At 52.1% G+C, this 133,532-nt stretch overlaps 8 protein-coding genes and 1 long non-coding RNA gene across 23 annotated transcripts; 6 read left to right on the plus strand and 3 right to left on the minus strand.

Annotated features, from left to right (window-relative positions):
- Positions 1–709: 709 nt before the first annotated feature.
- On the plus strand, positions 710–1,338 carry LOC100610222 (glutaredoxin-like protein C5orf63 homolog). Its single transcript, XM_054661423.1, has one exon. It carries the CDS (start codon positions 912–914, stop codon positions 1,242–1,244), a length of 333 nt encoding a protein of 110 aa, XP_054517398.1. The 5' UTR covers positions 710–911; the 3' UTR covers positions 1,245–1,338.
- An 11,668-nt stretch (positions 1,339–13,006) lies between these two features.
- On the plus strand, positions 13,007–23,913 carry PELI3 (pellino E3 ubiquitin protein ligase family member 3). 3 transcript variants are annotated; one of them, XM_016921304.3, is made up of 8 exons: positions 13,007–13,029; positions 14,720–14,872; positions 15,426–15,497; positions 17,831–17,960; positions 18,959–19,060; positions 19,831–20,025; positions 20,327–20,515; positions 22,174–23,913. In XM_016921304.3, the coding sequence occupies exons 2-8, from the start codon at positions 14,721–14,723 to the stop codon at positions 22,741–22,743; spliced, it is 1,410 nt and encodes a 469-aa protein (XP_016776793.1). In that variant the 5' UTR covers positions 13,007–13,029; position 14,720; the 3' UTR covers positions 22,744–23,913. The 3 variants fall into 3 exon arrangements, with proteins under 3 accessions (XP_016776793.1, XP_001172024.1, XP_003951985.1); XM_001172024.6 differs by lacking the exon at positions 13,007–13,029 and adding an exon at positions 13,482–13,611; XM_003951936.5 differs by lacking the exons at positions 13,007–13,029; positions 15,426–15,497 and adding an exon at positions 13,482–13,611.
- LOC107967123 (uncharacterized) lies at positions 19,548–26,756 on the minus strand. Its single transcript, XR_001707372.4, has 2 exons — positions 26,617–26,756; positions 19,548–21,689 (listed from the first exon to the last, which is right to left on the minus strand). It is a non-coding gene; the product is annotated as an uncharacterized LOC107967123 (long non-coding RNA).
- Positions 26,600–56,283, plus strand: DPP3 (dipeptidyl peptidase 3). 6 transcript variants are annotated; one of them, XM_016921303.4, is made up of 18 exons: positions 26,600–27,043; positions 28,765–29,039; positions 31,747–31,836; positions 33,111–33,248; positions 33,839–33,913; positions 34,485–34,578; positions 37,805–37,935; positions 38,046–38,176; positions 38,250–38,308; positions 39,268–39,462; positions 39,619–39,731; positions 40,093–40,185; positions 41,770–41,832; positions 41,929–42,053; positions 42,194–42,314; positions 43,851–44,030; positions 51,224–51,386; positions 55,705–56,283. In XM_016921303.4, the coding sequence occupies exons 1-18, from the start codon at positions 26,992–26,994 to the stop codon at positions 55,875–55,877; spliced, it is 2,271 nt and encodes a 756-aa protein (XP_016776792.2). In that variant the 5' UTR covers positions 26,600–26,991; the 3' UTR covers positions 55,878–56,283. The 6 variants fall into 6 exon arrangements, with proteins under 6 accessions (XP_016776792.2, XP_024203037.1, XP_063639189.1 ...); XM_024347269.3 differs by having other exon boundaries at positions 26,702–27,043; positions 51,224–51,394; XM_016921300.4 differs by having other exon boundaries at positions 26,908–27,043; positions 28,762–29,039; positions 51,224–51,394.
- A 948-nt stretch (positions 56,284–57,231) lies between these two features.
- On the plus strand, positions 57,232–80,742 carry BBS1 (Bardet-Biedl syndrome 1). Of its 4 annotated transcripts, XR_672937.4 has the most exons (18): positions 57,232–57,336; positions 57,643–57,719; positions 57,835–57,869; positions 61,570–61,842; positions 62,705–62,751; positions 62,858–62,896; positions 63,026–63,098; positions 66,771–66,902; positions 68,424–68,530; positions 70,605–70,725; positions 70,873–71,031; positions 73,276–73,345; positions 73,802–73,960; positions 76,960–77,093; positions 78,035–78,169; positions 78,797–78,883; positions 79,092–79,346; positions 79,437–80,742. XR_672937.4 is itself a non-coding variant. In XM_001171950.7 (17 exons), exons 1-17 carry the CDS (start codon positions 57,290–57,292, stop codon positions 79,176–79,178), a joined length of 1,782 nt encoding a protein of 593 aa, XP_001171950.2. In that variant the 5' UTR covers positions 57,232–57,289; the 3' UTR covers positions 79,179–80,742. The 4 variants fall into 4 exon arrangements, 2 of the variants coding, with proteins under 2 accessions (XP_001171950.2, XP_063639191.1); XM_001171950.7 differs by having other exon boundaries at positions 79,092–80,742; XR_010147263.1 differs by lacking the exon at positions 57,835–57,869 and having other exon boundaries at positions 57,261–57,336.
- Positions 67,779–93,413, minus strand: ZDHHC24 (zinc finger DHHC-type containing 24). 5 transcript variants are annotated; one of them, XR_008537850.2, is made up of 6 exons: positions 92,894–93,371; positions 90,868–91,145; positions 75,600–76,629; positions 74,089–74,159; positions 71,304–71,425; positions 67,779–68,620 (listed from the first exon to the last, which is right to left on the minus strand). XR_008537850.2 is itself a non-coding variant. In XM_016921310.4 (3 exons), exons 1-3 carry the CDS (start codon positions 93,172–93,174, stop codon positions 86,645–86,647), a joined length of 855 nt encoding a protein of 284 aa, XP_016776799.2. In that variant the 5' UTR covers positions 93,175–93,413; the 3' UTR covers positions 86,376–86,644. The 5 variants fall into 5 exon arrangements, 1 of the variants encoding a protein (XP_016776799.2); XR_008537851.2 differs by lacking the exon at positions 71,304–71,425; XR_008537848.2 differs by having other exon boundaries at positions 74,089–76,629.
- On the plus strand, positions 79,397–80,742 carry LOC129136311 (uncharacterized). The gene has a single exon (XM_054661425.1). The coding sequence runs from the start codon at positions 79,397–79,399 to the stop codon at positions 80,057–80,059; it is 663 nt and encodes a 220-aa protein (XP_054517400.1). The 3' UTR covers positions 80,060–80,742.
- A 101-nt stretch (positions 93,414–93,514) lies between the features above and the next one.
- Positions 93,515–110,488, plus strand: ACTN3 (actinin alpha 3). The gene is made up of 21 exons (XM_016921306.3): positions 93,515–94,255; positions 98,393–98,507; positions 98,682–98,801; positions 101,194–101,280; positions 101,681–101,768; positions 102,275–102,353; positions 102,431–102,512; positions 103,286–103,371; positions 104,279–104,371; positions 104,846–105,076; positions 105,174–105,321; positions 106,387–106,537; positions 107,119–107,227; positions 107,322–107,462; positions 107,724–107,906; positions 108,381–108,515; positions 108,612–108,791; positions 109,176–109,322; positions 109,411–109,476; positions 109,950–110,108; positions 110,189–110,488. The coding sequence occupies exons 1-21, from the start codon at positions 94,109–94,111 to the stop codon at positions 110,345–110,347; spliced, it is 2,706 nt and encodes a 901-aa protein (XP_016776795.1). The 5' UTR covers positions 93,515–94,108; the 3' UTR covers positions 110,348–110,488.
- A 129-nt stretch (positions 110,489–110,617) lies between these two features.
- CTSF (cathepsin F) lies at positions 110,618–115,774 on the minus strand. Its single transcript, XM_009423529.5, is given in 14 exon segments — positions 110,618–111,159; positions 111,240–111,298; positions 111,710–111,800; positions 111,894–111,958; positions 112,039–112,158; positions 112,823–112,903; positions 112,983–113,079; positions 113,174–113,319; positions 113,443–113,556; positions 114,400–114,475; positions 114,598–114,729; positions 114,731–114,835; positions 115,157–115,255; positions 115,447–115,774. Coding segments are annotated over 14 exon segments (1,473 nt in total). The 5' UTR covers positions 115,660–115,774; the 3' UTR covers positions 110,618–111,084.
- Positions 115,775–133,532: the final 17,758 nt, after the last annotated feature.

A 133,532-nucleotide genomic window follows, 5' to 3' on the forward strand; every position in this document is an offset into this window, starting at 1 on the left:
ACCACCCCCAGCTAATTTTTGTATTTTTAGTAGAGATGGGGTTTCACCATGATGGTCTTGATCTCTTGACCTTGTGATCTGCCCACCTTGGCCTCCCAAAGTGTTGGGATTACAGGCATGAGCCACCGCGCCTGGCCTATTTATTTATTTATTTATTTATTTATTTATGAAATGGAGTCTCATTCTGTCACCCAGGCTGGAGTGCAATGGTGTGATCTCAGCTCACTGCAACCTCTGCCTCCCAGGTTCAAGCAATTCTCCTGCCTCAGCCTCCTGAGTAGCTGGGATTACAGGTGCCCGCCACCACGCCCAGCTAATTTTTTGTATTTTTAGTAGAGATGGGGTTTCACCATATTGGCCAGGCTGGTCTCAAACTCCTGATCTCGTGATCCACCCGCCTCAGCCTCCCAAAGTGCTGGGATTACAGGCATGAGCCACCACTCCCGGCCTATCTTTATTTTTATTTCATAGTTGAGAAAACCAAGGCTCAGAGAGGTGAAGAGACTTGCCCAAGGTCACAGCTAGGGAGAGTTGTCTGTCTGTGTGTCAGGAGAGGCAGAACCTAGATCTCAGCCCTGCCTCTCTGGACAGTTGCAGAGGGGATCGCAAGGTTGATGGGAGCTGTGGGGACATAGTAGGCAGGACTTTGTGACAGGTTGAATGTGGGCAATGGCAGGGGTGGGGTATGAACTACTTGCAGGCAGTTCTGGGTCCCTAACTCTCCATGTCACCAATCAAAGGTCAAAGGGAGCCCAGCCTGGGTGTGGGGCAGAAGCGGAGATGTTGGCGGCGTGAAGCTCAGGAGTATACATCAGAGAAAGCCAAAAGCCAGCTGGAATAGTTCCTGAATACAGTTTTAACCTTGCTTGCAATTATTTCGAAGGGGAGAAATCATCTGGATCGGAATTAAGATGCTCTGGTTTCAAGGAAATAGCATGCAACTTGCCAGGTCCTCCCTTGGACTCTTCTTGATAAACTGCTCCGTCTCTAAGACAACTCTGCCCGTGCTGACCTTATTCACAAAGGACCCACGCCCCCTTTGTGGTGAAGCCAAGGAAGTACTCAAGCCTTATAATAACAGGTTTATTTTACAGGAAGTGAACGTCACACTTCCAGAAAACTCTGCCTGGTATGAAAGGTATAAATTTGACATTCCTGTCTTTCACTTGTGTGGCCAGTTTCTGATGATGCATCAAGAAAACACCTCAAAACTTGACAAACAGCTCCTGAAACTTGAGCAGTAAAGTACCGGAGGCTGACGAATGCCCTCATGATTTTCCACCCTCTCTTCCTATACGGCATCTTCCTAAGGAAATGACCATGGCCTGATACTCCTTTTGTCACCTATACAGAGCCCTAAGGATATTCTGAACTCAGTGGTGCCAAATAAATGTTGACATTCCTCTTTTGGTTGATGGGGGAAAAAAAAAGGGAGCCCAGACTCCTCGCTCTCATCTGCCTTCCCCCTCCTCTGTCTGCTCTTCCCTGCTCCTCCTGGGGGCTCCCCAGGTACCAAGCAAGAGGCTGACGTTGCTTGTGTATGATAGCTACAAATCTCCGGCTCGTTATCCTTACTTGCTCATTTGGTTACCGGAGGGATTATTTTAGTGAAGTCTATCTCCTCCTTCTTGCTGCCAGAGTGTGAAGCCTTAGATGTCACTCCTCAGGGGGTACAGCCTTGGGTACCCAGTCATCATGGGTTAACAAGGGTTTTGGCAGGACTCTCTTTGACTGACTCGTTCCCTGACACACCCAGCTGTTAGGCTCCAGTAATTGCCAGCTGAGTTGTCTATTACTGTATTTTCAACAAAGCTCTGGGGTATAAACTCCTCCACAAATGGATCCAATCAAACCTGGTGACGCCTTTGAAGAAACAGTCCTGGAGGTCAGTGTCTGAGATTTGTTCTGACTCTAGCAGGATTCTCCAGTTTCCCTTTCCCCAGTTTCTCTCCAGCAAACTAGCCAGCCTGCAATTTAACCTGTATCTCCAAAGTCCATCAATCTCCCCTCTATTGCTTTTCCCCATAACCTCCAGTATTTTGAGAGTGCTCTTGGGCTTGAACTTAAAACTTCTCTACAACCTGTAACAAATGTTCCTTTAGGGAAAGATCTGGAGCTCTCTCGCTTACTACCTACTTTTTTTTTTTTTTTTTTTTTCAATACTTGATCTTGCTCTGTCACCCAGGAGGCTGGAGTGCAGTGGCACAATCTTGGTAACTACAACCTCTGCTTCCTGGGTTCAAGTGATTCTCCTGCCTCAGTAGCTTGTATTACAGGCATGCACCACCATACCCTGCTAATTTTTGTACTTTTAGTAGAGATGGGGTTTCACCATGTTGGCCAGGCCAGTCTCGAACTGCTGACCTCAAGTGATCCAACCACCTCAGCCTCCCAAAGTGCTGGGATTACAGGCGTGAGCCACCATGCCCCGGCCTTACTACCCACTTCTGTTCCGAAGAGAAATCTCTGAGCCAGGGCTCTGGCGCTGGCAGGAACAATAGCGTGCCACTCTCTGAGTGACACCCCCACGTTAGGAGCTGAGTGCTTGGAGGAGGGCAAGTGCAGCAGCCCCAGGTCTCCTCAGCTCCCCTCCTCCACCCTCTGAATGGAACCCCCACTCCACAAGTGGGGTAAGAGTGAATTGTGCCCCAGTGTTCTCAGCAGTGCCATGCCCAGTGTTGGGTATCCATCTTACCAGTGGGGGCTGGGTGGAAGAAGGGCACCTCCACATCTCAGATACACTCACCCAGAACTCAGCCTCAATAACAGGTAGCTGGGGCAGGATGAAAAATGCTGATGTCCAGTCCCTCCTGAAAAGATAGCCCCCTGACCTGGAGCAGGGGAGGGAGGGAGACCTATATTTTTGGTTTTTTGTTTTTGTGAGACAGGCTCTCACTTTGTCACTCAGGCTGAAGTGGAGTGGTGCAATCATGGCTCACTGCAGCCTCAACCTCCCTGGCTCAAGTGATCCTCCTGCCTTAGCTTTCCAAGTAACTGGGACTATAGGCACGCACCACCATGCCCAACTAACTTTTTGTATTTTTTGTAGACAGAGTTTCGCCATGTTGCCCTGGCTGGAATTCTTTTCCATTCTGAGGTAGATTAGACAGGGTGGTAATAGCCTCCCTTAAAGGACAATAAAACTTACTAAATAGATGGAGAAAACAAACCACCCAACAATGCACAAACTGCATCCTGGGCTCATGGTTAGAACATCCTGCATCAATGAGGTAGAAAAGCAGAAGTGGGGCCGGGCACGGTGGCTTACGTCTGTAATCCCAGCACTTTGGGAGGCTGAGGTGGGCAGATCACGAGGTTAGGAGATCGAGACCATCCTGGCTAACACGGTGAAATCCCATCTCTACTAAAAAATCAAAAAAAAAAAAAAAATTAGCCGGGCATGGTGGCGGGCACCTGTAGTCCCAGCTGCTTGGGAGGCTGAGGCAGGAGAATGGCATGAACCCGGGAGGCGGAGCGTGCTGTGAGCCGAGATCACGCCACTGCACTCCCGCCTGGGCGACAGAGCAAGACTCGGTCTCAAAAAAAAGAAAAGCAGAAGGGGGCCAGGCATGATGTCTCACGCCTGTAATCCCAGCACTTTGGGAGGCCGAGGCAGGTGGATCACCTGAGGTCAGGAGTTCGAGACCGGCCTGACCAATATGGTGAAACCTCATCTCTACTAAAAATACAAAAATTAGCCGGGTGTGGATCCCGGGAGATAGAGGTTGCAGTGAGCCAAGATCACACCACTGCACTCCAGCCTGGGCGACAGAGTGAGACTCCGTCACAAAAAAAAAAAAAAAAAAAAGTAGAAGGGAAAATCCCCAAATTCATGTAAGTGCAGAAACCCTTGTTTAGTGTCCTTGGGCTGACCTATGCTCATTATAATAGTAAAAAACACACTCCTGGGTGGAGATTTAAGATGCTAATGAGATATGCCATGTATGTACTAGCATGCACAATAATAGCACATGTGCATGCAGGGGACCACATAGAACATGAATAATCATGAATAATGATTCCCCCCTTTATGAATAATCATGTAAGACTCTCATACAGAAAGTCTCCCCAGTGTCAGTTGGTGCTGTCTCACCTTTGGGCAGCCAGTTCTGATCAGCTGTCAGAGTGTAATTTCTCTTTATTATTTATTTATTTATTTATTTATTTATTTATTTTATTTTGAGACGAAATCTCACTCTGTCACCTAGGCTGGAGTGCACTGGTGCAATCTCGGCTCACTGCAACCTCCACCTCCTGGGTTCAAGTAATTCTCCTGCCTCAGCCTCCTGAGTAGCTGGGATTACAGGTGCGCCCCACTGCGCCCAGCTAATTTTTATATTTTTAGTAGAAACGGGGTCTCGCCATGTTGGTCAGGCTGGTCTCAAACTCCTGACCTCGTGATCCACCCGCCTTGGCCTCCCAAAGTGCTGGTGTACTTTTGCTTTGCAATAAACTCTCTTGCTTACTCCTACTTTGGACTCACTCTCAAATTCTCTTGTATTGTGAAGTCAAAAACCTGAACTGGCCCACAAGCAACAATTCCTCTCATCAAGGTTGGGGTCTAAGTTCCTCCCCTTGAATCTGGTGGGCATGTTATTGTTCTGATTGATAGAATAAAGCAGAAGTGACACTGTGTGACATTGTGGCTTTTTTTTTTTTGAGACACGGTCTCACTCTTCCGTCTAGGCTGATGCGATCATAGCTCACTGTACCCTCTACCTTCCAGGTTCAAGCAATCCTCTTGCCTCAGCCTCCAGCGTAGCTGGGATTACAGGTATGTGCAACCACATCTGACTAATATTTTAATTTTTCATAGAGATAAGGCACGTTAGGCCAATCTCAGATTGCTATAAAGAAATACCTGATGGCCAGGCGTGGTGGCTCATGCCTATAATCCCAGCACTTTGGGAGGCCGAGATGGGCAGATCACATGAGGTCAGGAGTTCAAGACAAGCTTGGCCAACATGGTGAAATCCCATCTCTACTAAAAATACAAAAATTAGCCGGGCGTGGTGGTAGACATCTGTAAATCCCAGCTACTTTGGAGGCTGAGGCAGGAGAATCGCTTGAACTGGGAGGTGGAGGCTGCAGTGAGCCGAGATCACACCACTGCACTCCAGCCTGAGTGACAGAAGGAGACTCTGTCTCAAAAAAAAAAAGAAAGAAATACCTGAGACTAGGTAATTTATAAAGGAAAGAGGTTTAATTGGCTCACAGTTCTGCCAACTATACCAGAAGCATGATGCTGGTATCTGCTCAGCTTCTGGGGAGGCCTCAGGAAATTTACAATCATGGTGGAAGGTGAAGGGGGAGCAGGCATGTCACATGGCCAGCAGGAGCAAGAGAGAGTGAAGTGCCACACACTTAACCCCAGATCTCATGAGAATTCATTCACTATCACAAGCACAGCACCAAAGGGATGGTGCTAAACCATTAATGAGGAACTGCCCCACCAATCATCTCCCACCAGGCCCCATCTCCAACATTGGGGATTACATTTCAACATGAAATTTGAACAGGGACATATATCCAAACTATATCACGAGGTCTCACTATTGTTGCTCAGGCTGTTCTTAAACTCCTGGACTCAAGCAATCCTCCCACCTCGACCTCCCAAAGCTGCTGGGATTACAGGCATGAGCCACTGCTCAGCCTCACTGTGGCTTTTGTCTTAGACTCTTGGGTCACTTGTTTGGGAGAATCCAGCTGCCGTGTTGGTGTTGTAAGAACATTCAAGCTGTCCTCCAGAGAGGTCCACATGAAGAAGAACCCAGGCTTCCTGCCAACATCCAGTGCTCACTTTCCAGGCATATGAGTGAGCCTCCGGGAAGTAGATCACCCGGCCCTCAAGCTTTCTTATGACTAAAGTCCCAATTGACTTCTTAACTGCAACCCCATGAGACACTTGAGCCAGAACTCAGGTCCCAGCATAGGAAAACAGTGTATTTCATGGCAAATATGACACCATCTGGAAGTGAAACTCTTGTGGTGACTGATGTTTGACCCCCACATACCAAGGTGCTCTGCAGTAAGCTCTTTAAACAACACCTTCTAGCATAGAAAGCCCCTCACAAAGATGCTTATCTAAACCCCGCCAGTGGTCATGGATCTTGGCAAAAAGAAGTCTGAAGACATGACCAGCTGCACATGTTTTACCCTAAAAGAGAAAGGATACCTTCTGGAGTGTGGGTGCAGGGATCCATTATCTTGCAGCCGCCTAAGACATCACTTCTGTTTCTAAGTCATTAAATGTTTCTTTCTGAGAAACTGGATTTGTCAGTCTCTTTCTTCAGCCTCTCAGCTTTCTTGGACTTTGGGGGTAGGTTTGCATGGAACTGCTCATAACACTCAGCTAAACTGCTTTCAAGTTCCTGATTCCTAGAAACTGTATGAGATTAAACACTTACTCTTTTAAGCTGCTTAGATTGGGATAATTTGCTACTCAGCAATAACTAAGACAGATTTGGTGCCAGCTGGGCACAGTGGCTCACACCTGTAATCCTAGCCCTTTGGAAGGCTGAGGCAGGAGAATTACTTGAGCCCAGGAGTTCAAGACCAGCCTGAGCAACATAGTGAAACTCTGCCTCTACAAAACATAAAAATAAAAATTAGCCAGGCACAGTGGCATGCTCCTGTGGTCCCAGCTAATCAGGAGGCTGAGGTAGGATGATTGCTTGATCCCAAGAGTTTGAGGCTACAGCGAGCCATGACCATGCCACTGCACTCCAGCCTGGGCGACAGAGCGAGACCCTGGCTCAAAAAAAAAAAAAATTTTTTTTTTGAGCCAGGGTCTCGCTCTGTCGCCCAGGCTGGAGTGCAGTGGCGCTATCTCGGCTCACTGCAAGCTCCACCTCCTGGGTTCACACCATTCTCCTGCCTCAGCCTCCCGAGTAGCTGTGACTACGGGTACCCGCCACCACACCCGGCTAATTTTTTTGTATTTGTAGTAGAGACGGGGTTTCACTGTGTTTCACTTTCACTCCCAAAGTGCTGAGATTACAGGCGTCAGCCACCGTGCCCAGCCAAAAAAAAAAAAAAAAAAAAAGATTTAATGCCAGGAGTGAGGACAATAAAAAATACCTAAAAATGTGGGAGTAGTGAGCAGAGGCTAGAAAGACTTTAAGTATAGTGTTAGCAAAAGTCTGAAAGCCTTTGTATTAGTCATCCACTGCTGTATACCAATATACCACAAACACAGCAGCTTAAAACAACACACATTTATTACTTCGGTTTCTGTGGGATCAGGAGTCCAGGCATGGCTATGCAGAGTCCTCAGCATAGGGTGTCACATGACTTCAATCAAGGAGTCTGCTAGGGCTGTGGTCTCATCTGAGACTCAACTGGGGAAGAATCCTCTTTTTTTTTTTTTTTTGAGACAAAGTCTCACTCTGTTGCCCAGGCTGGAGGGCAGTGGCACGATCTCGGCTCACTGCAACCTCCACCTCCTGGGTTCAAGCAATTCGCCTGCCTCAGCCTCCCTAGTGGCTGGGATTACAGGAGTGCACCACTACACCTGTCTAATTTTTGTATTTTTAGTAGAGACGGGGTTTCACCATTTTGGCCAGGTTGGTCTTGAACTCCTGACCTCAGGTGATCCACACACCTCAGCCTCCCAAAGTGTTGGGATTACAGGTGTGAGCCACCACGCCCAGCCCAGAATCCACTTTTGTTGGCAGATTCAATTGCAGCTCCAGGACTGAGGGGTTTTTTTTGTTTTTTGTTTTTCCTTCTTCTGGCTGCTGGCTGCAAACCATTCTCAGCTCTTAGAGATCACTCTTGGTCCCTGATACATGGGCCTCCCCATATGGGAAGTGCACAAAATGGCAGCTTGCTTTTTTAAAGCCAGCAAGGAGTGAGAGAGACCCCAGCAAGACAGGTGCTACAAACTTATATAACATAATAACATCACTATGTGCATGTAATCAGGCACAACCCATCACCTTTGCCATATACTGTTGGTTAGAAGAAAGTCATAGGTCCTGCCCACCCACATTCAAGGGAAGGGGTTGACATAAAGGTGTGAATACCAGGAGTGAGGGATCATGGGACTACTTTAAGAAGACTGATGGCCTTAGAGAAGGCTGATAGTGAAAGCTGAAAGGAAAGTGGGAAAATATTATTGGATCTCAAGGGAAGGAGATCCTTGTTGTATAGTGGCAGGTAATTTAGCAACATTGTCATCCTTCATAATGTGTAGATTGGTATGGTAGCTCCTACCTGCAATCTCGACAACTCAGAAGGCTGAGGCTGGAGGATCACTAGGAGTTTCAGAACGGCCTGGGCAACATAGCTAGACTCTATCTCTAAAAAATGTTTTTAAATAGAAATAAACTAAGCTGGGCATGGTAGCATGTGCCTGTAGTCCCAGATACTGCAGAGGCTGAAGCAGGAGGATTGCTTGAGCTCAGGAGCTCAAGACTGCAAGTAATGCACCATTGCACTTCAGCCTGGGCAACAGAACAAGACTCTGACAAAAGGCAAGGAAAGAAAAGGAAGGGAGGGGAAGGGAAGGTGGGGGAAGGGGAGGTGGAGGGGAAGGGGAAGGGGGAAGGGGAGGGGAGGTGAGGGGGAGGGGGAGGGGAAGGGAGGGGGAAGGGAAGGGAAGGGGAGGGGGAGGAGAAGTGGGAGAGGAAGGGGAAGGGGGGGAGGGGGAGGAGGAGTGGGAGGGGAGGGGAAGGGGAAGAGGAAGGGAAAGGGAAAGGGGAAGGGGAAGGGGAGGGGAAGGGAAGGGAAGAAAGAAGAAAAAGGTAGAAGATGTGCCTAATGAAATATGTGATCTAGCTAAGGAGATTTCCAGGCAAAATGTTACAGGTAGTACCTTATTTCTTCTTCCTGCTTAGAGTAAAACATGAGAGGTGAGAGGCAAGTTATAAACTGACAGGAGCTCTGTTAAACCAAAAATAGTTAGAATTTGATGATTTTGAAAATTCCCAGCCTCAGCCAGGTGCAATGGCTCATGCCTGTAATCCCAGCATTTTGGGAGGCTGTGCAGGTGGATCATCTGAGGTCAGGGCTTCAAGACCAGCCTGACCAACAAGGTGAAACCCCATCTCTACTAAAAATACAAAATTAGCCAGGAGTGGTGATGCATGCCTATAATCTCAGCTACTTGGGAGGCTGAGGCAGGAGAATCACTTGAACCCAGGAGGTGGAGGTTGCAGTGAGCCGACATCACACCATTATACTCCAGCCTGGGCAACAAGAGCAAAACTTCGTCTCAAAAACAAACAAACAAACAAACAAACAAAGAAGAAGAAGAAAATTCCCAGCCTCTCCAGCCAAAAACAATGCTAAAATTAAGAAATGGCTTCTGGAAAAAGATCACATCAGAAAAACATGGTATAAAGTTGAAGCCAAGAGGCCAAGAGTATGCCTGTAAATTCCCTAAGACTTCAGGTCTAAGGCAATAGAACCATTCAAACAATAAGGGCTTCTAGAAACGTTAAAGGATTTGTCTATCAGCATGAGCCCAAGGTAGGGGGGCTTATCTCAAAGAGATTTGTGGGCATAGTCTAATGAAGTGAATAAGGTCCATAGAAATCTACAAAGTTTTTAAGAGAATTGTATTGGCAGAAACACTGACAACTTGGACTGTAAAGGACAGAGACAACAGAAATGGAAAAGAGGCATTCGAACCCTCAACTTCTATAGACAGGATGCAGGCCAAGAAAATTGCTCAGCTGCAAACACAGACTACCTTTTATGGAAAATGAAAGATGACTCAGGAAGTAGAACTAAGAGACCAAGAGCCATGGATTATTATTCTCAGGCCTTGCTTCAAGGGCTTTCCTCTAAAGCTAGAGACCGAGAACTGAAGCCCAGGTCGCCTCTGCTCTGGATCCCCAAATCCATGTGAGGGATCTGTCTTTTCCCAACCCCACCCTCCCCGTCTGGCATGGCCTCAAGGGCAGAACCTAGCATCTTAGCTCTTCCTTCTCCTCTCCAAATCTCCCAGCCCAGAAAGAATGTGCCGCTGTTGTTTTTTTCTCTTCTTCTTAATTTTTTTTAGAGACAGGATTTTACTCTGTTGCCCAGGCTGGAGTGCAGTGATGTGATCATAGCTCACTGCAGTCTCGATCTCCTGGGCTCAAATGATTCTCCTGACCCAACCTCTTGCGTAGCTGGGACTACAGGCAGGCACCACCATGCCCAGCTAATTTTTTTAATTTTGTAGAGACAGGGTCTTACTATGTTGCCCAGGCTCGTCTCAAACTCCTAGCCTCAAGCGATCCTCCTGCCTTGGCCTCCCAAAGCATTGGGGTGAGCCACTGCGCCCAGCCCTGTTTTGTTTTTTCCACATGTTTTCTCAACTAGATATACAACTACTTTTCCAAACTATTCCAAGCCTCTCCCCTTCAGGCATTAGAACCCAAGAATTAAAGAAATAAAGTTTCGGCTGGGCGTGGTGGCTCACACCTGTAATCCCAGCACTTTGGGAGGCAGAGGCGGGTGGATCACAAGGTCAGGAGATCGAGACCATCCTGGCTAACACAGTGAAACCCCGTTTCTACTAAAAATACAAAAATTAGCCGGGCGTGGTGGCGGGTGCCTGTAGTCCCAGCTACTCAGGAGGCTGAGGCAGAAGAATGGCGTGAACCTGGGAGGTGGAGCTTGCAGTGAGCCGAGATTGTGCCATTGTACTCCAGCCTAGGTGACAGAGCGAGACTCCGTCTCAAAAAAAAAAAGAAAAAAAAAGGGGGATCTAGAACTAGAAATACCATTTGGCCCAGCCATCCCTTTACTGGGTATATACCCAAAGGATTATAAATCATGCTGCTATAAAGACACAGGCACACGTATGTTTATTACGGCAATATTCACAATAGCAAAACTTGGAACCAATCCAAATGTCCAACAATGATAGACTGGGTTAAGAAAATGTGGCACATATACACCATGGAATACTATGCAGCCATAAAAAATGATGAGTTCATGTCCTTTGTAGGGACATGGATGAAGCTGGAAACCATCATTCTCAGCAAACTATCCCAAGGACAAAAAACCAAACACCACATTTTCTCACTCATAGATGGGAATTGAACAATGAGAACACATGGATACAGGAAGGGGAACATCACACACCGGGAACTGTTGTAGGGTGGGAGGAGGGGGGAGGGATAGCATTAGGAGATATACCTAATGCTAAATGACGAGTTAATGGGTGCAGCACACCAACATGGCACATGTATACATATGTAACAAACCTGCACGTTGTGCACATGTACCCTAAAACTTAAAGTATAATAATAATAAAAATTTTTTAAAAAGAAATAAAGTTTTTATTTTATTCCTTTCTTTGAACCAACAGGGACAAGATCTAGATTGAAGAGAGAAAAGGGAGGGTTGACAAAGGAATTTCAAAGCAATACTGCAAAATCCTATTCACCACAAGTAAGTATCATTATTATTCCCATTTTACACATAAGGAAACTGAAGCTTAGTGAGATTAAGAAGCTGGAGTTCTTGGAGCAGAGCGCTGGATTTAGAGCCAGAAGCCAAGGTTGGAACTTAGGCATCTGCTACTGGTGTCCTAACTCTCCCTTCCTCTCCCTTACTTGGGCAATCCTGGTGTCGGGCCCACCTCAGCCTCCCTGAGGCCTGATGGTCTGGCTGTGCCACCATGCAGCTCCAATCCCAGTACTGCCCCAGGAGAAATCCCTGCCTCCTCCTCCAGTGAGTCTTGGTGATCCCTCTCAGACCTTCCTCCATGCAGTCCAGTGTCAGGTGGAAGCACTGGGGCTCCTGTGAAGCATCAGCTCCGCATCTGCCTGGCTTGTGACCTGGGGCAAGTTTCTTCTTCTGCCTGAGCCTCAGCTTCCTGGTGTGTAAATTGGGGATTATAACAGGGATTCAGTATATATTCACTGAGGACCTGCTCTGGCAGGCAATGCATTAAAAGCTGGGGGTACACAAGGGAGTGAGGCTGTCCCAGGGTCCCCGTGCACACCCAGCACAATGGACGCCTCTGGTGGCATCAGTGAGGGCAGCTATCCTGTGTCACAGGGTTTGTGTGACCTGCAGCCAGCAGCCCAGCGGTCTGGTGGTGGCCTGCTTGGTGGAAGTCTCGCAGGGAGATTCTCTGTGACTAACGAGTGTCTTTTCCCCTAAAGGATGTGCCGTCGGCTGCTTTCTTGTTTCATCTAGCCGCTGGGCCCCAGAACAGTTGGCAAAGCAGTTGGTATCTTTGGCTATTTTTAGGTGGAGGAGTTAGCGGGGTGGATGTAGTAGGGCCCCAGGGGAGTCTGGTAGATGGGGAACTTCAGGTGCAACAAGTTTGTGGGGGTGGGAGTGGCAGCGGCTCCCTCTCAGGAATGTTTAGGCAAACTAAACATGCATCCTTCATAATGGAAGTCAAAAGCCACCTCCTCTGTGCAGTCTTCCTTGATTTTCTCATTAAACACCCCCGCCGCCCCCCACAAGACCAAAGACTTGATCTGGAACTATAATCCAGCCTTTATAGTTCCAGACCAAGAGTACTGAGCAATAGGGACCTTACCTGATGCAGACAAGGTTTCTTTTCTGCACCTCTTAGGCTCCATCCCTAGTCAGAACGACAAGGTACGAAGTTAGGAGTTGAGACTGAAGCCACTCATACAGCTGAGATTCACTCTTGGCCCGTTTCTAGCAAACTACAACAAGCAAGTCACTTTTGTAAATCTATTTCCTCATCTGTAAAATGGGCAACTATCGTGCCTGCCTCCCAGGATTAAAGTAAAGGGTTTAATTTGCTCAAAGCACAGCGCACAGCGCCTAACGTAGACTGATAGATCTCTCGCAAGCCCCAGGCCCAGAAGGGGCTGTGCTCCCCCAAAAGTCTCTTTCCTTTGCAGCACAGCGGGGGGTGTGTGCATCCTGGCGGAGGGGAGGGGACTGAGGGGAGGGGAATGGGGGGTGCCCGAGCTGGGCTGGAAGACGGGTCTGCGACTCTGGTCAACTGCAGCTGCTTTCCCCGGCCTCCACCGCTGCCGCACACCCCCTTTGCCTTTAGCATTTTCCTCCTCTCCTCTAATTGCGTGGCGTCCCCAGATGGTAGGCGGGGTGTCGGAGCTGGGGGTGGGTAGTCCCGGGCCTAAGGCTAGGGAAGGGGCCTCCAGCGCCGTGTGAGGGCCCTGACCGACGGTGGGGAGGGGCGCCCGTGTCTCTGGGAGAACCCCGGAGTCCCCGGAAATGGAGGCGGAGTTTGGGGAGTCTGAAATGGGGGAGGGGTCGTGTAGACTACGGGGGAGTCCTGAGCCGGCTAGGAGGGGCAAGGGAGTCCCTCAGACAGAGTGGAGAGCGGGGCTTCCCTGGTCAGAGGGCGGTACCAGGGGAAGGGCGTGGTCTCCTGCGAAGGGGCGGAGCTCCGCCTACGAAGGCTGAGCACCGCCGCAAGAGGCGGAGTCTGGAGCGAGGCGGGGCTCTCCTAGGGGCGGGGAAAATGGGGCGGGGCCTCCGGACAGGGGGCGGAGCGTGGCTGTTCGCGCTCATCCCCCTCCCCCGGCCCCGGGTGTCCCCGTGACGAGGCAGCGCGAAGCCGCCGCGGGCCGGGCCCATCCCGCCGCAGCGGCCCGGGGCCGAGCAGGGGCTAGGCGGGGAGGGAGCGGCGCCCAGCGGGGCCCGGAGCGTGGCCAGGTGAGGCCGCCGGGGCGGAGGGGGCGGGGGCTGCGCCGGGCGGGCCCCGGCGGGCGCGGGGGGCGTGTTTGCGTGTCTGGGGGTGGTGGAGGGAGTGGGTCCGAGGGCGGGCGCCGGTGGCTGCTGCGCCCCCGCGCGTCCCTGCGGTCGCGGGTGCGGGTGGTCTCTGCGCCGTCCGGGCCCGGGGCGTGCGGGGCCGTGCACGCGCGCGTGTTGTGCGGAGGGGCCGCCGGGTGTGGACCTGCGTAGGTGCTGGGCCGCGGTTCTCGTTCTGCCCGCCCGGGGCGCAGGGCGCGGGCCTGCCCCGGCGCGGTCCCTCTGGCGCGGGGATGTTTTCCAAACGGGCTGCCTGCGGGAGACGGCTGTGCTGCAGCCCGAGCTCGAGCGGGGAGCGCCGCCTCCGCAGGCCTCCTGAGACCCGGGCGGCTGGGGACGCAGACAGACACCTGAGGGAGGGAGGGAGGGAAGAGCGCGCACCCAGGAGGAGTCTATTGGCCTACCCGCAGGGGGAGGCCGAGATGGGGAGACTGAGGCAGATGGTGAGGCGGAGGCGGGCAGACAGGCAGAGACGGGGAATGGGGGGAGAGAGACGGCGAAAAGGACAGCGGCTGGGAGGACAGAGAGTCATTGAGAAAGCAGATGGACAGACAGAGGCCTAGACCTCAAAGGGGCAAGAAAGATTCGGATGGACAGGTGGATTCAAAGAACCTGTCAGAGAGGCTAAATCAGAGGTCCAGAGGCTAAGAGCTATAAGCAGGAACTGAGTCTGAGATGAGGGGTAACGGCCCCCAACTCATTGGGTGCCCCGCTTTGAAGCACATCCCAGACTGGGATCTTGGCCAAAAAGCAGCCTCTGGCCACCCCAAGTTGGTCCATCTCTCTGGCACCACTGAATATCCTGACTCTCTTCACTGTGCCACCCCTCCCTGGTATCCCAGCAACCTCGGGCAGTTTTGAGGAGGCAGAGGGGAAGTGGTTGCCATAGCAGTAGAGGCGGTGAAAGGTCACCCTTGCCTTAGCCTAGGCGGCCCTGCAGCAGGCTGCAGCTGTAATTGAGCCGGGCTGGGGTGGGAACCTACAAAGCTCTTTTCTCTCCCACTCTGCCCAGAATGGTGCTGGAAGGAAACCCTGAAGTGGGGTCCCCCCGAACCTCAGACCTCCAGCACCGGGGGAACAAGGGCTCTTGCATTCTCTCCTCTCCCGGTGAAGATGCGCAGCCAGGCGAGGAGCCCATCAAGTATGGTGAACTCATCGTCCTGGGGTGAGCATCCCTGGCCTAGAAGGGGTGAAGCACCAGACACCCACCCAACGCAGCCAGAACAAGGGCCCCGACCCCTCCTCCCCCCACATAGGGCCTTCTGCTGTTCGTCCCTCCTCACCTTCCTAGCTGAAAGACAAAATTGACCAAACCCACCTCAATTCATAATTATTATTTTATCTTCCCATTTTTCACAAAGTACTGTGACAACTCTAACCACCCAACTTCCTGATCAGATGAGAAAAACGTTAACACCAGCTGCCTTTCCTAAAGCACTTAGTGTGTGTGGTGTGGGGTGAAGAACTCTGGTTCTCCAGCAAAACTGCTTGGTTCAAATCCTGCCTCTGCAAGTTGCTGAACTTCCCTGTGCCTCCGTTTCCCCTGTTTTGCAAATGGGGATGATAATAATCCCTTCCTCAGAGGGTTGTCGGAAGAAATGAATGAGGTGATTTCTGTAAAGTACATAGAACAGCGCCTAGCACATATCGAGTGTTCTGGGAGGCAGGCCTGTGCCAAGCCCTTTCATGGACATTATTTCATTTCAATCTTCACAAAGATGCTGTGAGGAAGGAGGTGAGGAAACCGAGGCTCAGAGAGGGGAAGTGACTGGCCCAAGGGCACACAGCTGGTAAGTGGCAGGGCTGGGATTTGGACCCAGGTCTTTCTTACTCTAGGTCTAGTGCGCTTTCACTAAGCCACAGCTGACCCTCACACTACAGATGAGAAAGCCAAGGCCAGGAGAGAGGAAGCAACGTGATCTGGCGGCCTGGCCAACCTCATCCCTTCCTGGTCTTCGCCTGACCAGGATCCCTGCACCATCCACTCAGATCTTTCCCCAGGGACAGACCCTCTTCCTCCTCCCCCATCTAGATCTCCTTTTGGCCTCTCTTTGCCATCAGTCCTAAAGAAACTATTTGATAAGCTATATTATCATTAAGATTTTTTTTTAATGGCTGTTTGTTGACACATGCTTTAAAAAAAAAAAAAGCAGTAATAGTGAACACTTATCAAGGGCTTCCTATAAATATGCCAAACTCTGTGCCAAGCGCTTTTAAATGCTTTGTCTCATTTAGTTCTCAAAATGAACCTGCGAGGTAGGTCCTAAAAAATTAGCTCCATTTTACAGAGGTCATGTGATAAGTGGAAGAGCCAGATTTAAGCCAGGCCCATCTGTGTCCCAAGCCTGTGTCCTGAACTGTCCCACCTCAAGACCTGCCCCCCATGTGTGAGAAGAGCTCACAAGGGCAAAAGTGATGTCTCCCTTGGGAGAAGCTGCCTTGGAAAAGCAGCTGCTTCATATCCCAAAGGCAGGACTGGCTTTCCAGCCCAAGGCAAGGCCACTAATGTGGGAGGCTGCAGACCCATGGGTATGGACCCTCCTGTCAGCCCCCTTGCGGAGCAGAGTCCACACTGGCTGCATATCAGAGCTGGCTGGAGGGCACTGAAAATACACATTGACAGGCCCTCTCCAAGCCTACAGAATCACAGTCGCAGTGGGTGGGACCAGGGAATCTGTTTTTTTTTTTTTTTTTTTTTTGAGACAGAGTCTTGCTCTGTCACCCAGGCTGGAGTACAGTGGCACGATATCAGTTCACTGCAACCTCCACCTCCTGGGTTCAAGTGATTTTCCTGCCTCAGCCTCCTGAGTAGCTGGGATTACAGGCACCCACCAGCATGCCTGGCTAGTTTTTGTATTTTCAGTAGAGACGGGGTTTTATTATGTTGGCCAGGCTGGTCTTGAACTCCTGACCTCAAGTGATCTGCCTGCCTCGGTCTCCCAAAGTGCTGGGATTACAGGTGTGAGCCACTGCGCCCGGCCTCATCTGGATTTTAACAAACTCACTACAAGATTCTGATTCAAGTGGCCTTGTCTGTATTTGGCAGCTCTTTGTCCTGTCACTTCCTGTTCCCAGACCTTCCTGGCACCCCACTGGTTATTGAATAATGTCCTCAGCCTGGAGTTCAGAGCCCTCCCACCAGTGTCATCTCCCCCACATACTTCACCACCAAAGCCACCATTCCCTGATCTCATCAGACCCTGCCAGCCTTGGGCCCTTTGCTTAGGGTGAGCCTCCATCTAGAGGGGCTTCTGGAGTCAGAGAGACTGGGCTCAAATCTGGACATTTTCACCTACTAGCCAGAGGCAAGTCACATTACCTCCCTGAGCCTTGATTTCTCTCATTTGTAAGATGGGCAGAAAGCCACTTGCCTGGCAGGCCACTGCACAGATTCCATTAGGTGATTGATAACATGAAGGCCGGGAACACAGAGGCAGCAGCCCATGGCAGCGATGAGAGCTATGCCTCACCCCCTCTGTGCCTCTCACAGCCATCCCCTCCAGACAAGAGCTGGAAAGGCAGGTGGAAATTTGACATGTATGGACATATGGAGGTACTGGCATTGTGTGTCATTTTTTCCTTCCATTTTGGTTTTGAGTAGTGGTGTGATAAGTGACAGCTTACTACAGGTGAACCCTTTCTAGTTCTTCAAAACCCAGTAGAGGTGTTCCCTCTCCCAGAAACCTGATCCTAGGGCGAGAATTCCCTTTTCTTCCTCTAGGCTTATGGCATCCTTGGCTTGTGCCTGGGTGTGGCAGGTGGCACCTAGGTTCCTGGAGAAGCTGAGGAACCCCTCCACTGAGGGCCCACAACTGACCCGTGGTGCATCACCTCTACCGCCCCAGTGCACAGCACCCATCCAGGCATGGCTCAAGTGTCCAGGAAATACTTGGTTAACTGAATGAAAGTGCTTTTGAAACTGCTCTGACACCCCCCTCCCACTCCCCAAGGTACCAATTTGTTATTGTAGGGTCTTCTAGTTTCAGGTGCTTGTAGAGCTTGTTTATTAAGGTAGGATCTGCCTAGAAGTTGGCAGTTTCCTCCAAGTCTCATCAGGGGTTCACTTTCTCTCTTTCTCTCTCTCCTCTTGCAACCCCTTCTTCTTAACCCCCGACATCTACAGCTACAATGGGTGTCTGGCAAGTGGGGACAAGGGCCGCCGGCGAAGCCGCCTGGCACTGAGCCGCCGGCCGCACGCCAACGGGGTGAAGCCAGACGTCATGCACCACATCTCCACGCCGCTCGTCTCCAAGGCAAGCAACTGACCCATAGACCTGAGGTCCTGCCCTTCCTGCCCAAGGCCCAGGTCTTCGGCCTTCCAGGTCCTACCTGCCCACAGCCCCCACACCTTAACAGGGGAGCCCACTTTGTGTCATCACTCACTGCTTATTGGGCCATCCGAGAATGGTGATGAAAAATCCTTTGCAGTGTGCGCAGTTCTTTACAGTTTGCAAAATGTTGCCTTAACCACTGGACCTCTCTGAACCTTGGCTGCCTCTAAGATGGTGCTGCTTATTTCCATCCAATGGAAATGGAAATGGGTGGAAATGAGCTGCACCATTTTAGAGGCAGCCAAGGTTCAGAGAGTGGGAGGTGACAGTCATACTGCAATGGTAAAGGAAAAACCTTTGACTTTAGAGGATTTGGGTTAGAATTCAGCCTCTGATATTTCCAGCTGTGTGCCTTTAGGCCAGTTTCTCTCTGACCTGCAGTTTCTTCAACTCTAAAATGGAACAATAACCCCATTCTTTTTATTTTTGAAACGGAATCTCGTTCTGTCACCCAGGCTGGAGTACAGTGGTGCAATCTCAGCTCACTGCAAGCTCTGCCTCCCGGGTTCAAGCCATTCTCCTGCCTCAGCCTCCCGAGTAGCTGGGACTACAGGCGTGCACCACCACACCCAGCTAATTTTTTTTTTTTTTTTTTTTGTATTTTTAGTAGAGACGGGATTTCACTATGTTGGCCAGGCCAGTCTTGAACTCCTGACCTCAAGTGATCCGCCCACCTCAGCCTCCCAAAATGCTGGGATTACAGGCGTGAGCCACCGCGCCCAGCCTGATAACCCCATCCTTAGGGTGACTGTAGGGCTTAAATCATGTGAAACATCTGCTGCACTGTCCACCCTCTGAGAAGGATGGAGCTGCCCCCTTCCCAGGGAGTGGCTGCTGGGCCTTGAGCTCCAGGTGCTTGCTCAAGGCATACACTTATCATGGCTGCACACCCTGGCAAGTGACTTTTTTCTCCCCACCAGGCACTGAGTAACCGTGGTCAGCACAGCATCTCGTATACACTGTCTCGGAGCCACTCGGTCATAGTGGAGTATACACATGATAGCGACACAGACATGTTCCAGGTATGCTCAGGCCTCTCCACACACCTCCTGGCCACCAGGCCTCTAGGCTCTGCAAGCATTTCAGGTGAGGCTACAGGCTGGGAGGCCATGGGAAAGCTGCTTCTCTCCAGACGAGGAAGCAGGATGTCCCAGTGTGGGCTGTTGACTGCAGAGTCACACAGCAAGTCAGTGGCTATATCAAGGATCAAACTCAAGACTCCTAGACTGTGGGAGGTCACACAGCTCAGGAGTTCAGGTGTGAGAGGCCTAATGCCTGGGTTCAGATTTTGGCTCCATCACTTACCACTGGGTGACTTTGGGGAAGCATCACTTAAGTTCTCTGGGCCTTGGTTTACTCATCTGTAAAATGAGGCCCATAATAGTACCCACCCCATGGGAAGATTAACTTAGGCATTGCATATAAAATGTTTAGCATGGTGGCTGGCATATAGCAAATAGTTACTTAGAAGTCACTATCTACTGCTAACATTTGAGCACCCTCTTATAATTATATCAGCAAATCAACTTGTATTTATTGAATGGGGCGATCCCTAGTGCTGTGGGGGCAACAGAGAAGGAGAAGCTGCTCCAGGCCATGGCTTCTTGGACTTGGAGACCCCACCTGGGAGCCTAGAGGGCCTATGGAGTTGGTGCTGCCCCTTCTCCAGGGCCTGGCAGCCTCCTTTTTTGGTGACCTTGCATACAGAGCAGCTGCTGGTACTCTGGGAGGGAAGGCCCATGAGAGTCCCCTATGTACATACAGTCCCTGCTTGCTCTCCCTGTCCTCACAGATCGGCCGCTCCACAGAGAACATGATTGACTTCGTGGTAACAGACACGTCCCCTGGAGGAGGGGCTGCCGAGGGCCCTTCTGCCCAGAGCACCATCTCTCGCTATGCCTGCCGCATCCTCTGTGACCGCCGGCCACCCTATACTGCCCGCATCTATGCCGCTGGCTTCGATGCCTCTAGCAACATCTTCCTTGGAGTGAGTGAGCCCTAGGAAGGGACCAACTCTTCATCTGTGAAGCAAGGGGTAGGCTTGGGAGGTGCAGCATCTTGAGGTGATGAACCAGCCCACAGTAATCCAAATGGTGGTCCTGGCAGTTAGCAACCCCACCTAACTGATGAGCAAAGTGAGGCCCAGAGAGACGCTCAAGTCATGCAGCTTCAATGCCAGTCCTCTCTGGGCCGCCTCTGAACTTGAGGGTAGGGGGGGCAGTGCCTCTGGCACATGGCCTGCTGGGGGGCCCCTGGGGGATGTGATCTGATTCCTCATGTGGTCCCAGGAGCGAGCGGCCAAATGGCGGACCCCAGATGGCCTGATGGATGGACTGACCACTAATGGAGTCCTGGTGATGCACCCGGCAGGCGGCTTCTCCGAGGACTCAGCCCCGGGTGTCTGGCGGGAGATCTCGGTCTGTGGGAATGTGTACACATTGCGGGACAGCCGCTCAGCCCAGCAGCGGGGCAAGCTGGTAGGTGGCCTGCTCCATTCCCCACCCCTATCCTTGCCAGGCCCTCACAAGCTGCCCATCCCCCTGCCCAAGCCAGGAGATGATCTCCAGTCCTTCTGCCCCAGGGAGCCCCAACAGGCTCCATATCAGGGAATCCCAGGCCCAGGGAGTTCTTAGCATGAGCCACTTGTCCCACAGACAGGCAGACAGACCAGGGTCCCCAAGCATAGCATGCATACCACTGGAGGTCCAGGGGGTGATGCGATCAAGGCACACACAAACATACTGTGCAGTCCCAGGTGGCTTCAAGGCTGCTGGCAGCTTAAAAAAAATCACACCTTCTTATGAGAGTGACACTTGGCCCATGTGTGAGCAGTTTATAGCCTAAAGGGTTGGCAGTTTGTAGCATGTCTATCACGTTCAGACAGGTTTAGCACTGTTCTCCTCTCCCAGGAGGAAAGGGTCCTTACAGTAGTTCTGACACAGGTGTTAGTGGCAGCTCCTTGTGGTACAGATCAGAGAGCTGAGGTTAGCAGCCGGGAGTGAGTCCTAGAGAGAGGCAGGGGCTGTCCAAGGTCACATGGCCGTGCTCCTCAAACTGGCCATGCACTGCTCTTCTCTGGCATGAGCACATTGGCCAAGGAGATGCAAAACCTCAGAGAAAAGCCTGGCTTTTCTTTCCAGAGCATCAACTCTGTGGGGAGGTCTGGGGAAGCATTGTTCGTTAAAACGATGCATGTGAATGTTTCACAAGCCTACTCTTCTTGAGCACTATTTGCCACGCACTGTTCTAAGTTTTTAAACTGATTGATCCATTTTTTTTTTTTTTATTTATTTTTTTGAGATGGAGTCTCACTCTATCCCCCAGGCTGGAGTGCAATGGCACAATCTTGGCTCACTGCAACCTCCGCCTCCTGGGTTCAAGTGATTCGCCTGCCTCAGCCTCCCACGTAGCTGGGACTACAAGCATGAGCCACCACACCTGGCTAACTTTTTGTATTTTTAGTAGAGATGGGGTTTCACCATGTTGGCCAGGCTGGTCTGGAACTCCTGACCTCAGGTGATGTGCTCGTCTCGGCCTCCCAAAGTGCTGGGATTACAGGTGTGAGCCACCGCGCCCGGCCTGATGGATTCATTTAATCTTCACAAGAACCACTTGAGATGCCAGAAGGTGCAGTCCATCTTGATGAGGAAACTGAGATGGAGAGAGGTTAAGTTACTCGACAAGGGACACAGTTAGTCAACGGTGAGGCCAGAATTCAGCCTGGGCAGCCTAGCTCCTGAGTTTTTGCTTTTAACTGTAACTACTGGGACAGCTGCTTTGGGCTAAGTACCCAGCATTCCCCATTAGCTTTGAGCTAAGTACCCAGCATTCCTCATTAGAGGCCTTTCCTGCCTCTGTCAGGAGGAGGGCACTTCAGAAAACATCTTATTTTAGAAAAACCCTGTCTGGGTCAGACTTCCTGATTAGACAGATGGGGAAACCAAGGCCCATGCCCCGCTGGGAGGGGGGATCAGCATGTGCCTGGGATGCACCTGCCTGCCCACTTGGCCTCCTAGCCTGCCTTGCTCCTCTGCCCTGCCCCCCAGGGTGTCCTCTCCAGGGAGGCTCCGTGGGATGGACCCGTGGCTCAGCAGGGGCCTCTTGGGCAGTAAGGCCCTTCTACTGCCTCTGGCAGGTGGAAAACGAGTCCAACGTGCTGCAGGACGGCTCTCTCATCGACCTGTGTGGGGCCACACTGCTGTGGCGCACACCGGCGGGGCTGCTGCGGGCTCCCACACTGAAGCAACTGGAGGCCCAGCGGCAGGAGGCAAATGCAGCGCGGCCCCAGTGCCCCGTGGGCCTCAGCACTCTGGCCTTCCCCAGCCCAGCCCGTGGCCGCACAGCGCCCGACAAACAGCAGCCCTGGGTCTACGTCCGCTGCGGGCACGTCCACGGCTACCACGGCTGGGGCTGCCGGCGGGAGCGGGGCCCCCAGGAGCGCGAATGTCCTCTCTGCCGCCTTGTGGGGCCTTATGTGCCTCTATGGCTTGGCCAGGAGGCCGGCCTCTGCCTGGACCCTGGGCCGCCTAGCCATGCCTTTGCACCTTGCGGCCACGTCTGCTCTGAGAAGACTGCCCGCTACTGGGCCCAGACACCACTGCCCCACGGCACCCATGCTTTCCATGCCGCCTGCCCCTTTTGCGGGGCCTGGCTTACTGGCGAGCATGGCTGCGTCCGCCTCATTTTCCAGGGCCCGCTGGATTAGGCTCCCTGGGGCCCCCTGCTGCTGTGCCCACCTGCCCACCCAGGTCCCCACCTCCTGCAGCCCAGAGGGAGCTCTGCATGTGGGACACTCCCTGCTGGCACAGCCACACCAGATGGACATGTTGGATGGGCTGTGCCCTTCCCCCCAACTGTGGCCCCCCAAGGAGGTCCCCAAGATCTCCACCCCAGTCATGCTGATGGGGCCTTCAGCACCAGCTCTGTCCTGGGTCGATGGAGGAAAGCCCAGCCCCATGGCCTTGCCCTTCCTGGGGCATCCCACATCGTGCCGCCGACACTGTGTGCCCCTGGGGGAGTGAAGGGGCCAGGGGCCTTTGACCCCCAGCTTAGGCTGGCTATGCCCTGAGCCTGCCAACCCAGTTTCAGACACTCATCCTTCATCCTTCCTGCTGCCGCCCTGGGTTCCTCTATAAACCTCGCTGCTCAGCTGCCCCCACAAGTCCCACATGCCCCGCATGCGTGCAATGCCTCCAGCCCCCAAGTGAGTGGTGGGTGGGTGGCAGGCTGGGCCTAGCACTTGCTGATAGCCACTATGGGCTCGACTCTGTGCTAAGTGGTATCTGGGGACACAGAGGCAATCAGACCTGGTTCCCCGCCTGGTGGAGTTCACAGTCTAGTGGAGGACAGACTGTTAACAAATGGCAACACGGCTTCATGCGTGCCAGGATCAGAGTACAAATCGGGCTGTGGCAGGCCTCACTGGTAATGGAAAAGTGAGGGAGGCTTCACGGAGGAGGTGTCATAGGAGCTCAGCCTCGACGGCTGCTCGGAACCCTCCGAGTCCACAAGATGGGAAGCGAGTCCACAAGATGGGAAGCGTGATCTATACAGAAGGGAGGGCCTGTGCACAGGCTCAGGTGTCAGTAAGCCAGAAATCCAGGGACAGAGTCAGGATGGCTGGAGCATGGACTGCGGGGGGAACAGAGAAGGGGGTGGAGCAAAAGGTTGGGACCATGTGACCAGGGAAGATGCTGGATGGAGGATTCTGAACCTCATTTGTGGACGGTCAGGAGTCAACAAAGGGAGGAGAGAGGACTCACTGGTCAAGAGTGTCGGCTGTGACACAAGGGCCATCATCCCTGAATGCCCACCATGTGCCCCGCACTGTGCTGATGATGATAATAATAACTACATCCATTGAGCACTCTCCAGACACCGGGCTCTGCTTCTTGGAGGTTTTGTTATTTAATCCTCATAGTAACCCAAGAAGGGAGGTGTTGCCATTTTTGTCTCTGAGGAGTTGAGGGCAGATGCACCAAGTCACACAACTAGAAAGTGGCCAAGCCAGGATTTGAATCCACAGCTGCTCCTCTCCATCACAGTGTTGCTTTCCTTCAACAGAGGTGGGGGTGAACCAAGCAGGGTTTTGGATACTAGATTGGTGGACACCCACCTGCTTCGTGCCCAGCCCTGCGCAGGGCCCCTGCAGTGGGCAAGGCCGGGCCTCTCGCAGCCCATGGTCTGCAGAGGGACCTACCCGTGCTTGTGTTGGAAGCTGGCCCCCACACCTGTGCTGGCCACCTGTACCCCAGGCCAGGATGCAGTGGGCTATTAGCCAGGCTGGAAGTGTTCAGAGGAGTGAGAACCAGGGGCTCTAGAAGGCCCAGGGAGGACCTGGAGCCTGAGCCAAGTCTTGAATGGCAGAGCATCTCCAGAGGCAGAGAGGAGTTGGGAGGGCAGCCCAGGTGAGGGGAACAGCATGGTGTGGCAGGGAACATGCCTGGTGTGGAGGGGGGCAGCAAAAAGGAATGGGGGGTAGGGAAGGTTGCTGGGGCCTGGTGGGCCTTGATTGCCATGGAAGCCAAGCCTGAACTGGATTCCTATTCATCCTGGCCACAGGTGGGCGTGTTGCTGGGGTTGCCCCAGACCATTCCTGCAGGGAGTGAGCCAGGAAGACAGGTAGACGGCTGTTCTGGAGATGAAGAGAAGAAGGCTCTGAGTATAGGCCTGACCTGGGCATCGTCCCCAATAGATGACAGAGCCTAGGGAAGTACAGATTCCAAGGGGAGGGATGGACCTGACCAAGGCCACACAGCTGGTTGCGGCCAGGGAGATCAGACCTGGGCTATTGAGAAGACAGAGGGCACCCAAATGTGATGAGAGAAGGAGGAGGGTGTGATCAGATTCTTGCTTCCAGAGCATGGCACTGCTGCAGTGGGGGTGAAGGGGAGGGTGGGGATGCTGCAGGAGGTGTGGGAGCATTCCAACTTCTCTCCCCTCAACATACACACAACACACAAAGCACTCAAAATCCAACTCTTCCAAGTTCTCTCTTCTGACCCTGTTGGGAACCAGGCAGGGGAACATTCTGATCCCATTTCCAGTGGGGAACCTCAGACCCTAGGAGGAAAGACCAGCAAAGGGCACCACAGTAGATGATAGGGAGGATTCAGAGGTATTGGTGGAGGGGGTCAGACAGCCCTGGTCTTGTCCCAGCTCTGCCTTTGCCAGCTGTTAGAGCCTCAGTTTCCTCAGTGCTAAAGGGGATAACAGTCACTACCTCGCCAGGTGGTTGTGAATATACGGAGAGCACCTGTAACACAGTTGATTCGTAACTGTTGCTCCTCACCGACCCCTTTTGCATTCCCATGGGGAAGAGCCAAGGCTGGGGAGTTATGACTCCAGTGATAGACTGCTCCATGTGAGTGACTGTGTGTGTGTATCTCTATGTTGGGGCCAGGGACACCTGAACTGTGTGGTGTTATAGGAGTCGGCGAACCTCTTAGCCTCAGTTTCCCTATCTGTACAATGGGTAAAGTGATGATACCTCAGGATTTTTGCAAGAATTAAATGAGGTCCTCCATGCCAAACTGCTAGCAAGGGACCTCAGTACATGCTCATTTTATCTGTGATCATAAAAATGTGATCACGTAGCTGGTTGGGGGGTCCTGAGAGCACTGGGATCTTTTCCTTGCCTGAGCTGCCCCCTGCTGGGAGTGGGCAGCACTACCTCCCTTACCTGTGCACATTTCAACTTCACCTGTCAGCCAACTTTATACCCATTTTAAAGACAATGAAAACGGAGGCACAGGAAAGAAGAGGGGTGACTTTCCTAAGGACACCGACCAACTTGTTGAACTCCCCCATATAACAAGTAATCATCAAAGCTAACAGCTTGTAACACTGTTGTGTCAAGCAGGGCCTTGGGCACCTTTGTGGATGAGAAACTGATGTCTATGGTAAGCAGAGGCTGTCTGGCCTAGACACGGGCGTAGCAAGGAGACCGTGCGGGATTTCAGTACCCAAACGCCCCTCACCCTGCGCAACTGTAGGGAGCGGCACTGCAGTCAACACATCACAACTTACAATATCCCTTGGATTGGATTCAATTATTAGCCTGGTTTTCCGGTTCATAAAGCCAAGACTCCCAGACAGCCTCACTCCACCCCCTAGTCTGACCCTGGGCCCTCACCACTACTCCCCATTTGGCCTAGGCCCTTCCGCATGCCCCACCCAGACCGTGGTCCCGTGAGTCCGTCCAGACCTGTAAAAGTGGACCGCGGGCCCGCCTCTGCTCTGGACTCCCTTTCGGGGCCGCAGGAGGCTTTCTCATCCATCAGGCATCTGGCAAGCACCAGGAAACTGCCAGCCTGTTTGTGCTAAGGAAACTGAGGCTCGGGAATGTTTAGCGGCTCCTTCCAGGCCCGTGGCGGGTGGGTGGTGGTACAGTGAAGCAGTCGAGGCGTTTCTCCGCGCCCCTACACGGGTGGGACCACCTCAGCCCTGGCCCGATCCCACTCAACCGTAGCCCCGATTCCCGGCACCGAGAGCTTTGCAACTTCCAAGTCTCCACCCCCAGGTCCCGAGTCCCGAGAGGAAGGTGGAGCCACATTACTCCTATTGTGTAGGTTCCCACCTGCAAGAGTGATGTCGGGTCCTCTGAGGTGAAACCCCAAAGGAAAGCGGGATCGGGACTGGGGGAGGGGGATTCCCAAGTCCCTGACACCCGCGCCGTCTCGGCCTGGGCTTGGTGACCTCGTCAGTCCCGTCTGCCGGGACTAGGCCGCGGCCAGGCCGGGCACAGCGGTACCCGGTCCGGCGCGTGTGCGGCCTGCTGACAAAAGGCCGAGCCCGCAGGGCCAATCCGCGCGCCACCCCGTAGCGCCTGGGGGCGGGAGCGGGCGAGCCGAGAAGCTCGTCTTGGCGCGTCTATTGGCTGGTACTGACGCCCATCCGGACCCCGAGGCCAGGCAGTTGGCCAAGGGGGGCGGGGTTCGCAGAGCCCCAATGAATGGGGGAGCCGGAAGCAGGAAGTGAGTTTGCGAACGGAGAAGCTGCTGCAGGTGAGGCGCGGCGCCTGGGCTTTTGGGGTCAAAGCGTGTCATCCCGGGGGACCAAGGCGAATCCGTACTGAGCGCAAAATCGTTCCCTTTCTGCCCACTCTCCAGTACCCCCTCCAAATTCACCCCGCCCTCGAGGCCAAGGAGTGCTCCGGGGAGCAAAGAGTTAACAGCCCTTTCCGAACCTCGAGGCTGTGCTATTGGGGCGGGGCTTCTGGAGGCCGGGGCAGGGCGAGGAGGCTGGAAACTGTCCCAGCCGGGACGGGGCGTGGCGGGGAGAATGCCCCGGGTTGGGGAATCCCCGGGTTCCAACGGGGCTGTCAGACCTTCAGTAAATTGTTGGCTTTTCCAAGCCTCAGTTTCCCTATCTGTAAAATGGGTTTTCTTCTGGTTGTGAACTTCTGTGGTGGAGCACAGGGAGCGAGCAGGAGAATGGAGGACCAAGGAAAAGGCATTTAGAGGGATGAGAATGGGACAGTTTCAAGCAAAATCATTTATTGCTGTGGATACTTTCCGTCCAGGGCGACTTCATCTGATTAGCGCACCCACCTGGTAATATTGGGGTTATTCTCTCTTTTATAGAGGAGGAAACGGAGGCACAGAAAAGTGAAGCAATGGACTTGACTTTTAGGAGTCTGGGGCCGAGTCCTGGCTAAAGGCTGAGCCTTCCAGCTGGCGGCCTGGCACTTTATCCTTGTGAGCACAGTGGAAAGTGTAAAGAATTCTGAACAAAGGCCAGGCGCGGTGGCTCACGCCTGTAATCCCAGCACTTTGGGAGGCCAAGGCAAGCAGAGCGCTTGAGGCCAGGAGTTCGAGACCAGCCTGGACAAAATAGCGAGACCCCGTTTCTATCAAAAATACAAAAAATTAGCTGGGCATGGTGATGCACGCCTGTAGTCCCAACTACTTTGGAGGCTGAGGCAGGAGAATCGCTTGAACCCGGGAGGCGGAGGTTGCAGTGAGTCAAGATCATGCCACTGCACTCCAGCCTGGGCAACTAAGTGAGACTCCGTCTTAAAAAAAGAATACTGAACAAGGAAGCAGGGAGGGGCCTGGGCTGGGAGCCTAGAGATGAGGATCTCTGCTGCTGATGTCTCCATTGTGGGATTAGGCAAGGCTCTTAGCCTCTCTGAACCTCAGTTTCCCCATCTGTAATACTAGGTAGTTAGAGTCAATCAATTTTTTTTTTTTTTTGAGGTGGAGTCTCACTCTGTTGCCCAGGCTGGAGTGCAATGGTGTGGTCTCAGCTCACTGCAGCCTCCACCTCCTGGGTTCAAGTGATTCTCCTGCCTCAGCCTTCCCAGTAGCTGAGATTACAGGTGCCTGGCACCAAGCCTGGCTAATTTTTGTATTTTTAGTAGAAAGGAGGTTTCACCATGTTGGTCAGGCTGGTCTTGAACTCTTGACCTCAGGCGATCCACACACCTCGGCCTCCCAAAGTGCTGGGATTACAGGTGTGAGCCACCATGCCTGACCTTAGAGTCAATCTTTAAGGTTTAGGGACTACAGACCAAATATGGTCCACCAGTGTATTTTGTGACCCCTTGGGTGAGTCATCTCACCTTCTCTAAGCCTCAGTTAGCATATCTGGTGAATGGGTACAATAGTATTCCCTTCCACATGGGCTTTTGGGAGGATTAAATGCGATCATAAGAGTTCAGAGCCAGGTATGCAATTGGTATGGGGTAAACAACAGCTGTGATGACAGTGATGGTTCTCAGCAGGGCCCATGGCGGACACCCAGTACATCCTGCCCAATGACATCGGCGTGTCTAGCCTGGACTGCCGTGAGGCCTTCCGCCTGCTGTCACCCACAGAGCGCCTCTATGCCCACCACCTGTCCCGTGCCGCCTGGTACGGAGGCCTGGCTGTGCTGCTTCAGACCTCCCCTGAGGCCCCCTACATCTATGCTCTGCTCAGCCGCCTCTTCCGCGCCCAGGACCCCGACCAGCTGCGCCAACATGCCCTGGCTGAGGGCCTTACCGAGGAGGAGTATCAGGTCAGTTCTCTTGGGCCAACCCACATTACCTGAGTGGCTTCTGGGTGTGAAAGACCAGGATGCAAATGTCTGTCTCTTTCAAGGGGTAGGTGGAGGATTAGACCAAAGGTTACAAATTCAGGCACTTCCCCTCTCTGGAGCCTCAGTCTTCTCACCCGTAAAATATGCATGTGGGATGTCTGTACCTCTTAGTGTTGTGATGACCCACTTAGAACAGTGCCTGACTTCAAGATAAATGATGGCTGCTGTGATTATAACAAAAGAAACTGTGGTGGAGATTCAGGGAAGGCAGAAGAAGGAGTCCAGAGTAGGTATCAGGAGGTCTGAGTTCAGGACCAGTTCTTTTCTACCACGCTGTGTGGCCCTGGGCAGAATGTTCTGCCTGTCCCTCGGTTTTTGTTTTTGGATGTATTGGCCAAGTAATACACAAATTCTTAGTGCATTGCAGCAATGCAGAAAGACACAAAAGAAAACACAAAGATCACTCATTCTCAGTGCCCTCCTCAGAGGTAACCCACTGAGGCTGATACAGCCTTTTCTTTCTCTCTCTCTCTCTTTTTTTTTTTTTTTTTTTTTTGTGACAGAGTCTCATTCTGTCACCCAGGCTGGAGTGCAGTGGCGTAATGGTGGCCCACTGCAAACCTCCACCTCCCAGGTTCAAGCACTTCTCATGCCTCAGCCTCCCAAGTAGCTGGAACTACAGGTATGTGCCACCACGCTGGGCTAATTTTTGTATTTTTAGTACAGGTGGGTTTTCACCATGTTGCCCAGTCTGGTCTTGAACTCCTGGCCTCAAGTGATCCACTTGCCTTAGCCTCCCAAAGTGCTGGGATTACAGGCGTGAACCATCGTGCCCAGCCTTGGTTACAGCCTTTTCAATCCCATCTGTGTATTACATACCTTTATGTGTATATGCATGGTGAATCAGTTCCTTATTTTCTTTTTTATAGAAATGAGATAATGTTCTTTTCCTGCTTTGTGTCCTGCTTTTTCCATTGAATGCCATGTCTTGAAGAACTTGGAGAATGGGGTACATTTAAATGTACCTCATTCTTTTTTATTGACTGTAAAGCATTCCACAGCAGTGTACACTATAATCAATTTAATCTTCATTACTGGACATTTAGCTTGTCCCGTTTTTCTTACAAACAGTGCCATGGTGAGCATACTTGTGCACACATGTGAGGAGGATCTATTTCTAGAAGAACTGCTGGGTCAAAGGCTCTGTACATTTACAATTGACTGATTCTGTTAAATCGTCTTCTAAAAAAGCTTCACTGCATTATATTCCCACCAAGAATGTACAAGAATATGGCCTGTTTTTCTATATGTGAAATAAAGGGATTGGATTGTTTCTCTCTGAGCTGATGTACTGTTTATTCTACCTCTTTTGAACTTTGGGCATTCACTTCCCATCTTGAGGCCTTGGCTTACTCATTAAAAGAGCTAATATCCGTGGAAATGTTTATAAACAGAAAGGTGCAACCCAAGCGTTATTATTTTCAGGGAAATTCTTTTTTTGGGGGGGGGGGGGACGGAGTCTTGCTCTGTCACCAGGCCGGAGTGCAGTGGCACAATCTCAGCTCACTGCAACCTCCAACTCCCTGGTTCAAGCGATTCTCCTGCCTCAGCCTCCTGAGTAGCTGGTATTACAGGCATGCACCACCACGCCCAGCTAATTTCTGTATTTTTAGTAGAGATGGGGTTTCACCATGTTGGCCAGGATGGTCTCAATCTCCTGACCTCGTGATCTGCCTGCCTCGGCCTCCCAGAGTGCTTGGGATTACAGGCGTGAGCCACCACGCCTGGCCATTTAGGGGAATTCGTATGTTTGCAAGTGGCAGAAACCCAGCTCAAATTGGCTTACATGAAAAGGAGAATTGTTGGGTCACATGCTTGAAAAGTCCAGGTCTAGAGGAAGTTTCAGGCATGGCTGGACTCGGACTCAGTGCTACCACTGGGATGCAGTCTTCGTCTCTCAGCTTGCTTGCTTTTCTTACTCCTGGAGGGGAGCTCCAGGAGTTCCAGGCCTGATGATCCCTGGTGTACAGAGGCTCTTTGCCAATGGGAAATGTCCTGGGTAGCTCTCTTATGCCAGCTTAAGCCTTGTGTCCATCCTGTAGCCAAGGATGGTGGTTTCTCAGACTGACTGAGCCAGGTTACATGCCCACCCCTGGAGCTGGGGGAAGGGAGATCCCCCACCCCACCCTCCCACCCACAAAAGGAGGATTGAGGTCTTGTTACCAGAGGAAGATCTGGGGCCAGCAGAAGCCATAGAATAGACAGATGATTAAGGCCTCTCCGGCTCTAACATGTGATGCCTCCAAGGCCAGCTGCCTGACAGGTCAGAGGCTGAGGACAGGCTCTGGAGAAAGAGGGAGGTGCTGCTGGAACTGGGCCTTAAAGGACATAGTAGCTTCAGGTGGCTGAGAGGGTGCTGGGGTGGGGAGGGAAAAGGCAGACGAATGCTTGGGTGTGTTTGGGAACTGCCCAGAAGATCAGTTAGGCCAGACAACGAGGGTGTGAAAATGGGTCTGTGGAAGTGAGTGTGGGCCAGATTGGGGCTTCCCAGGACCTAGGTCCTGCCCACACATTTCCCAGCCTCACCCACACTGGCTCTGCTGGGGCATTCGCATCTCAGGAGGAGGTGTCGCTGGGGTCAGGGAGGCTGTGCTTCCTGGGTCTCTGATGCCTGCCTCCCCCTCAGGCGTTCCTGGTCTATGCCGCGGGTGTTTACTCCAACATGGGCAACTACAAGTCCTTTGGTGACACCAAGTTTGTTCCCAACTTGCCCAAGGTGAGCCAAGGGAGGGTTGGGGAAGGTGGGGATGGGGGCCTGGTGGGGTAGGGATGGAAAATGCAGTAGAAGGAGCCCCAACTGGAGTGTCAGAAGCCCTGAGCAGAGCATGGACCCTGTCGCTTCCACCCTGCATGACTGTGGGTGTCACCAGCCTCACTGGGTGCTGCGGCCTCTTCGTGTATAAAGGAAAAGCACCACTCGCCCTGACTGCTGATCTGCAGGCTGAACAAGGGCGAGATGTGGAAGTGTTCTGTGAACTTTTAGGTGCTCTCAAAAATGGAGCTTGTTGGTCATCACCAGGAACAGCGGGAAGTGCTGGGCCGGGGGCATCCCTCCCAGGGTTATGAGACTTGAGCCTATCTCGGGCAGAGGTGGTTCTTACAGCAGGTATAAGAGCCGGGACTTCAATATGCACACAAGTCACCTGGCAGTCATGCTGACATGCAGCATCTGATTCAGCAGGTCTGTGGTGGACCCAAGATTTGACATTTTTTCTTTGAGACAGGGTCTTGCTTTGTCACCCAGGTGACACTTGGCTCCAGAGAGAAGTGTAGTGGTGTGATCATGACTCACTTCAGCATCAACCTCCTGGACTCAAGTGATCCTCCTGGCTTAGCCTCCCAAGTAGTTGGGAATATGGGTATGCAGCACCACACCAGCTAAATTTTCTTTTCTTTTCTTTTCTTTTTTTGAGATAGGGTCTCACTCTGTCACTCAGGCTGGAGGGTAGTGGCACGGACACAGCTCACTGCAACCTCAACTTCCTAGGCTCAGGTGATCCTCCTCAGCTTCCAGAGTAGCTGGTACCACAGATGCCTGCCACCATGACACCTGGCTAATTTTTAAAAATTTTTTGTTGAGACAGAATCCCACTGTGTTACCCAAGCTGGTCTTGAACTCCTGGGCTCAAGCAATCCTCATGCTTTGGCCTCCCCAAATGCTAGGATTACAGGCATGAGCCACTGCGTCTGGCCTAATTTTTTTTATTCTTTGTAGAGATGGGGTCTCTCTATGTTGCCCAGGCTTGTCTTGAACTCCTGGCCTCAAGCATCTCTCCCTCCTCTGCCTCCCAAAGTGCTGGGATTATAGGCGTGAGCCACCACACATGGACGCTTGACATTTCTCAGGACCTACCAGTGCTGCTGGTCCATGGACCACACAATGAGCCAGAGCTCTTAGATCATAGGAGAAGAGCTTGGGAGTGGGTAGGGAGGCTCTGGAAGGCAGGTTTGGGTGGTGTGACTGGGCCATTGGCCTCCCTTTCCTTGCAGGAAAAGCTGGAACGGGTGATCCTAGGGAGTGAGGCTGCTCAGCAGCACCCAGAAGAAGTCAGGGGCCTCTGGCAGACCTGCGGGGAGCTTATGTTCTCTCTGGAGCCAAGGCTTCGACACCTCGGACTGGGGAAGGAGGTGAGGCCCCTGACTCCCCCGAGGGGACAGGGAGTGGAGGGAATCCTTCAAGGCCACCTGGTAAGGAGGGAAGGACACAGGATGGGGAGGCAGTGGGCTCTGCCTCACACTCCTGAGGCAATGCTGCTCCCCACTGCAGGCCTCAGTTTTGTCATCTGTAGAATGGTAAGCATGTTGGGTCGAATGCTTTCTGAATGCCCTCCCAGATCTGACATTCTGTACACAGGATGCCATGTGCTGATGGAGGGAAGGAGAGGAAGGCTGGAGGTGGAGGGAGCTGAGGAGGGGATGGCAGGGAAGGAGGGGGGTCCCAGGTTTCCCACCTCTGGAGGCCACATCCGTTGCATGGGATGAGGACCTTGGCAAGCCTTAGGGGTGGGCCAGCCAGAGAGAGGCCTGGGCAGAGCTGCAGCAACGCTGGAGATGAGCATGTTTGTTTGTTTTATAACTTTTTCCCCTGGAGGTAGATGGAGGGGTAAGGGGTAGAGGCTGCTGAAAGGAGGGAGGGGCGGGAAGCCTGGGAATATGACGTCCCTGCAGCCCTGACCTTGGCAACTCCTCTTTCTCATGTCCCCTGTCTTCCCCAACAGGGAATCACCACCTATTTCTCTGGGAATTGTACCATGGAAGATGCCAAATTGGCCCAGGACTTTCTGGACTCACAGGTTTGGGGTTAGGGGAGCTCAAGGTAGCAGAGGTTTGGTGGGGTTCCTAGTCCCAGCCCCCTCACAACTGGTGACCACTCCTGGGTCTCTGCTTGACTACTCCCTGTGTACTAGGGAAGGCGCGACCCCTGCCCACCCCAGGCTATAGAGCCTAATGACAGCCTCAGGGCAGGGTGAGGAACCAGGACCTCAGGCCACAGGGGTGTGAGGCTCTGGGGTCCATGTGTCAGTGGTGCTCCCAGCTCAGCCACTCACCAGCCATGTGATCAGTTTCCATGTCTGTGAAGTGGTACCCACCTCCAGTAGCCCTGGGTTCGCAGAGGCCGTGCAGTGCCTGGCATAGTGGTTGCAGTCAGTGCTTAGTAGAAGTGCACAGTGTCCTGAGCAGAGCAGGAGAGTCGGCCCTGGGCTGCCCACTCCCACTCTCTCCCACTCCTGCTCCCAGCCAACCCAGAAGGCCCAGCCTGCTTTGCCTCCATGCCTTCTCCCCTAGGGTTGACCCATTTTCCTTCCTCCCACCCCACTGCCCTCTCCAGACTTCACTCTTAACCCCTGTCCTGGTCTCTTCTAGAACCTCAGTGCCTACAACACCCGGCTCTTCAAAGAGGTCGATGGAGAAGGGAAGCCCCACTACGAGGTGCGGCTGGCTTCAGTGCTTGGCTCAGGTGAGCTTAGCCCCAGGCTTCCCTTCTGCTCCCTCCCGGGCATTTCCGGACCTGGGTGGCTCAGGTCCTGCCAACTCTGCCACTCCTGCAGAAAGAGCATCCTTCTCTCCCAGGAGTTTCTACATAAGTCCTGGGAATGGCTCTAGTTTCTCTAAATCAGTCCCCTATTTGTCTGTGAACCAATCCCTGAGGGCTGGCAAGGGACAGGTCTCTGATTGGCTCAACCTGGTCTCAAGCCTACCCTGGAGTCAGGCGATGAGGTTGACCCTTCAGGCCGGGCATGGCGGCTCACACCTGTAATCCCAGCACTTTGGGAGGCAAAGGTGGGCGAATCACCTAAGGTCAGGAGTTCGAGACCAGCCTGGCCAACATGGTGAAACCCCATCTCTACTAAAAATACAGAAATTAGCCGGGCGTGGTGGCGTGTGCCTGTAATTCCAGCTACTTGGGAGACTGAGGCAGGAGAATCGCTTAAACCTGGGAGGGAGAGGTTGCAGTGAGCCGAGATCTTACCACTGCACTCCAACCTGGGTGACAGAGCGAAGCTCCAGATCAAGGAAAAAAAAAAAAAAAAAAAAAAAGAGGCTGGCCCTTCCCAAACCACCTGCACTTGGGGTAGTAGTAGTGGGGCCTGGGGCGGTATTCTCAAGGGGAAATTGGGGTCCATTCCCAGGAGAGAGGAAATAGTGTGGACAGAAGTGTCCAGGCCTTTATGAAGACCTTTGCCACCTGGCTCTTTGTTCCCCACTCGCACCCCACCCCTGCTTCATCTCCACATCCTCCCACTCAGACTCTGTGCTCTGGCCATGCTCGACAGCATCCAGTTCTGATGGACCCTCTCTAGGTCTTTTTGTTTTTGTTTTTTGAGACAGAGTCTTGCTGTATCGCCCAGGCTGGAGCGCCCAGGCTAGAGTGCAGTGGTGCGACCTTGGTTCACCGCAACCTCTGCCTCCCGGGTTCAAGCAATTCTCCTGCCTCAGCCTCCCCAGTAGCTGGGATTGCAGGTGCCCATCACCATACCTGGCTAATTTATGTATTTTTAGTAGAGATGAGATTTCGCCATTTGGCCAGGCTGGTCCTGAACTCCTGACCTCAGGTGATCCGCCTGCCTCTCGGCCTCCCAGTGTGCTGGATTATAGGCGTGAGCCACTGCGCCTGGCCCCTGTCCAGGTCTTTGCACAATCCATTCCCTGCTTCTCATGCGGAACCCCCTCCAGCCTCTCCTTGTCCCCTGGCCACCTCCTCCCCATCCTCTAGGCCATGCATGGACTTGCCTTCCCCAGGACCTTTCCCTATCTTCCCATAACTGAGTCTGTGCCCTTCTTTCTTCCCATCGGCACATTCAGTAGCTTCCCTGACTACAAGCTCCCCAAGAGGAGGGCCTGTGTGTTTCATCCACTGTTGTCTCCCTGGTGCCTAGCGCTTGGTGGATCCGAGCATCCACTGGGGAGATGATGGCAGATGTGGGTTCAGAGGAACAGGAGTGGATCTCACTGGAACATAAGCTGGGCCTATACTTAGAGTACAAGATGCAGTTTCGGGCAGTGGTTGAATGTGGCCCTGGAGCCGGACTGCCTGAGTGGGTCATAATCTATTGCTGTGGAACAAATGCTCCCCAACTTTAGTGATACAAAACCGCCTTTTCATGCTCATGGACTCTGGGTCAGGAATGCAGGTGGAGCACAGTAGGAACAGCTGGTCGCTGGGTGACCATGTCTGGGGCCTCAGCTGGGAAGACAACAGCTTGGGGCCGCAAGCATCCCCAGGCTTGTTGGCTCACACGCAGGTGCTGGCTGCCAGCTGGAACCCAGCTGGGCTGTTGACTAAAATACCTCATGTGGCACCCTCCTATTGTTCGTGGTAGCTGGGCTCCAAGAGTGAGCATCCCAGGAGAGCCAGGCGGAAGCTGGTCACACCTTGTGTGACCTGGCCTAAGCACATGGTGTCCCTGCTGCTGAAGTCACAGCCTTCCTGGCTTCAGGAGGAGGGAACACAGATCCCACATCTCCATGGGCAAAGTCACAGTTGAGCTGGATATGATGGCTCACACCTGTAATCCCAGCTACTCAGGAGGCTGAGCCAGGAGGATCGCTTGAGCCCAGGAGTCTGAGATCAACTGGGCAACCTTACGAGATCCTATCTAAAATTAAAAAAAAAAAAAAAAAAAAAGCAGTAAGACAGGAAATACTGTGGCTATTTTTGCTTGTTTGTTTGTTTTTACATAGCCTTGAAGTATATTTTATTGATCAGAGACAAGGAAAATACAGTAGTGTGTAAGCATCCCATTGCTTCTGTAACAAATTACCACAAATTTACTGGCACAAAACAACACAAACTTATTCTATTACACTTGTGGAGGTCCAGAGTCTAAAAGCAAGGCTGGGCCGCATTCCTTCTGGAGTCTCAGGAATAACCTGCTTCCTTGCCTTTTCCAGCTTCTGGAAGGCTGTCCAGCCCCCCAACTTCACTCCAGCTCCCCTCTGCTATCGTCACAGCTCCTCCTTCCAGTCACCCTCTTGTCTCCCCGTGGGACTGTCGATTACATTTGGGATGTGGCTGTCTTTTTAAATCCAATCTGCCACTTGCTATCCACTTAAGCTCTCGGTGCCTTAGTTTCCCATCGGTGAAATGGAAATGATAATGTCCGCCTCCTCCCAGAGTTGGAGTCAGGCTTAAAGGAGTTAACACACGGAAAGCACATGTTATGTGATACATATATTTTTGTTTTTTAGTTTTTGGGTTTTTTTTTTTTTTTTTTTTGAGGTGGAGTCTCTTCTCTGTTGCCCAGGCTGGAGTGCAGCAGCACGATCTCAGCTCACTGCATCCACTGTCTCCCGGGTTCAAGCGATTCTCTTGCCTCAGCCTCCCGAGTAGCTGGCATGACAGGCACCTACCACCATGCCCAGCTAATTTTGTATTTTGAGTAGAGACAGGGTTTCACCATGTTGGCCAGACTGGTCACGAACTTCAGACCTCAGGCGATCTGCCCGTCTCAGCCTCCCAAAGTGCTGGGATTACAGGCGTAAGCCACCATGCCCGGCTGATATATATTTTTTTGAAGTTGAGAGTTTATGCTCATGTCTGTTGGCTACAGGGAGCCATTGAAAATCTTAGAGTGAAAGAGTGCTATGGGGAAAAGCCGGCTGAGGTGTCTTACTCAGGCCTTTTCTCTGAGTGAGGCCTCTTACTCCAGCCTTTTCTCTTGAGTGACACCTTCTTTCCCCAGAGCCTTCCCTGGACTCTGAGGTGACTTCCAAGCTGAAGAGCTACGAATTCCGGGGAAGCCCTTTCCAGGTGACCCGGGGGGACTACGCGCCCATCCTCCAGAAGGTGGTGGAGCAGCTGGAGAAAGCCAAGGTTGGACTGGCTGGGGGCTGAGGGGTGCGGGCTGAGGACCCCTCTGGGCAGCAGAGCGGGTGTGGAGGTGGGTGGGTGGCCCGAGGCTGACCGACCCCCGCTCACCTCAGGCCTATGCAGCCAACAGCCACCAGGGGCAGATGCTGGCCCAGTATATAGAGAGCTTCACCCAGGGCTCCATCGAGGCCCACAAGAGGGGCTCCCGCTTCTGGATCCAGGACAAAGGCCCCATCGTGGAGAGGTGAGGCGCCAGCTCCACCCCACCTGCCCCCTCCTGCCTGCCCCTCCTCCACCTCTGCCCTTCTCTCCCCCAGTTACATCGGGTTCATCGAGAGCTACCGCGACCCCTTTGGTTCCCGAGGAGAATTTGAAGGTAACTTCCTCAGGGAGGAGGTCAGTCACAGTCCCTTCCCCCACATCCAAGTCCACGTTTCCAGTGTCCCCTGATGGTTCTCCCCACCCCCGCTCAGCCATAACCATAACAGTAAGAACAGCCATGGTAAATAAACACCGTTTACAATGTATTGGGCACTGTTGTAAGAAGCTTAGCTATATTAACTAATTTAGAGTCCATCATCCCATGAGGATGTTTATCTTCACTTAGCAGATGTGAGCACTGGGGCACAGTTGGGGGGTGGCCCAGGAACCCTGGCTCTGAGCTATTTTGCTGTGCTGCCTCTGGTGTCTGGTCAGGGCACAGGCTCCAGGTAGCCATGTGCCTCCCAAGCCCAGCTTTACCACTCCTAGGCTGTGTGACCTTGGGCCAAATAGCCAGACCTCTGAGCACCAATGTGATTAGGATGCAGACTGCTGCACTCAGTGGCTGGAAGCAGGATGGACATTGTGACTGTGGACCTGACCCGGGGCTGTCATCCCAGGCTGGTGGCAGGCTGCCGCGGCCCCCATCCCCTTCCCCAGGGGACCCACCTGTGCAAGGCAGGGCATCCAGCCTGAGGATTCAGCCACTTCTCTGACTGCCCTAATCCTCCCCAGCCCCTGGATTTAGAAGAGTCTGAGCATCTGCCTGCTAAAGCTGGAGAGATTAGCCTGGGAGGAGAGCACACACCTGCTGGGGCTCAGGGATGACCCAGGCCCAGGGAGAAGGGGCAGGCGGCCCAGGGGCCTGAGGGAGAGACGGGTTTGTGCAGCTGCATCTTTCCTGTCCAGGTCGTGACCCAGTAGGGCCCAGGCCTGGGTCACTGCTATCCCCATCTTCCAGCCCAGGGTGACTGTATACAGTAGGCATTCAGTACATGCGTGATGGCTGGAGTAGGGTGAAGTGGGAGCCCTACTGGAACCCTGCCAAGCCACAACCCCCTCCCTCCTCTGCAGGTTTCGTAGCTGTGGTGAACAAGGCCATGAGTGCCAAGTTTGAGCGGCTGGTGGCGAGCGCAGAGCAGCTGCTGAAGGAGCTGCCCTGGCCCCCAACCTTTGAGAAGGACAAGTTCCTCACCCCTGACTTCACCTCCCTGGATGTTCTCACCTTCGCTGGCTCCGGCATCCCTGCCGGCATCAACATCCCCAACTGTGAGTGTCTCAGGCCCAGCCCCCGAGCCCCAGAAACCTTCTTTTAGAGTCGCCCCTCCCTGTCCACACACACACCCTCCACAAACTGCCCTGTGCCTCTTGTCTGTTACCTTTGACCCTCACCTCTTCTTTCTGGTCCTTCTCCACCTTCTCCAGACGATGATCTGAGGCAGACGGAAGGCTTTAAGAACGTGTCGCTGGGGAATGTGCTGGCTGTGGCCTACGCCACGCAGCGGGAGAAGCTCACCTTTCTGGAGGAGGATGACAAGGTGGGCGCCAGCAGTCGGAGGGTCGGGGCTGGGCCTCACCTTCCTCAGCAGACTCAGGAAGAGAGACAGCCCAGAGCAGTAGAGAGGAAAGCACATAGCTTCAGTCCTGGCTCTGCCACTTCCCAACCATGTGACCGTGTGGACTTTGGAGCCTCAGTTTCCTCTTGGGTCACACTAGGGAGGCACCCCTCCCTTCCTCCTGGGTTGTTGCAAGGATGAAATGGGCTGTGGGGTGGAGCACAGTTGGCCTTTACCAAGCACATGCACTGAGATGGGTCCATGGCCCAGGGGAGGGGAGGCCGACAGGCTGTATAGCCAGGGCCGGCCAGTGGACAGCGCGGGTCTCTGCTTGTCTTGGCAGGACCTGTACATCCTCTGGAAGGGGCCCTCCTTCGATGTGCAGGTGGGCCTGCACGAGCTGCTGGGCCATGGCAGTGGCAAGCTCTTCGTACAGGTGAGAAGGCAGCGGCCAGCCCTGGCACCCCAGCCTACAGCTCCACTCCCCACAACCTGCCCTACCCAGCGGTGAAGCTGCTCCAGCCTCTGCCCTCAGGAGCTATGGGTTGAGTGGGGAAAATGGCCCCTTAGGCAGAGAAGACCCTGTCTTGCCCTCCCTCAAGATGTCCCAGGAGCTCAGATGCCTGGATGTAGAGCCTGGGTGTACATCTGGGGCTCAGGGATGAGCCTGGTGTAGAGCCTGGATGTAGAGCCTGGATGTAGAGGGCCCTTCGGGACAGTTCAGCTGCTGTTCCCCGCACCAGGAGGAATTGTTTGGCTCAGGCTAAGGAAGCACACCCTAAGGGCCTGCTTAGGGCGTGGCTCCAGCAGCCCCAGGACAGACACTTGGGGCAGGGGGCATCTCTGGGTGCTCCCATCTGAGGCAGCAGTGCTGTCTTTGTTTGCGCTGCTGTTCCGTGGAGCCTGGGCTTTTCCGGGTATCGTAGGGAGCCACTTCTCCCCAGAGCAGACCCTTCTTGCCAGCCGGCCAGAGTGGCTGGAGCCCCCTCCATACCTACCCAGGGAATATGGAAACACAGACAATCATTTATGGGGGGCTGAAAAGCTGATGTGGACCCCCAGCATGAAGATGACCAGAAATGGGGTGAGGTGTGGCCCCTCCCCTCCGAGGGCGGGGTTCTGGGTGGGTCCTGCTTCTCGGGGTGTGGGGCTGCTTCCCTGGATCAGGAAGGGCTGGAACTGGGCCCTGGGGTCAGGAGGATGCGCAGAACAGCTGCTGGGTCAGCAGTCTGGCGAAACGCCTTGTCCAGACTTTATCCAGGCTGTGTGTGGCCTTGGATAATTCAGCACCTTCACCGAGCCTCAGTTGGCCCATCTGTAAAATGAGATTCCTGACCCCTGCTGTGTGGGCTGTTGTGAGGAGTAAAGGTGAAGACAGTAAGCCCTGACACACAGTAAGCCCTGACAGCAAACAGGTGTTAGTGTTGAGAGACAGTGTTCACGGAGGTTGTGTGCTCTGACTCCAGTGTGGGGCTCTTAGGCTCTGAGCCTCAGTTTCCTCATCTGTGAAGTGGAGTGATAGTAGCACTGTCCTCGGAAGATGGTTGTGAGGATTCAAAGGATGCTGCATGAAAGACGCATGGCATGCAGTGGGAGGGTGAGAACGACGCCGTGGCCTCCTCTGGCAGTGCCAGGAGCCGGGCCAGAAGCCCGTGGTGGGCACAGCTGGGCTGTCTGGCCTACCCATTGGGGCATCTCCCACTGGGGTCTGGAGACACCAGATCTGGGTCCTCACAGGACTTGGGGCAAGTCCCTCGGCTGTCTGGTCCTCAGTTTTCCTCTCTGTGTGGTGGGGTAGGCAGCTCAGGTTCTCAGGCTCCCAATGGCTCTGAGGAGGCAGCCAGCGTCACAGGGCTCAGGGCTGTGCAGGCGTCAGTGTGTGGACAGACCTGCCGCTCCCACCGCCCGCTCCTGCGCTCCCGCTTGCCTTCCTGAGCCACTTTCCGGCCCGTGGATTCTGGGGCTGGAGGCCTGGATCCAGTTGGGGGCGCCTTTCCCTCACCCACCCTGTGTTCTGCAGGACGAAAAAGGAGCATTCAACTTTGACCAGGAAACAGTGATCAACCCAGAGACGGGCGAGCAGGTGAGGGAGGCCTCAGCAGAGCCCCAGGGTACTGGGAGGGTGGGTACAGGTGGGGCAGTGGCCACCCTAAGCCCGACAGTGGAGCTCCTTTTCCAGATTCAGAGCTGGTATCGGAGCGGGGAGACCTGGGATAGCAAGTTCAGCACCATCGCCTCCAGCTACGAAGAGTGCCGGGCTGAGAGCGTGGGTCTCTACCTCTGTCTCCACCCGCAAGTGCTGGAGTAAGAGCAGCAGGGCTGAGGGGCGGGCTGTCCCGCTGCAGTGGCCAGCCCTGGGGGCGTGGAGGGTGGGTGGTAGTGGCCAGTGGGATGGGGACAGGGCAGCCTCTGACCATCCTGCCACCTGCCTGCCCCTCTCACAGGATCTTTGGCTTTGAGGGGGCTGATGCGGAGGACGTGATCTACGTGAACTGGCTCAACATGGTTCGGGCCGGGCTGCTCGCTCTGGAGTTCTACACACCTGAGGCCTTCAACTGGCGACAGGTAGGGCCTAGGTGGAGCCCCCTGGAGGCGGAAGGGAGCCTGCAGTGGGTGCCAAGATCAGGGTGCAAGGATGGGACCACTGTACCTTTAAGGCAGATGAACTGGGTTTAATGCTAGACTCCACTGTTTGGGGGGCAAGTCACATCACTCTTGTGAGCCCCAGAGTTCCTCTCTGTGAAATGGGAGTAGGACTCTCCCCAGCCACCATTTCACGGTGAATCAGATGAGGTGACTTTATTAGGACTCCTCACAGTTGACGCACTCTCTGCCACACACAATTCTAAGCGCCCTCCATGAATTAACTACCCCAGGAGGTAGGTGCTATTGTTACCCTCATTTTAGAGATGAGGAAGTCGAGGCACAAGGAGATGAAGCAACTTGCCACTAAGTGGCAGAGCCAGGATTCGCATCCATACAGTGCCTCCAGGGCCATTCGGTGCCACGGCTCAGTTATGTGTCCTTTGGATATGGGGTAAGCAATAGAAACTTTTTCGTTTGTTCGTTTTTGTTTTTTTGAGACAAAGTCTCGCTCTGTCACCAGGCTGGAGTGCAGTGGCCGGATCTCGGCTCACTGCAACCTCCGCCTCCCGGGTTCAAGCAATTCTGCCTCAGCCTCCCGAGTAGCTGGGACTATAGGCGCACCACCACACCCGGCTAATTTTTTGTATTTTTTTTTTTTTTTTGAGACGGAGTCTCACTCTGTCACCCAGGCTGGAGTGCAGTGGCACCATCTCGGCTCACTGCAAACTCCATCTCCCGGGTTCACGCCATTCTCTCGCCTCAGCCTCCCGAGTAGCTAGGATTACGGGCATGCGCCACCACGCCCAGCTAATTTTTTGTATTTTTAGTAGAGATGGGGTTTCACCGTGTTAGCCAGGATGGTCTCGATCTCCTGACCTCGTGATCCGCCCGCCTCGGCCTCCCAAAGTGCTGGGATTACAGGTGTGAGCCACCGCATCCCACCAGCAATAGAAACTTTTTGACAAAATCAAATAGGTGTGGTTTGAGGAGGCGATGTGACGTCATTCAGGGTCCAGAAATGTGGGTCTGAGTCCTGGCTCTTCCGTTATTAGCTGTGTGCCCCTAAGGAAGTCCCTTTACCTCTCTGGGCCTCTGTTTTATCATCTGTAAACTGGGGATAATGATGCCTACTTGGTTCCCCTTTTGAGCACAAACAAGGTTGTGGAGGAGAAAGTGTTTGGGGACCCTGGAGGGGGTAGCTGCTGTCCTCAGCAGGGGATCTGGAGCAGCAGGGATCACAGTGGGTGACATGGGGAGCATGGGCACCAGGTCCCGCCTGGAAATGGCCTCCCTGTCTCCTAGGGCAGCCTGCCCTCTCTGTGAGAAGAGGAAGGAGGAAGCATTTGAGGGGAGGAGAATAAGCAGAAAAGGACCCGCAGGGTTGGGGAGAATGACAATAACAGTTGCCAGTTAATGGGCAACTGGGACCAAGGACCAAGCCTGGGACCAAGGACCAAGCCTAGGACCAAGCACTTGATACAGGCTACAAATGCTGTCTTTCCCCTGCTCCGGCAGGCCCATATGCAGGCCCGGTTTGTGATCCTGAGAGTCTTGCTGGAGGCTGGCGAGGGACTCATTACCATCACTCCCACCACAGGCTCCGATGGGCGCCCAGATGCCCGGGTCCGCCTCGACCGCAGCAAGATCCGGTCTGTGGGCAAGCCTGCTCTAGAGCGCTTCCTGCGGAGACTTCAGGTAAGCAAAGGCCTCTCGTCTGGATGGGCCCCCACCAACCTCTCCAGGGGCACTGAGTGTTACCAGGCACGGAGAATAAGCTGTGAGCAGTTTCTTACGCTGCAGTGAGGAAAGGTAGCCAGTAAACATGTAAGCGCACCGGGTGCCTCACGCCTGTGATCCCAGCACTGTGGGAGGCCAAGGAGGGCAGATCACTTGAGCTCAGGAGTTCGAGACTAGCCTGGGCAACATGGCAAAACCTCGTCTCTACAAAAAATACAAAAATTAGCCAGGTATGGTAGTGCGCACCTGTAGTTCCAGCTACTCTGGAGGCGGAAGTGGGAGGATCACTTGAGCCTGAGGGGTCAAGGCTGTAGTAAGCCATGATTGCACCACTACACTCCAGCCTGGGTGACAGAGTGAGACCCTATCTCTAAAAAAAAAAAAAAAAGAATAAGGACATCTTTTATTTATTTATTTGTTTGTTTATTTATTTATTAGACAGAGTTTTGCTCTTGTTGCCCAGGCTGGAGTGCAATGGTGTGATCTCGGCTCACTGTAGCCTCCTTCTCCTGGGTTCAAGCAATTCTCCTGCCTCAACCTCCCGAGTAGCTGGGATTACAGGCTTCTGCCACCACGCCCGGCTAATTTTTTTTTTTTTTTTTTTTTTTTTTGAGACAGGGTCTTGCTCTGTCGCCCAGGCTGGAGTGCAGTGGCGTGATCTGTGCTCACTGCAAGCTCCGCCTCCTGGGTTCACACCATTCTCCTGCCTCTGCCTCCCGAGTAGCAGGGACTACAGGTGCCCGCCACCATGCCCGGCTAATTTTTTGTATTTTTAGTGGAGACAGGGTTTCACCGTGTTAGCCAGGATGGTCTCGATCTCCTGACCTCGTGATCTGCCTGCCTCGGCCTCCCAAAGTGCTGGGATTACAGGCGTGAGCCACCGGGCCTGGCCTAATTTTTGTATTTTTAGTAGAGACAGGGTTTCACCATGTTGGCCAGGCTTGTCTCGAACTCCTGACCTCAGGTGATCCACCCGCCTTGACCTCCCAAAGTGCTGGGATTACAGGTGTGAGGCACCGTGCCCAGCCAGGACATCTTTTAAGAATGAAGGACATTTTTGGACAAACAAAAACAGTTTACCATTAATAAACCCTCAGTAACAACACTTCTACAGGATATAATTTAGGAAAAAGAAACAGCCCCAGAGAGAAGGTTTGATAAGCCATAAGATATATGGCTGAGTGATGCTGAGAGTAAATATACAATATGAACTTTGTACACCAATAAAACTGCTCAGTTTGCCTGGCGTGATGGCTCATGCCTGTAATCCCAGAACTTTGGGAGGCTAGATTCCTTGAGTCTAGGAGTTCAAGACCAGCCTGGGCAACATAGTGAGACCTCATCTCTACAAAAAATTTTAAAAATAGCCAAGTGTGGTGATGCACGCCTGTGGTTGCAGCCACACAGGAGGCTGAGATGGGAGGATCACTTGAGCATGGGAGGTAGAGGCTGCAGTGAGCCCTGATCACCACTGCACTCTAGCCTGGGTGACAGAGCTAGATTCTGTCTCTAAAAGAAAAAGAAAAGATAACATATTAATCAAAAGTTACCATAAAGAAGGTGTCAAGTCTTACACTAGGTGCCGGGCGCGGTGGCTCACGCCTGTAATCCCGGCACTCTGGGAGGCCGAGGCGGGTGGATCACGAGGTCAGCAGTTTGAGACCAGCCTGACCAACATGGTGAAACCCTGTCTCTACTAAAAATACAAAAAAATTAGCTGGGCGTGGTGGCTGGCGCCTGTAATCCCAGCTACTTGGGAGGCTGAAGCAGGAGAATCTCTTTAAACCTGAAGGCGGAGGTTGCAGTGAGCCGAGATTGCGCCACTGCACTCTACCCTCTGCAATGAGAGCAAAACTCCGCCTCAAAAAAAAAAGGTCTTACACTAGGATAGGATATTTATAACACATATGGTTAGGCCCCGCTTATCCACAGTTTTGCTTTATGAGGCTGCAGTTAGCCACAGTAAAATACAACAAGATATTTTTAGGTTGGGTGTGGAGGTTCACGCCTGTAATCCCAGCACTTTGGGAGGCCCAGACGGGCTGATCACCTGAGGTCAGGAGTTCAAGACCAGCCTGGCCAACATGGTGAAGCCCTATCTCTACTAAAAATACAAAAATTAGCTGGGCATGGTGGCAGGTGCCTGTAATCCCAGCCACTCAGGAGGCTGAGGCATGAGAATCGCTTGAATCTGGGAGTTGGAGGTTGCAGTGAGCCAAGATTGTGCCACTGCCCTCCTGCTTGGGTGACACAGCGAAACGCTGCCTCAAAAAGAAAAAAAAAACATATTTTGAGAGAGAGGCTATATTCACCTTTTATCGCGTTATTTTGTTACAGGTGTTCTATTTTATTAGTAGTTATTGTTAATCTCTTCCTGTGCCTAATTTATAAATTAAACTTTCTCATAGGTGTGTATGTATGGTGAAAAAAAACAATGTATATATAGGGCCCTGTACTGTCCATGGCTTCAGGCATCCACTACATGGTCTTGGAACATATATGCCATGGATATATGGGGACTACTGTACTGACAAAGGGTTCATATTTAAAATAAATAAAGAACTTTTCAGCCGAGCACAGTCGCTCACACCTGTAATCCCAGCACTTTGGGAGGCCAAGGCAGACAGATCACTTGAGGTAAGGAGTTCGAGACCAGCCTGGCCAACATGGTGAAACCTGTCTCTACCAAAAACATAAAAAATTAGCCGGGCGTATTGGCAGGTTCCTGTAATCCCAGCTACTCAGGAGGCTAAGGCAGGAGAATTGCTCAAACCTGGAAGGTGGAGGTTGCAGTGAGCCAAGATCATGCCACTGCACTCCATTGCAGGCAATACAGCAAGACTCCATTTCAAAAAATAAAGAAAGAAGAAACTTTTTTTAAAAAACTGAAGGAGAAAAGATAACCCAACATAAAATAAGCAAAAATGAACAGAAGAGGAAAATGAATAGCCCTTGATCAACTAAGGGAAGATGCTCAACCTTGTTAGTAATTAGGCAACCTCAACCTAAGCTGCATAAGTTACAATTGATACCCACCAGCATGGCAGGAATTAACAACTGCCAGCATCCACTTAGTAGACTGAGCAATGAGGACTGCCATCCACTGCTTTTGGAAGGCTGAATTACATACGAATTTTAAGAAACAGCAGCGTCATCTCTTAAAGTTGAGCACTCCTGTCACCGACACAGAATCAGTTCTGGAAAAACTTGCATCTGTTCATCAGGAGACATACAGGGATGTTCACAGCAGCATTATTAGCAAAAAGCACTGGCCGGGCGCACTGGCTCACGCCTGTAATCCCAGCACTATGGGAGGCCATGGCGGGCAGGTCACCTGAGGTCAGGAGTTTCAGACCAGCCTGGTTAACATGGTGAAACCCCATCTCTACTAAAAGTACAAAAAGGCTGGGCATGGTGGCTCACACCTGTAATCCCAGCACTTTGGGAGGCCGAGGCAGGCAGATCACCTGAGGTTAGGAGTTCAAGACCAGCCTGGCCAACATGGTGAAACCCCTTTTCTACTAAAAATAAAAAATTAGCCGGGTATGGTGGCATTTGCCTGTAGTCCCAGCTACTCGGGAGGCTGAGGCAGGAGAATCGCTTGAACCAGGAGGTGGAGGTTGCAGTGAGCCAAGATCGTGCCACTGAACTCCGGCCCAAGTGACAGAGTGAGACTCTGTCTCAAAAAAAAAAAAAGTGCAAAAAAGTTAGCCAGGCATAGTGGCGCATCCTGTACTCCAAGCTACTCGGGAAGCTGAGACAAGAGAATCACTTGAACCCGGGAGGTGGGGATTGCAGTGAGCCATGATCGTGCTGCTGCACTCCAGCCTGGGCAACAAGAGTGAAAATTACGTCTCAAAAAAAAAAAAAGCACCAAATTACACATGAACAGTAGAGGAGATGAAGTTGTGTGTTTATAAGTAAAAGACTACATACACAGCAGTGAGAAGGGGAACTATAGCTGAATGTTTTGGCACAAATGAATCTCAAACATAATCCAAGCAGAAAAAGAAAATCACAATATATACAGTTCAAAAACCGGCCGGGCACAGTGGCTCACCACTGTAATCCCAGCACTTTGGGAGGCTGAGGCAGGAGGATCACCTGAGGTCAGGAGTTTGAGACCAGCCTGTCCAACATGGTGAAACCCCACATCTACTAAAAATACAAAAATTAGGTGGGCATGGTGGCAGGTGCCTGTAGTCCCAGCTACAGAGGAGGCTGAGGCAGGAGGATCACTTGAACCTGGGAGGTGGAGGTTTCAGTGAGCTGATAATCTGCCACTGCACACCAGCCTGGGTAATAGACCGAGACTTTGTCTCCAAAAAAAAAAAAAAAAAAAAAAGGCAGGCAAGAACTTAATATATGATTGAGAGTAAAACTCAGGGAAAGCAAGAGAGTTTTTTAAAAACTACAATATCGGCTGGGCACAGTGGCTCACGCCTGTAATCCCAGCACTTTGGGAGGCCAAGATGGGCAGATCATGAGGTCAAACGATCAAGACCATCCTGGCCAACATGGCGGCCCGTCTCTACTAAAAATACAAAAATTAGCTGGGTGTGGTGGTGCACACCTATAGTCCCAGCTACTCAGGAGGCTGAGGCAGAAGAATTGCTTGAACCTGGGAGGTGGAGGTTGCAGTGAGCCGAGATCAAGCCACTGCGCTCCAGCCTGGCAACAGCGAGACTCCATCTCAAAAAAAAGAAAGTACAATATCAAGGATAGTGGTTTCCTTAGATGGGGACAGCCACAGAGTGCAGTCAAGCAGAAGCAGCTGAACTAACTCTGAGGTGAGGTGGGGGTTGTATGAGTGTCTGTCTTTTTTTTTTTTTTTTTTTTGATGGGAGTCTCGCTCTGTCCCCCAGGCTGGAATGCAGTGGCAAGTTCTTGGCTTATTGCAGCCTCTGCCTCCCGAGTTCAAGAGATTCTCCTGCCTCAGCCTCCCGAGTAGCTGGGATTATAGGCGTGTGCCACCATGCCCAGCTAATTTTTTTGTTTTTTTTTTTGAAACCGAGTCTCACTCTGTCGCCCAGGCTGGAGTGCAGTGGTGTGATCTCAGCTCACTGCAGGCTCCGCCTCCCAGGTTCATGCCATTCTCGTGCCTCAGCCTCCCGAGTAGCTGGGACTACAGGCACCCGCCCGGCTAATTTTTTGTATTTTTTAGTAGAGATGGGGTTTCATCCCGTGTTAGCCAGGATGGTCTCGATCTCTTGACCTTGTGATCCACCCGCCTCGGCCTCCCAAAGTGCTGGGATTACAGGCGTGAGACACCACGCCCAACCAAATTTTTTGTATTTTTAGTAGAAACGGGGTTTCACAGTGTTAGCCAGGATGGTCTTGATCTACTGACCTCATGATCCGCCCACCTCGTCCTCCCAAAGTGCTGGGATTACAGGCATGAGCCACCACGCCCGGCCCGAGTGTTTGTTTTAATATTCTTTACGGTATACATACTGTATCTTGTATGTGTAAGAAATGTTTTATTTTATTTTTATTTTATTTATTTATTATTTTTTTGAGATGGAGTCTCACTTTGTCACCCACGCTGGAGTGCAATGGTGCAATCTTGGCTCACTGCATCCATCACCTCCTGGGTTCAAGCGATTCTCCCACCTCAGCTTCCTGAATAGCTGGGACTACAGGCACCACCATCAAACCTGGCTAGTTTTTATATTTTTGTAGAGACAGGGTTTCACCATGTTGGCCAAGCTGGTCTTGAACTCCTGACCTCAGGTGATCCGCCTGCCTCGGCCTCCCAAAGTGTTGGGATTACAGGTATGAGCCACCGTGCCCAGCCAGAAATGTTTTATTTTATAAAGGGTAATGGTCATACCTGCCTTGTCTACATGTCAAATGAGATAATCAAACGAGAAACATTAGCTTTAATTTTGTGGGCATTTACTCTATGCTAATCACTGATCTGTGTTTCTCACTCATTCAGCACAGTAACACTATGAGAGAGCAGAACTATTCTTGTTTAGAGATAACAGGTCAGAGTGGTTTAGTAACTTGTCCAAGGTTACACTGCCTGTAAGTGACAGGGCCCAGCATTTTGCAGAGTGTCTTAGTCTGTCTTGTGCTGTTGTAACACACCAAAAATACCAGAGGCTGGGTGATTTATAAAGAACAGAAATTGGCCAGGCATGGTGGCTCACGCCTGTAATCCCAGCACTTTGGGAGGCCGGGGCGGGGCAGATCTCGAGGTCAGGAGATGGAGACCATCCTGGCTAACATGGTGAAATCCCATCTCTACTAAAAATACAAAAATTTAGCCGGGCGTGGTGGCACGCACCTGTAGTCCCAGCTACTCGGGAGGCTGAGGTAGGAGAATCGCTTGAACCCGGGAGGCAGAGGTTGCAGTGAGCCAAGATTGCGCCATTGCACTCCAGGCTGGGTGACAGCAAGACTCTGTCTCAAAAAAAAAAAAGATCACAAATTTATTTCTGGCAGTTCTGGAGGTGGGGGAGTCCAAGATCAAGGTACCAGCTGGTTCATTTTCTGTTGAAGGCTGCTCTCCTCTTCCATTCAAGATGATACCTTGTTGAAGATACCTTATTTGTAGGAGAGGAATGGGAGGAATGCTGTGGCCTCACATGGTGGAAAGCAAAATGGCAACAGGGCCAAGCAGGCATGAAGCCTGTTTTCCTTTTTCTTTCTTTCTTTTCCTTTTTTTTAGAGACGAGACGGGGTCTCACTATGTTAACCAGGCTGGTCTCAAACTCCTGAGCTCAAGCAATCCTCTCACCTCGGCCTCCCCAAGTGCCCAGGATTGCACGCATGAGCCACCATGGCTGGCCTTTTTTTTTTCCATAGAGATATGGTCTTGCCATATTGTCCAGGCTGGTCTCAAACTCCTGGGCTCAAGTGATCCCCTGCCTCCTCCTCCCAAGGTACTAAGATTACAGGTGTGAGCCACCACACCCAGCCTGAAGCCTCTTTTATAAGGGCCTTAATCCCATTCACGAGGAAGGAGCCTTAATGGTTAAGTTGAAACTTAACCATAAGTTTCAACACCAGAATTTTGGAGGGGACACATTCAAACCATAGCACAGACTGTCCAGGGCTGACCACAATCAGCTGTGGCCTGTGGCAGAGCCCTGTGGACACCGGGTAACTGCCCATCCTAGACATTTACTCCATCCTTCTCACAGGTGCTGAAGTCCACAGGGGATGTGGCCGGAGGGCGGGCCCTGTACGAGGGGTATGCGGCGGTCACTGATGCGCCCCCCGAGTGCTTCCTCACCCTCAGGGACACAGTGCTGCTGCGTAAGGAATCTCGGAAGCTCATTGTTCAGCCCAACACTCGCCTTGAAGGTAATGAGGTAATGAGGGAGCTCTTGAGCTCCCTTGATGAGCACCACACAGGGCCCTCTGGGAAGCAGTAAGAACCCATCCCAGGGCTCAATAAGAACCTAACCTAGCCTGGGATGGCCCTTCCCTTTCTGCCAAGGTCCTTCCCATGCCAAACCTCAGGCCCTTATCTTGGTATCTGTCACCACCCACCACCCCCCCGACACACACACAGTCATGCAAGTTGTAAGACAGTGACGGAAGATTTGAAGAAGACCACCAGAGCAGGGGATAGCAGAACATGCAGACTTAGGGGGAAGCCAGGCGTTCATACCAAAGAGTTAGACCTGTTGGGTACCCAGGCTGGGGGTCAGGTGAGGAGGGAGCTGGGATCCAGCAAGCCTAGTGAAACCCAGGGGACAGTGGACTTGGTCACATCCAGGATGGTGATCAACAGCTGCATCATCCCGCTTCCTTCTCAAGCGACAATTCCAGAGCCTTGGCCACACGGTGCTTGTATCTTTCGTATTCAGACCCCCTGGGGTTCCAGCCCCTTACTGCCTTCACTTTCCTCTCACCCCTTGACTCATCTTTCCTGCTACTTGTCACTTGAGATATCTAAGATGATGTGTGTTATGGAGAGGTTAGAGCACCAGCTTCAGAACCACCCTGTGACTTTGGCCTAGTCACCTGACATTTCTAGACTTTGGTGTCTTCATTCATAAAGGCAGTGTGGACTGCTTGCTGATGTTATAGTGAACCTGAATTCCTTCTTAGAGTTTCTAAGTGCTTTCTGGGGATTAACCTTTTAAATCCTTGCAGTAGCCCAATAAGGTAGGTATTGTTGTTATCCCCATTTTACAGGTAAGGAAACTGAGGCACAGAGAGTAATTTGCACAAGGCTTATGGCTTTTTAGTGGAGGAGCCAAGAGTCAAATTAAGAGTGGTTGAGTCAGGCATGGTGGCCCCTGCCTATAGTCCCAGCTACTTGAAAGAGTGAGGTAGGAGGATCGCTTGAGCCCAGGAGTTCAAGGCTACAGAGCAAGACCTCAACTCTTTAAAAAAAAAAAAAAAAAGCATTGTCCTGGGCAGTTGTGAGGGTTACATAGAATAATATTTGCAAAAAGTCACTACCTATTATTGGTGAGGAAAAAGCATTTATTTATTTGGTTTTTGGGTTGGTTTTTTTTTTGTTTTTGTTTTTTTGAGACAGAGTCTCACTCTGTCGCCCAGGCTGGAGTGTAGTGACACAATCTCGGCTCATTGCAACCTCCGCCTCTGGGTTCAAGCGATTCTCCTGCCCCAGTCTCCCGAGTAGCTGGTATAACAGGCGCCCGCCACCACACCCAGCTAATTTTTGTATCTTTTTTAGTAGAGACGGGGTTTTACTATGTTGGCTAGGCTGGTCTCGAACTCCTGACCTCAAGTGATCCACCCACCTCAGCCTCCCAAAGTGCTGGGATTACAGGCGTGAGCCACCATACCCGGCTATTTTATTTTATTTTATTTTATTTATTTCTGAGACGGAGTTTCCCTCTTGTTGCCCAGGCTGGAGTGCAATGGCGCGATCTTGGCCCACTGCAATCTCTGCCTCCCGGGTTCAAGCGATTCTCCTGCCTCAGCTTCCTGAGTAGCTGGGATTACAGGCACGTGCCGCCATGCCCGGCTAATTTTTGTATTTTTAGTAGAGACAGGGTTTTGCCATGTTGGCCAGGCTGGTCTCGAACTCCTGACCTCGTGATCCGCCCATCTCGGCTTCCCAAAGTGCTGGGATTACAGGCGTGAGCCACCGTGCCCAGCCGGAAAAAGCATTTATTAAGACGCTCATTCTAGATGCTTTTCCATGCCCTCCAGAGGCTTCCTGGGATTTGGCCCCAACCCTTGCCAGCCTCACCACCCCTTCTCTGGCTCACTGTACTCCAGGCTCCCGACCTTTCTGTTTCTTCTACCCACTGAGCTGGGTCCACTCCTACAGCCTTTGAATAAGCTGTTCTTGCTGCTTGGCATGATCTTCCTCCAGATCTTTGCCTGTCTGGTTCTTTTTGTCCTTCCGCTCCTTGTAAAACGGCACCCTGTGAGAGAGGTTGTCTCTGACCCCTCCACCTAAAGTAACTGCTTCGGTCCCTCTCTGTTCTGCTACCCAGTTTCATTTTCTTCTAGCGCCCATCACGCTTGCCCATTTTCTTGGTGGTCACTTCTCATGATGGGAGGAGCAGCATACCCCAGTGCCTCATGCACAGCCTGGCACACTGGAGTTGCTCAGTGACTGTCAAATGAGTGCATTAATAAATCATGCCAGCCACATGGACAGTACTATCAATTGCTTTGATATGTCCAGCCCTGTGCGAGCCATGGGGGAGCCACTAGGGATCCGGAGGTGATCACAGCTCACTGGGGATGATAAGATATGGAGATAAATAATCATACAAGGGGGCCGGGCGCGGTGGCTCACACCTGTAATCCCAGCACTTTGGGAGGCCGAGGCAGGTGGATCACAAGGTCAGGAGATCGAGACCATCCTGGCTAACACGGTGAAACCCCGTCTCTACTAAAAATACAAAAAATTAGCCAGGCATGGTTGCAGGCGCCTGTAGTCCCAGCTACTCAGGAGACTGAGGCAGGAGAATGGCCTGAACCCGGGAGGCGGAGCTTGCAGTGAGCCAAGATTGCGTCACTGCACTCCAGCCTGGGTGACAGAGCGAGACTCCATCTAAAAAAATAATAATAATAAAATAATAATAATCATCATCATCATCATCATACAAGGGAAGTGTTAATGAGTGGCCAAAACATATAAACAGAACTCTGAACACTTAGAGGAGGGAAGATCGCATCCATCTTCAAGAGTATCCGGGAACGTTCTGGGGAGGAAGGGGTGGTTCCCACTAGATCTGAAGAACAGGTTGGATTTTCAAAGGCTGTGATGGTGGTGCACTGTAAAAAGTTTTTTTTTTTTTTTTGAGGTGGAGTCTCACTCTGTCCTGCAGGCAGTGGTGAGATCTCGGCTCACTGCAACCTCCACCTCCCGAGTCAAATGATTCTCCGGCCTCAGCCTCCCAAAAAGCTGGGATTAGAGGCACCCACCACCATGCCCAGCTAATTTTGTATTTTTAGTAGAGATGGGGTTTCACCATGTTGGCCAGGCTAATCTCGAACTCCTGACCTCAAGTGATCCACCCGCCTCAGCCTCCCAAAGTGCTGGCATTACAGGTGTGAGCCACCACACCCAGCCAGGTCACTGTAAAAGCTTTCTATGGCTTAACTCCTAACAACCCAGAGAGAAATGGTTATTATCCTCATTTTTCATCTGGAAAATGAGGCACAGAGGGGCTGTGTATTTGCCTGCGGTCACACAGCTGTTGGGTGGCAGAGCCAGAACTTGAACTCCAGAGCTTGTGCTCTTTGCTGCTGTACAGCTTGTGATGTCATGGAACACGACAAGGTGCAGAGAGAGGGTAGAGCAGTTGAAGTGTGTTTGAGGGCAGTGCTTCCTGGGAGTATTCAGGGGACCCTCAGAACAGCCCATTTAATAAATCAGTAAACAGGTTCGGAGATAATGATGCCATGGTGGCTAGCATTTGTTGAGCACCCCCTCGATGTGTGACTATGTCATCACTGCAGCTCCTTTACAGATGAGGAGACTGAAGCTTGGGAGGTTGCAACACTTGCCCCAGGTCCCACAGTAGACAGATGAAGTCGTTGCTGAACTGTGAGCTTCAGGACACCAAGGACTGTATCTGTTTCACCTAGTGTGGCACCTGGTGTCTTTTATTATTTATTTATTTATTTATTTATTTATTTATTTTGAGGTGGAATCTCACTGTCACCCAGGCTGGAGTGCAGTGGCACGATCTCTGCTCACCGCAACCTCTGCCACCCGGGTTCAAGCAATTCTCCAGCCTCAGCCTCCCGAGTAGCTGGGACTACAGGCTCATGCCACCACGCCCAGCTAATTTTTTTGTATGTTTAGTATAGACAGTGTTTCATCATGTTGGCCAAGCTGGTCTCAAACTCCTGACCTCAGGTGATCCTCCCACCTCAGCCTACCAAGGTGCTAGGATTACAGGCATGAGCCACCATGCCCAGCCTAAATCTTTATTTGATTGACTGAATGAACGAAAGCAGCAATGCATTTAATACTCCCCCTGTAGTATTTCCTTCCTCACAGGGTTACTGTAAAGAGTAAATTAAGTAATTAACCTAAAACGTAGAGCACAGGTTTTTTTGGCAGAGCTCAGTAAGAAACAGCTGCTGCTGTAATTGTGATTATTAAGATTTTTATGATGATTCAGTTTCCCTATTCAGACCTTTCCCTGCTGTTTTCTCTCCATCTCCTCCCCAGGCTCAGACGTGCAGCTTCTGGAATACGAGGCCTCAGCTGCTGGCCTCATCCGATCCTTCTCTGAGCGTTTCCCAGAGGATGGACCCGAGTTGGAGGAGATCCTCACACAGCTGGCCACAGCCGATGCCCGATTCTGGAAGGGCCCCAGTGAGGCCCCATCTGGCCAAGCTTGAGGAAGATGTGTGGCCTTGCCCCCAATTCCATCAAACCAAGGCTGCAAGTGGCCCTCCATTCGTGTGTGTATTTAGGGGCTGGGGAGGGGGAGGGGCAGGAGCTTGGACCTTGGTACTACCTCAGCTGAGGGTGGTGACACAACCCCTTCCATTTGTCAGCACTTTCCAGCCTGCCAATTGCTTCCCCTCTGTGATCTCATTTCATCTGCACTGCCATACATGGAGTGAGCAAGACAGGGCTTACCATCCTGTCTATCAGATGAGGAAATGGCAGTTCTGAGAAGTCACTGGTCTAGATCCCGCAGGTGGCACGTGACAGCTAGGGTTCAAAACGTTCTCACCAAATCCAATGCTCCTCACATATTAATTTTATAACCAGACAAATAAATATTAGAGACAACCACCATCTTTGCGGCGTGTGTGGCTCCTCCTTGCCTTTGCCTGTCTTCTCATTTACTCCCAGCAGAGTGATGGGCTCAAGGCCTGGGGAGGGGGCAAGGAGGGCCATTTTTAGCCTCCCTTCCACAACAGGATGTTGACATTATCTCTAGATGAGGATACGCAGTCACAGAGCTGAACATAGCACAATTTTTGCAGCTCTCCTTTGTGGCATTCCTTGCATTTTTAAATGTTCTGGGGCCGGGCGCGGTGGCTCATGCCTGTAATCCCAGCACTTTGGGAGGCCGAGGCGAGGGGATGACGAGGTCAGGAGTTCGAGACCGGCTTGGCCAATATGGTGAAACCTCGTCTCTACTAAAAAATAAAAAAATTAGCTGGGCATGGTGGCATGCGCCTGTAATCCCAGCTACTTGGGAGGCTAAGGCAGGAGAATCCCTGGAACCCGGGAGGCGGAGGTTGCGGTGAGCCGAAATCGCGCTACTGCACTCCAGCCCAGGCGACAGAGCGAGACTACGTCTCAAAAAAAAAAAAAAAAAAAAAAAGTTCTGGGAACCTACAAACTCAACCTCAGTCAGAATCCTCTGCATTTGTCCCATAACCCTCGTGTTTTGTTTCTCTGGGCCTGGACCTCTACAGTAACGCAGCAAGGCAGGACATGGTCCTTTTCAACCGGGTAACCATGAAGATGGAGACAGGAGGAGTTCTTTTTGCTGCTCATAAATGCTAGAAGGGGCTTCTTTCCAACCCTGGAAGCCAGAGGGCTCTGTGGCTGACCCAGAGATTGTAGGACCCAGACGCCTGGAAAGGTGGCTCTGACTGGGAAGGAGCAAAGATAAATATCTTTGAGGAATCTGAGACAGATTCCTCAACCCAGGAAGGTGGCCAGCCCGTCCTCCTGAGCCTGGGTGGGAAAGCTTGGCGCCCGGAACCTTTGTACTCGCGCTTCCCTGTGCTCGGGCACTATTGGGCGTTACGCGGGGGCGGGGCCGGTTGCCAGGACGACGCCTGCGAAGATGGCCGCTGCGTCCTCATCGGATTCCGACGCCTGCGGAGCTGAGAGGTGAAGGCAGGGCTCCTCAAGGCCTCTTTTCCCACCCGTGTAAAGAGGGTCCCTTGGTCCCCGGGCTCTGGGCTCCTGCTGTTCTCGGACAGTCTGGAAGGACTCTTAAGAGGTCAGATAGGGAAACCGAGGCCTAAGATGTGCATATGTGTGTCTGGAGGTCGCTCGGTGAGCCAGTGGCGGAGCCTGGACTTGTACCCAGACGTTCTGTACCTTATGTTCAGAGTGACCTGTACCAGCTTCCTCAAAGTTTTTTTTTCCCCTCCCATGGGACTCACTCCCCAACTGTCTTTCCCCCACTTCCAGCAATGAGGCCAATTCGAAGTGGTTGGATGCGCACTACGACCCAATGGCCAATATCCACACCTTTTCTGCCTGCCTAGGTGAGTCTCTGGAACCAGGAACCCTGGGTTCTAGTGGGATGGGGAGTCAGACAATGGTCCTGTAGTGAAGCCTCTGGGATTCTGAGACTCTGGTTTTGGCCCTTTTGTTTTCCAGCGCTGGCAGATTTACATGGGGATGGGGAATACAAGGTAAGCATATCACCCTAGCCAGGAGAGTTGAGGGTAGGGGGGTGTACCCAGAAATGAGATTTCCTGACGGCTGAAAATAGGCCCAGCATACTCTGGAATTCACATATACTGTGAAAAAGCACATTTAGCGTTAAATTTTGTTTTTATATGGAAAGTGAAGAGAACTTATTGATTTCATAATACAGACTGCAGAAAGTAAAGCAGATCAAATATTTCTGGGGATTCTACTAAGACAAAGCCTCTTAGTTAACCTGATTTCTTTGTTGGAAGGGCAAATCCCTTGGTTGGGGGTGGGCACTAGAATCTGGAGGGAAAGTAAAAAGGAGGGAAGTGAACGTTTGATGTTTATCAAAAGATTTTAAGATTGGCCATGAGCTGTCAATTTTTGAAGCTGGATAATGGGATATATGGGGACTCATTATATGAGTCTCTCTACTTTTGTATGTGAATGAAAATTTTCCATAGTAAAAATGTTACATTTTAAATTTAATTTTAAGGCCAGCAATCCCAGCACTTTGGGAGGCTGAGGTGGGTGGATCACTTGAGCTTAGGCATTCGAGACCAGCCTGTCCAACATGGTGAAACACCATCTCTACTAAAAATACAAAAATTAGCCGGGCATGGTGATGGGCACCTGTAATCCCAGCTACTTGGGAGGCTGAGGCAGGAGAATTGGTCAAACCCAGGAGGTGGAGGTTGAGTGAGCTGAGACCATGCCACTACACTCCAGCCTCGATGACAGAGTAAGACCGTTTCAAAAATATATATGTGTGTACATACACACATATGTGTGTATGTGTGTATGTGTACGTATGTGTGCATATGTGTGTATGTGTACGTATGTGTGCATATGTGTGTATGTGTACGTATGTGTACATATGTGTGTATGTGTACGTATGTGTGCATGTGTGTATGTGTACGTATGTGTGCATGTGTGTACATGTGTACATATGTGTGCATGTGTGTACATGTGTGCATGTGTACATGTGTGTACATGTGTGTACGTGTGTATATATACGCACATGTATATATGCGTATATATACGCACATGTATATATGCGTATATATACGCACATGTATATATGCGTATATATACGCACATGTATATATGCGTATATATACGCACATGTATATATGCGTATATATACGCACATGTATATATGCGTATATATACGCACATGTATATATGCGTATATATACGCACATGTGTATATGTGTATATATACGCATATGTATATATGCGTATATATGTGTATATATGTGTATATATACACATATATATGTATATATGTGTATATATATGTGTATATATGTATATATGTGTATATATACGCTTATATATGTGTATATATGTGTATATATGTATATACATATATTTAATTTTAAATAAAAATGTAAATTTAAAAAGATACAAATTTTTTAAAGGTAGAGAAATATATTGAGATAAAAGAAAGGAAGTTAGCATGGATTCAGTATCCATTTCTGGACTAGACCTTCCATGGAGGCACATAAACATGGATTTTATTTATTCCCATTTTGTGAATGGGAAAATAGTTTCAAAGAGGTGAAGTTTACTGAATTTGTAACTGGGTCTGTTTGATTCCAAGTTTTGTGCTTTTTCTACCAAAGCTCAGCCCTCACCATGGGCAACAACACCACAATGGATATATCATGTGGGTGGCTAGAAGATAGTCCTGGAATCCCACCCCACACAGAGAGTGCAATAGGACTCAGTGGTTTTTGCCCCCAAATTCCTACCCATAATGTATTCAGTAATTCAGCAAGTGTATAGTGAGTCCCTACTGTGTGTCAGGCATCGTGGGGACGCTACACTCAGAAATGCATCAGCATGTGGTCAGGAGGAGATACACTGTCGACAATTATTCCATGATATTGATTGAATACCTAGTTTGTATTTGGCTCTGGGCTTACAATAGTGAGGGAAGAGAAACCACAGACACAGTAGCTAATAAGAAATGTTAGCCAGGCACAGTGGCTCATGCCTGTAATCCCAGCACTTTAGGAGGAGGCCAAGGCGGGTGGATCACAAGGTCAGGAGTTTGAGACCAGCCTGGACAACATGGTGAAACCCTGTCTGTACTAAAAATACAAAAATCAGCCGGGCGTGGTGGCAGGCGCCTGTAATCCCAGCTACTTGGGAGGCTGAGGCAGGAGAATGGCTTGAAACCGGAAGGCGGAGGTTGCAGTGAGCCGAAATCACGCCATTGCACTTCAGCCTGGGTGACAGAGCGAGACTCCATCTCAAAAAAAAAAAGAAATGTTGAATATCTTCACATAATAGAATGTTTAATGGCTAGTTTATTCACCATTGAGTCCCAGCATCTAGTCCAGTACCTGACATAAAGTAGGTACTTGATAAATATTTGTGGGGAAGTGAGTAGATGCTAAAATTGAACATGTAGAAAGTATTACGGGAGCGCCAACGAGAACAATGGATTCTGTCTGGAGGCACCAGGAGGTAGTAATGTGTGAACTGGGCATTGAAGGATGAATGAAGTCTATCAAGAAGTCAAGGATGAGAGGATGGGGAAGGCATTTCAGGTAGAAGAAACAGCACAAGCAGAAGGACAGAGACTTAGAAGTTCATAGCATATTTGGAAAGAATAACTGTGAAGTTAGGAAGTTGAGACCCATATAAAATAACTACCACATAAAATAGTAGTTAAGACTATGGCTTTGGATTCAGACAGAACTAGCTCTACCACTTAATAGCTGTATGACTTTTACTTAACTTCTCTAAGACACAGCTTCCTCATTTGAGAAATGAGGCTAATAATGGTGCCTACTTCATAAGGTTGTTGAAAGCCAGGTGTAGTGGCACACACCTGTAGTCCTAGCTGCTTGGGAGGCTAAGGTGGGAAGACTGCTTAAGCCCAGGAGTTTGAGGCTGCAGCGAGCCATGATCGCACCACTGCACTCCAGCCTAGGTGACAGAGCAAGACCCAGTCGCTTAAAAATAATAAGACTGTTGAGAGGGTTAAATGAAACGATGCATGCAGTTTCTGATGTGGTCCCTGGCATATACTGCATGCTCAGTATCCAGGCGTTCTTGGGTACCCCCTTTCTGGCCGGAGCACAGCAATGGGAAGGGTGATAGGAAACAAGTTGGGAACTAGATCAGAGAGGTCTTCCAGGCCTCATTCAGGGAAATGGGCTTGTGTGGCAGCTCCAGCAGCTTGGAAGATGGATTAGAGGGTGGAAAGCTGAGAGATCAAGGAGCTTGTTTCCCCTCTGTGTGTCCACAGAGCACATCCTGCCCTGCATTTGGAAACCAGGCTTCAGCAGCCCAGATATGGGTGTCCCCGTCCCCTCCCACACTGACCTCTACCACTGTCCCAGTGTCTCTCTAGAAGTGCCTGGTGTGGAAGAAATGTTTGCTGAATGAATAATAAAAACATCAACTGCCACTTATTCCTCAGTAGCACTTACCAGGTTCTGTAACTCATTATCTCACTTGATTTTCACCACATACCGTGAAAGTATCACCATTCTGCAAGCGGGAAACCTGAGATTCAGAAAGGTTAGTCAACTTTCCCAAGGTCAGGCAGCTTGAAAGCCTGAGGGCAAAGCCTTTATTGGTGCAGGAATGAATGAATGTGCACCAGCAATAAGGCAAGAAGAGGGTCAGTGGAGAGGTCTTCAGACCCTGAGCCTAGAATGAGCCATCCTCTCCCTGCAGCTGGTGGTAGGGGACCTTGGCCCTGGTGGGCAGCAGCCCTGCCTGAAGGTGCTCAAAGGACCACTGGTGATGAACGAAAGCCCGCTACCTGCTCTGCCAGCTGCTGCTGCCACCTTCCTCATGGAGCAACATGAGCCCCGGACCCCAGCTCTGGCACTTGCTTCAGGCCCTTGTGTCTATGTGTATAAGAATCTCAGACCCTACTTCAAGTTCAGCCTGCCCCAATTGCCTCCAAATCCTCTGGAACAAGACCTTTGGAACCAGGCCAAAGAGGTAAATAAATAACATGGGAGTTGGGAACCAGAAGGCAAAGATGGCAGCCACTGGGTGAGGAGGGCTGGGCTCCTGGGAAGAAGGTGGGCTGGTGGCAGGAGGTCAGCTATAGTCCATCTCTGACAGCAGCAGTGATGGCACTTTTTTTTTTTTTTGAGACGGAGTTTCACTCTTGTTGCCCAGACTGGAGTGCAATGACGTGATCTTGGTTCACTGCAGCCTCTGGCTCCCGGGTTAAAGCAATTCTTCTGTCTCATCCTCCTGAGTAGCTGGGATTGCAGGCACCAGCAACCACGCCTGGCTAATTTTTTGTATGTGTTAGTAGAGACAAGGTTTTACTATGTTGGCCAGGCTGGTCTTGAACTCCTGGCCTCATATGATCTACCCACCTCGGCCTCCCAAAGTGTTGGGATTACAGGCATGAACCACCATGCCCAGCCTAGTGATGGCACTTCTGGACAAGGTGTTGTGCTTGGCTACTCAGCATGGCTCCCAGAGAGGCACTGAGCCAATTCTCTTGGAGAGTGGAACCCAGAAAATTTCTCTGCACTAGCCACATCCCTGCCCAAATTTGAGGAAGATGAAACCAAAGAAGGTAGGGGCCTATCAGAGAAGGAGGAGGACTGGAAACACCAAGAGAGGAGGGGAATTTGGGGAGGCATGGATTTGGGGAGGGATGATGTACATGGCCATGAGACTGGATTCAGATAAAGGGCGTGAGTTTGGTGCTCAGTGCAGAGGTAGGCTGGCAGGGAGGCAGAGACCAAGAGGTACCCCTAGAAGTGTGGAGCTGTCTGGGGGTGTAGACATTGGGTTTCCTGCCTGGCTTGAGCTCACAGGCTCTCTTCCCACATTGTCACAGGACCGAATCGACCCCTTAACCCTGAAGGAGATGCTGGAGAGCATCCGGTGAGAGGCTGCCTTCCCCTTCATACCCCCCTCACTCCTTCATCCCATCTGAGCCCCAGGGCCCCATTCTTCCACTCGGCTGCCATGCTGGCCCCTTTCCTTGCAGGGAGACGGCAGAGGAGCCTTTGTCCATCCAGTCACTCAGGTAAGGACCCTGTGGAGGGCCAGGGTTTGGGAGGCTCCAGGGAGAGGAAGCAGCCGCCAGAACGTGCCAGAATGATGGAGGAGGGCAGCGAGGCCGGGGCCTGCAGATGCCAGTTCTCTGTGTGTCTAGGTTTCTGCAGCTGGAGCTAAGTGAAATGGAGGCATTTGTAAACCAACACAAGTCCAACTCCATCAAGCGGCAGGTAATACCCCCTTCTCTTTTTATTTCCCTGTAAAAAAATTTACATTTTTTTAAAAGACCACTTAACATCAGTGGTAAATTCTATAAGCAAACCCAACCAGTATCTCTTTGCTATATCCCTTCCAGCCATGCCATGTGTGTGTAGTCATAAAGCTGCAGTGCCTTCCACATTCCAGTTAGTAGTGACAGCTTTTTTTTTTTTGAGACAGTCTTGCTCTGTCACCCAGGCTGGAGTACAGTGGCACAATCTCAGCTCACTACAACCTCTGTTTCCCGGGTTCAAGCGATTCTCATGCCTCAGCCTCCCAAGTAGCTGGGATTACAGGCATGCACCAACACGCCCAGCTAATTTTTGTATTTTTAGTAGAGACGGGGTTTCACCATGTTGTCCAGGCTGGTCTCGAACTCCTGACCTCAGGTGATCCGCCCACCTTGACCTCCCAAAGTGCTCAGATTACAGGTGTGAGCCATCGTGCCATGCCAACCACTTACATTTTTGAGTTATCATTAACATTTGGTATGGGAATAGTTACCACTAATATTTGTCCACATTTTTGTAAGCTTTCTCCTTCCATTAGGCACTGAAAATCATTCCTCTTTTTTAATCTCTTTTGGGGAAGGGTAGGGAGCTGGGTCTTCCTCCGTCACCCAGGCTGGAGTGCAGTGGTGTGATTGTGGCTCACTACAGCCTCAAACTACTGGGTTCAAGTGATCCTCCTCCTTCAACCTCCTGAGTAGTTGGGACTACAAGTGCATGCCACCATGCCCAGCTAATTTTTTTATTTTTATTTTTTGTAGAGATGGAGTCTCACTATGTTGCCCAGGCTAGTCTTGAACTCCTGAGCTCAAGCAGTCCTCCCACCTCAGCCTCCCAAAGTGGTGCTATTACAGGAATGAGCTGCTGTGCCCAGCTGTCTTTTTCAATCTTGATGATAATCACACAATGAGCACCTTTATCTAAAGAAAAACATCTTGGCCGGGCACGGTGGCTCACGCCTGTAATCCCAGCATTTTGGGAGGCTGAGACAGGCAGATCACGAGGTCAGGAGATCGAGACCATCCTGGCTAACATGGTGAAACCCTGTCTCTACTAAAAATACAAAAAATTAGCCGGGCATGGTAGCGGGCGCCTGTAGTCCCAGCTACTCAGGAGGCTGAGGCAGGAGAATGGTGTTAACCCGGGAGGCGGAGCTTGCAGTGAGCCGAGATCGCGCCACTGCACTCCAGCCTTGGCGACAGAGCAAGACTCTATCTCAAAAAAAAAAACCAAAAAACAAAAAAAAAAAAGAAAAACATTTTGCTTCTGCTAATTTCTGTAGGAGAAATTCCTTACAAGGGGATCTTTTTTGTTTTCCCTCCAATTATAATTACAAAAGAAACATGTGCCCACTGTAGAAACGATAGGCATCATGAGGAAATTAAACATCACTTGTGATATCATTGTCTAACAATAACTAGTGTTTGTTTAAGGGTTTAGCCTTCCACATGTTTTTGCATTCATGTATTTTTTATTTTGAAATTTTTGTCCTTTTTTTTTTTTTTTGGAGACAGAGTCTGGCTCTGTCGCCAGGCTGGAGTGCAGTGCTGTGATCTCAGCTCACTGCAACCTCCACCTCCTGGGTTCAAGCTATTCTCCTGCCTCAGCCTCCCAAGTAGCTGAGACTACAGGCGCACGCCACCACGCCCAGGTAATTTTTGTATTTTTAGTAGAGACGGTGTTTCACCATGCTGGCCAGGATGGTCTCGATCTCTTGACCTCGTGATCTGCCTGCCTCAGCCTCCCAAAATGCTGGGATTACAGGTGTGAGCCACCACGCCCATCTTATTTATTTATTTATTTTTTTAAGAGATGGGATCTCACCATGTTGCCCAGACTGGTCTCAAACTCCTGATCTAAAGTGATCCTCCCACCTGGGCCTCCCAAAGTGCTGGGATTACAGGCATGAGCCACTTTATTTGGCCTATATTCACATATTTTTAAAACTAGGATTATACTAACGTCACTTTTTTTTTCTTTTCTTTTTTTTTTTTTGAGATGGAGTTTTGCTCTTGTTGCCCAGGCTGGAGTGCAATGGCACAATCTCAGCTCATCGCAACCTCCGCCTCTTGGGTTCAAGCGATTCTCCTGCCGCAGCCTCCCGAGTAGATGGGATTACAGGGATGCGCCACCACGCCCGGCTAATTTTGTATTTTTAGTAGGGACAGGGTTTCTCCCTGTTGGTCAGGCTGGTCTCGAACTCCCAACCTCACGTGATCCGCCCACCTCGGCCTCCCAAAGTGCTGGGATTACAGGCATGAACCACCGCACCCGGCCTTTTCTTTTATTTATTTTTGAAACGGAGTCTCGCTCTGTCACCCAGGCTGGAGTGCAATGGCACGATCTCAGCTCACTGCAACCTCCATTTCCCAGGTCCAAGCAATTATCCTGCCTCAGCCTCACAAGTAGCTGGGATTACAGGCACCCGCCATCATGCCTGGCTAATGGTTGTATTTCTGTACAGATGAGGTTTCTTTTTTTTTTTTTTTCTTTTCTTTCTTTGAGATGGAGTCTTGCTCTGTCACCCAGGCTGGAGTGCAGTGGTGCAATCTTGGCTCACTGCAGCCTCTGCTTCCCGGGTTCCAGCGATTCTCCTGCCTCAGCCTCCTGGGTAGCTGGGATTACAGGTGCATGCCACCATGCCTGGCTAATTTTCATATTTTTTGGTAGAGACGGGGTTTCACCATTTTGGCCAGGCTGCTCTTGAACTTCTGACCACTTCAGCCTCCCAGAGTGCTGGGCTTACAGGTGTGAGCCACCACGCCCAGCCCTTTTCTTTTCTTTTCTTTTTTTTTAAGACAGGGTCTTACTCTGTCAGTCAGGCTGGAATGCAGTGGCAGGATCATAGCTCACTGGAGCATTGAACTCCTGGGATCAAGGGATCCTCCTGCCTCAGCCTCCTGAGTACCTGGGACTACAGGTGCACGCCATCGCACCTGGCTGATTTTTTATTTTTATTTTTTGTAGAGTTGGGGTCTCACTTTGCTGCCCAAGCTGGTGTTGGACTCCTGGGCTCATGCAGTCCACCTGCCTTGGTCCCCAAAAGTGCTGGGATTACAGGCATGATCTGCTGAGCCTGGCCCAAATATTCTTTTAAAATATGACTTTTAAGAAATGACTGCAGCCGGGCATGGTGGCTCATGCATGTAATCCCAGCACTTTAGGGGGCTGAGGCAGGTGGATCACAGGTCAGGAGTTCAAGACCAACCTGGGCAACATGGTGAAACTAAAAATACAAAAAGTAGCTGGGCACGGTGGCGTGCGCCTGTAATCCCAGCTAGTTGGGAGGCTGAGGCAGGAGAATTGCTTGAACCTGCGAGGCAGAGGTTGCAGTGAGCCGAGATTGTACCACTGCACTCCTGCCTGGGCGACAGAGCGAGAACCTGTCTCAAGAAAAAAAAAAGACTGCATAGTTTTTGATGATATGGATGGCTCATAATTGACTTAGACAATCCTCTTTTGTTAGAAAGTTAGATTTGTTGCAATAAACACCTTTGTACTTAAATCTTCTGTCACATCTCTGATATTTCCTCTTCATCCTCCTTTGCCCTCTTTCTTCCCTCATGTGGCATTCTGGGAGTATCTTGGGGGTGGTGTGTGGAGGTTCCCTGGGTGACCCCTGGAGTCCTTCTGTAGACAGTCATCACCACCATGACCACCTTGAAGAAGAACCTGGCTGACGAGGATGCTGTGTCTTGCCTGGTGCTGGGCACCGAGAACAAGGAGCTCCTGGTGCTTGACCCCGAGGCCTTCACCATTTTAGCCAAGGTCAGCGTCAGGTCTGGCCCTGGGCCCACTGGAGGCCCAGGCTGCATTCTCTCCCCATGCTCCACAGTTAGTTCTGGGTAATATATATGTTCCTTGTAGAAAAATTAGAAACTAGATAAGCATAAAAAAAGATATATATCCAAAAATCCTACCGCCTATGGATATATACTGTTAAAGTTGAGGCATAGGTCTCTCTAGACATTTTCATATTTAGACATAGATATATAACTTTATGTAAATATTTCTCTTTATAAAAACAGGATTAGCTGGGTGTGGTGGCCCATGCCTCTAACCCTAGTGCTTTGGGAGGCTGAGGCAGGAGGATGGCTTGAGCCCAAGAGTTTCAGGCTGCAGTGAGCTATGATTGTGGCACTGCACTCCAGCCTGGGCGACAGAGTGAGACCCTGTCTCTAAAAACAATAAGTAAATAAATAAATAAAAGCAGGAGGATCATGTAACATGTTCTTTTCATGTAGCAGTATATCATCAGTGTCTTTCTATATCTATAAAACCACATCAGCCTTTTATTTTCTTTTGTTTTGTTTTTTGTTTTTGAGGCAGAATCTTGCTGTGTCACCCAGGCTGGAGTACAGTGGCTCTATCTCAGCTCACTGCAGCTTCTACCTCCCGGGTTCAAGCAGTTCTGATGCCTCAGCCACCTGAGTAGCTGGGACTGCAGGCATGTACCACCACACCCAGCTAATTTTTGTATTTTTAGTAGAGATGGGGTATCACCCTGTTGGCCAGGCTGGTCTCAAATTCCTTACCTCAAGTGATCTCTGCATCTCAGCCTCCCAAAGTGCTGGGATTACAGGCGTGAGCCATCACACCTGACCCCACATCAGCCTTTTTAAAGACCACGCAATATCCATCATATTGAGGTACCATAATTTATTTACCCTGCCACCTATTGTACATTTAAACTGTTTTTCATTTTTTGCTATTAATACCAATGCTATAGACCTTTTTACCCAAATATCCTTGCATGCTTGTTTGTTTGTTTTTGAGACAGTCTTGCTCTCTTGCCCAGGCTGAAGTGCAGTAGTACAATCTCAGCTTACTGCAACCTATGCCACCTGGGCTCAAACAGTCCTCTCACCTCATCTTCTCATCTGTGGGACCACCACGCCCAGCTAAGTTTTGTACTTTTGGTAGAGACAAAGTTTTGCCATGTTGGACAGGCTGGTCTCGAACTCCTGAGCTCAAGCGATCCACCCGCCTCAGCCTCTCAAAGTATTGGGATTATAGGTGTGGGCCACCACACCCAGCTGCACGGTTGTTTAAGTACATCCTTAGGATGCAGTCCTAGAAGTGGCATCGTTTAGTCAAAAGGCACAGACTAAAAGGCTTTTGCTAAATGTTGCCCCAAGTTTCCCTCCTGAAAAACTGTATGAATTTAAACTGGGTGTAAGTGAGGAGATTGGGACTTTAGACCAGGCACTCACTCAGAGGAGTTACTGACAGGGCAGGGAGGGACGGGGGCTCCAGAGAAATTGGAGTGTTTGCGCTTCTTCTTTGCAGATGAGCCTTCCCAGCGTCCCCGTCTTCCTAGAGGTTTCCGGCCAGTTTGATGTTGAGTTCCGGCTTGCCGCGGCCTGCCGCAATGGAAACATCTATATTCTGAGAAGGTAGCCACATCCGTGGTCTCCGGGGCCGGGAGGAACATCTCAGAAAACTGGTGGCTTCAGAGGCTTGCAAGATGAGAGTGGGCTTTAAGGCTGGAATTTGGAAATGCAAAGAGCTGAGAACTTCATAAAGGAGGCTGAGCCCACAAACACAGAAGAGGATACCTGGAGGCTTGTGAGATGGGGCTGGCACAGTGAGAGACTAGGCTGGGTGGCTATAGTACAGGAGTGATCAGAAATGAGAGGACAGGCTGGGCGCTGTGGCTCACGCCTGTAATCCCAGCACTTTGGGAGGCCGAGGCAAGCGGATCACCTGAGGTCAGGAGTTCAAGACCAGCCTGGCCAACATGGTGAAACCCCGTCTCTACTAAAAATACAAAATTAGCTGGGCATGGTGGCGCATGCCTCTAGCCCCAGCTACTCGGGAGGCTAAGGTAGGAGAATCGCTTGAACCCAGGAGGCGGAGGTTGCAGTGAGCCAAGATCACACCACTGCACTCCAGCCTGGGTAACGGAGTGAGACTCCATCTCAAAAAAAAAAAAAAAAAAAAAAAGCAAGGGGGTGCCGGGTGCATTGCCTCACGCCTGTAATCCCAGCACTTTGGAGGCCAGCGTGGGTGGATCATGAGGTCAGGAGATCGAGACCATCCTGGCTAACACAGTGAAACCCCATCTCTACTAAAAATACAAAAAATAGCTGGGCATGGTGGCAGGCGCCTGTACTCCCAGCTACTCGGGAGGCTGAGGCAGGAGAATGGCGTGAACCTGGGAGGTGGAGCTTGCAGTGAGCCGAGATCACGCCACTGCCCTCCAGCCTGGGCACAGAGCGAGACTCTGTCTCAAAAAAAAAGAAAAGAAAACAGATGGGAAGAAATAAAAAAATAATTTCCCATATTTGTTACTTTCTAGGGTACATGACATGACACTTGTTTATGCATTAGTTTAATATTCCATATAAAATGCTTTTTTTTTTTTATTTTGTGAGACAGAGTCACAGAGTCTCACTCTGTCACCCAGGCTGGAGTGCAGTGGCACGATCTCGGCTTACTGCAACCTCTGCCTCCTGGGTTCAAGCGATTCTCCTGCCTCAGCCTCCCAAGTAGCTGGGACTACAGGTGCGTGCCACCACACCCAGCTAATTTTTGTATTTTTAGTAGAGACGGGGTTTCACCATATTGGCCAGGCTGGTCTCGAACACCTGACCTTGTGATCCACCCGCCTCGGCCTCCCAAAGTGCCGGGATTACAGTCATAAGCCACCACACCCGGCCTAACATGCATTTTTAATTCAATAAATATTTATTGAGCACCTACTATGCATTATGCAGTATGTGGTATTAGGGATATATTGATGAACAAGATAAATATGGTCCCTGTCCTTATGGCGAAGACAGATGTATTAAAGTGAAGAAACCAAGATGTTACTACAAATTGGATGAGTGCTATGGAGAAAAAATACAAGCTCAATGGGGAAAAATAACAGGTAAGGGTGATCAGGAACACCTCTCTGTGGAGATGGCTTGAAAGTTAAAAAGGAACCAGTTGGTGAGAAAGTCGGGAAGAGTGTTGTAGGCCAACTCAAAGTGGGAAAGACATTGGCGTGTGCTCCTCGAATAGAGAGGAACTAACTGTACTTTCTGGAAAGGGAAACTAAAATTGAGAGGCCAGTAAACTAAAAACTGCATTGACACAGGGCAAAGCTCTTCATCCTTTTCTCATAATAAAGTGCCTAAGTCCACTTGTCCTGGCTAGTCCAGCCAAAGGTAAACTCACTGAAAACTCTGTTAAATGCCAGATGATCATACAAGCCACCATAGTGAAGGTGGGCGGAAGACAAGACACCATAGTGAAGGTGGGAGGAAGACAAGACACCATAGTGAAGGTGGGAGGAAGACACACTTGATGTTTTCCAAGGCCACACATTTACTAAGGTGGCAGAAGTGGAAATAATCCCAGGGTCATCTGCTTTGGGGCCAGTGTTCCTCCCAGGTGAGTCCATGGGGTTTAGACAGAGGAGGGTCAGCCATAGAAGTGGAGAGGATTTCTCTGGGGCCAGACAGTGTGTTGTTTATTCCACAGAGACTCCAAGCACCCCAAGTACTGCATCGAGCTGAGCGCCCAGCCTGTGGGACTTATCCGGGTACACAAGGTCCTAGTGGTGGGCAGCACCCAAGACAGCCTGCATGGCTTCACCCACAAGGTGCAGCCCCCAGCAAGCAGCAGCCCCTCCACGCCTATGCCCCTAGCCCCCACTTGGCAAGAGAGTCCTCTGGCTTCCCCACCCCAGAAACCGTTCTTTCCACTGTAAGCCCTGAGCCCTCCACAGACACTGGCTGTTCCCTGCCAGGGGAAGAAGCTGTGGACAGTGCAGATGCCCGCAGCCATCCTGACCATGAACCTCCTGGAGCAGCATTCCCGGGGCCTGCAGGCCGTCATGGCTGGGCTGGCCAATGGAGAGGTCCGCATTTATCGTGACAAGGCCCTGCTCAACGTCATCCACACCCCGGTGAGCCCCATCTCCGGCATCTGCCACTCACTCCTCCTTGCCCTCGTCTCACCTCTGGGGCTTCTTAGCTGCCTCTTCCGACCACACATTGATGCATTTCAAAAACATTTGTTGAGGCCAGGCACAGTGGCTCATGCCTGTAATCCCAGCACTTTGGGAGGCCAAGGTGGGCAGATCACCTGAGGTAAGGAGTTCAAAACCAGCCTGGCCAACATGGCATAACCCCCTTGCTACTAAAAATACAAAAATTAGCCGGGCATGGTGGCGCGTACCTGTAATCCCAGCTACTCAGGAGGTTGAGGTAGGAGAATCGCTTGAGCCTGGGAGGCGGAGGTTGCAGTGAGTCAAGATCAAACCACGGCACTCCAGCCTGGACAACAGAGCGAGACTCCATCTTAAAAAAAAAAAAAAATGTGTTGAGCACCTCATATGTACCAGTCACCATATTGGTAGGGGTGGGGGGTAAAATGATGACTAAGTCCTTGTTTTCAGGAGGCTTACAGTCTAAGGTAACAGCCAGCCAGAGACATAGCAAATTTAAAAGCAGGGCCGACTGAAGCAGAGCAAAGTGCTAAAAAGCGCAGAGGGTGCTGAGTGACAAGGGTGGGGGGTGAGATAAATGGGGATGGACTCCATGGGACACTTCACAGAACAAGTGACAGTTCAACTGGGCCTCAGAACAGTTTGTCAGGTGGACAAATGGAGGAAGAACATTCTGCACAGAGAATAGCATGCACAAAGCCTGAGAAGTATGAAGGCTCTTGATTAAGGAATCCAGGTCATTTGATGAGTTTGGACCAGAGGTTTTCAGACTCTAAGTTATGAATCATTAAATCAGTTTAGTAGATCACAACCAGCAACATTTAAAAAAATAGAATAGTAAATTCAAAGTATGTCACAAGTGAGGGCCAGGCACATTGGCTCACACCTGTAATCCCAGCACTTTGGAAGGCTGATCACAGTTCTGGAACAGCCTGGCCAACATGGTGAAACCCCATCTCTACTAAAAATAAACAAATTAGCCGGGTATGGGCCGGGCACGGTGGCTCACGTCTGTAATCCCAGCACTTTGGGAGGCCGAGGCAGGCAGATCACAAGGTCAGGAGATGGAGACCATCCTGGCTAACACGGTGAAACCCCGTCTCTACTAAAAATACAAAAAATTAGCTGGGCATGGTGGCAGGTGCCTGTAGTCCCAGCTACTCAGGAGGCTGAGGCAGGAGAATGGCGTGAACCTGGGAGGCGGAGCTTGCAGTGAGCCAAGATCGCACCACTGCACTCCAGCCTGGGTGACAGAGCGAGACTCCATCTCAAAAAAAAAAAAAAAAGCCGGGTGTGATGGCACACCTGTAATCCCAGCTACTTGGGAGGCTGAGGCAGAAGAATCACTTGAACCTAGGAGGCAAAGGTTGCAGTGAACTGAGATCACGCCACTGCACTCCAACCTGGGCCACAGAGCAAGACTCTATCTCAAAACAAAAAAACAAAACAACAAAAATAAATAAATAATTACAAATACAAATAGAAAAATTAGCCAAGCATGGTGGTGCATGCCTATAATCGCATCTACTGGGAAGGCCGAGGCAGAATCACTTGAACCCAGGAGGCAGAGGTTGCAGTGAGCTGGAGATCACGCCACTGCACTCCAGCCTGGGCAATGAAGTGAAACTCCATCTCAAAAAAAAAGTATGTCACAAGTGAAACTGTGTATGTGCGTGTGTGCGTGTAAATTGTCCTGTGTCACAGTATAAAATTTGCAAACAACTGGCTTGGGCCATAGGTGCTTGGAGGGCCGGTGGTATGCTCGTTGAAAGAAGGGTAAAGAGGAGAGAACTGACAGAAAAGGCGGGTTGGAGTCAAATGTGGAAGGCCTTCAGTGTCCTAAGAAAGAGAACAAAAGCCATTGGAGGTTTTCTATCAGAGACCAGACATATTTGTGTTTTTGAAAGGTAGCAAAGGCAGCATTGTGAAGGACAGACTGGGGAGAAAGACCCGAAAGACGAGTCTGGGAGATCTATTAGGAGGTTGACCCCAAAAGTGAGGGCCAGTGATATTTGGTCTGGAACTGAGGTAGTGAGATTGGAGGGGAGATGAGAAATATAGGAAATATTTCAGAGGCAGCGATTCCCCAGGCCTGTCTCTATCACTTCTCACCTATTATATCTGGGGCCTCCCCTACCCATCCCCTGTCTTGCTTTCCTCTCCAAGATATTTCCCCAACTAAACTCTGACGTCTCCACATAGGATGCAGTGACCAGCCTTTGCTTTGGCCGGTACGGGCGGGAGGACAACACCCTCATCATGACCACTCGAGGTGAGTGGAGTCAGACCTGGCAAGGGCTTTGAAGTCGGGAGTGAAGGGACAGGCCTGCTTCTGGGGAAAGAGGGGGAGGTGGGAATGAAGCATGGGTGGACCTGGGTGTGGAAAGCAAGGCCTACAGAAGTGTCCTTCTGGAGCTAGGCCTCCACTGGGACAGCCCAAGGGCTGGGTCCTGGGCTGGATTCGATCTTTCTAGTTCACCCAGCATCCCCAGTGCCTGCCACGATGCCAGGAACATCACAGTACTCCACAAATAACTGCTAAGTGGATTAATGAATTAATGATGAGAGACTATTAAGATGCACTTTGTTACTTCCAGAAACAGTCTCGTCTGGAAGACGGATGTGTACAGAAGCAACTCTATAGGAGGCAGATTGTTTGGGGAAGAAAGAATGGGAATGTGGGTAGAACTGGGGAGGACAAATCCATTTCCACTGTCCACTTCCCTAGGTGGTGGCCTGATCATCAAGATCCTGAAGCGTACAGCAGTGTTTGTAGAGGGAGGAAGTGAGGTGGGTCCCCCACCAGCCCAGGCCATGAAACTCAATGTGCCCCGAAAGACCCGGCTTTACGTGGATCAGACACTGCGAGAGCGGGAGGCTGGCACCGGTGAGCCTCAGACTGGGTCCTTTCCCTTCTTCCTCCTCCATTGCTCCTACACAGCAAAGCTAGGGGAATGCTGCCCAGCCTCCCTGTGCACTGGGAGGAGATCTCGGCCAACTAGGTAGGTCACTCACCTCTGCAAATCCAGGGACAGCCTAGGAGGTACACGTTGCCTGCAAATCACTGTTCCTCAGGCTGGAAGGTGCTGTGGGTGACAGCAAGAGCCCTTAGAATTCAGGGAAGGGAGCAGTCACTTCCAAACGCAGGAATTCTCATGAGGAAAGTAGAATTTTGACTGGGCATGGTGGCTCACGCCTGTAATCCCAACACTTTGGCAGAGGTGGGAGGACAGCATGAGCCCAGGAGTTCAAGACCTACCTGGGTAACATAATGATACTTCTTTCTCAAAAAAAAAAAAAAGAGAAAGAGAAAAGTAGAATTTGACCAGTGTCATCTTGTCCAGTTTTTCCTGCCCATTTATTTGTTCATTCATTCATCGTTCGTTCATTCATTCATTCAGTACCTATGATTACACCAGGCCTTGTGCCAGGTGCCTTTAATTAGAATAGTCCCTACCTTGGGCCAGGTGCAGTGGCTCACGCCTGTAATCCCACCACTTTGGGAGGCGGAGATGGGCAGATCATGAGGTCAGGAGTTCAAGACCAGCCTGGCCAATATGGTGAAACCCTGTCTCTACTAAAAATACAAACAGCCAGGCGTGTTGGCATGCACCTGTAGTCCCAGCTACTTGGGAGGCTGAGGCAGAAGAATCGCTTAAACCCAGGAGGCGGAGGTTGCAGTGAGCCAAGATCATGCCACTGCACTCCAGCCTGGGTGACAGAGCGAGACTCCGTCTCAAAAAAAAAAAAAAAAAAAAAAAGAATAAATAATAGTCCCTACCTTAGGAACTCAGTCTACCTGGGGCCAACTTCATGATCATGTGTAGAAGGGGTTTCTGCAAAGAGCTTTTGGAGCACACAGAGGGAGTAAGGACTTCTGCCTGGGAAGCTTGGGAAAGGCTTCAGAGCGAGGTGACTTTGGGCTTCACCCTAAAAGATGATAGCCAGACCCCCAGACAGGGCAGGGCAGGGTAATATAGGCAGAGGCACAGGGTGTTGACCTGGATTCAAGAAAGCAGGCCCGGTTCGGTGGCTCATGCCTATAATCCCAGCTCTTTGGGAGGCCGAGGCAGGCAGATCACCTGAGGTCAGGAGTTCGTGACCAGCCTGGCCAACATGGTGAAACCCCCTTGCTACTAAAAATACAAAATTAGCTGGGCATGGTGTCACACGCCTGTAATCTCCTTAGGCAGGAGAATCACTTGAACCTAGGAGGCAAAGGTTGCAGTGAACCAAGATCACGCCACTGCACTCCAGCCTGGGTGACAAGAGCCAGACTCCGTCTCAAAGAAAAAGAAAATGTACAAAGTCTAATAAAGTTGTAAAACTATCTTCAAGAACAGAAAAGACCACCTTCAAGAATGCTTAAGTGGAGAGAGTTACCAAGTTGCAGGATGGGAAGACCTAATGCTGTAAAGCTTGAAGTTGCAGTTAAAATCCCAGTGGGGTTTGTTTTAAGGACCTGGCCAGTTGATTCAAAGAGTAAACCTAAGAAGATTGGGGAAAATAAGAATGAGGGGACTTACCCTATCAGGTAGCAAAATGAACTCAAGCTGTGGGAATCAGAAGCTGTGGTGTGGATGCAGAAATAGAATGGAGATCGGGGCAGGATTAGGAAGTCCAGAAACTGACCCTGAACATGTGGAAAGTCAGAGTGTGTGAAAGGTGTCATTTTGAATTGGCAGGGAAATGTGAGACTGTCCAAAAACACACAATCAGGACAACTTGCTTCTAGAAAAGAAAATTAGACCTTTTCGGCCAGGTGCGGTGGCTCACACCTGTAATCCCAGCACTTTGGGAGGCCGAGGTGGGCAGATCACCTGAGGTCAGGAGTTCGAGACCAGCCTGACCAACATGGTGAAACCCCGTCTCTACTAAATACAAAAAATTAGCCAGGCTTGGCGGCGCGTGCCTGTAATTCCAGCTACTCGGGAGGCTGAGGCAGGAGAATCGATTGAACCCGGGAGGCAGAGGTTGCAGTGAGCTGAGATCGCGCCATTGCACTCCAGCCTGGGTAACAAGAGTGAAACTCTGTCTCAAAAAAAAAAAAAAAAAAAGGAAGAAAATCAGACCTTTTCTTCATACCAGCCACAAAAATTAATTCTGGATAGATTAAAAATAAATTGTAAAAGTACTAGAGAAAAAGCACATAAAATGTGAAACTCCTGAATGGCAGAAGCCACTTCACACATAAACGGAAGAGCGAAGCCAGCCTGGGGGACCGAGGTGCCCAGTCTGGAAGAGGAGGGACAGTGGGGTGGGGGCGGGGTGGGCCCTGGAGGTGGCTTGGGGAAGAGTCATGTGATCCTGCAAACGGTGAGATGTGAGGGGTGGACCTAGGTGACTTGATGGACAGGGAGGCAGTGACGGAGGCAGGACCATGAGGCTGGTTTCCGCAGCGTTGAGCCTGAGGTGTTGATGGGACCTCCCTGTGGAGATGAGCAGGAGGCAGGCGAGGGTGTTCACTAAGCTGCTGGAGACACATGCACAATATTGAGCGTGGACACTGAGGACTCCTCTTTGTGGTGGTCAGAGCTGTGGCAGGACATGGATTGTCTGGGGGAAGAAGATGGAGGATGAGAAGAGGACCATGGACCAGACTCAGGAGAACACCAGCCTCTAGGGCCGGACAGAGAAGCCAGTGAAGGAGCTAGATAGTGCAGGCAGGGAGGTGGTAAGAGAGTGAGAAGAGGCAGGGCGAGGCCATGGCGTCGAGTTTTGCCAGAAGGCTGGGCTCTTTCCCTCCTCCCCAGCTCCTGCAGACTCCTCCCGCAGTACCCTCCTCTTGCACCCTCCCCACACCAACCTGAGCAGGAGTGCCCCGTTGCTGCCTCCTCCCTGCCACCCCCCACCTCCACCGTCAGCCTCTGGGACCCTTCTCCACAGCCATGCACCGGGCCTTCCAGACAGACCTATACCTGCTGCGCCTACGTGCTGCCCGCGCCTACCTGCAGGCCCTCGAGTCCAGCCTGAGCCCCCTGTCCGCGACAGCCCGAGAGCCACTCAAGCTGCACGCCGTGGTGAGCATCTGGGTGAGGGCAGAGTCAGGGCCAGAGGGGCAGAGGCCAGGATGCGCAGGAACCCCTCTGCCACACAGCTAAGCCCCAGAGCCAATTCCAAGCCAACTCAGCCCGTGCTCCCCATCACCTTCCCGCAGACCTGGGGACCGAGTCTCATGTCCTCCTTTGTGAGAGCAGCCCTCACCTTCCCACCCTCCTGTGCCACCTCTCCCCTCGGCTGGCCATGCCGTGGGACACTCTCCAGCTCAGATAGGCCCCCAGAATAGTCATATTAGGACATTTCTTCCCAAGAACCTGAAGGGATCCTTACAGCTATGGTACAAGGAAGAAGGCTGTCACTTTGGTAACTGTGGGCAGCCCAACGTGTTAGGACTGCTGGGTACAGGGAAGGGGCCATCCCGGCCTCACCCGTAAGCACCGAGACCAGCACAGGCAAAAGGAGGAACCCTGCAAGGCTCAGACGCAAATGAGCTTAGGGTCAGCAGGGCTCCGACCAGCCCTAAATGCGTCCCTGAGGTGTGGCATCTGACCCAACCAGGTTCTGAGTTCTCTTTTCCTAAAGAGTGGATAGATGCAGAGGAGGAAGAGGCTACAAGGCAACTCTGGGGAAGCAGGAGAAAAATGAACTGATCAAGCTACCCTAGGATGAGAGTGGGAGGTGAAACAGGCAGGGGGTGGGGGTGAGGGGCTCAGGTGAGAGTCGGGGCCTGCAGTCCCAGGCCAGCTCTGCCTCTGACTTGCTGCCTGGCCTCCCTCAGGCTCTTGCCCTCTCTGGCCTCTTCTGATCCCTCTGCCCCTTCTGGTCTTCTGTGTCTGCTGGGAGGCAGATTGATTAGGAGGAGGGGACATGAGGGCATTGGTGGAAGGCAGGCAGAGCACACTGTACTCCGTGCCCAAGGCCGCCAGGTCCTAAGGGCTTTCTCCACCCACCCTCTCCATAGGTTCAGGGCCTTGGCCCCACCTTTAAGCTCACACTTCACCTGCAGAACACCTCAACAACCCGTCCTGTCCTGGGGCTGCTGGTCTGCTTCCTGTACAACGAGGCGCTCTATTCCCTGCCCCGGCCCTTCTTCAAGGTACTGGATGCTCCTCACTTAGATATGGAGTGGGAAAGGCCAGGGCAGGGGCCTGATGAGATGCCCACAGAGCCCCGCCAGGTCAGGGTCAGAGCGTGCGGGTGGCTGCCAGGTGGCCAGCAGACCTACTCTCCCACCACAGACCAGGCCAAGGCCCCAGTAGGGGCCTCTGGAGGGAGCCCCAAGCCCTGCCTCTGCTGCTTTTCTTGCAGCCTGTGAGGGGTCTCCACGAGCCATACAGAAGGTGCTGGGAAAACTGCTAGAGCCTGAACCCCACCTACACCTCCCAGAAGGGTCTGGGGGACCCCAGAGTGTGAAGGGCCTGGTTTTCCCCCAGGGCCCAGGTCTGACCCCAAGTTGGGAGGACCAGAAACTGCAAAAGGCTGGAATATGCAATCAACAGCCCCAGACTTGGTGGGAGTCCAGAGGTCTAGGTTTCATCACTCACCATGTGGCCCTGGGCCATTCACTTCCCCACCACACCTGCATCCTCCTCCACCCAGCAGTTGTCCTGCCCACCCTGCAGGGGTGCTGAGGCTCAGTGGAGACTGCGGGCCTGAATGCACCGGAATATGCCAAACACTGGCACGAGGGCTGGTTTCCTTACTTCTTTGTCCCCAAACTTAGGTACCCTTGCTGGTGCCAGGGCTCAACTACCCCCTGGAGACCTTTGTGGAGAGTCTCAGTAACAAGGGCATCTCAGACATCATCAAGGTAGGCCCCGCACTTGTACCACGTGGAAGGTGAGCAGGACCCTGGGGAGGACAGTAAGGGTGAGTGCCAACAAAGACCTTGGGGGGCTCCTGGGTGGGGGTGGGGGTATCTGCACAGTGGAGCCCTGTGGCCTGTCATTAGGGCCAGCGCAGACCAGGCAAGGGGTCAGGGGTGTATGCCCCCTGCTGCCATGGCCACTCCTCCATAGGTGCTGGTGCTTCGAGAAGGCCAAAGTGCACCCCTGCTGAGTGCCCACGTCAACATGCCTGGGAGCGAGGGGCTGGCGGCCGCCTGAGCCCTGGGCTGCTGTGAAAGCCCCTGCGCAATCAGCCGGGGAGAACTGGGCGGGTTCAGTGGCCCCAGGCCCACTCCTCATGCAGCAGTGTGCTGGGGCGACAGCTCATCTCCCCTCTCTTAAGCACCCGCTTCCTCACCACCCCCACTGTTGGGCCTATAGTAGCAGGTTAGTGAGTACCTAGGGTGGCTCAACTCCTCCCACAGCACCAACCCAGCATGGTCCCACTGAAGTCCTACTACGCCCTCCCCTCCCCAGCCTTTTCCAGAAACCATACTGGGCTCAGATCAGAGCTCCGAAGCGGTCAAAGTGAGCTGAGCAGGACAGGCCCAGCCTTTCTCCACTGCCACGTCCCTCATGCACATCACTCATCTCCTGCTGCAGGCCAAGGCCAAAATTGGGCTAGTCCTGGCCAGGGAAATCAGAAGCTCTTCTTGGGTGAGATTGAGCCTCCTGTTGCTCCCTGGAGTTCCGGAGGCTGGGCTGCAGCCCACTCAGCTTGCGGGCAAAATACGTGCTCTCCTCTCTCCTTGTCAGCTGAGCAAACCCAGGGAATAGCCCTCCTCTCCCCAGGAAACTTCTCTGAAATCTTAGACTTAGCCAGTCTTAGGCCTACGATGCCACACAAAGGTTGTTCAGGGAGAAGGGGGTGCAGGAGGCAGAGGGTGCCCCGCAGGGAGCTGGTGGCTCCAGCCCTACTAGAGCTCCTAAAGATCACACAGCAGCTGCTCCTGACAGGGATGCTCATGCCCAGAAAGCAAGCCCAGGAGAGGAAGGCAGAGTGCGACAGAGCAGAGCCAGGGCCAGGCGCACCAGGAGAGGCGTTTCTGGGGCTCCAGGGAAGTGCCACGGGAGGCAGAAGTCCAGAACTGCCCATATAGATGCCCTTCTACGTCCTGGAGCCCAAATCAGTCATGTGGGTGGGAAGTTCCCAGGGCAGTGGCCACATCGTGAGAATTAGCAGGAAAGGCAGGGCCTTTCTCGTCATAGCTATTTCTGAGGATGAAATGGGAGACATATGCCCAGCACCTGATGTAAGTTTATATAATGTAATATTATGTACCTACCACTAAGAAATACATGAACCGTGCCATGAGGACAGTAAGTGTTCATAAAGCAACATGAAGCAAGAAACAGTGCAGGGTGCCCAGTGCACACACTAGAGAGAAATTGTGAACATTAAGGACAAGGAGAATTGGTGTCTTTCTAAAACATACTTATTTAAAAACACATACCCACTTACTAATGTGGAATTACACAGTTTGTAACAAGAAAACAGTCTCTCCCATTCTCTAGTACTGCTCCCCTACCCAGCAGTCATTTCCAGTTCATTCAGCTATTTTTAAAATGTGCTTATATGACTCTTGCTTGATATATCAATCTTAGACATTACCTGTTGACTCCCTGTTGTCATACATGAGGCTTTAGCTCTCTTTTGTCAACAACCCTCCCCCATCCCTAGTTATTAGGTTAAAAAATACTCAGATTACTATTTCTATTACTATGTGAAAGTTATTAACTGCGGAGCCAAGAGTTGGACTATAATTAAATTACCTTCCTTGTACTTTCTTTTTAATGGAGTTAATGAGTTGCCCTGAGTTTCTCATTTACTTTGTTTTCTGATGGACTGATTGCTAATTCTTCCCCCACCATCTGACAGCTCCTCTTTTTTCTAGACACTTCCCTTCATCCCCTGCTTCACTGAGGACTGTTTGTTTTCCAGGTAAATTGCCTTTGCCTTTCTCCTGGGCTAGATCCTGATTCCTGGGCCTGATGGCTTCCTATTTCTCAGTTCACCCTCATTTGGTGAAACATATCCTCAAATATCTTCTTTAAAAAGTCATGGCCAGAAGGCTGGGCACTGTGGCTCACGCCTGTAATCCCAGCACTTTGGGAGGCCGGGGCAGGCGGACCACCTGAGGTCAGGAGTTTGAGACCAGCCCGGCCAACATGGTGAAACCCTGTCTCTACTAAAAATACAAAAATTAGCCAGGCGTGGTGGCAGACACCTGTAGTTCCAGCTACTTGGGAGGCTGAGGCAGGAGAATCGCTTGAACCCGGGAGGCGGAGGTTGCAGTGAGCTGAGATTGTGCCACTGCACTCCAGCCTGGGCAAAACGAGCGAAACTGGCTGGGCGTGGTAGCTCACACGTGTAATCCCAGCACTTTGGGAGGCCGAGGCAGGCAGATCACAAGGCCAGGAGTTCGAGACCAGCCTGGCCAACATGGTGAAACCCCATCTCTACTAAAAATACAAAAACTAGCCAGGCATGGTGGCAGGCGCGTGTAATCCCAGCTACTTGGAAGGCTGAGGCAGGAGAATTGCTTGAAACAGGAAGGTGGAGGTTGTAGTGAGCCAAGATCGTGCCACTACACCACTCTAGCCTGGGCAAGAGCGAAACTCTGTCTCAAAAAAAAAAAAAAAAAAAAAAAAAAAAGCGAAACTCTGTCTCAAAAGAAAAGAAAAAAAAAAAGTCACTAGAGGCCGGGTATAGTGGTTCACACTTGTAATCCCAGCCCTTTGAGAAGCCAAGGCAGGAGGATCGCTTGAACCTATAAGCTGGAGACCAGCCTGTGCAACGTGGTGAGACCCTGTCCCTACCAAAAAAAATAAAGTCATTAGAGTTTTTAAAGATTTTTTTCATTTATTTTATTTTATTTTATTTTATTATTTGTTTTTTGAGACGGAGTCTCACTGTGTTGCCCAGGCTGGAGTGCAGTGGCGCGGTCTCAGCTCACTGCAAGCATCACCTCCCAGGTTCACACCATTCTCCTGCCTCAGCCTCCCGAGTAGCTGGGACTACAGGCGCCTGCCACCATGCCCGGCTAATTTTTCGTATTTTTAGTAGAAACGGGGTTTCACCGTGTTAGCCAGAATGGTCTCGATCTCCTCACCTCGTGATCTGCTAGAGTGTGCTGGCGTGATCTCGGCTCACTGCAACCTCTGCCTCCTGGGCTCAAGTGATTCTCCTCCATCAGACTCCCGAGTAGCTGGGATTACAGGCATGCACCACTGCACCTGGCTAATTTTTGTATTTTTAGTAGAGACAGGGTTTTACCATGTTGGCCAAGCTGGCCTTGAATTCCTGACCTCAGGTGATCCGCCTGCCTCAGCCTCCCAAAGTGCTGGGATTACAGGCATGAGCCACCACACCTGGCCTGGACACAACTTTTGTTTTTGTTTTAGTTTTTTTGAGACAGAGTCTAGCTCTTGTCACCCAGGCTGGAGTGCAGAAGCACGGTCACAGCTCACTGCAGCCTCGACCTGCTGAGCTCAAGCCATCGTCCCACCTCAGCCCACCCCCATCCCCCACACTACAGACGCACTACCACACAAGGCTTTTTTTTTTTTTTTAAGACACAGGGTCTCACTATGTTGTCCAGGCTTGTCTCAAACTCCAGGCCTCAAGTGATCCTCCTGCCTCAGCCTCCCAAAGTGTGGGATTACAGTGCCCAGCCCCCATTAATTTTGTATTTTGCAGAGACAGGGTCTCACTATGTTGCCCAGGCTCACAGTCTATTTTGATAGTGCATGTATAATAGCATACAATATCAGATACTTAAGAATTAATCCAATTTAAAAAGGCATGATCTTTATGGGAAAAGGTACACAACTTTATTGAAAACATTGAGTGCAGAAATAAACCCTGCTCATGAATGGGAAAATTCAATTTTACACAGGTGCTGATTTTATCCAGACTGATCTATAGATTCAGCTGGGTTCCATTCTACATCTCAAGGGGTTTTTGGGGGGAATTTGACAAGCTGATTCTCAAGGTTACATGGAAGAGCAAGGGCCGAGACTAGAGTTTAGGAGATGATTCCCAAAGGGCACAGGGGCAGAAAAATGACCAGTGGAACCACACAGAAAAATCAATTATGGTATTTTCAATGGATCACTAGGCAGCAGGGAAAAGGAATGCCATACAGCTACACACAATAATCCGGATACATCTCAGGAACATAATCAAGTGAAAAGGCAAACTGTAAAAGAATAAACTCGGCATGATTTCATTCATATATTTGAAAACATGCAAAGCCAACACAAACACATTAATAAAACTATAAAGCAAAGCAACGGAATGACTGAAACAGGACAGTGTCTCCCCCACCAGGGAGGGGCAACAGCAGGAACTTCGAAGGAAATGGTAACCTTCTCAAATGCAGTGGGGCTGTTGTTTCCTCTTAATTTTATAAATGTGTTCTTGTAGCTCCTCACTAATTAAAAACAACAACAACGAGTCCAGGCATGGTGGCTCACGCCTGTAATCCCAGCACTTTGGGAGGCCAAGGTGGGCAGATCACCTGAGGTCAGCAGTTCAAGACCAGCCTGACCAACATGGTGAAACCCCATCTCTACAAAAGTACAAAATTTAGCAGGGCATGATGGCGGGTGCCTGCAATCCCAGTTACTTGGGAGGCTAAGGCAGGAGAATCGCTTGAACCCAGGAAGTGAGCCAAGATCGCGCCATTGCACTCCAGCTTGGGCAACAGAGAGACTCCATCTCGAAAAATAAAACAAAACACACAAAAAAACATGAAAATAAGATATTGTGGGCTGGGCGCAGTGGCTCATACCTGTAATCCCAGCACTTTGGGAGGCCGAGGCAGGTGGATCATCTGAGGTCAGGAGTTCCAGACCAGCCTGACCTACATGGAGAAACCCTGTCTCTACTAAAAATACAAAAACAATTAGCCGGGCATGGTGGCACATGCCTGTAATCCCAGCTACCGAGAGGCTGCAGCAGGAGAATCGCTTGAACCCGGGAGGCGGAGGTTTCGGTGAACCGAGATCGCATCATTGCACTCCAGCCTGGGTAACAAGAGTGAAACTCTGTCTCAAAAAATAAAAAGAGAAAGAAAGAAAATAAGAAATTGTGGAGGGCGAGGGATGAAACAGGACAAGGTGAGTCTGCTAATGCGTCTGTGCAGCCCAAAGTGCCAGGCACACCAAGTTCCTCCTGTCATTAAAAAATAGCAACAGAGCATGCCTGTTACAAAAACAACCAGCCAAGCAGCTCAGATCTTTGTGGGCCTGGGCAGAGCCTGTCAGAGGGTGGGTTTCTCTGAAGGTTCTTGGGGGTCAAGCATGTTCTTTCATGGGAGGCCCCCCAGCAGTATCTATGGACTTTCACTTAACCCCATTTTTTGGTCTAGCCTCTCACCCACCCCTCCCCAGTACGCCTAAGACCCGAAGCTTCTCTGGTTCCATTTATCCTTCAAATAATCCTCACGTCACACCACCCCACCCAGAGGTGTAGCTGCTGGCTGCATGATGTGGGTGGGATGTGGGGGAGCAGCACCCCACTGATCCTTACATAGACTTTCCGTCGGTCCCCATTGTTGGCCGAAGCCTCACCTCACCCTCCATGGTCCTGGTGGAGTTCCTGAGCCCCTCCGGGGCTCTGGCAGGTAATTCCACTTGCCTTTTGGCCCCACCTTTTGGGAACACATAATTTCAGCTCTTAATTCTCCATCCACTTTCCATCTTTGAAAATGTCAGCCAGGCGGCCGGGCACGGTGGCTCACACCTGTAATCCCAGCACTTTGGGAGGCCAAGGTGGGCAGATCACGAGGTCAGTAGATCAAGACCATCCTGGCCGGCCAGGAGTGGTGGCTCACACCTGTAATCCCAGCACTTTGGGAGGCCGAGGCGGGTGGATCACAAGGTCAGGAGATCAAGACCATCCTGGCTAACACGGTGAAACCTCGTCTCTACTAAAAATACAAAAAATTAGCTTGGCGTGGTGGCAGGCACCTGTAGTCCCAGCTACTTGAGAGGCTGAGGCAGGAGAATGGCGTGAACCCAGAAGGCGGAGCTTGCAGTGAGCCGAGATCGTGCCACTGCACTCCAGCCTGGCAACAGAACAAGAGTCTGTCTCAAATAAAATAAAATAAAAAAATAAAAAATTGTCAGCCAGGCACGGTAGCTCACGCCTGTAATCCTAGCACTTTGGGAGACGGAGGTGGAGGCAGGTGCCAGGAATTCAAGTTCAGCCTGGCCAACATGGTGAAACCCTGTCTATACTAAAAATACAAAAAAATTAGCTGGGCATGGCCAGGCGCAGTGGCTCACACCTATAATTCCAGCACTTCGGGAGGCCAAGGTGGGCGGATCACAAGGTCACGAGTTTGAGACCTGCCTGGCCAACATGGTGAAACCCCGTCTCTACTAAAAATACAATAATTAGCCAGGCATGGTGGCGGGCACCTGTAACCCCAGCTACTCGGGAGGCTGAGGCAGGAGAATCGCTTGAACCCAGGAGGCGGAGGTTGCAGTGAGCCGAGATCACGCCATTGCACTCCTGCCTGAGCAACAAGAGCAAAACTCCGTCTCAAAAAAGAAAAAAAAAAAATCAGCCGGGCATGGTGGCGGGTGTCTGTAATCCCAGCAACTCGGGAGGCTGAATCACTTGAACCCGGGAGGTGGAGGTTACAGTGAACCGAGATCGTGCCACTGCACTCCAGCCCCGGCAACAGAGAGAAAAAAGAAAATGTGGTCAGGCTCTGTGTTCTACTGTCTTCCCTCCTGTTTTCTTTCCCTTTGTATATATTTTTGGTTTTCTTTACTATCATCTTAGAGAGATCCTAAGAGAAAACTGAGACGAACACATGTGTTTAGGCCTGCCATGTGGAAATGGCGGTCTCTATTCACTCTATTTACACAGAAACATTTAACAAGCAGCTCTTGAGGAGTCCAGAGAGGTGCAGGCCTAGCCCTGTCAGCACCACCCTCCACAGATGCCCAAACAGCCCCAGCGCATTTCTTTACCTTGATTTCTTTCCTACTCATTTCCTCCAGCTGTGCAAGGGTAAAGGCAAAAGCACAAAGACCTGGGTTGGACCCTGCCTCCATTTGCCGCACCATGATCTTACCACATGGATTCTCAGAGCGTAACTGCTGCCCCATGGACCAGGTTAGCTAAGAGAGGTTCCATGAAACTGCTGTTGCAGAAATGCTTCTAACTATAAAATGCCAAACCTGGGAAAGAATGTTTGGATTCTCATAGCCTGGATCAGTAGGACACTGCCTTGGCGTGCTGGTGCCCCACCCCCAACTCACCCAGGCCAGGGGAGGTAGAGCCCCAGCCCCTGAGACCCTCAGGCATCCTGCGGTTTCCAGGCCCTACAGAGGGTCCCAGAAACAGCCCCAGCAACAAAGTGAGGGGCCAGAAACTATGCAAAGATGGAGGGAGGCTGAGAAACAAGTCAGTGCTTTATTAACCTGGCAAAGGGGCAGCTAGGCGGCCTGAGCAGCCCCTGCCAGACCCTCCTCTGCACTCCTCTGCCTAAGTCACGGCCCAAGCCCTGGACACGTAGGAGTGTAGGCGGCAGGGGCAAGGCCAAGGAAGGGGTGGAGTTGTCCAATGCAGATGTTAAGGTCCAACCCGACTTCCTTACTGAGTCTAGGTGTGGGGGCCCCCCTCTCACCCCTTCCTCCCTGTACAGCTCTGGCTCTTCCTAGAGTCAGGAGGCTGTGTGTCCCACATCTGCTGTGGTCTGGAAGGTGATCCCATCCCCAGGCAATGGGGAGGCCAGGAAGGGCCAGAGCCAGACGAGGGCCCAGCGGGGCCCCAGGGCTGCCTGCAGGTTGTGGCAGGGACCCAGGTCATAGGAGTGCTGGCCCCGAGCCCACTCCCATGTGGTCTGGCCCCGCAGCAGCAGCATCCCATGGAAGAGCAGCCCAGCCCCGCACAGCAGCGCACCCGCCACGCACGTGTCCGTCACGAAGGCCAAGGCAAACTGTGCCAGAGACACTCTGCCTGCAATAAAAGAGCAGAGAGGGTCAGGGAGGGGCAGTGGGGTCCGGCTTTCCTGCCACCCGCTCCCCTCCACCACAAAGCAGGGCTCATTCCTCCGCTCAGCAAACCCTGTGTCGATACTCGCTGGCCAGCCCGTGCTGGGTGACAAGAACGCACTGGTAAACTGGGCAGACGCAGCCCCCTACTTGGGATACGGCTTCATTCCTGCATCACAGACTTGGTGAGCACCTCCTCAGCCCTGGAGGTGGTGCCAGGCACTAGAGGGTGTCTCTGCCCTTGGGGAGCTCACAGACATTAAAGAGGCCATTCTTGGCTGGATGCGGTGGCTCACACCTGTAATCCCAGCACTTTGGGAGGGCAAAGCAGATAGATCACCTGAGGTCAGGAATTTGAGACCAGCCTTGACAACACGGTAAAACCCCGTCTCTACTAAAAAATACAAAAATTAGCCAGACGTGGTGGCAGGCGCCTGTAATCCCGGCTACTCAGGAGGCTGGGGGGCTCAGGCAGGAGAATCGCTTTAACCTGGGAGGCAGAGGTTGCAGTGAGCTGAGATCACGCCACTGCACTCCAGCATGGGCAACAGAGCGAGACTCCCATCTCAAAAAAAAAAAAAAAAAAAAAAAGGCCGGGCACGGTGGCTCGTGCCTGTAATCCCAGTATTTTGGGAGGCCGAGGCGGGTGGATCACGAGGTCAGGAGTTCCAGACCAGCCTGACCAACATGGTGAAACTCCGTCTCTACTAAAAATACAAAAATTAACCGGGTGTGGTTGCACACACCTGTAATCCCAGCTACTCAGGAGGCTGAGGCAGGATAATCGCTTGAACCCGGGAGGTGGAGGCTGCAGTGAGCCAAGATTGCACCATTGCACTCCAGCCTGGGTGACAGAGTGAGAAAAAAAAAAAAAAAAAAAAAAAAGCCATTCTCAGTTACTTAATGTGTGCCGCCACAGAAAAGCCAGTATCCTGTGCCATCTTGGCCCACAGTCAGCAACAAGTACCTGCTGAACTAACGGACTACGAGAGGCCATGAAATGTTACGCTAAGTGAGAGAAGCCAGGCACCAAAGGTCACATGTTTATCATCCCACTTATGTGAAACATCCTGAATAGGCAAGTCCACAGAGACAGAAAGATTAGTGGTTGCCAGGGGCTAAGGGGATTAGGGAGGAACATGGAGGGACCACTAATGGGTACGGGGTTTCTTTTTAGGGTGAAAATGTTCTGGAATTAGACAGTGGTGATGGTTGCACTACATCATGAATGTACTAAAAGCCACTGAATTGTACACTTTAAAATAGTTAAAATGGGCCGGGTGTGGTGGCTCATGCCTGTAATCCCAGCACTTTAGGAGGCTGAGGCAGGTGGATCACCTGAGGTCAGGAGTTCCAGACCAGCCTGGCCAACATGGAGAAACTCCGTCTGTACTAAAAATACAAAAAAATTAGTCGGGCGTGGTGGCGCATGCCTGTAATCCCAGCTACTCGGGAGGCTGAGGCAAGAGAATCACTTGAACCTGGAAGGCGGAGGTTGCGGTGAGCCGATATCGCGCCATTGCACTCCAGCCTGGGCAACAAGAGCAAAACTCCATCTCAAAAAAAAAAATCAAAAAAAAAAAAAAAACCATTCTGTTTGAAGGTCCTGAGGCAGGCCAGAGGCACTTGTGAGACAAGCAGGTGGACAGTCTGCAGGTCTGCAAGCACAGGGAGAAGCCCAGGCTGGACAAACAGTTCTGCGAGTAGGGGGTGCAAAGCAACCCTGAGACTGTGGGCGCAGCTAGACCTGCCAAAGTGTGTAGAGTGAGGGCGGAATGGCACCTAGACAGGAGCACGGGGAAATCGGTTCTTGGGGATCAGATAAAAGATGAGAAAGGGCAACCACAAAGGAAGGTGAACGCACCAAGGTCCCAGCCATTGGTGATGCCAGGCAGAGAACGCTTCACGGGGGCTGGGGGCCAGCAGTGTCATGAGTCTAAAAGGTCTCATAAAGCAAGAAAGGGTCCTGGAGTGTGTGGAGACAGATCCCTGGGTGAGTGGTGGTGGCAGAAGCCAGGCTGGAGCAGGCAGGGAATAAGCAGCCATGAGCCTGGGCAAGTCCCTTGGGAAGCTTAGAGCAGGGCAAGCGCTGGAGGAGGATATGAGGGCAAGGGAGGGTTTGTCCAAGGTGGCAAACCAGGAGGGCAGAGGAGGCCTGGCCTGCAGGAGAGGCAGACGCCACAGCCTGAGGCCTCCAAGCAGGGAGGTAGGCACCAAATACAAGAAGCTGGGGGCAGTCAGCTGGGCTCGGGGAGTTGAGGACAGCACAATTTGGGATGTGCCAGCTGATGTCTCACTTTCTCAGTGCCGGAGCTTGGAGTGTGGGAGAGCAGGGAAGGTTTGAGCTGCTGTCGCTGGGGGTAGCAAGCTTACAAGCAAACGGGAAGGCCAGGCATAGCCGAGGGCCTGCTGAGGTCAGCAGCCATGAACATGGCATGGCATGGCATCAACCTGCCACAGACTGCCAATGCCTCTGGCTCTCAGCAGCCAGAGGCAGACACAGAGAAGCCAGGAAAGCACTGTGGAAGGAAGATGAGGGAGGAAGTTTGCGATGCTGGCAGGAGAATGGTGAGAAGGATGAGCTCTGAGCTGGACGTCGGTGGCGAAGGTGGAAAGGCACAGACGGGCGGTGAAGGCCACGAGCCTGCAGGCTCATGGAGCAGGTGCCAGGGCGTGGAGGAGTAAAAGACGGAGAGAAGAGGAGGTGGGCAGCAGAAAGAGGAAGATGGGTGGTTTGTGGGGGTGACTCATTTTTGGATTCTGACCAGGACTGGGGTGTGGACATGGGAGGAGGGAAAGGAAGGAAAAATGAAGGAGGAGGCCAAGAGCTAAGCCATCCAGGCATTGAGGGGGCTGTTCATGCAAACTTCCAGACACCCTTGATTTCCACAGGGCCCAGGGTGAAGAGAGAGTCTGTGACTGGAGCCAGAGTCTTCCGTGACTGAGGGGAGTGAGTGTTGACCACAAGGTGGTAGGGCAGTGCGGCTGGAGGGCCGGGACTCATGGAGGGAGCGATCATTGAAGAGGGCAGAGGAGGACCCATTGGGAAGCTGGTGTGGGCAGATGAAGATTCTGATAACCCCAGTGGGCCACTTCCCGAGGCCTCCCCTGGGCTGTAGGTGGGGTCCATGCACAGAGCTGGGCTTGGATAGGATGAGGAGGCACAGTGACTACCCGGAGTAGCCGGGGAGGTTCCTCAACCACAGATCAAAGTGACAGAGGGAACCATGGAAAGGTCAGGAGGAAGGAATGGGGGCGAGAAAGGCCAAAGCATTCTGGGGGTAGAGAACAAAGAGTAAAAAGGACCAGCGAGGCTTCTATCTGTAGATGGGGGAAGAGGAACATATGTGTCGTCTAGAACATGGCATCTCAGGCAGCCTGCTGATCCAAGTCTGCCCTCCCCAGCTTCCCATAACTGGGCCTTCTCCTGCCTGTCACTTTCACTGGCTCCCCACTGTCCAGTCAAATAGGAGCCATCTCCTCACACCAGTTCTCAGGACCCCACCAGCCAGGCCTCCCCTACCAATCTGGCCTTAATTCTCACAATTCCCTGCCCACTCTCCAAGCCTTTGTTCCTATTGCTTCTCTCACTTAGAAATGCTCCTAGAATGCACTTCCACATCCCGCCATGCAGAGACTCCCACGAGTCTTTCTCCTCTCTCAACAACTCCAGGAATCTCCCAATTCTCCAGCCAGAACGCTGCACTTGTCTCAACACACCAGTTTCCGTACTGCACCCCCGGGTGAATACCAAGCTGCCCTTACTGGCCATCACTGACACTGGGGCTGGGTCCCCCAGGCCAGAAAGCCCGTCTCCCACCAGAATGGGCTGTACTCCCCAGCCCAATACCAGGGCCCCTGCCTCTGTGCAGAGGCCTCCCAGGCTCCCCACCTGTGAGCAACATGAGCCAGGGAAGCAGGAGGAGGGCAGCCATGTGGAGGGGCGTGTGGGCTCGCAGCAGGGCCGACAGTGCAGGGCCCAGCAGCACAGAGACGTGGAGCAGGACGCCGGCAGCATGAAGCAGCAGGCACAGGAAGGGCCGGTAGTTGCCGAAGCCCACGCAGCGGCCCAGCAGGCGGCAGTGGTGGTCCCGACGCAGGATGCAGACGCGGCAGGCAGAGCAGTGTCCGCTGCGTGGCGGCACCTGGCTTTGGCACTGGTAGCAGTAACTGCAGGAAGGAACCACAGCGTCAGTTCCCCCAGCAGCTCAGATGCCCCATATTGTGCACAGGGCTGCCCCAGAGCCCATCCTGCGGAAGTGGCAACAGCCATTTGCCCTGGCTAAGCCTCAATTTATTTACAAGTAAATGCAGGCTAAACAAGATGTCCCAGGCCCTTCTAGTTCTAGCACTACAGGTCTCAGGTCTCTTCCAGCCCTAACATCCCCAGTCCTGAGACCTTTCTCAAGCCACTGACATCCAGCAGCAAATCTCTCCCTTCCTCCACGGTCACCCCTTTGTCCAGGTCACTAGGAACTCTCTGGATTACTGCAATAGCCTCTTGACTGGTCTCCGATTCCACCTTTGCCCCACCTCGTACGGTCTCACCCCAGCAACCAAACTGACCCTCCTCTGCTTAAAACCCTCCTGTGGTTCTCCAATTTATTTCTAGTAAAAAGCAAAGCCTTCAGTGTCCTACAACATCCTTCTATCTGTGACATCTCTTCCCCTCTCTTACTGCACTCCAGCCACACTGGCCTTCTTGCTGTTCTGGGAACATACATGCTGGGTACACAACTGCCTCAGAGCCTTTGCACCACTTGTTACCTCTGCCCGGAACACCTTTCCCTCAGATTCCCACATGGCTAACCGCCCCCACGCCCTCCAAGTTTTTTGCTCAAATGCCTCCTTCTCTATGAGGTCTACCTTGACCACACATTTATGTATATTATTTTTAAAATTAATTTTAAAAAATTTTTAGGGACAGAGTCTCGCTACATTACCCAGGCTGGAGTGTAGTGGTTGTTCACAGGTGTGATCATAGCACACTACAGCCTCAGTCTCAGCGAAAGCCTCTGCCTGGCATAAAATGTGTGTGTAGAGCCTGTACCTGGTGTAATTTTTTTTTCTAATTATAAATTGACAAATTCCAGTTGTATATACTTATGGGATACCAAGTGATGTTATGATTTATCAGTACAGCTTGGAATAAATCAAGCTAATTAGGATAGCCATTACCTCAAACACTCATATTTTTGTGATGAGAATTTACCACCTGTTTATTTATGTATTTATGTATTTATTTATTTGAGATGGAGGGAGTCTCGCTCTGTCACCCAGGCTGGAGTGCAGTGGCTCGATCTCGGCTCACTGCAACCTCCGCCTCCCAGGTTCAAACAATTCTCTTGCCTCAGCCTCCCCAGTAGCTGAGATTACAGGCACGTGCCGCCATGCCCGACTAATTTTTTTATATTTTTAGTAGAGACGGGGTTTCACCACGTTGGCTAGGCTGGTAAACTTCTGACCTTAAGTGATCCGCCGGCCTCGGCCTCCCAAAGTGCTGGGATTACAGATGTGAGCCAACGCACTCGGCCTAACCACCTATTTAATATTGAAACTTGCAACCCCTTTACCCTGCTCTACTTCTTGTTTCCAAACTACTATCACCTTCTAGCATTCTATATGATTTGCTTATTATTCCTCTAGTTTCTCATCTGCACCCCCCTCAAATCAGGAATTTGTTCTATTGTACCCTTCGTCCCTGTAACAAAACCTTGCACCTAGTAGGCGCCCAATAAGTATTTGCGAGTGAATAAATAACACTCAATTCTAGCTCTTCCATCCCAGGTTCTAAACAAATTTCTGATTCTAACAACCTGGATCCTAATGTAACCTGGTTCTAACATCTCAGGTCTTGGGGCCCCTCCCCCCTGTCCAAGGCTCCCACTTCTCCCCGCCCGATCCCGCACCCCACTCACGCCCAGCCCTGGCCCAGACCGCGGCCGGCCAGCATCACGCCACGGATGCTGGGATCTGAGCGCAGGAAGAGCCCCACGTTGCCCAGCAGGTTGAGCAGCTGGAAGGCGGCCAGCGCCAGCTGCAAGGCCCGGGCCAGGGGTCCCAGCGGCGGCGGCCCGGGACCGAGCACCAGCACGTAAGCCAGCTCCAGGCCCACGGCCGCGGCCCACAGCGCGGTGAGCACGAGAGGCAGCTGCGCGGGCGCCCCGTCCGTGCTCCCAGACGCCCAGTGCTGCCCCATGGCCTGGACACCCAGCTGTCGGAGCCGGAGGACTAGGCCGCTTCCGTATTGGGGCGGAGATAGCGGCAGACGGACGTCTGCTACGGCCAATAGAAGCTCGGAAGGGGGTGCGGCGAACGCTCCGACTCTCAGGGAACGGCCGGCCCACGCGGCGAGTTGATCTGGCCAACGGACCAGCAGTGGAGGCGCTCGGAATCCCGCGGCGCTGGAGCCCGGATGACGCCGCGGAGTGATTGACCCGCCCACCCTGGAGGCCCCTCCCATCCCGTCGGAGCCCCGCCCGCTGGCGCTGGGGCCAGGAGTGCCCGGGGGATTGAGTTGCAGCCGGGGTGGTGTCGGGGTTTCCCGGCTCAGCACATTCTCCCCTACTCCCCACAGCCGCCCCGATATTAATAGCCCTGCCGCAGCCCATCCAGCTGGCTCAGAGCCGTTCCCCATGCCCGGGTGTCTCCATCACCCCAGAAAACTTGCAAAACAGCTCGGCGCCTCTGTGTTCCTGACTGTGAAATGGGGTTAGGGCTCTGTGTCCCACCAGCGAGGTGCTGGAAGAGGCTCACGAGGAGCTCCAGAGGGCAGCCTCTAGAGCGGCCCGCGGCCACTATTATTATCGGCCTTTCTATTGTGGAGAGGAGGAAACAGACTCAGAGAGGTCCCGTGGATTTCTCAAGGTCACACAGCGCCCCAGCAGCGGAGCAGGAATGCAAACCCAGGATCTCCGCCGCGAGATCCACCCCGGCGCCCCCGAGTCCCGCAGTTCCCGGCTTCAGGACAACCCCTTGCCAGGTCCAACCCGAGCTCCTTCACCCCCATCCGGCCCCTCCCTCCTCCCCCATATTTAGTGCGAATTCGATCTGGGGCTGGGCTGGGCCCTACTTAATGGGGCCCGGGTGTCCGAGAGCGTGCCGAGCGGAGCGAAGCCAGGAGCCCGATCGAGATGATGATGGTTATGCAGCCCGAGGGTCTGGGGGCCGGGGAGGGGCGCTTCGCGGGCGGCGGCGGGGGCGGCGAGTACATGGAACAGGAGGAGGACTGGGACCGCGACCTGCTGCTGGACCCGGCCTGGGAGAAGCAGCAGCGGAAAGTGAGTGCTCGCCCATTTCCTGACAGCAAAACCGAGGCCTGAGAGGCCGGGCTGTTTGTCCTGGGCATCTCAGCAGTGCAGGGGCAGAGCTTGTCTTTAACCTAGAGTGCTAATCCCCAGCCCAGGCTCTGCCCATCAGCTGCCTGCTGTCCCCAGGGCTGGAGGAGAGGGCTGGGAGCCCTCAAGAGGGGTTTAAAATGACAAGAGAGTTTCTGGGCTCCCCACCCCCACCAGGGTTCATTCCCCTGGGCCCACTGCCCCACTTCTGCTGCTGAAAACAGGCTGGGCAAACCCCAGGAGATCCAAGTTAGGGGGTTCAGAAAGAAGAATCTTCTTCTAGTTAAATATTCCCAGACCCCACCCTGAAGGCTTGCAGTCAGGCAACTAGTGGACTTGGGAGTGTGGGGGTGGTGAGAAGGGTCCTCTCAGACCCCACCCCACCTCGTCTCCAGGGTGGGGTCCATAGTCGCTGTATCTCATTTAACAATTGAAGAAACTGAAGCCCAGAAAGAGCACAGACAGGCCCCACATCACAGACTGTCAGACATCAGGACCTCCGCAACCTGAGGATCTTTACCCTTTTCCCTACCCCCATTCTTTCCCAAGATACCCCAGGCATGGGGCCCTGAGTCTGCTGAAAAGGCCATAGGTCGGGGAGGAGGGGAGACTTGGGTCCCCTTACACTGTAACCTGACTCTCCAGCCAGATGGACACTTAGTGCTGAGGCAGCACCTCGGGGGCGCCAAAGAGGGGCACAGGGGCAGCTGCTACCCAGGCCCAGCCCGTTGGGCACTCAGGGCCCCTCCCTCCCTGAGCTATTTTCACTCCCAGACTTTCCCAAGTAGAGGGGGCAGGACACCTGGGTTCCCAAAGGGAAAATGATCCAGGCCAGAGGGAGAATACTTTGGAGAGTGGCAGGCCAGGGGTAACCAGGAGGGCACTATGAGGCCATTGGACCCTGCTCAGCGTGTGCCAACACTGTATGACTCCAGGAGAGGGCAGGGTACTGGGGTACTCAGTGGAATTTAAATGATCTGAGAGTCCCAGAATTTAGAATCAGAGTACTTCTGCTGGGTTAGATGACAGGAGATGACCCCAAGGGCCGAGAGGCTCCGCTGACTCGGCTGGGGTGCCCCGGGTGACAGGCCTCCCCTTAGGCTCCCCCTGCACCTGTCTCCAAGCACGGCTGCAGTCCCAGGTTTGGCAATTTCCCGGTGGTGTCATCCCTGTCCTTGGCTCCAGCTGCCACCTGTTCTGCAACATCTCCTATCCCTACCCCCACCCACCCGGGCCTCTCCGAGATCCAGGTCTGCGTGCCCCCCATATGACACGTGCCAGTCTGTAACTTGCCTTTGTCACCTAACAAATTATCGGGAACATCTGTTCATCCCAACTTGCAGTCACCATCTCATCATCTACTCATTCAATGGCTGCACAGCATAGAGGATCTGAAAATCAATCAGCATCCCTTGTAGTTGGACATTTGGCTCATTTCTTTCTCGTCCAGCGTTGTTTATTGCAAGGTGGTAATAAACATCCTTGTGCTCAGCTTTAGCCCTGACCCCTCCCTGTTGCTCTATGCTCCCTTTCTCCCCAGTGACTCCTCCATCCAAGGGCTTCCTTCACACAGTCTTGGAGCAGCACGCTGCCTCCTCCCACCTGATGTCTTACCATGTGCCAGTGCTGTTTCAGGTGCTGGGATTCGGCAGCAGACAAAATAAAGCCCCTGCCATGGGAGCTTACATTCCAACATTTCTGTCTCATCCATCCAATCCTGCCTTGTCCCCCACACTGACACCCTTCCTCTCTTGCCCTGATCCCAGTGACTGCGTCCTCACTTCTGCCTTCTGCCACGCCAAGCCATTCATCTCCACTCTGCAACCAGCATGGACAGTTCTGCCCACCTCCCTCCTGCCTGAGGCTTCCCTGACTCTCTGTTGCCCTCCGGATCAAATTTTAACTCCCCAGCTCAGCACCCAAGATCGCGCATGACCTGGCCCCTGCTGCCCCTCTGGCCTGCCTCTCACCACTTATACCCCAACAACCCCAGCTCCATTCCAGCAGTGCCCAGATCCTTGTAGTCTGACAAATGTAGCAAGTGTTTCTCACAGCCACCGAGCACTTGCCTGCATGGCAGCCCCTGCCTGAAATGCCCTTGCCTGCCCTTCCCTTCCTGAATAATTCCTGCCCATCACAGCTCTGATCAAATACTCGCCTTCCCCAAGAGGCCCCCACCCTGATCCGCAGCGTCCCTCCCATAAATTCCTCGGCAACCTCTTACAGCGCTTCTCAGACCAAAATGACTCTTGGATGGACTGTGAGCTCCCTTAGGGCAGGAACCACATCTCATTAAGAGTCTTGTTTGGGCTGGGAGTGGTGGCTCATGCCTGTAATCCCAGCACTTTGGGAGACGGAGGGGGGCGGATCACCTGAGGTTGTAAGTTCAAGACCAGCCTGACCAATATGGAGAAACCCCATCTCTACTAAAAATACAAAATTAGCAGGGCGTGGCGGCGCATGCCTGTAATCCCAGCTACTTGGGAGGCTGAGGCAGGAGAATCGCTTGAACCAGGGAGGCAGAGGTTACAGTGAGTAGAGATCGCACCATTGCACTCCAGTCTGGGCAACAAGCGCGAAACTCTGTCTCCAAAAAAAAAAAAGAGTCATGTTTGGCACCACCCAGACCTGCCTATCCCCCTGCCCTTTCCAAACTCAAAGCATCTTAGACTCCAGGGTTGGAGGGAACTGTGGGAAATCGAACTGCCCTATTCAGTGCTTAGGTTCCCATCAAGTTGTACTCAGTGTCTACTTACATACCTCCAGTGATGGGAAGCTCACTCCCTTTCCTTAGCAATGACAGCCCCTCAAGTATTTAACGCATCATCTTCCATGTCCAGCTCCCAGGGCATCTGGCAAGCTGGTCTGAGGAAGGAAAGGTGGCTGAGGGGAAGAATTCCAAATGGCTCCCAGGGCCACCTCCCAGGAGTATCTGCTTTGTGGTGTGGGGATGCTCTGAATCCAAGAATCCTGCCAGGCTGGAAGAAGAAAGACCTGAGCCATCATAGATTCTGATCCTTTAATTACACAAATGGGAAGACCAAGCCCCGAAGAGGGAAAGGGGCTGACCCTAGATCACAGAGCATGAGTGGCTCAGTTGGCCTTGGAGCCCACCCTGACTCTACCAAGTAGTCTATGGAAAGGCAGAATTCAGGACCTGAAGGGCGGTAGGTTGGCAGAAACTTGTGTACCAAGTGTCGTGTCACCCCTATCTCCAACAGACACACAGCCCTGTACCATCCCTCCCATCTCAGAAGGAGGCTGAGGCTGACTTTTGGGGAAGGGGTGGGCAGTCACCCCCAGAAATGAGATCAGACCAGGCATGGTGGCTCATGCCTGTAATCCCAACACTTTGGGAAGCCAAGGCAGGAGGATCACTTGAGCCCAGGAGCTTGAGACCAGTCTGGGCAACATAATAAGACCGAGGCAGGAGGATCACTTGAGCCCAGGAGCTTGAGACAAGCCTGAGCAACATAGTAAGACCGTCTCTCTCTAAAAAAACAAAATGAGATCAGGCTGGGCCCGAGTGCCAGCTGACGCTCCAACAGCCCTCAGAGTCCTTACTCATCTAGGGTCTACTTGGAGGCCAATTTACAACAACCCTAGAAGGTCAGTAGCACTGAGAAAACAGAAACACAGAGACAGTCCCTTAGGCAAAACCCTGAGGGCCAGATGTGCTTGAGTCCAGGAGTTTTCAGATTTCAGAAAGGCAGTATCACCCTGCACTGGCTCCTATGGTTCAAAATCTCAGAGGGCCCCACACTTTGAATGTGTTAACATTTTCTAAGGGCCCTCCAGTGTTTAAGACCCCCAAGGCTGGGGTGCTGGTGGCCGGGTGCCCCAAGTCTGAACTGGGACCTGCATGGGTCACAGACCCCATTTCTCCCCTCTCAGGAAAACGAAAGCTCAGAGAGGGAAAGGGACTGGCCCAGGATGCACAGCAAGTCAGTGGCTGAGCTGAGCTGAGACTTGAATCCAGAAATACAAGGCTCTGAGACCTACCCTGACTGAGGAGACAGGACTGTGCCCCACATCCCCCAGAGCCAGTCGTAGGGTTTGAGTGCTGTCCTCTGCCCCTAGACCTTCACTGCCTGGTGCAACTCACACCTGCGCAAGGCAGGCACCCAGATCGAGAACATCGAGGAAGATTTCCGCAATGGCCTCAAACTCATGCTGCTCCTGGAGGTCATTTCAGGTGAGGATGGCAAATCAGTGCACCTGGGCCCCAGGACCCAGGAACATCTGGATAGCAGGGGGAATAGGGTGGCGGAGTGTTGGACGGGATTTGGTGGGGAGGGGAGAGTTTGCGGATAATAGCTTCAGCTGCCTCTCATGACCTTTGGCCCTTGGCCTCTCCTCTTAAACCCAGGTGAGAGGCTGCCTAGGCCAGATAAAGGCAAGATGCGCTTCCACAAAATCGCCAACGTTAACAAGGCCCTGGACTTCATTGCCAGCAAGGGGGTTAAACTGGTGTCCATTGGTGCTGAAGGTGAGGAGGTGGCAGGAAGGGTCTTGGGCAGGGCACGGGGGCCTCTCTTGACATCAGCAAATCACCTCTGTGAGCCTCAGTTTCCTCATCTCAGCAATGAGAATAATCCCTGCCTCGCAAGAGAGCCTGTAAAGAGCCAGTGTACCAGCCAGGCACGGTGGCTCACGCCTGTAATCTCGGCACTTTGGGAGGCCGAGGCCGGTGGACTGCTTGAGGCTAGGAGTTTGAGACCAGCCTGGCCAACATGGCAAAACCCTATTTCTACTAAAAATACAAAAATCAGCTGGGTGTGGTGGCGCACACCTGTAATCCCAGCTACTTGGGAGGCTGAGGCACAAGAATCAAATGAACCTGGGAGGTGGAGCTTGCAGTGAGCCGAGATCACACCACTGCACTCCAGCCTGAGCAACAGAGCGAGAGACTCTGTCTGAAAGAAAAAAAAAAAAAAATGCCGGCCAGGCCTGGTGGCTCACACCTGTAATCCCAGCACTTTGGGAGGCTGAGGTGTGGGGCTCACGAGGTCAGGAGATCAAGACCATCCTGGCCAACATGGTAAAACCCTGTCTCTACTAAAAATACGCTGGGTGTGGCGGCGCGTGGCTGTAATCCCAGCTACTTAGGAGGCTAAGGCAAGAGAATCACTTGAACCCGGGAGGCCGAGGTTGCAGTGAGCTGAGATCTTGCCACTGCACTCCAGCCTGGGTGACAGAGCTAGATTCTGTCTCAAAAAAAAAGAAAGAAAAGCCAATATACCCAAAGTGCCAGCTCAGCCCCTGAACCCTAGTAAGAGTTCAGTGAAATAATTGCTAAATAACAAGCCAGGCATGGTAGCGCTGTAGTCTCAGCTACTTGGGAGACTGAGGCGGAAGGATTGTTTGAGCCCGGGAGTTGGAGATCAGCCTGGGCAACATAGCAAAACTCCATCTTGGCCAGGCACAGTGGCTCACCCCTGTATTCTCGCACTTTGGGAGGCCAAGGCAAATGGATCACCCTGAAGTCAGGAGTTTGAGACCATCCTGGCCAACATGGTGAAAGCCTGTCTGTACTGAAAACACAAAAATTTGCTGGGCATGGTGGCACACGCCTGTAATCCCAGCTACTCGTGAGGCTGAGGTAGGAGAATCCCTTGAACCTGGGAGGCGGAGGTTGCAGTGAACCAAGATTGCACCATTGCACTCCAGCCTGGGTGACAAGAGAGACACTCTCTCTCTCTCTCTCTCTCTCTCTCTCTCTCTCACACACACACACACACACACAAAGAGAAAACTCCATCTCAAAAAATTCCCAAAACCAACCAACTAAACAAAAAAATAGATGCAGGCCAGGGGTGATGGCTTATACCTGTAACCCCAGCACTTTGGGAGGCCAAGGCAAGCAGATCATGAGGTCAGGAGTTCGAGACCAGCCTGGCCAATACAGTGAAATCCATCTCCACTAAAAATACAAAAATCAGCTGAGCATGGTGGCATGCACCTGTAGTCCCAGCTACTCGGGAGGCTGAGGCAGAAGAATTGCTTGAACCAGGGAGGCAGAGGTTGCAGTGAGCTGAGATCATGCCACTGCACTCCAGCCCAGGCGACAGAGCAAGACTCTGTCACCCCCCAAAAAATAGATTCAGCTTGGTGCACTGGCTCACGACTGTAATCCCAGCACTTTGGGAGGCTGAGGTGGGCAGATCATTTGAGGTCGGGAGTTCGAGACCAGCCAGGCCAACATGGTGAAACCCCATCTCTACTAAAAATACAAAAAAAATTAGCCGGGTTTGGTGGTGCAGCCTGTAGTCCCCGCTATTAGGGAGGCTGAGGAAGGAGAATCACTTGAACCCAGGAGGCGGAGGTTGCAGTGAGCTGAGATTGCACCACTGTACTCCAGCCGGGGCAAAGAGGGAGACTCCATGGGAAAAAATTATAATAAAAAAAAAGAAAAGAAAAAGAGGCCAGACACGGTGGCTCATGCCTGTAATCCCAACACTTTGGGAGGCCGAGGCAGGCAGATCATGAGGTCAGGAGATTGAGACCATCCTGGCTGACATGGTGAAACCCCTTCTCTACTAAAAATAAAAAAAATTAGCCGGGCGTGGTGGTGGGCGCCTGTAGTCCCAGCTACTCAGGAGGCTGAGGCAGGAGAATGGTGTGAACCTGGGAGGCGGAGATTGCGCCACTGCACTCCAGCCTGGGTGACAGAGCGAGACTCCATCTCAAAAAAAAAAAAAAAGAAAAGAAAAAGAAAAAGAGATGCTTATTGAGCACCTGCTAGGTGCTCACCTACTAGGTGCCAGCCCTGAAATGGGAGACAAGGGCCAGAGGGCTGATCAGAGGGGAAGGTAAGCTGAGGCCAGATAGCACAGACCTTGAATGCCAGGCAAATCTGTCCCCTGACCCCTGCCCTGCAGAGATTGTCGACGGGAACCTGAAGATGACCCTGGGCATGATCTGGACCATCATCCTTCGCTTCGCCATCCAGGACATCTCTGTGGAAGGTGAGCAATGGGAAAGGAGGTTGGGGCCAGGTGCAGTGGCTGGGGCCTGTAATCCCCACAGTTTGGGAGGTCGAGGCGGGCAGACCACTTGAAGGATCGCCCAGGAGTTCAAGACCAGCCTGGACAACATGGTGAAACCCCATCTCTACAAAAAATACAAAAAAAAAAAAAAAAAGCTGGCCATGGTGGCATGTGCCTATAGTCCCAGATACTAGGGAGGCTGAGGTAGGAGGATGGCTTGAGCCTGGGAGGTTGAGGCTGCAGTGAGCCATGATCGTGTCACTGCACTCCAGTTGGATGACATAGCAAGACCCTGTCTCAAAAAAAAAAAAAAAAAGGAGTGTGAGAGGGCTGACCTGGACCCCTTCCCAATGAATCCTCCCACCTCCCCCCGACCCAGAAACCTCAGCCAAGGAAGGCTTGCTTCTGTGGTGCCAGAGGAAGACAGCACCGTACCGCAACGTCAACGTGCAGAACTTCCACACCAGGTCTGTCAGCTGGTTACCAAATGTGTCTGGGCCTCTGTGGGGTACTGGGCATAGAGAGGAGCCCTCCCTGGTCAGTGAAGGGCACTGAGCTGGTCTCTGTCACAAGCCACAGGGAAGGAAAGGTCACAGTTCCTGGAACAGTGTCTGAAAAGAGGGCTCAGTAACTGTTGAGTGGAATGGAATTGAATCCAGGAGGGTTCCAGTAACTCCTGGAGGAGGGAGTGTTTGAGACTTCCCTGGAAGGCCATTCCAGCCAGAGGGAAGCTGGAGGCCAAAAATATTTAGAAACTGGTCGGGCCTAAGCATGAGTGTGTGACGGAATCGTGATGAGCTAGCAGGAGATGGTCCAGATCTGGTCATGAAGGGCCTCAAACGCCAAGCTAAGGGATTTGTACTTTACTCCATTTTACAGATGAGGCTGTCCTTCTGGGGGGTGCTCCTGGGCCGAGGGGAGAACGGGGCCCCAGCTTGAACCCAGGCCTGACCCCCCTCTTCTCTCTGTCCAGCTGGAAGGATGGCCTGGCCCTCTGTGCCCTCATCCACCGACACCGCCCTGACCTCATTGACTACGCCAAACTGCGAAAGGTAGAGGCCCCCGCCACCCCAGCCCAAGGCCTCTGCCTGCAGCTGACCTTTCACCCTCCTCCCTTACACCCTTCTAGGATGACCCCATCGGAAACCTGAACACTGCCTTTGAGGTGGCAGAGAAATACCTGGACATCCCCAAGATGTTGGATGCAGAAGGTGAGAGTGAGCTAGCCCAGGGGAAGACCCCACATTCTCCACACTGGGCCTGGTACAACCTCCACACCTTTGCACGGCCGTTTCCTCCTCCTGGGATGCTCCGACCACCCCCACCCCACTCCCTGGTCACAGTCCCCCTTCTCCAGGAGTCCTCTATCTTGTCCCATGCCCCATCCCCCAAAGAGGACCAGCCTCTGCCACCTCTCCCCTGTGTAATGGCCCTACCTTCTGCCTCACATCCCAGTTACCTGGGTTACCTGGGATGTTGGTCCCCCAAGACTGGCAGCTCCCCTCACGTCCTGCCTGTGGTCCCCATGCCTAGGCAAGGCAATAGTCAACTGAAGCAGCAAACACTTTCTGAGCATCTACTATGCATGATGCCCAGGCTGTGTGGGCACTGCTGGAGAAGAACTTTTTCTTGCCCTGAGGAGCTTGTGGACTTGGGGGAAAGACACACAGACCGAGGGAGGTATAGGATAGTTCAAGGCATGAGACAGCGTGGACCAGTCCCTCACGAGGGCCACAGTGGCTGCCCACTCACACTCACCCACCCAGTCCCTCATACTTTGCTCACCCCAAGGTGGGGAGATGGGGAAGTTGCTGAGCCCTGGGGTAAGGAGAGAGGGTTTCAAGGAAGAGAAAACACTGGGCTTGGGTGGCTGGCTGCTGGTGGCCATGACTGGATGCTTCCAGCCCTCCCACCCAGAGAGAGTTCTCTGCCTGGGGAGGGACCCCTGGCTTTGGCCAGTAGACACCGTGCTGTCCTCCCCTAGACATTGTGAACACCCCAAAGCCGGACGAGAAGGCCATCATGACCTATGTGTCCTGCTTCTACCATGCCTTTGCCGGGGCTGAGCAGGTAAGGCGGCCCAACTGCTGCTGCCTGGGCTTGTGGACCCAAGGGCCCAACCTTGGCTGTAGTCCAACATTGGAGGCGCCAGACCACGGAGGTTGGAGTGCCACTGTGCCAGCTGCACACACTCAGTCTTCAGCAGGAGCAGAGGACCCTGGTTTGGAAACTCCCTCCCTACCTAAGAGCCGTGCTCCCCCCATCCCTTTCCCAATTTGCAGGGACTCCATTCTTTGTTTGTTTTTTGAGACAGAGTCTCACTCTGTCATCCAGGCTGGAGTGAAGTGGCGTGATCATGGCTCATTGCTGCCTTGACCTCAGCCTCCTGCCTCAGCCTCCCCAGTAGCTGGGACTACAGGCACGTGCTACCACACCTGACTAATTTTTGTATTTTTTGTAGAGATAGTGTTTCATCATGTTGCCCAGGCTGGTCTCGAACTCCTGGACTCAAGTAACTCACCCACCTCAGCCTCCCAAACTGTTGGGATTACAGGCATGAGCCACCACGCCCAGCTGGGGGCTCTGTTTTTGTTTGTTTGTGTTTTGTTTTGTTTTGTTTTTTGAGACGGAGTCTTGCTCTGTCGCCCAGGCTGGAGTGCAGCGGGGCGGTCTCGGCTCACTGCCAGCTCTGCCTGCCAGGCTCATGCCATTCTCCTGCCTCAGCCTCCCAGGTAGCTGAGACTACAGGCGCCCACCACCATGCCCGGCCAATTTTTTTGTATTTTTAGTAGAGACGGGGTTTCACCGTGTTAGCTACGATGGTTTCGATCTCCTGACCTCGTGATCCGCCCGCCTCGGCCTCCCAAAGTGCTGGGATTACAGGCGTGAGCCACCGCGCCCGGCGGGGCTCTGGGTTTTAAGGGCTTTACAGAAGCAGTTTGCTTTAATGCCAGCCCTCTGCCCACTCCCCCCACAGGCAGAGACAGCTGCCAACAGGATCTGCAAGGTGCTGGCAGTGAACCAGGAAAACGAGAAGCTGATGGAGGAGTATGAGAAGCTTGCCAGTGAGGTGAGGCTGGGCTCCCACCGTGCTCTCCCCACCCCAGCCCTACTGGCTCTCCCAACCCTGCTAACCCCAAGCGTGGGCCTGCAGAGCCTCCCTCTGCTCAGAGTACCCCTGGCTTCCTCCCAGCCTCCTCCTGTCCATCCCCACCCATCACCTGCCCTTCTGCCAACCCATGCTCCTGGTCAGTCATTGATTCACTCATCATTCATCCATTTACTTCTGCATCGATCCATTCACTCGTATTTAGGTAGTCACATGGCCCTCTGCTCTGTGCCAACTTATACTAGCCCCTGGACTCAGAAATCAACCATCCCACTTCTTCTCTGACTTGTGGGGACTACCCCATCCTGCTTTCGTAGTTGTCAAAGTCACCCCCACCTACACTCTGGCCACAGCCTGGGTGTGGGTGGAGAGGGGTGGGTGAGCTGGGCAAGTCAGCGCAGAGCTGTCTGCCTTGCCCCTGCCTGGCCCTGTCAGCTGCTGGAGTGGATCCGCCGCACTGTCCCATGGCTGGAGAACCGTGTGGGTGAGCCCAGCATGAGTGCCATGCAGCGCAAACTAGAGGACTTTCGGGACTACCGGCGTCTGCACAAGCCGCCCCGTGTTCAGGAAAAGTGCCAGCTGGAGATCAACTTCAACACACTGCAGACCAAGTTGCGGCTCAGCCACCGGCCTGCCTTCATGCCCTCCGAGGGCAAGCTGGTCTCGGTGAGCTCTACACACATTCCCTAGGTGACCTTGGGGTCCGTATCCCATCTGTACAATGGGCAAACCGTGATGGAGCGCACCCCTGCCTGCTCCACAGGACATCGCCAACGCCTGGCGGGGGCTGGAGCAGGTGGAAAAGGGCTATGAGGACTGGCTGCTCTCGGAGATCCGGCGCCTGCAGCGACTCCAGCACCTGGCTGAGAAGTTCCGGCAGAAGGCCTCCCTGCATGAAGCCTGGACCCGGGGTAGGTAGACCTACCTCATGGGGCTGGACTGTCTCTTGGGGTGGAGATTGGTGTGCAGGGGCAGGAGGGGAGGTTCTTGGCAAAATGCACAGGACAAGGGTAGGTGCTCTGCAGGAAAGCCAGAGACTGGATTTCTAGTCCCACCCTGACTTGCTGTGGTGCAACCTAGGCCTCTCTTTTGGCCACTGCCCCTCTGTGGGCCACAGTTTGTTTGTTTTGTTTTTTGAGACAGAGTCTTGCTCTATTGCCCAGGCTAGTACAATCTCGGCTCACTACAATCTCTGCCTCCCAGGCTCAAGCGATCCTCCTGCCTCAGCCACCCAAGTAGCTGGGACCACAGGCGTGCACCACCACGCCCAGTAACTTTTTGTACTTTTTGTAGAGATGGGTTCTCACTTTGTTGCCCAGGCTGGTCTCAAACTCCTGGACTCAAGCGATCCACCCACCTCAGCCTCCCAAAGTGCTAGGATTACAGGAATGAGCCACCGCACACCCGCCTGTTTTCTATAAACTCAGCCTTCCCCCTCACCCCCCAGCCCTGCTCTGGTCTTCTGTAGATCTGCTCTGATTAATTCAATTTAGCATTTTATTTTATATGTATCAGGTGTTCAAAGGTGAGTCCATTCCTCACCCTAACATCACTTATGTCATACTCAAAGTATACTGACGCTAAAATATTGCACGAGTCAAATATATTACTCTGGATAGAAACATCCATTCGTTGTTCTGTTGAGGATTTCTGTAGTGAACAAAGGAGGCCGAGTCAGGGGCTCATGGGGGTTACAGAATCGTTGAGAGCTATTTTAAGGTCAAATTATGCTAAAACTGTACCAAGGGCCCCCTGGACGTAGCTCGCTCAGGGGACGCTGATGTCATTTGCGGATCACGCCACGGAAGAGGACTTTCACCTACGTTATTACACCGACGCCGCAGAGCAAACCCCTAGGACGGGCTAGGCCGGTGCGATCGCCACCTTAGCAGATGAGGCTTCATGGTCACGCAGCCCGCCGCGCACCCCTGCCCCTGCCGCCACTGGGTGACCGGAGCCGGCATCTCTTTGAGCAGGAAAGGAGGAGATGCTGAGCCAGCGCGACTACGATTCGGCTTCGCTACAGGAGGTGCGGGCGTTGCTGCGGCGCCACGAGGCCTTTGAGAGCGACCTGGCGGCGCACCAGGACCGCGTGGAGCACATTGCCGCGCTGGCCCAGGAGCTCAAGTAGGCGGGGCCTCGCGGGGCCCGCCCCCAACACCCCCGGCCCCGCCCCCGGTGGCGAGCCCCACCCTGATCCCCATTGCCCTTCTCAAGACACTAGGCTCTTCCGGGTTCTGTAACCCCGCCGTGGTACCCAGGTCCCATTCGCTCCGCCCCTCCTGGAACCCCACCCCCACCTCCGGACCCCGCTCTGCTGCTCACACTCTTCCCACTGGCGCTTGACCTGTCTCACTCCGTGACCTGCCCTCTAACCTGCCGGCTCTCTTCACCCGGCTTACTGCTCCAAACCCTCCCCATCAGCCTTGGCCTGGCCACCCCCTCCCATGAACCCGCCCCTTCTTGCGCAACCCCACCCCTCCACCCAAGCACCTCCATGGACTGCAGCTAAGGACCCGCGGGCGCCCACCTGCCCAGAGGGATGCGCCGGTACCGCCCCTCTTGGAAAGCACCCAGCTTTACCCACCACCTGCCCTGGCTCCTGCACGCCTTCACCCCCATCCGGGGAGCAGGTTCCAGCCCTGGGAGTGCAGTTAGGACATCTGGGCTGGGGCTGGCCCCACACTCGCCCTACTTCTCGCTCCCAGTGAGCTGGACTACCACGAGGCGGCCTCAGTGAATAGCCGCTGCCAGGCCATCTGCGATCAGTGGGACAACCTGGGCACCCTGACCCAGAAGAGGCGGGATGCGCTAGAGGTGGGGCTGGGGGCCGGGGAACTGGGGGGTGGGTAGGTGGGTGAGGCCAGGTCTGCAGGGCAGGCTTCTGACCCACTACGCCTCCCACCTCTAGCGGATGGAGAAGCTCCTGGAGACCATTGACCAGCTGCAACTGGAGTTTGCCCGGCGGGCCGCGCCCTTCAACAACTGGCTGGATGGTGCCGTGGAGGACCTGCAGGACGTGTGGCTGGTACACTCTGTGGAGGAGACCCAGGTGGGTGCCAGGGTTGCAGGGGATGGATAGGATGACAGGAAAGCTGGCCCCAAATTCTGCCACCCACAACTTTAGGCTCCTGGGGCATAGGGATGGGAGGAAAACCCCAGTTTCCGAGTGCTGGGCTGGAAGACAGGAGGCCGGGGTTCTTGTGTCAGGACCGCCCAGGACTGGTGGGTGGCCTGGGGCACACTGCTGCCCTTTCTGTTGCCTGTGGTAAGTGGGGGACACCAGCTGACACTTCCTGCCTGTCGTCCCCAGAGTCTGCTGACAGCGCACGATCAGTTCAAGGCAACATTGCCCGAGGCTGACCGAGAGCGAGGTGCCATCATGGGCATCCAGGGTGAGATCCAGAAGATCTGCCAGACATATGGGCTGCGGCCCTGCTCCACCAATCCCTACATCACCCTCAGCCCGCAGGACATCAACACCAAGTGGGATATGGTCAGTGCCACCTGCAGCCTTCCTCCCACCCCCTCCTGCATACTGTGACCACCCTGAAATCTCGGGTGGCCCAAGATATGGAGAATAAAGTCCATCTTCAGATGTGGGGTCTGCCACAGACTCCACGTGGGATTGGATAAATCGCCTTGCCTGTCTCGGGCTCATCTGTATATGATGAGCTGTAACAGCAGCATTCTCCTGCCAGGACTGATGTGAAGTAGAATTAAGCCTTGTGTGTGGACATCTTTTATAAATCCACCCATATTAGTTATAAATGATGCCATCAGCCCCATTTTGCAGATGAGAAAACTGAAGCCCACATGGGTTAGTGACTTGCCCAGGAGCTTTCTCGTATATCCCAGACAAGTTGGCTCAAAGCAACAGGGGCTGAGGTTTGAGGAGCTGGAGCCCATCTCCCCTAAAGCCATTTCCCAGCCCCCAGAGCTGGCTCTGGCATAACTGCCCTCCTCCCAGGTCCGAAAGCTGGTGCCCAGCCGTGACCAGACACTGCAGGAGGAGCTGGCACGGCAGCAGGTAAACGAGAGGCTCCGGCGACAGTTTGCGGCCCAGGCCAATGCCATTGGACCCTGGATCCAGGCGAAGGTGGAGGTAAGGGCTGGGATAGTGGGTCCAACCTGGGGGGATGGGGCCGGGGCTGGGCCACAGGGAGTTGGGAGCCCTCATGCTGCCTGGGAACCCCTGCAGGAAGTGGGGCGGCTGGCAGCAGGGCTAGCCGGCTCTCTGGAGGAGCAGATGGCTGGGCTACGGCAGCAGGAGCAGAACATTATCAACTACAAGACTAACATTGACCGGCTAGAGGGTGACCACCAGCTGCTGCAGGAGAGCCTGGTGTTCGACAATAAGCACACTGTCTACAGCATGGAGGTGGGATCACACCCTCTCAGGAGAGAGGGGAGGCAGCACTGGCTGAGGAGGCCCAGGGAGATCACAGCTGGACAGAGCATGTGTGTCCCAGCAGAGTCCCCAGTTCAGCTTGGCCAGGTCCCTTAAGACCCAGCGATGGAAAGTGACCCTTCCAGAGTCACAAAGCCGTCCAAAACCAGGCCAAGATTGGCCATAGCTGGTTATCAAAAGACAGGAAGGACTGCTGGGGTGGGGGTGGGTTACTCAGTGGAGCCTCCAGATGGGGATGGAGGCCCAGTGAGGGGGAGGACTTGCCCAGGGTCATTCAGTGAACTGGATGTGGAGCTAGAGCCAGTGGCCAGGCACTGGCCGCCCACTGACAGTGGCCTGTCCCCTGACCGCCAGCACATCCGCGTGGGCTGGGAGCAGCTGCTCACCTCCATTGCCCGCACCATCAATGAAGTGGAGAACCAGGTACTGACCCGAGACGCCAAGGGACTGAGCCAGGAGCAGCTCAACGAGTTCCGAGCATCCTTCAACCACTTTGACAGGGTCAGCAGGGGCCTGGCCCTGTGGGGTAAGACACTTGGGGGCTGGTGGAGGCTGGAGACCAAGCCTGATAACCACTCACCCCCTACAGAAGCGGAATGGGATGATGGAGCCTGATGATTTCCGAGCTTGCCTCATCTCCATGGGCTATGACCTGGTGAGAGCTCCCCAGCTCCTTCCCAGGAGTCCCAAAGTACCCCCTCCTCTGTGCTGATCACCTACTGTGCACCTCCCATCTTCACATACACCATCCCCTGCATCTTCATTACATCCACACAGGGGCTAGCAAGGCTCAGGGAGGTAAAACTCACTTGGACCCAGTTCTGTGTGGACCCAAAGTCTGAGCTTGCAACATTTTTACCTGTAGGGAAACAGCACTACACAAACGGGTGTGGCCCTGGAAAAAAAATCAGGACCAGGGAGCAAATCTGCTTCCTGCCGTGGGTAGGATGCAGATTTCAGCCTACCATAAAGGACTTCCTACAGCCAGGGCTAAGGTCTCTGGAGGAAGGGAACACCCTTGTTACTGGGGCTCTGCTAGCTGAGGTTGGACAGTCCCCAGGAGGGGACACCGGGAGCCCTCCTGGTTTTAGTGCTCATGGGCATAGTGCCTGGCCTCTATCCCTGCAGGGGGAAGTGGAGTTTGCTCGCATCATGACCATGGTGGACCCCAACGCAGCTGGGGTGGTGACCTTCCAGGCCTTCATAGACTTCATGACCCGAGAGACAGCCGAGACTGACACGACTGAGCAAGTTGTAGCTTCCTTCAAGATCTTGGCAGGAGACAAGGTGGGTCCCAGGCGGTGGAGGGGCTGGTGGGCTAGGGCAGGGCACGGGACCTGTGGGTCCTCAACGCCTCTTCTCCCCAGAACTACATCACCCCCGAGGAGCTGCGGCGCGAGCTCCCTGCCGAGCAGGCCGAGTACTGCATCCGCCGTATGGTGCCCTACAAGGGATCTGGGGCCCCGGCTGGAGCCCTGGACTACGTGGCCTTCTCCAGTGCCCTCTATGGGGAGAGCGACCTTTGACCCCAACCACTGAGTTTCTCTATGCAAGATGGAGAGAGGGTGCACCCTGTGGCTGATCCCATCCGTCCCTCGGAGCAAGGGCCTGAGAGAAAAGCCAGCCAAGTGCTTCTGAATAAAGATCCCTCTGTGGGTCTCTCCCCATCTCCTTTTAGTTCCTGAAGCAGAAGCTGGCCCCTCAGGCTCCTGGGCAGGACCAGCTATCCCACCTTGACCCGCCAGGAGTCCCTGCCATCTCTCCTCACCCCCGGGGACTGAGCATTTATACCACACTCGGGACAAGGACACCTCTTTATTGCTGTTAGAAAAGGGTGGTTACAAGTTTCCTGGACATGGAGGGTGACACTATCCCTAAATCCAAGGGAACCAGAAAATTTATAGTATCAAACAGAGGAAAGCGGGGGCAGAACAGAGCTGGGCTTAAGATCAGAACATTTTCTTCCTGCTCATTACCCAAGCCCAGAGTTCTTGCCCCAGCTTCAACTGCCAAGATACCACCCTTCACCCCGACATCCTCCTAAGCTACCACAATTCAACAAAGGTGCAGGTGCAGAACTTCAGGGTGGGAATGGGGTGCAGGGAAGCAGGGGCTGTGCCCCAGCCCAGTGCCCTCTGCTCACCCTGAGGTACCCAGTGCCTGTCCCTCTGCCAGCTGTACCTCCCGGGGAGGGGTCTGGACACGTCAGGCTGGGGCAGCAGCCACTCTGATCAGCACCAGGTCCCGAGCTGGGGGCCCCTCCTCAGTCCACCACCGCCGAGCTGGCCATGGTGTTCACGCCACAGGCCCCGGACCCGCGATGCAAGTAGTAGTAACCCTGGGGGAGAGGGGGAGCTGGTGAGGGCACCAGGGTAGGATGGCGGCTGGAGGGCCAGGGGCCAAGCCAGCAAGACTCACCTTCTCGCCCCAATCAGTGCCCCAGCTGTTCTTGATGGCCCAAAAGGGAACGTCAGAGCCTGGGGTGCAGTGCAGAGCACAAGGATCAGGGTCCTTAATTCTCCAGGCAGATCCTTAATCACTGTGCACCCTTCAAATACTTGCACTGGGCCTACTGTGTGACAGGGACTAGGAAAAGAGCAGAAAGCGAGGGGCCCACCTACCAGCCTCAGGGAGAAGCCCTGGGGCAGGGAGGAAGCACGCACCCACCCGCCTATTGCAGGTTATTGGGCCATCAATATTTACCCTCCCACAGCTCAGCTTCCCTTCCATAGAGAGGACAGATGATGCCCACCTGGTCATGGCCCAGGCAGTGGGTAAGGACAGGGTTCCTAGGCATTCCCCCTATTTCCCCTCTAGAGGACCTGAGATGCTGTGATCCCACCCCTGCCTGTGGCCTGGCTGGATGCAGGACAGGCAGCGGAACTCACGGTTGCCGTAGCCCACAAGCAACACCGCATGGTCAATGAGCCAAGGGCTGCAGAGGGGACGGAGAGGGCGGGAGATCCCATGGCGGTAAAACTGGAGGTGGAGAAGGAGTAGGGGATCGACTCCAAGAAGAGGTCGGGGAGGTCAACAAGAGATGGGGCAGGGGCAGTGGGGCTAGGGCCTCACCTGCATGCCAAAGGCATTGATGGCCACGGAGATTGGGCCTCTCTTGGCCAGCCAGGCTGCCAGCTCTGAGATGGGAAGGGGTGGCATCAGTAGGCACCCAGGCCCCGGCCCCACCTGACCTCACCTCACCCTGCCCCTCACTCACTCTGCTCGTTCTGGCTCAGCACCACGGAGTCATTGATGTAGACCTTGGCCTTCTCTGCTGAGAAGTTGCAGGACTGCATGTGACCCTGGTAGCTGTAGTCATCCTCTGTCTCCAGCCCTCCTGGGGAACGGTGGGGGTGAGTAGAGAAGGGCAGGCTCCCATTTGCCATTCACAGCCAGAAATGGACTAAGCCCTCTACGCGAGGTTTCACATTCCTCGTCCACCCCAGGCCACAGGCCATCCCCTCTGAAGAATGTCTTCATTCTAGAAATGATACATCTGAGGCTGGGAGAGATGGGGAGGAGGGACCAGTAGCCAGCAAGAAAAGTGGCAGAGACAGAACTCAACTCCAACTTCTGACTCCTCACCAAGAGCTCATCCCAGCAGTCTTTCACCCAGGCTGGAGTACAGTGGCACAAACATGCCTCACTACAGCCTCAACCTCCTGGGCTCAAGCGATCCTCCTGCCTCAGCCTCCCAAGTAGCTGAGACTACAGATGCAAGCCACCATGCCTGGCTAATGTCTTTAATTTTTTGTAGAGATGGGGTCTTGCTATGTTGCCCAACCTGGTCCTGAACTTCTGGCCTTAAGTGATCTTCCCAAGTTGGCCTCCCAAAGTGTTGGAATTACAGGCATGAGCCACCACGCCTGGCTGGGTCAGCATTAAGACCTGGACCCAGTTCTGTGTGACTCTCATGCTCATGTCTCCCCCCCATTATGAAGTAACTTCTTGTACAGGGAGAAGTGGCTCCGGTTGCCCCTCCTGACCCCATTAATGCATACCCAAATTCTTTATGGCCGAGTAGGCATTGGAGGGCAAGCCGCCCATGCAGGCCTTGTCCATCTTGTCACAGTCCAAGAGCTCTAGGAGACAGAAGGCTGGTCCCAAGAAGCCCTCCTGAGGGGCTAGGCTGGGGACAGAGGAGTAGAGCGAGATGCTCACCCTGTTCAGAGAGGGAGAGCAGGGTCCCCTGGTTCAGAAACCACTGGCCCTCCACATTGCCTGTGACTGAGAAGGCCCAGCAGGAGCCACACATGCCCTACAAGAGATGGGTGGAGTTGGAGTCAGAGCCGGGCCCCTTCGTCAGCCCCAGTGCAGTGTCCATGTCCCACCCTCACTTCCAGGGGTCCAACCTGGTCTTTGACTTTTGTGACAGCCCCCTTACTCCTCCAGTCCCATTCAGGTGGGGCGAGGTCACCCACAGACTTGGCTTGCTTCATCTTGTTGCCAGGCTCTTTTCTCAGGAGAGGATTCAGGTAGATAGTGCGGAACTCCTCCTCTGCGGGCAAAGGTGGGCAGGGCATGGGGAGGAAGAGTGTTCTAAGCCAGACCTGACCAGAGGCCTTGCGAGCAAGGTCCTGTCTCTTCCTGGATCCATGAGGACTGTGGCCACTATCCCTACCTGTGAGATCACTGAACTTGGTGACTCCATACTGAGCTGTGCCACGGTCCAGGGCCTGGATCTTCTGTGCTCGCACCATGTTATTGACAAAGACGGACAGGCGCCACCGGGCTTCTGAGGACCAAGGAGCAGAAGAGGAGGGGTTCGACCCCAGGCAGATAAAAGGAAGGGCAATTGGGGCTAGCAGGCAGGGGTTTCCCCGGGGAGCAGGTAGGGGTGGGGGCCAGACATGCAAGTGATGGAGTGGGAGGTCTGATCAACTTTTAGGGCCAAACTGAAGTGATGACTTCCCAGATGCAAAAGCAGTAAATGGGGTCTAAAGGACACCACCCACAAGAGGTGGTGGGGAAAGGCCATGTTGTCAAGGACTCTCCAGCACAAAAAATCCAGCCTCTGCCCCATCCCACCCTGCCAGAGTGATGGAGACGCAGAGCTTCTTTTTTTTTTTTTTTTGAGACAGAGTTTTCGCTTGTCACCCATGCTGGAGTGCAGTGGCACAATCTTTGCTCACTGCAACCTCCGCCTCCCAGGTTCAAGTGATTTTCCTGCCTCAGCCTCCCGAGTAGCTGGTATACAGGTGTGCGCCACCACACCTGGCTAATTTTTGTACTTTTTTTTTAGTAGAGATGGGGTTTCACCATGTTGGCCAGGCTGGTCTTGAACTCCTGACCTCAGGTAATCTGCCCACCTCGGCCTCCCAAAGTACTGCGATTACAGAGGTGAGCCACCACGCCCGGCCAAGACCCATGGCTTCTGAGCGGGAAGATAAGGTGGGAGAAGGGGCCAGGTACTCAGGGTGGCTGCCAGGCTGGGAAGGCTTAGGGAGAGCTCAGGAATTATGGGGTCCTTGAACAGGTACACTGCCTCTTGTCTTTCTCCTCCCACACACCAAGGTGCCAAGTTGGGGGGAAAGTCCTGTTCTGATAGGAACAGGTACAGCCAAGGCTGGGTCCTCACCTTCCTTTGACTCATATGTCCGGTTATAGGTAATGACAAAGTTCTTGAAGATTGAAGCCATCTTCACAGGCAAGTCCTGGATAGGCAGACCAGTCTTTAGGCTGACCAGAGAAACCCACTCCAGAGGGAAGGGAGAAGGGTGATGAGGCAGCGGCTGGCTCCTCAAGCTGAGGGCTCCTCAAGCTGAGGGCTCCTCACCTGGGGCAGGGGATCCTCATTCAACAGGGAAATGACTGAGCTGAAAGTCTCGTTTCTGTTGTCTGGATGGTTTTGGGACAGAGAAGAAATCATGGCTGAGCCCTGAGTGAAGGCTGACTTGGGCTCCCCAGCAGCCTTGGGCTCTCCCAGCACCTGGAACCTTGGTGTCCACTGGGCCACAGTCCTTCCGCAGCAGCACGTGTCTTCCGAGCTCATCCAGGACTTGGAAGCTGCAGAGCTGGAGGGAGAGGAAGAAGCTGCTCTGGGGGCCTGGATCTGGATCTGGGGAGCAAGATCTGGCCAAGATGGAGCTGGAGGCTCCTCAGATGAGAGCCACCCCTAAGGCAATCACCCCATCACAGTGGACAGTGAGGCACGGCCTGCACCGGGGCATCCTCCCCTTCATAGCATCTTGGTTTCCAGACCTCGGGGCCTGGGAAGTGGCTCAAGGTGGGGCAGCAGCTACCTCAGATCCCTGCGTCTTGACCTGACCCGTCATCATCCAACTGCTGCTTTACTCGACCTCGGGGCGGGGAACCCCAAGAGCCTCATCACTCACCAGGGTTTTCTTGGACACGGGGAGCCGGCACACCATGGGGTCGTTGCAGGGTGGCTCCTCCAGGGTGGCCTCCAGGGAGTACAGCGACCCCTGGCCCGCCTGGAGAGAGGAGTAGGTGAGGCGGGCACGGTCGGCCCTTGACGGCGCCCAAGGCCCCGCCCGTGCGGCGCTGCCCATTCCCCATCACCAGAGATCGGTTCGTCCAGCGGGCAGGCCCCATCCCAATGTTAGGTCAAAGCTCCTATCCCTTGGACCCGGGCCTGGCGCCCCCGCCCCCGGCGCGTACTCACCCGGCGGACGCGGCCGCGCACAAGGCCCAGCACGGCCCGCGTCCCCGCAGCCCGGCCGCGGTTGAACATCTCCAGCGCGAAGCGGGAGGGCGCCAGCAGCTCCGGGGACGGCGGCCCCCAGGCCTGAAAGCTGGCGGCTCGGGGCTGGGCGGGTGCGGCCACTGCGCCCGGGAGCAGCCCCAGCAGCGACAGGAGCTGCAGCCAGGGCGCCATGGCGAGGGCGAAGCCGGCGGCCCGGACCCAACAGACGCTCCACCGACACACCGGGTACCGAGCCCGCGGCCAGCGGGGCCTGAGTCCTCCCTCCAGCGGGGCGACGGCGCGCCGACCAATGGGCGCTGGTTTGCGGCGCCTGCGCGTTCTCTTGTTTACAGGAGGCACGTGGGGTGCGCAGGGTAGGGAGAGCGGGAGGCTGCTGGCCTGAGGCTAAAGCTAGTCACTGACCTCTATCACGTGCTTCTTATATGTTAGGCATGATATGCCAGCTCCTTTTATTCGGCGTAGCAATCTCTGAAGTAGGTGCTATCCCCATCGTACAGTGGAGGAAACGAGGCTTGGAGAGATTAAATGGCGTGGCCGGGCTCTGTGACTCAACCCTGTAATCCCAGCACTTTAGGAGGCCAAAGCGGGTGGATCACCTGAGGTCAGGAGTTTGAGACCAGTCTGGCACACGTGGTGAAACCCTGTGTCTACTAAAAATACAAAAATGAGCTGGGCGTGGTGGTGGGCGCCTGTAATCCCAGCTACTTGGGAGGCTGAGCCAGGAGAATCACTTGAACCCAGGAGGCAGAGGTTGCAGTGAGCTCAGATCGTGCCATTGCACTCCAGCCTAGGCGACAAGAGCAAAACTCCGTCTCAAAAAAGAGAGAGAGAGAAATATTAAGTGGCTTGCCAAATATCTGGTAAGGAATTGAGCTGAACTTAAATCCAGGCAGTTGGCTTCTGAGCCTGGGTTTGCAGCTTGATCGCCTCTTTCAGGCCCCTCTTCTCAACAGCGAGATGGCAGGTAATTTTTTGAGTGCTGGCAGCGTCTCAGGCTGTTGTGAGGTTCAAATGCAATCATGCAAGCATTCAGTAACCACTAAGGCAGGGTGCACAGGGTTGAGACTGTCCCTTGAAGCATTCACCTGCTGTGTTCCAGGGTCTACCAAGGGAAAGCATGCACAGATGCATTACAGGCAAAGTGCCGCGTTCTTGGACCTCACAGTCTAGAGAGAAGAACGACAGATGGGCTGGGTGCAGTGGCTCACGCCTGTAATCCCAGCACTTTGGGAGGCCGAGGCGGGCAGATCACCTGAGCTCAGGAGTTCGAGACCAGTCTGGCCAACGAGGTGAAACCCCGTCACTACTAAAAATATTTTTAGGCCCGGCGCAGTGGCTCACGCCTGTAATCCCAGCACTTTGGGAGGCCAAGGTGGGCGGATCACGAGGTCAGGAGATGGAGACCATCCTGGACAACATGGTGAAACCCTGTCTCTACTAAAAATACAAAAAAATTAGCTGGGCATGGTGGCACGTGCCTGTAATCCCAGCTACTCAGGAGGCTGAGGCAGGAGAATCGCTTGAACCAGGGAGTCAGAGGTTGCAGTGAGCTGAGAGCGCACCATTGCACTCCAGCCTGGTAAGACAGTGAGACTCCATCTCAAAAAAAAAAAAAAAATTGAAACTGCCTTTGCAAAATTATGACAGTAAGAGAAATCTGACATGGCTGACTGCATCTTGCTTTCTAGCCTCACAGGCTGGCTGTCTTCACTCATTCCTGGGCATGGGCCAAGGTAACTTTTGGATAAATTTAGCTTATACTTTAAATTAGAATACACCTTCCTGAAAACTAAACCACCCTTGTAAAACTAATGAAAGGCCACCAAGTTAGGAGGATGAGAGGGGCCTGAATTCTACTAAGATGTAGGCATAGTTAAAGGATTACCAGCCATTGTTCTGGAAGTCACAAGATTTGCAACTTTGCCAATTACTCCTGTAAATAACATCACTATCATGGAATGTAAGACTGATCTTTTGAGCTATCTCTTCCAGGCTTTTGCATTTGTGACTATGGAATGGCCCCACACTGACGTGTGACTCCACCAGTCCTGTGACCCCTACCCAGAAGCAGACTTAGTGCAGGAGGGCCATTTTCCACACTACTGTGATTTCATCCCCAAGCAATCAGTAGCACCCATATCCTAGCCGCCTGCCTACCAAACTATCTTTGAAAAACCCTGACCTCCAAGCCTTCAGTGAGATTGATTAATAACCCTGTCTTCTGTGTGTCATGGCAGGTCTTGTGTCAGTTAAACTCGTTCTTTTCTGCAATGCTATGGTCTCTGAATTGATTTTGTTTGTGCAGTAGGCAGGAAGAACCCATCTGGGGATTACAAGATCATCTAGTTCAAACCAGAATTGCTACAGCAGCAGAGGTCTAGAGAGACAAAGTGACATTCCAGCTACTCAGACATTAGTGCTGGAGCCAGAGTGGAGCCATCTCAATGCTTCCAGTTGCCAGCTGAGGTCTGAGAGGAGAGGATCTGAGGGATTGCAGCAGATACTAATCTCTCCTTGATTATGCTCTTCCCTCTGTAAATTAAAAATAAAATTCTAATCCCCTCCAACCATCTGAATGGACCCTTCCTCCCAGTCAAAGACATTCCAACGTTAACCTCAACAACGATAATAGTTCAGGCCATAATGGGAAGTGGAAGTTAGGCATGTTTCATTATACTCTCCTCCCTTTGGAATTGAGGCACAACTGACCAGCATTAACATTACAACAGAGATTTTAGGCTGGGCATGGTGGCTCATGCCTATAATCCCAACACTTTGAGAGACAGAGTTGGGAAGATCACTTGAACTCAGGAGTTTGAGACCAGCCTGGGTAACATGGCAAAACCCCATCTCTACGAAAATACAAACGTTAGCCAGGCATAACGGTGTGCGCCTATAGTCTCAGCTACTTGGGAGTCTGAAGTGAGAGGATCTCTTAGTCACAGGAGGTTGAGGTTGCAGTGAACCATAATTATGCCACTGCACTACAGCGTGAGTGACAGGGCAAGACCCTGTTTCAAAAAAAAAAAAAAAGGGGCCGGACGCAGTGGCTCATGCCTGTAATCTCAACACTTTGGGAGGCCAAGGCAGGTGGATCACGAGGTCAGGAGATGGAGACCATCCTGGCTAACATGGTAAAACCCCATCTCTACTAAAAATACAAAAAATTAGCTGGGCGTGGTGGCAGGCGCCTGCAGTCCCAGCTACTCGGGAGGCTGAGGCAGGAGAATGGCGTGAACCTGGGAGGCGGAGCTTGCAATGAGCCGAGATTGCGCCACTGCACTCTAGCCTGAGCAACAGAGTGAGACTCCATCTCAAAAAAAAAAAAATTAGTGGGTCATGGTGGTACATGCCTGTAGTCCCAGCTACTCAGGAGGCTGAGGCAGGAGAATCACCTGAACCCAGGAGGCGGAGGTTACAGTGAGCCGAGATTGCGCCATTGCACTCTAACCTGGGTGACAAGAGTGAAACTCCATCTACAAAAAAAAATAAAATAAAATAAAATACAAAAATTAGCGAGGCGTGGTGGTGCGTGCCTGTAACCCCAGCTATTCAGGAGGCTGAGGCTTGAATCTGGGAGGCGGAGGTTGCAGTAAGCTGGGATCGCAGCACTGCACTCCAGCTTGGGCGACAGAGTGAGACTCTGTCTCAAAAAAAAAAGACACCATCCTGACTTTAGTATAGTATCACATGATAGATATTGATGTATTTTACCCTAAAATATACTTATTTGACATACTTTGAAATGGCCCTGCAAAGCTGTCCCTGTGGGGAAAATCTACATTCTCCAGAGTCCCTTTCCATTTCTAGGTCTTTTTCCTGATCCAGGAGAGACTTCACTAAGAATCTGGCTTTTTTTTTTTTTTTTTTTTTGAGACAGAGTCTTGCTCTGTTACCCAGGCTGGAGTGTAATTGTGCGATCTCAGCTTACTGCAACCTCCGCCTCCTGGGTTCAAGCAATTGTCCTGCCTCTGCCTCCTGAGTAGCTGGGATTACAGGCACTTGCCACCATGCCCAGCTAATTTTTTGTATTTTCAGTAAAGACAGGGTTTCACTGTGTTGGCCAGGCTGGTCTCAAACTCCTAACCCTGTGATCTGCCTACCTCAGCCTCCCAAAGTGCTGGGATTACAAGTGGGAGCCACTGTGCCCAGCCGAATCTGGCATCTTACATATGTATGTATGTATGTACGTATGTATTTATTTTTGAGACAGAGTTTCACTCTTGTTGCCCAGGCTGGAGTGCAATGGCGCCATCTCAGCTCACTGCAACCTCCGCCTCCTAGGTTCAAGCGATTCTCCTGCCTCAGTCTCCCTAGTAGCTCCTGCCTCAGCCTCCCTCGTAGCTGGGATTACAGGCATGTGCCAGCACACCCAGCTAATTTTTGTATTTTTAGTAGAGATGGAGTTTCACCATGTTGGTCAGGCTGGTTTTGAACTCCTGACCTCGGGTGATCCACCCACTTCGGCTTTCCGGCCTCCCAAAGTGCTGGAATTATAGGCATGAGCTACCATGCCTGGCCTCTGGCATCTTTTTAAATTTGATAAGGAACATTTACAATCTATTATCTCTGAAGCTTGCTACCTGTAGGCTTCATCTGCATAATAATGTTACAGTCCGCAGGGCGGGGTGGCTCATGCCTGTAATCCCAGCACTTTGGGAGGCCAAGGCGGGCAGATCACAAGGTCAGGAGATTGAGACCATTCTGGCTAACAAGGTGAAACCCCATCTCTACTAAAAATACAAAAAATTAGCTGGGCATGGTGGTGGGCACCTGAAGTCCCACCTACTCGGGAGGCTGAGGCAGGAGAATGGCGTGAACCCAGGAGGCGGAGCTTGCAGTGAGCCGAGATCGTGCCACTGCACTCCAGCCTGGGTGACAGAGCAAGACTCTGCCTCAAAAAAAAAAAAGGTCTGTGTCAGGCCTCTGAGCCCAAGCCAAGCCATCGCATCCCCTGTGACTTGCACGTATACGCCCAGATGGCCTGAAATAACTGAAAAATCACAAAAGAAGTGAATATGCCCTGCCCCGCCTTAACTGATGACATTCCACCACAAAAGAAGTGAAAATGGCCAGTCCTTGCCTTAACTGATGACATTACCTTGTGAAAGTCCTTTTCCTGGCTCATCCTGGCTCAAAAAGCTCCCCCACTGAGCATCTTGCGACCCCCACTCTGCCCGCCAGAGAACAACTCCCCTTTGACTGTAATTTTCCTTTATCTACCCAAATCCTATAAAATGGCCCCACCCTTATCTCCCTTCTCTGACTCTCTTTTCAGACTCAGCCCGCGTGCACCCAGGTGAAGTAAACAGCCGTGTTGCTCACACGAAGCCTGTTTGGTGGTCTCTTCACATGGACGCGCATGAAATTTGGTGCTGTGACTTAGATCGGGGACCTCCCTTGGGAGATCAATCCCCTGTCCTGTTCTTTGCTCCGTGAAAAAGATCCACTTATGACCTCAGGTCCTCAGACCCACCAGCCCAAAGAACATCTCACCAATTTTAAATCGGGTAAGCAGCCTCTTCTTACTCTCTTCTCCAACCTCTCTATCCCTCAACCACTTTCTCCTTTCCACTCTTCAATCTCTCCCTTCTCTTAATTTCAGTTCCTTTTATTTTCTGGTAGAGACAAAGGAGACACATTTTATCCGTGGACCCAAAACTCCGGCGCCGGTCACGGACTGGGAAGGCAGCTTTCCCTTGGTGTTTACTCATTGCAGGGATGCCTCTCTGATTATTCACCCACGTTTCAGAGGTGTCAGACCACACAGGGATGCCTGCCTTAGTCCTTCACCCTTAGCGGCAAGTCCCGCTTTTCTGGGAGAGGGGCAAGTACCCCAACCCCTTCTCTCCTTGTCTCTACCCCTTCTCTGCTTTTCTGGGGGAGAGGCAAGAACCCCTCAACCCCTTCTCCTTCACCCTTAGTGGCAAGTCCTGCTTTTCTGGGGGAAGGGCAAGTACCCCAACCTCATATCTCTGTGCCCCGATCCCTTATTTCTGCACCCCAACCTCTTATGTCTCTGCGCCCTGATCCCTTATTTCCGTGCCCCGACCTCGTATCTGCGCCCTGACCCCTTTCCTGCTTTTCTGGAGGGTAAGAACCCCCGAACCGCTTCCCTCCGTGTCTCTACTCTCCCTTTTCTTTAAACTTGCCTCCTTCACTATAGGCAAACTTCCACCCTCCATTCCTCCTTCTTCTCCCTTAGCCCGTGTTCTCAAGAACTTGAAACCTCTTCAACTCACACCTGACCTAAAACCTAAATGCCTTATTTTCTTCTGCAGTGCCGCTTGACCCCAATACAAACTCGACAGTGGTTCCAAATAGCCAGAAAACGGCACTTTCAATTTTTCCATCCTGCAAGATCTAAATAATTCTTGTCGTAAAATGGGCAAACGGTCTGAGGTGCCTGACGTCCAGGCATTCTTTTACACATCGGTCCCTCCCTAGTCTCTGTGCCCAGTGCACAGAGACTTTCCCTCCCATCTGTCCCCTCAGTCCCAACCCCAAGTGTTGCTGAGTCTTTCTAATCTTCCTTTTCTACAGACCCATCTGACCTCTTCCCTCCTCCCTGCTCCCCAGGCTGCTCCTTGCCAGGCGGAGCTAGGTCCCAATTCTTCCTCAGCCTCCACTCCTCCACCCTATAATCTTTTTATCACCTCCCCTCCTCACACCTGGTCCGGTTTACAGTTTCATTCCGTGAGTAGCCCTCCCCCACCTGCCCAGCAATTTCTTCTTAAAAAGGTGGCTGAAGCTAAAGGCATAGTCAAGGTTAATGCTCCTTTTTCTTTATCCGACCTCTCCCAAATCAGTTAGCATTTAGACTCCTTTTCATCAAATATAAAAAACCAGCCCAGTTCATGGCTCATTCAGCAGCAAGCCTGAGACGCTTTACAGCCCTAGACCCTAAAAGGTCAAAAGGCCGTCTTATTCTCAATATACATTTTATTACCCAATCTGCTCCCGACATTAAATAAAAATCCAAAAATTAAATTCTGGCCCTCAAACCCCAAAACAGGACTTAATTAACCTCGCCTTCAAGGTGTACAATAATAGGGGCAGCCAAGTAGCAACATATTTCTGAGTTGCAATTCCTTGCCTCCACTGTGAGACAAACCCCAGCCACATCTCCAGCACACAAGAACTTCCAAACGCCTAAACCGCAGTGGCCAGGCGTTCCTCCAGAACCACCTTCTCCAGGAGCTTGCTACAAGTGCCAGAAATCTAGCCACCAGGCCAAGGAATGCCTGCAGCCTGGGATTCCTCCTAAGCCGTGTCCCATCTGTGTGGGACCCCACTGGAAATCGGATTGTTCAACTCACCTGGAAGCCAGTCCCAGAGCCCCTGGAACTCTGACCCAAGGCTCTCTGACTGACTCCTTCCCAGATCTTCTCGGCTTAGCAGCTGAAGACTGACACTGCCCGATCTCCTCGGAAGCCTACAAGAGCATCACAGATGCTCTAGGTAACTCTCACAGTGGAGGGTAAATCTATCCCCTTCTTAATCAATATGGAGGCTACCCACTCCACATTACCTTCTTTTCAAAGGCCTGTTTCCCTTGCCTCCATAACTGTTGTGGGTATTGACGGCCAGGCTTCTAAACCTCTTAAAACTCCCCAACTCTGGTGCCAACTTAGACAATACTCTTTTAAGCACTCCTTTTACTTATCCCCACCTGCCCAGTTCCCTTATTAGGCCAAGACACTTTAACTAAATTATCTGCTTCCCTGACTATTCCTGGACTACAACTACATCTCATTGCCGCCCTTCCTCCCAATCCAAAGCCTGCTTTGTGTCCTCCTCTTGTATCCCCCGACCTTAACCCACAAGTGTAAGATACCTCTACTTCCTCCTTGGAGACCGATCACGCACCCGTTACCATCTCATTAAAACCGAATCACCCTTACCCCGCTCAATGCCAAGATCCCATCCCACAGCACTCTTTAAAAGGATTAAAGCCTGTTATCACTCGCCTGCTACAGCATGGCCTTTTAAAGCCTATAAACTCTCCTTACAATTCCCCCATTTTACCTGTCCTAGAACCAGCAAAAGCTCCCCTACTGAGTACCTTGTGACCCCCACTCTGCCCGCCAGAGAACAACCCCCTTTGACTGTAATTTTCCTTTATCTACCCAAATCCTATAAAACGGCCCCACCCTTATCTCCCTTCGCTGACTCTCTTTTTGGACTCAGCCCGCCTGCACCCAGGTGAAATAAACAGCCATGTTGCTCACACAAAGCCTGTTCGGTGGTCTCTTCACACGGACGCGCATGAAAATCTGCAGCAATTTTTACAAGAGAGTGGAGGGCCCAGCAAGCTCAGTCGGTAGAGCATGAGACGCTTACATGGGAGTAAAGTTTAATTTATTTTGTTTTTCTTTCTCTCTCTTTTTTTTTTCTTTTGAGAGGGAGTCTCGCTAATTTACACCATTCTCCTGCCTCAGCCTCCTGAGTAGGTGGGACTACAGGCGCCCACCACAACACCCAGCTAATTTTTTGTATTTTTTTAGTAGAAACAGGGTTTCACCGTGTTAGCCAAGATGGTCTTGATCTCCTGACCTCGTGATCCGCCCGTCTCGGCCTCCCAAACTGCTGCAAACTGCTGGGATTACAGGAGTGAGCCACCACACTGGGCCTTCTTCTTTTTTTTTTTTTTTTTAAAGACAGGCTCTTGCCAAACACGGTGGCTCATGCCTATAATCCCAGCACTTTGGGAGGCCAAGGCAGGTGGATCACCTGAGGTCAGGAGTTCGAGACCAGCCTGGCCAACATGGCAAACCCTACGTCTACTAAAAATACAAAAATTAGCCAGGGGTGGTGGCATGCACCTCTAACCCCAGCTACTCAGAAGGCTGAGGCAGGAGAATCACTTCAACCCAAGAGGCAGAGGTTGCAGTGAGCTGAGATTGCACCACTGCACTCCAGCCTGGGAGACAGAGCAAGACTTTGTCTCAAAAAAAAAAAGTTGCCAGGTGTGGTGGTGGGTGCCTCTAATCCCAGCTACTTGAGAGGCTGAGGCAGGAGGATTGCTTGAGCCCACAAGTCCAACCTAGGCAACACAGAGAAACCTGCATCTCTCTTAAATAAAAAATTTTAAAAGAGGGTAAAATCATAGCCTTTGGAGTCAGACTGACCAACCTGGGTTCTAATTCTGGTTCTGCCTCTTCGAATTGACTATGTGACCATGAGCAAGTTACTTTGTTTTTGGAGCCTATTTGTACATACAGAAAGAGCACCTGGCCTGATTAGGCTCTTCTGATCTTTAGTAGACATGAGCCAGGCATGCTGGACACCCTGCAGTGTTTGGGACAGTCCTGCAAAACAGATCATTGTTCCATGTCCTGCACAACTTTCTAATGTCCTATAAGTTATTTACATGAGTGGAAAACCTGCTTATAGTTATGAGCTGAAAACCCTCTGTTAGTTATGTAAACACATTATATTATATACACAGTTTTAGTATATACTGAATTTTCCAGGAATGTAGCTAAATGTAAATCAAAAGAATTTTCCTTACATGAGTTCAGATCTTTACAAGGAGTCATTCACCATTCACAAGATCATGTCTCTGAAGTTAACATGCCTGTATCAGTCTGTATTTAAGAGTGGTCCCAAGCCAGGCTCACACCTGTAATCACAGCTGCTTGGGAGGCCAAAGAGGGAGGATCACTTGAGGCCAGGAGTTCAAGACCAGCCTGGGAAACATAATGAGATTTCATCTGAAAAAAGAAAAGAAAGAAAGAAGGAATGAAGGAAGGAAGGAAGAGAAAACAAAAAAGAGAACAGTCCCACTTCACAATGACCATTTCAGATGTCTTCTAGTGTGATCCTGACCAAGGCTGTGCATATGGAAATGTAGATTTCTTTCTTTCTTTTTTTCTTGAGATGGAGTCTTGTTCTGTCACCCAGGCTGGAGTGGAATGGCGCGATCTCTGCTTGCTGCAACCTCCACCTCCCAGGTTCAAGTGATTCTCCTGCCTCAGATTCCCTAGTAGCTGGGATTACAGGTACGCAGCATCACCACACATGGCTAATTTTTGTATTTTTAGTAGAGACGGTGTTTCACCATATTGGCCAGGCTGGTCTGGAACTCTCCACCTCAAGTGATCCACCTGCCTCAACTTCCCAAAATGCTGGGATTACAGGCGTGTGCCACTGAGGCCGGCCAATATTTCACTATTATATTATTATTGTTATTATTTATTATTATTATTTTAGTAGAGATGGAGTTTTGCCATGTTGCCGAGGCAGGTTTCCAACTCCTGGGCTCAAGTGATCCGCTGCCTCGGCCTCCCAAAGTGCTGGGATTACAGGCGTGCGCCACCGCGCCCGGCCTACGTCTTTCTTTTGAGGCCACCCCTTCTTCCCACCGCTAAGCGTTCCAGAATCCACAGTGATTTATTCGTCCGAAAGAGCAGGGGAGTGAGGGAGGACTGGATTCTGAGGGTGCTGGCGGAGCAACTGGAGTCGGGGGTCCACGGCGGTCGTGACTATCGACACACGGTGGCGCTGTTGAGGCTCGGTCCTGCGCATTCCCGAGGGTCAGGAGCCCTGGAAGAAGTTGCAGGCTTCTCACCTCCCACGCAGCCACTGCACTCCGAAGCGCAACCACTGAGTCAGGGAGGCAGGGCCAGAGAGGAGTTTGGCATCACCGGATAAAAATCAGCCGTAATTTACATCCCCTACGTGTGGCTAAAAGTTAAAATGGACAGATCTGGGCCCTGCGCTTCACACCACCTACATAGCATCAACGCCTGGATGTCAAACTTAGCCAGAGCTGCGTATTGTTTTCATCCTCACCCGTCCTCAGGAATCTCCCATCCCAGCATATGGCATCACTATTCCCCCAGCTCTTCAGTCCAGAGAATTGGAAATGTCATTGATTCTTCCTTTGCCTTCATGCCGCACGTCTAGCCCATCTCCAAGTGCCCTGGAGTCCAGCCCTCCCCCCAATATCTCTCCAATCTGTCCACTTCTCCCCATTCCCGCAGCCGCCGCTCATGACCAAGCCCTCACCATTGCTTGCCTGACCGAATCCACTCCTGCCTCCAACAAGCTCCTCTGCAGGCCACAGCTGGAGGGACCTCCTTAAACATAAACCGGCCGGGCACGGTGGCTCACGCCTGTAATCCCAGCGCTTTGGGAGGTCAAGGCAGGTGGATCGCCTGAGGTCAGCAGTTCAAGACCAGCCTGGCCAACATGGTGAAACCCTATCCCTACTAAAAATACAAAAATTAGCTGGGCATGATGGCGTACACCTGTAATCCCAGCTACTGGGGAGGCTGAGGCAGGAGAATTGCTTAAACCCAGGAAGCAGAGGTTGCAGTGAGGGGAGATCCTGACACTGCACTCCAGCCTGCACAAGAGAGCAAAACTCTGCCTCAAAAACAACGATTGCCAGGCACGGTGGCTCACTCCTGAAATCCCAGCACTTTGGGAGGCCGAGGTGGGCGGATCACGAGGTCAGGTGTTTGAGACCAGCCTGGACAACATAGTGAAACCCCGTCTCTACTAAAAATACAAAAAATTAGCTGGGCATGGTGGAGGGCGCCTGTAATCTCGGCTACTTGGGAGGCTGAGGCAGGAGAATCGCTTGAAGCTGGGAGGCAGAGGTTGCAGAGAGCCGAAATCGTGCCACTGCACTCCAGCCTGGGCGACAGAGCGAGACTCCATCTCAAAAAAAAAAAAAATTACAATATCACATTACTTAAGATGGGGTATAGGTGAACTTGATCAAGTATGATAAGGTTGGGGCTCCCAAGAGGGACTAAGGTCAACAAGGGTGAAAAAATGGCACGGCTTGGCCCTTAGTTGGTTTGCCCTAATATTTGTAGAATGAATGAATGGATGGGGATGGATGGGCATATGAATGGATAGAATGGATAGATGGATAGAAGGATAGACATTCCAGGCCCCAGGCTGGAGTGCAGTGGCGCAATCTCGGCTCACTGCAACCTCTGCCTCCCAGGTTCAAGCGATTCTCCTGCCTCAGCCTCCCAAGTAGCTGGGACTACAGGCACCCACCACCACGCATGGCTAATTTTTTGTATTTTTAGTAGAGATGGGGTTTCACTGTGTTAGCCAGGATGGTCTCGATCTTCTGACCTGGTGATCCGCCCACCTTGGCCTCCCAGAGTGCTGGGATTACAGCTGTGAGCCACCACGCCCGACCATGGGCCTCATGTTTTGAGACCAGACTTCTTTCCTGGACTGAATTTATCTCAGGGACTGTCCCTCAGCCTTGCGTGGGCAGCTCTGATCCACCTCCAGATCTTCCTGCTGAATCACGTCAAGAGTTAGATTGGGATACTGACTTTCCCCACCTCCACTCCCACCCCTAAAAGCCCCAGGGCCTCATACACAAATGGATTCACATCCTCCTCACTACTTTCTTTGCCAAGATCTCAGGCTATAGCACTTTAGAGCTTTCCAAAAGCTTCCTGTTACACCGTAATCCCAGAATGACCTCTAACTCACCTCACCTTTGCATAACTCAGAGGAGACATTCAACAACAATCATAATAATACTCAGCTAGTGCTTGCTTTGGGCTCAGTGCGAAATCCTTCTCAGGAATTATCTTTTAATTTAAAAAGGTCATCTTAGGTGGTCTGAGGCCTGCAGACCTAGGAGGGCATGACATCTTAACAATTAAATCCCTGCCTTAACCAGCTGGCAAGTCGTCATTTGGAGGTTTGGTCAGATTTACGTATATTGATTTAAAACCTGAAGCTAGTCACACACCTGGACTAACACCACCATCTGTGGGGTGGGGGTGGGTACAAGTGTGGAAGCCTGTGATGCAAGAGCTGCAAGAAATCTGTCTGGGCCGGGTGTGGGGGGCCCATGCCTGTAATCCCAGCACTTTGGGAGGCCAAGGTGGGAGGATTGCTTGAGGTCAGGGGTTTGAGGCCAGGCTGGGCAACATAGTGAGACTCTGTCTCTACAAAAAAAATTTTTTTTTTCTTTTTGAGATTAAAGTCTCACTCTGTCGCCCAGGCTGGAGTGCAGCAGCACAATCTCAGCTCACTCCAACCTCCGCCTCCCGGGTTCAAGCGATTCTCCTGCCTCAGCCTCTGGAGTAACTGGGATTACAGGCATGAGCCACCATGCCTGGCTAATTTTTCTCTTTTTTTTTTTTTTAGACAGAGTCTCACTCTGTCACCCAGGCTGGAGTGCAGTGGTGCCATCTCAGCTAACTGCAACCTCCGCCTCCTGGGTTCAAGCGATTCTCCTGCCTCAGCCTCCCGAGTAGCTGGGACTATAGGTGCGCACCACTACACCTGGCTAATTTTTTGAGTTTTTAGTAGAGACAGGGTTTCGCCATGTTGGCCATGCTGGTCTCGAACTCCTGACCTCAAGTGATCCACCTGCCTCGGCCTCCCAAAGTGCTAGGTTTACAGGTGTGAACCACTGCACCCACCCTAATTTTTGTATTTTTAGCAGAGATGGAGTTTCACCATGTTGCCCATGCTGGTCTCAAACTCCTGACCTCAAGTGATCCACCCCATCTCAGCCTTGCAAAGTGCTGGGATTATGGGCCTGAGTCATTGTGCCCAGCCTACAAAAAAAGTATTTTTTTTTTTTGAGATGGAGTCTTGCTCTGTTGCCCAGGCTGGAATGCAGTGGCGCCATCTCAGCTCATTGCAAACTCTGCCTCCCGGGTTCACGCCATTCTCCTGCCTCAGCCTCCTGATTAGCTGGGACTACAGGCGCCCGCCACCACACCAGACTAATTTTTTGTATTTTTAGTAGAGACAGGGTTTCACCGTGTTAGCCAGGATGGTCTTGATCTCCTGATCTATGATCCACCTGCCTCGGCCTCCCAAAGTGCTGGGATTATAGGTGTGAGCCACCACGCCCAGCCCAAAAAAATTTTCTTAAAGAAAATGGAAAAATTATAAATTCTCTCTCTCTCTGTTTTTGCCATATCTGTGGAGTCCTGATGTTAGAAATGCTTCTTCCCCAGTGCCACAAAGAAATAGCACTTGAACATAAATTTAATTTTCTCAGCAAGGCCATTTTTACTTCCTGCAGAAAGGGTATACTCGCCAGCAGTTTTGCCACGAGAGTGCACTGAACAAAGGAGACTGGGTTGTTTATAACCTGATGGATCCACCCTACTGCTGTGTCCAATTTCCATTGGCTGGAAGAGGACCTCACATTCTGTATTTGTCCCGATTGGCTAGCAACTTAGAACTTTCTAAAAGAGGCAAAGGCAGAGAACAAAGGAAGAAGGAAGTAACTTGTGGAATGCTGAGAAAGGTAAAAACACCTCCAAATAAGGAGGAGGAACAGGCTATGACCTAATGCTTGCTTGGACCAGTATAAGCATGGCAGGGCAAGTATTTAGGCTAAATTGTGGGAGCTAAGAACACAAAGCACATTGATTTTTTTTATTACAGCTAGCAGATATCTAAGAATGTTAGCACAGATATTTGAATACATTTTGCTTCTAAGAGAAGTTACTATTTATTCCTAATTAGACAGGGAGGAAAATCTCTTTGAAGAGGAATCTCTACTTTACTTTTTACACTTATAAAATCAGTAAGCAACAAGAGAGGAGTCCCAGGTGGGGGAGAACAATTGTTCCAAGAGACAGTTAATCACAGACAAGTCACTGGCACAACTTCTGTTCCCCAATACCTCTCTTCGCATGTAGCCCCTCCAGGACAACTCTGTAAAACTTCCCTCCAGCCCCTGCCTCTTTGCAGACAGCCCCTTCTCTGCTGTGCTGCCCATTGCTTCCTTGCAACGTACTTTCCCTCTGATAAATCTGCCTTTCTTTCCCCATGATTGTCTTGGTAAATTCTTTTACTGCCCACAACACTGGCTCCAGCCAGTCGCACCTGCAACATATTTCTCTCTGCCTCTGCCTCTCTCTTTTTTTCTTTTTTTGTAGAGACAGAGACTCCATCTCCTTTTTTTTTTTTTTTTTTTGAGATGGAGTCTCGCTCTGTTGCCCAGGCTGGAGTGCAATGGCATGATCTCAGCTCACTGCAAGCTCCGCCTCCCGGGTTCATGCCATTCTCCTGCCTCAGCCTCCCAAGTAGCTGGGACTACAGGCGCCCGCCACCAAGCCCAGCTAATTTTTTGTATTTTTAGTAGAGACAGGGTTTCACCATGTTAGCAGGATGGTCTTGATCTTGGGATCCACCCTCCTTGGCCTCCCAAAGTGCTGGGATTACAGGCATGAGCCACCGCACCCGGCCTCCATCTCCATTTAAAAAAAAAATAATAATAATAATTTTTAAAAATCTCAAGGGCTGGGCACAACGGTCCATGCCTGTAATCCCAGCACTTTTGGGAGGCAGGTGGATTACTTGAGCTTAGGAGTTCAAGACCAGTCTGAGCAACATGGTGAAACCCCATCTCTACTAATAATACAAAAATTAGTCAGGCATGGTGGGACATGCCTGTAATCCCAGCTACTGAGGGGTCTGAGGCACAAGAATCACTTGAACCCAGGAGGTGGAGATTGCAGTGCACTGAGATGGTGCCATTGCACTCCAGCCTGGCTGACAGAGTACAACTCTGTCTCAGAAACAAACAAGAATAATATTTTTAAAAAGAAATCTCACCAGGCGCGGTGGCTCACACTTGTAATTCCAGCACTTTGGGAGGCTGAGGTGGGCAGATTGCCTGAGGTTGGGAGTTGGAGACCAGCTTGATCAACACAGAGAAACCCCGTCTTTACTAAAAAAATACAAAATTAGCCGGGAGTGGTGGTGCATGCTTGTAATCCCAGCTACTCGGGAGGTTGAGGCAGGAGAATCGCCTGAACCCGGGAGGCAGAGGTTGCAGTGAGCCAAGAGCGTGCCATTGCACTCCAGCCTGGGCAACAAGAGCAAAACTCCATCTCAAAAATAAATAAATAAATAAATAGTAGAAATTGGGTGACTCCAAAGCCTGTGTCTTTCTGCTACCATGGGGATAAGGGAGAACAAGGCACCAGGAGGTCCTTTTTTTGAGACAAAATCTTGCTCTGTCGCCCAGGCTGGAGTGCAGTGGTGCGATCTTGGCTCACTGCAACCTCTGCCTCCCAGGTTCAAGCAATTCTCCTGCCTCAGCCTCCCAAATAGCTAGGATTACAGGTGTGCGCCACCATGCCCAGCTAGTTTTTGTATTTTTATTAGAGATGGGGTCTCGCCATGTTGCCCAGGCTGGTCTTGAACTCCTGACCTCTGGTGATCCACACGCCTCGGCCTCACAAAGTGCTGGGATTACAGGTGTGAGCCACCGCGCCCGGCCAGGAGGTCCTTTTTGACATTGGTTCCATCTCATCTTCTGCCATGGCCCTGTGCTCACTGCCTATTCATAGAGCCCCACTGCCCCACTTTGCCCCAACCATTAAAGTCTTCTGTCCTGTAGACTCCTAATTGTTGTCAGCTTTTAACCATGAACTCAGCTAAGAGACTAGGCCACTGGCCTGGGAGGAAAGAAAAAGAAAAAACAAACTGGGCAACTGCTATGTGCTGAGCAGCCCAATCACTGTGCCCAGCAGGGGGTTTCCCATACCTCCGCTCATTAATGCCCACAAAGACCCCCAAAATCTACCAGCTCATGCCCAGGCTAGTCTCGAACTCCTGAGCTCAAGTGATCCGCCCACCTCAGCCTCCCAAAGTGTTAGGATTATAGGTGTGAGCCACTGCGCCCAGCCACCACAATCAATTTTAGAGTATTTTCGTCACCCCTAAAATAAACCCCATACCTATTAGCAGTCACTCTCATTTTCCCCAACCTCCCCCGGCCCCTGGTAACCATTAATCTAATTTTTATTTCTACAAATTTGCTTATTCTGGATATTTCATATAAATGGAATCATCCAATATGTGATCTTTTGTGTCTGGTGTCTTTCATTCAGCATGATTTTGTTTTGTTTTGTTTTGTTTTGTTTTGTTTTGTTTGAGATGGAGTCTTGCTCTGTTGTCCAGGCTGGAGTGCAGTGGTGCAATCTCTGCTCACTGCAACCCCTGCCTCCCAGGTTCAAGGGATCCTCCTGCCTTAGCCTTCTAAGTAGCTGGGACAGGCGTGCACCACCACACCCAGATAATTTTTGTATTTTTGGTAGAGATGGGGTTTCACCATGTGGACCAGGCTGGTCTCAAACTCCTGACATCAGGTGATCTGCCAGCCTCAGCCTCCCAAAGTGCTGGGATTACAGCTGTGAGCCACTGCACCCGGCCTCCATGTTGTCCTTTTTATTATGACTATTGCTATCCTAGTGTGTGTGCAGTGGTATCTTATTGTGGTTTTGATTTGCCTGTCTTTAGTAAATATGATATTGAGCATCTTTTTATGTGTTCATTGGCCATTTGTATATCTTTGGAGAAATATCTATTCAAATCCTTCACCAATGTAAAAACTGAGTTATTTGCCTTTCTTAATTGTTAAGATTTATATATTCTAGATACGATTCCCTTATCAGGTTTATGATCACAGATATTTTCTCCTATTCTGTGTCTTTCACTTGCTTGATGGTGTCCACAGAAGCACAAGTTTTACATTTTGATCTATCACTTATTAACTGTAAGACCTGAGCAGGCCTGATGCAGTGGCTCACGCCTGTAATCCCAGCACTTTGGGAGGGCAAAGTGGGACGATGGCTTGAGCTCAAGAGTTCCAGCCTGCAGAGAGCTATGATTGCACCACTGCATTCCAGCCTGGATGACAGAGAAGGACCTGGTCTCTAAGATTTTGAGCAAATTGCTCTGCTTCTCTGAGCATTTCTCACCTGTGAAGTGAGCATGATGATGTCTTGTAGGCATAGGATAAAACTATAATGAGGTGAGAAACACAAAGGCCAGATCACAGAGCTTGGTTAGGCTCAGGTAGAATCTATACTTAGCCAAGACTCTCGTGGGAGGAAGGGAATGTCTCTGAGGCTACAGGTCATGGGTGATCCACAGGACTCCCCATGCCTCTTTCCCCCATTATTTCCACTGTATGTGTTTATTGGTTCTGTCTGAACCTACTCGAGGGCAGAGATTTCTCAGCTTTCCTGATTGCTGCTTCTTCACTGCCTAGCACATTGCCACACCCATAGACA

The sequence above is a fragment of the Pan troglodytes genome, chromosome 9, assembly GCF_028858775.2.
Source record: "Pan troglodytes isolate AG18354 chromosome 9, NHGRI_mPanTro3-v2.0_pri, whole genome shotgun sequence".
In the NCBI taxonomy this organism is placed as follows: Eukaryota; Metazoa; Chordata; class Mammalia; order Primates; family Hominidae; genus Pan; species Pan troglodytes.

Bases quoted from the DNA above. Each gene is read 5' to 3' on its own strand.
- LOC100610222 (XM_054661423.1), top strand. From the start codon at position 912: ATGCTCTGGTTTCAAGGAAATAGCATGCAACTTGCCAGGTCCTCCCTT.
- PELI3 (XM_016921304.3), top strand. From the start codon at position 14,721: ATGGTGCTGGAAGGAAACCCTGAAGTGGGGTCCCCCCGAACCTCAGAC. The intron at 15,498-17,830 runs GTAAGTGGCAGG...CGACATCTACAG, and splicing joins GGCCCAAGGGCACACAGCTG to CTACAATGGGTGTCTGGCAA. The intron at 19,061-19,830 runs GTATGCTCAGGC...CTGTCCTCACAG, and splicing joins GCGACACAGACATGTTCCAG to ATCGGCCGCTCCACAGAGAA.
- DPP3 (XM_016921300.4), top strand. From the start codon at position 26,992: ATGGGGGAGCCGGAAGCAGGAAGTGAGTTTGCGAACGGAGAAGCTGCT. The intron at 31,837-33,110 runs GTGAGCCAAGGG...CTTTCCTTGCAG, and splicing joins TTGTTCCCAACTTGCCCAAG to GAAAAGCTGGAACGGGTGAT. The intron at 51,395-55,704 runs GTAATGAGGGAG...TCTCCTCCCCAG, and splicing joins CTCGCCTTGAAGGTAATGAG to GCTCAGACGTGCAGCTTCTG.
- BBS1 (XM_001171950.7), top strand. From the start codon at position 57,290: ATGGCCGCTGCGTCCTCATCGGATTCCGACGCCTGCGGAGCTGAGAG. The intron at 61,843-62,704 runs GTAAATAAATAA...ACATTGTCACAG, and splicing joins TTTGGAACCAGGCCAAAGAG to GACCGAATCGACCCCTTAAC. The intron at 62,897-63,025 runs GTAAGGACCCTG...CTGTGTGTCTAG, and splicing joins TTGTCCATCCAGTCACTCAG to GTTTCTGCAGCTGGAGCTAA.
- LOC129136311 (XM_054661425.1), top strand. From the start codon at position 79,397: ATGGTCCCACTGAAGTCCTACTACGCCCTCCCCTCCCCAGCCTTTTCC.
- ZDHHC24 (XM_016921310.4), bottom strand. From the start codon at position 93,174: ATGGGGCAGCACTGGGCGTCTGGGAGCACGGACGGGGCGCCCGCGCAG. The intron at 91,146-92,893 runs GTGAGTGGGGTG...TCCTTCCTGCAG, and splicing joins GGTCTGGGCCAGGGCTGGGC to TTACTGCTACCAGTGCCAAA. The intron at 86,941-90,867 runs GTGGGGAGCCTG...CTTTTATTGCAG, and splicing joins CTGGCTCATGTTGCTCACAG to GCAGAGTGTCTCTGGCACAG.
- ACTN3 (XM_016921306.3), top strand. From the start codon at position 94,109: ATGATGATGGTTATGCAGCCCGAGGGTCTGGGGGCCGGGGAGGGGCGC. The intron at 107,463-107,723 runs GTGGGTGCCAGG...TGTCGTCCCCAG, and splicing joins ACTCTGTGGAGGAGACCCAG to AGTCTGCTGACAGCGCACGA. The intron at 109,477-109,949 runs GTGAGAGCTCCC...CTATCCCTGCAG, and splicing joins TCTCCATGGGCTATGACCTG to GGGGAAGTGGAGTTTGCTCG.